General features: G+C 36.7%; 4 protein-coding genes across 4 annotated transcripts in view; all 4 read left to right on the forward strand.

The window, feature by feature from the left end:
• Positions 1-7,733: 7,733 nt before the first annotated feature.
• Positions 7,734-8,987, forward strand: PGK2 (phosphoglycerate kinase 2). The gene has a single exon (XM_053602664.1). It carries the CDS (start codon positions 7,734-7,736, stop codon positions 8,985-8,987), a length of 1,254 nt encoding a protein of 417 aa, XP_053458639.1.
• Positions 8,988-47,089: 38,102 nt separating this feature from the next.
• Positions 47,090-69,008, forward strand: LOC128594034 (cysteine-rich secretory protein 3-like). The gene is made up of 8 exons (XM_053602541.1): positions 47,090-47,148; positions 55,120-55,193; positions 58,450-58,566; positions 59,383-59,476; positions 61,389-61,534; positions 62,483-62,577; positions 64,815-64,903; positions 68,302-69,008. Exons 2-8 carry the CDS (start codon positions 55,122-55,124, stop codon positions 68,427-68,429), a joined length of 741 nt encoding a protein of 246 aa, XP_053458516.1. The 5' UTR covers positions 47,090-47,148; positions 55,120-55,121; the 3' UTR covers positions 68,430-69,008.
• A 13,626-nt stretch (positions 69,009-82,634) lies between these two features.
• Positions 82,635-111,307, forward strand: LOC128594153 (cysteine-rich secretory protein 2-like). The gene is made up of 7 exons (XM_053602698.1): positions 82,635-82,706; positions 88,285-88,401; positions 89,359-89,446; positions 92,293-92,438; positions 92,834-92,931; positions 94,926-95,014; positions 111,180-111,307. The coding sequence occupies exons 1-7, from the start codon at positions 82,638-82,640 to the stop codon at positions 111,305-111,307; spliced, it is 735 nt and encodes a 244-aa protein (XP_053458673.1). The 5' UTR covers positions 82,635-82,637.
• A 17,738-nt stretch (positions 111,308-129,045) lies between these two features.
• LOC128594650 (cysteine-rich venom protein Cau1-like) overlaps positions 129,046-144,179 on the forward strand; it is an 18,529-nt gene continuing 3,395 nt past the window's right edge. The window contains exons 1-3 of the mRNA XM_053603585.1: positions 129,046-129,125; positions 133,388-133,473; positions 143,880-144,025. Coding sequence (XP_053459560.1) covers positions 129,046-129,125; positions 133,388-133,473; positions 143,880-144,025 — 312 coding nt within the window. The remainder of the gene's footprint in view (positions 129,126-133,387; positions 133,474-143,879; positions 144,026-144,179) is intronic.

The following is a 144,179-nucleotide window of genomic DNA, read 5'->3' on the forward strand; positions in this document are numbered from 1 at the left end:
TTTGTGACTTTGAATATTAAAGAAACATGGCGATTAGTGTAGTGGGGCTAGTCAAGACTTCACAAGTGAATTCCCTTGAGATAAAAACCAATGTCCCAAAGACTTTCTAACATGAACAGACAAAATGTGGTTGTTATTTCATACTATTCCTTTTATACTCCTCCCCACTTTTCCAATACTCTTCTGGAATCTGAAGAGCGCTCATTTGAATAAATACAATGGGGACATGTGGGGGGTGGGCAGGGGAAATTCCTCACAGACCTTCCAACTCAGTTAAGGTTCCCAGCCAGGGGAATGTCCATGTGACTCTCCCTGCCTGGGGAAATCAGCAGTGCAGGTGAGCTGAGACCATCAACTAGTAGCTTATGCTAGAAAAGTTCAGATGTCTGTCTGAGGAGATAAGACTTGTCCTCCCTCCTCTCTCTCACACTTGCACCATTATCTGGCCACTCCAGATGTTCCATTACCCTATGTCCTTGCTTACCCTTTACTCAAGTTTCATGGGGCTATTCTCTCCTCTTCTCATTCTTAACCTTGAGTGCTGACCACTGACTGCTCTGCATCCTTGCACGTATACAATAAAATGATTCCGGGAAACAGGACAGGTGCTGCATTGTTCTCTTGCTGCCCCCAGACACATGGAACACTATCTGCTCTTACGGGCTTCCGGTTTTATGCACTAAGTTTGGTTTAAGTTTGCTAAGTTTCCTCAGCACCATCTCCCTTGCTGGCCACTGTCTCAGGTTGTGGTCAAAGACGCCCAACAGTATAGCGACAAACAAATCTTAGTTCCTGCCATTCGTTTTTCGTTTCAGTGGGTGTTTTTCATAAATCCACTTTTTCCTTCTGAAAGTTCATATTTAAAAAGCTCTACCACTTAAAAAAAATAACTCAAGATGGATAAAAGATTTAAATCTAAGCCATGGAATGATAGAAATCCTAGAAGAAAGTTTGGGAAAAACTCTTGATGATGTTGGCCTGAGGAAAGATTTTATGAAGAAGACTTCAGTGGCAACCACAACAACAAAAATAAACAGGAAGCAGACCACCTGAAAACCCAATGACTTCAAACCAAATACAACCAAACCTGCATTTCATGACCCACTATAAAAACCCTTGTCCTTAGTTACCAGGCGAAACAGATTTGAGACTATTTCTATTTACAGATTTCTTTTGCATTAAAATTCCTTTGTTCCTTGGAAATCCTCAGAGTTTCAATAATTGCAGCAGGCGACCAATAGGCTGGACCCATTTTTGCTTTGGTAACATTGTTTTGAGTTGGAAAAAGACATCATTCCTAAGATGCTTTATGTCCTGGTCAGTGGCCTCTGCTTTTTTATCATCTGTCCCCACAAGTGGACACTTCCTTTTCACAATGTAACCACTCTGCTCCTCTACTAATAACTTTTCTTCCTTGTTAGCTATGTCACTTTTGATCACTAAGGGGTAGAGGCTGCCAGACTTACGTGTGTTTGTTGTTCTAGGTTCTTGGCTCCCTCCTCCAGCCTGCCGACAGCATTGTACTCCAGTCACTCTAAAATTGCCAAAGAAAGAACAACAAATACATGAACTCTAACTCTAGGCTACACCTGTCATGATCATGCGAGTTTCTTTTCCTTCCTTTATTTCTTGATGTTTCCTTTTGTTTGACATTTTGTTTTTCTGTTTTGAGACTAAATCCCAGACTTGGCTAGCATTTATTTCATCAAAGTTCACCCTCTTCTAACTCCTGCCCCAGTTGAGCCCATGCCGGCCTTACTGAGTGACTCAATCTCAGCAGGGCATGACGGAGAGAGAAACAGTGCAATAAAAATCCTGTGTGGTAACCTGTCTGCTTTCCTCGTACATTAGACATTTTGTATGTCAATGTTTGTGCCCCCCCACCAAGAAAAGAAAAGGAGCTAACCATCTTAGGGCACATCAAAATATCCCTCGGTTTTATAGATTTAATAAGAGGCACTGTTAAAATTTCAATTCAAATTTCTGCCATTGTAGGGCTGCATAAAATTCAGAAAACTATTACGTGTTTCTTAGATCTCCAGCTTGAAAGGAAATTAGTGTTTTCTGGCCTTTTTTCAGAATGTATATATACTTAAGGACTATTTTTCATTATGATATATTTACAACATTTATTTTTTTATTTATTTTTTTTTTTGTAGAGACAGAGTCTCACATACCACCCTCAGGTAGAGTGCCGTGGCATCACACGGCTCACAGCAACCTCTAACTCTTGGGCTTACGCGATTCTCTTGCCGCAGCCTCCCGAGCAGCTGGGACTACAGGCGCCCGCCACAACGCCCAGCTATTTTTTTGTTGCAATTTGGCCGGGGCTGGGTTTGAACCCGCCACCCTCGGCATATGGGGCCGGCACCCTACTCACTGAGCCACAGGCGCCGCCCAACATTTGTTTACTTTTTAATGTCTTTTTTGTTTGTTTCAGGTTCGTTGAGGGTACAAAGAATTAGGTTACACTAATTGCATTTGTTAGGTAAAGTCCCTCTTATAATTGTATCCCACCCCCAAGAGGTGTGACACACACCATAACCCCCCCAGTCTCCCCTCTTCCTGCTCCCTCATTCCCCTGACCCCCCACTTTGAATTGATTTGAGGTTTTCTCTTATGAGGGCATGTATTAGATCATCTACTGGCTTCATATTAGATGGAGCACATTGGATTCTTGCTTCTCCAAATCATTAAGATTATCAGGATCAATTATCTGTGTCTCCTTACGAGATTCTATCCAATAGCTTCTCTCAGTTCCCCCACCGAATGCTGGAATGAGAGGCACATGTTCTCTTTCTTTTCCTTTCCTTCAGCTAGACACTACACAGACGATAATTCTCTCTCCTCCCCCACCTGCATCCTTTCTCTATGGCAGTGTTATCTCCACCATGTTATAATGGATGGTATTCCATGACATGATACCAGCCAAAAATGTGGAAGACATTGAGAATTAGTCAATTCTGTGTAGTTATTTAAGGAAGAAACGTGTTTTACATTATGCTGGCCTCTAACGAACGTAGTGAAACTACGGTGAACAGTGAAATGTTTGTGTTATGAGAACTCGGAATTGGTTGTCCTAGTCACATTCTTTTATTTCTTATTAGAAGTTGTAAACTGTGCAGAAATAAAAATTCATAAAAGAAAATGAGACTCCTGGGTTAGCAGATAAGAGGGCAATTATGTAAGCATGTGGAAGTTGTTTACTAGTTTTGATTAACTGACATATTACTTTATAATGAAACCATCTTTTTAAAGCTAAAAAACCTTTTTAAAGCTTTAAAAATCTCATGAAGTATCATTAGAAAAATAACTTTGTTACTGTTGAGTTGAAATCTTATGTTCTAATTGCTATTTGAAAATTTTAATTGAAAAGGTTTTTTTTTCCACCTTTGACCTTCATTTTATTTATTTTGTTGTTATTAAGTCAAATACTCATAGATCATGAATACACCTTTATGCATATGTGGGGTACAACGTGTTGATTTTTTTAATACAATCTGATTTTCGAAACACTTTATTAAAAGCAAAAGAAGTTAGAATTTTTTTTTTTTTTTTATTCAGAGCATTTGGAAGGGGTAGAAATGTTTTGGTTACATGGATTGCTTTGGTACTGATTGGGTCAAGGTTATAAAAGTGTGCCCATCGCCCAGATAGTGTACCTTGTACCTGTAAAATATTATTTCATCCACCCTCCCACCTGCTTGATTGCCTTTGAGTTTCATTTCCATCTGTGCACATACATGAGTGCTGATGAGTTAGTTCCAACTTAATATGAGTATATGCAATGTGTGATTCTCCATTACTTTACTTTGGAGAATGGTCTTCACTTCCATCCAGATTATTAAAAAAGGCATTAATTCTTTTTTTTTTTTTTTTTTTTGAGACCGAGTCTCACTATGGCACCCTTGGTAGAGTGCTGTGGCATCACGGCTCACAGCAACCTCCAGCTCTTGGGCTTAAGCAACTCTCTTGCCTCAGCCTCTCAAGTAGCTGGGACTACAGGTGCCTTCCACAATGCCCAGCTATTGTTTTTGTTGTGGTGGTGGTGGTTGTCATTGTTGTTTAGCTGGCCCGGTCTGGGTTAGAACCTGTCAGCCTCGGTGTATGTGGCTGGCACCATAATCACTGTGCTACAGGAGCCGAGCCATTAATTCATTTTTATGCCCGCACAGTACTCTTATGTTATACATATACCACTTTTAATAATCTACTTATGAATCGATGAGTACTTGGGTTAATTTCACATTTTGCTATTGTGAATTGCACAACTAAGAAAGAAAAATACAGACCAATCTCCCTGATAAATATTGATGCAAAAAGATTTCAATAAAATCTTAGCAAACTGAATTTAGCTACATATTCCCCCCCCCCCAAAAAAAAAACCATTATGACCAAGTGGGCTTCATCCCAGAGATATAAAGACAGTTTAACATACACAAATCTGTAAATATAATCTACCTCATAAATAGATGCAAAAACAAATACCATATGACCCTTGAATAGACACAGAAAACCATTTGACAAAATTCAGCACCCTTTTATGATAAGAACTCTTCACAAAATAGGCATAGATGGGAGATACTTCTAAATTACAAAGGCCATATATGACAACCCCACAGCAACACTAAAAGCGTTCCCCCTTAGACAAACTTTCCTGCTACCTCCACTTCTGCTCAACATAGTTCTGGAAGTCCTCGCCAGAGCAATCAGGCAAGAGAAGGCGATCAAGGGTATCCAAATGGGGAAAGAAGAGGTCAAACTATCTGTCTTTCTGGAGGATATGATCTTATATCTACAAATTCAACTAAGAGGCTCCTGGAATTGATAAATAAATAAGGCAAAGTCTCAGGTCAATATACACAAATAAGTAGCTTTCATATATACTAACAACAGTCAAGCTGAGAATCAAATCAAAGATAAAACACCGTTCTCAGTAACAACAAAGAAAATAAAACACCTAGAAATATATTTATCTAAGGAGGTGAAAGATCTTTGTAGGGAAAACCATGAGACACTGAGGAAAGAAGTGCTGGGGGTGTTAACAGATGGAAAAACATCGCCCTCTCAGATCAGCAGACTCAACATTGTTAAAATGGGCATACTACCCGAAGTGATTTATAGACTCAATATAACACCTATTAAAATACCAACACCATTTTTCATAGAGCTATCAAAAATAGTACTGGAAATTACTTCTTTGTGTAGAACCAGGAAAGACCCTGAATAGACAATGCAACCTTACACAGTAAGAACAAAGTAAGAGGTGTCACCTTACCAGACTTCAAAACTATACTACTGTTTTTTTAATTTTCCCTGTCATTATATAAGCTGGAAACCTCAGATTGGCTCCACTCTTGTTATTGACTTTTGTAACCAAGAATAATAAGTTCAAAACAATAATGTAATCCTCCTTACTTTTTCCTTTAAAAACTTTTGTCTTCCTTTACCTCCTTGAATACGCACATAGGAAGCATATTCCCATTGCAATGCTTTATTCCCAAATAAATATCTTTTCTTTTAGAAAGCCTCTCACTGTTATTTAGGTTGACATTTGAAAAGGGGATTTTTTTAAAATTTTTCCTTTAGTTACCACATATCAGGAAGAGATTGCATTATATTATTTCCTAATTAAACATTAAATTGAATGTTAGAAATTACTAGTAATGTCATGTGGCTAGACTTTTTCTTTGTGGAGTACTAGAATGCAAATAAAATGTTTATTTATACACATGTGTGTCTATGAATGCTATTATTTCTTCTTAAGTGAACTTTAGTAGCTTAGATCTTTCCATGACTTTGGTGGTTTCTTCTAATAATCAGATTTATTGTAAAAAATTGTTTATGTTATTCTATTGTTTTACTCCCTGAATCCTGATATTAAAATATGTGGGTTTTTCCCCTAATGAATTTGATATATTATCCCTGGAGTCTAGCTTTTGGTTATTGATTCTCTCAACCGTTTCCTATTTTTGTCTTTCATTTGTTCTGCTCTTGTTTATGTTATTTCCTTCCATTTTCATGCTCAAATTAAATTTGAGCTTTTGTTTGTTTGATTGGTTATTTTATTAAAGTAGACAGGAAGGTCATTGATTTGATCATCTTTTCTAATAAATGTAACATTGCAGGTGCCAGAAATATCTCTGGCACTTATTTTGTGGCATACCACAAATTTTGATTTGTCATCTCTTTTTCCTTTTTGATCAGCTCACAATATGTTTAATTTCCCCTTTATAGTTTTCATAGAATGAGAAACAAACCAGTTTACTTTTCTGCTCACCACTAAACATTATTGATTGAAGAATAAGCAACTTGATATAGCAGGGATATGCTGGCCAATTTTCATGACATTTTCTCATTAATATTCTAGTAATTCTGACTTTACTACATAAACATAGGGATAGAACTGCCCTGGTTTATCTTTGCTTATCAGAAAATGGGGAATTCCTCTATTTCAAAAAGATAAATTAGTAGGAACTACAAGACATGTTTCAATTTTCTGTACTTGGGATTTGCTACTGTTAACTTAGGTAATCACAATTATATTAGATGCTTCATTTGAGATGTAGGTGAGAAATTCTATAATCCTGGACATTAAGAAAGATGACTTAAAGAGTGATCTTATGAAAACATATTGTGAAACAGGTTGCAAGAACTTAAATCTTTCTGCTATTCATACGGTAGGATATTTAAACTACAGGCAAATAAATTTAAATGAACTTAGGAAGCAATGACAATCTCCATCCTATTTTCCACATTACGTTTGTTTAAATAGAGTAAAAGGAAAAAGAATGAAACCAGTAAACTTGATTAGGTAATTAGAGAGTAAAGTAAAACATTATGCAATTTCTTGGGTAGTAAATACATTTAAAAAGAATTCTCCAATAGCAGTAATATTTAAATAATGTCCTTGCATTGTTTTAAATTCAAACAAGATGTAAGGTATTTATAATAATTTAATAATTATTCACCAATTATATGTCAATACGTTCCTTATTTCTTATAGATATTTAATATGCATAGAAATGCAATAGACTTATAAATACAGAATTCATCTTGAAAATTCAAAGGTGATTTTATCACTGGCAGATGAGCGGCTACATACGGTGATGAGAAATTTCAAAGTGTAAAGTTTTGCAAAAGATAATGAAAGGACACATCATAATTATTAAAATACTGGCATAATTAACATATGGTTCCCCTGGTATTAGTGTTACCCATGTAATTGGAAAAAACTGAATTTTACCACATTTTTAAATCATTGAAGAGGGAACAGGATGCTTCTCAAAAAGCATCTATACAAATATCGAATCAAAATTAGGCAACGGAATTTGCTGTCTGTGTTCTGCGTATCTCCCTCAGTTCCAATGACTATTCATTAAGCTTTGTTTGGGTGGGGGTGAGGTGGGGGTGGGAGAAGGCAGCAGGAGCCTCAGCACAGGTCTCATTCCAGAGTTTCTTCCGCTCCCCAGCCGGTTCCCAAGCCCAGCCCAGCCCAGCGGCCGTTTGAATATGCACCTAGCAACGTACTTCAGATCCAGATTGACAGGACCATGGACCAATCACGGAGCAAGGTTTCCTTTCCCAGTCTAATAATGACCTACGTCGTGTGGGACCCAAGTTGCGAGATTGGAAGAGGCGGGGCAAGAGGGGAACGTCGTTAGAAATCACCGCCCACTCAGCCCCCAGCCGCAGAGGGGTTCTTCACTGGGGTCTGTCTTTATATCATCAAGATGTCTTTATCTAAAAAGCTGACTTTGGACAAAGTGGATGTTAAAGGGAAGCGAGTCGTCATGAGAGTAGATTTTAATGTCCCCATGAAGAACAACCAGATTAGGAACAACCACAGAATCAAAGCTTCCCTCCCAAGTATCAAGTACTGCCTGGAAAACGGGGCCAAGTCAGTGGTTCTTATGAGTCATCTGGGCCGGCCTGATGGCGTCCCCATGCCGGAAAAATACTCCTTAGAGCCTGTTGCCGCCGAGCTCAAATCCTTGTTGGGCCAGGATGTGACATTCCTGAGAGGTTGTGTAGGCCCAGACGTGGAGAAAGCCTGCGCGAACCCAGATACCGGCTCAGTCATCCTACTGGAGAATCTGCGCTTCCATGTGGAGGAAGAAGGGAAGGGCCAAGATCCTTCTGGAAAGAAGATTAAGGCTGAGCCAGATCAAATAGAAGCCTTCCGAGCATCACTCTCCAAACTTGGAGATATTTATGTCAACGATGCCTTTGGAACCGCACACAGGGCTCACAGTTCCGTGGTGGGAGTCAATCTGCCCCAGAAGGCATCCGGGTTCCTCATGAAGAAGGAGCTGGAATACTTTGGCAAAGCCTTAGAACACCCTGAGAAACCTTTTCTGGCTATACTGGGTGGAGCCAAAGTGGCAGACAAGATCCAGCTCATCAAAAATATGCTGGATAATGTCAATGAAATGATTGTTGGTGGTGGAATGGCTTTTACCTTCCTTAAGGTCCTCAACAACATGGAGATTGGTGCTTCTCTCTTTGATGAAGAGGGGGCTGCAATTGTTAAAGATATCATGGCCAAAGCAAGTAGCAAGGATGTAAACATCACTTTTCCTGTTGACTTTGTAACTGCTGACAAGTTTGAAGAGAATGCTCAAGTTGGACAGGCCTCTGTAGCATCTGGCATACCTTCTGGCTGGATGGGTTTAGACTGTGGACCTGAGAGCAACAAGAAATTTGCTGAAATTGTGGCCCGAGCAAAGCTGATTGTTTGGAACGGACCTTTAGGAGTATTTGAATGGGATGCCTTTGCTAAAGGAACGAAAGCCCTAATGGATGATATTGTGAAAGCCACTTCCAAGGGCTGTGTCACTATTATAGGGGGTGGAGATACTGCTACTTGCTGTGCCAAATGGAATACTGAAGATAAAGTCAGCCACGTGAGTACTGGAGGTGGTGCCAGTCTAGAGCTTCTGGAAGGTAAAGTCCTTCCTGGAGTAGATGCCCTCAGCAACTTGTAACTGAGGAAATGTTACATCCTTCTGTTTCCTACCCAAGAGCCTGTAAGTCATCTTAATACTTATGCACCTCAATTTAAATATTTTACTCCACTCCTAGATCAAGACCCACATGATGGACAAGGAGTGGGCCATCAGGAACTCTTAACATCAATACAGCAATTCAGTTCATTTTAGCTTGGTCATACATTGCTGATTCTTTTCAAGAGCTCATTTGAACATCACCATTGTGCTTTGTAGGAATGATGTACTCTTAAGTTGCCTATTAAAGAAAGTGAGTGAAATAAGCTGAATCTCTCTTTTTATTTTAATGTAGCTTTTGTTATTATTTCACAATTTGAAACATAGGAACAAAACAAAATCCAAGTTTTGGAGACAGGGTAGGGTATAAATTGACAAACTGTTTAACAACAAAAATGCCCAAATAAACTGAGAAAAATAATTACATATGAGAACTCATGGAAATCATTAATTAAGAGGGTACTTCTTTGAACTCCACAATAATCACCACAGAAAATGACTTACGTGACCAAATAGAGGTTTTCTCCCACACACACCCAGCTGGGTGTCCTCTAATTCAAATCTAACGCTACCAATAGAGGGCTCACTCTCTTGACTACTCACTCCCACTGCAGTCCTAAATCCAGGCATCCAGAGCTTCTAATTGGGCTTGCAAAGAATGACACCCTCCATCTCTGGGTTCTACTAATCTGCTCACAGAACTTGGGGAAACACATTTACCAATTTGTTATAAAGGATATTACAACATAACATACACAGATGAAGAGAGGCATAGGCGAGGTCCGGGAGGGAGTGTGGCACTTCCAATTCTCTCACGGGACTCCAGGAAGCTTCTTGTGTTCAGCTGTCTGGAAGATCTCAGAACCTGGTCCTCTTGGATTTTTATGGAGGCTTCGTTACAAAGGCACGAGGGACAACCATGTAGAAATGTGATTAGACAAAAAAAGATCTGATCTAAGCCTGGTAAGGCCTGTGTATTCAGATTCTTCCTGGTTGCCCTTTGTAGCATTCCTCCCTTCAGAGTATAGGACAGGACCCTCTCTGGAATGAGGATCTTTCGACCCACAACCAGGTTAGAGCAGGTGAAAATAAAATAGGAGAGGGTCAGAGAGAAAGAGTCTATCTCCTGGGGCTTACTCCTAAGGTCTAAAAGTGACCCAACATTATACAAGCTCTATGGGACTCAGGAACCAGGAACTGTGGACTAAATCAATATACAGGCACCACGCTACCCATGAAATTTTTTACTAAACAAAAAATAAAAATGAAAGATACTTACAAGCTAACAAGCCCAAGAAGCTAAAAATAAAAGGACATTTGAACTCAAGGAATGAATTATATCTGGGCATATATAGATGTGCAAGAGGACACACATCTGTCTGTTAGAAAGGAGCTATGGGGCGGCACCTGTGGCTCAGTGAGTAGGGCACCGGCCCCGTACACCAAGGGTGGTGGGTTCAGACCCGGCCAAACTGCAACAAAAAATAGTCGGGCGTTGTGGTGGGTGCCTGTGGTCTTAGCTACTGGGGAGGCTGAGGCAAGAGAATCGCCTAAGCCCAGGAGCTGGAGGTTGTTGTGAGCTGTGATGGCACAGCTCTCTACCAAGGGCAATAAAGTGAGACTCTGTCTCTACAAAAAGAAAAAAAGAAAGGAGCTATGAATTAAAGCCAGGTTGTAAATAAAGAAGGAATTATTTTATTTTTAAAGCATATATTATTTAACAAATGGATAACATTGCTCTAACTAATGAATTTTAAAACTTGGTTTTTGAGATAAATAATGTACATAACTAGTTTAGTAACGGGAAAAAATCGAGATGTAATGATTCTTCTATATTAGAAACTATTTAATAGAAGAATAAAATATTAAGAAGTGTAGAAAAAATGAAAATACTAAAAAATAGGTTGTCTGTTTTGTAGAAAAAGAGCTAGGACAGTGCAATTCCATGAACAAATTAAGAGTGAAAATTCAGAGTTACTTTTTCCAGCTGTAATACTCTGACATAACCCCAGACCAATTTTATGTATTTGGTCTTCTGAACAATTGAGCTTCAAATATAAATCTTAGTACCTTGAAGTGGTGATATATCTTTAAGGATAATAATATTAATAATACTATGGTAATCCCAGGGAAGATATAGATGTTAAGGTATAGGATTAAAAATAAACAGCCAATATTTCACTAGTTGAAACAAGATTCTAGGATATTTCTCGCTGGCATGAAAGGTCAGGACAGATAGGTGGACTTTCTTACCAGCTCCTCTGGGGAGCCAAACTACTGGGATAAATCTGCTGCTCTCAATAAGTGGGTTCAATCTGTATATGAGGCATCTGCCCAAACTTTTACTGTTGATTGCCAGCCTGAACAGATAAATTATTGAAAGGCAATCAGTTTTCTTTTAAATACATGATCCAAAAAATTTGGAAATTTATTTTACTTTTCTATTGGCTATTAGTTGGCTATTAGATAAGATCTGCTTTATAAGGACATCCTGGAAATGTGTTCTCTCTACCTAGACACCTTGTATTCAAGCCAAAATCAATCAATTATATTGCTAAAAGAAAGGTGGGGGGAATAAATACTGGGAAAATGAATGGTTTCTGACAGACTGGCACTCTGGCCATCCAAGTATCTATGTACAAGTATCTGTATTTTTTGGCATATAAAAAATACCTTCTCCAAGAGATACTATACAATCAAATGTCTTGCCCAATTAGTGTATCCTATTCAAGATAGGGTATCTCTGGATAATATACAATTCTTTCTATGTGACCCAATCCCCTAACCTCAAAAGCACAGTTATTTCTCTCCTACCTCCTATTCAATATGTAACCAATACATAATGGTAGAAGTCAAATAGGATAACTACAATAAAAATACTCACCTAAAAAAGTTATTAATTCATTACAACTGTGAAATAAATCATGCTGCATCGGAAATGCAGTAACTCTCTGCCCTGGGTGTGGGAGAATTTCCTTGGTAAGACTGGTTCTGTTTTCTGGGAGGAACTTTCTTATTCCTTGACCTTTTCTGGCCCCTCCTTGAACCAACTGGGAAATTTGCCTGGTTTCCTTCTTTTTTTATCACACAATTAAAAGCCTTTGAAGCCCATATAGCAGCGTCTCACCTGCCAATTTATTTCTGTGAAAAAGAATGCATTTAATTTATTTATACTTCTTAACGACTCTTGTCTTTAATTATTGTCTTCTCTGCTGGGTCAATTAACGATATTTTAAGGATGACTAACAAATGGCCATCTGAAAAAGCAGAAAGTGGAAGGAAAGTGACATCTATAACCTGATCTTTCCCCGAGGCTTCAGCATATATATTTTTGGCTAAACAGTTCATATAGGAGATCTTTTTAAAAAGCCATGAGTGACAATATTTCTCCTGTTGTTTTAGTATGAGGCAGTTATCTGTTTTCAACTCTAAGGTAGATCACTTTCCTAGTTTATTAGCCGAGTTTAGTTTCCCTCACCTAAAAAGTTCTGTCACCTATATTTCTAGCAGCAACTGTTCAGTTTTTCCTGCCTGTGGTCAATTTTTGGTTATACTATATGCTAAAAAGAAAAAAAAAAACATGTAACAAACCAACAAACAAACATTTTAGTAACAAACAAACATTTTAGTTCGTCACAGCCAGGGGAATGTTCTAGGCATCTAATGGTAGTGCTAAGTGTGCTGACTCTGCCCCTTATACACGGGGCAGAGTTCTACAACAAAGTGTCTTTAGGCTCCAGATGTCGGAAGTGCTCAGGTTGATAAATCTTAATCTAGATTGAACAACTATAATAAAAAGACTTAAAAATATAGCATCTCAAACAATGTAGAAATGTATTTCTTTCTCATGTAACATTCAAGGCCGCAGTGGGTAAGTAGCTATCTCTTGCGCTCATCTGAGGGCCTAGGATAGCAAAAATAGCTCTATCATTATCTGAACATTATTTCCATCACTAAGAACAAGACGCCCAATGTAACTGTTGACATATTCCAATCTAGTGGGTAGAGAAACAGGAATACAAAACAAGGCATTCTATCTTAAGGAAGAGCACCAGAAGTCATACACACTGACACCAATTTATTTACATCCTGTGGCCTGAACTTTGTGATATGATCACATTTAGGTGATAGGGAACCTGGGGAATGGCTTCTCTGACTGGGTCATCATAAGCCCAGTTAAAGCTGTTATTAAAAAGAATAACAAAAGGTGAATTTAAGAAAATAACAAAAAGACAAACCTATGAAAATGTCACAATATGCTAGAAGATCCATTGAAAAAACTTGTTTTGTAAATGATTTACCTTAAGATAAAAACATTTAGAAAACAGGTTACTTTTCATTAAAAAAATATAAAAGAAGAGATTGAATATAAAGGACAATAATATGAAATGAAAAATAAACTGACAAAAATATGAAATGAAATGACAAATTCAAGTACTACTATATAGAATATTAAGTGGTATTAAAAGAAAATAAAAGAATTTAAAGTACAGAGAGAGGAATCAATGATTAGGATTAGAATATTAAAAACAACAAAATGCAATGAAGACTTAGAAAGGAAATGATATTTGCTTAAATATATACACACACATATATAGCCATTTGGCCAATAATAACAATTTAGTCAACTATGAACCACATTTCCCAACTATGTTCCCAACTGTAGACCACATGTGGGTCTTTGTGGACCACAGTGGGCCTATAAGATAATAATGGAGTCGAAAAATTCTTACATCACGATGTCTTGATGGTCATGACCCTGTCTGGGCCTAGGCTAGTAGGTGTATTAGGTGGGTATATGTCTTAATCCTCAACAAAAAAACGTTTACAAAGTAAAATAATAAGAATAATAAAAAATTTTAAAAACAGCAAAAACTTTTAGAATAAGGATATAAAAAATATTTCTGTACAGGTGTATAATGTGCTTATGTGTTAAGCTAAGAGTTACTATGAAAGAGTTAAAGGACTAATAAAATTTAAAATTTTAATGAGTAAAAAAGTGGCATCAAGGTGGGGTTAATTTATTACTGAAGAAAAATATTTTTTGTAAATTCTTTTTTTTTTTTTTTTTGTAGTTTTTGGCTGGGGCTGGATTTGAACCCGCCACCTCTGGTATATGGGGCCAGTGCCCTACTCCTTTGAGCCACAGGTGCCACCCTATTATTTGTAAATTTAAAGAACCCTAAGTGTACAGTGTTTATTATAAAGTCTGAAATAAGAGTACAGTAATGCTCCAGACCTTCACATTCACTCACTGGCTCACTCAGAGCAGCTGGGTCTGAAGGCTCCTTCCATGGTAAGTGCCCTATACAGGGGCACCATTTTTTGTCTTTTATGCTGTAGTTTTAAATGTATAGTTTTTTTCTATATATACATATGTTTATATACATTTTCTATATAGAGATATGTTTAGATAGATATGTTTAAATATATAATACTGACCGTTGAGTTACATTTGCCTGCAGTATTTATTACAGTAACATGCTGCACAGATTTGCAGGAGTCTAGGTGTGGTGTGTACCCTCTGGGTTTATGTAACCACACTCTATGTTGTTGACAGGTCACCTAGCAATGCGTTTCTCAGAACCTGTCCCAGTTTGAGTGGCACCCGACTGTATCTGCATATATACACACGCCTATCAAATACATGCATGTGTAACAGACACGAATATATTGATATATAATATTTTGCACTATAGTTAGAATTTTGTAGTTACTTATTATTTTGTATACGTTACAATTACTTTCATAATAATTAAAACCAAATTTTAAAAAAACTTAAAATGTTACCACAAGATGGCAGCATTATGTTGGGTTTTTCGTTCAAACCTTCGGTGTGGGGTTTGCTTTGCCCTGGGTTGCAATTTAAGTAATATAACTCACGGCTTCGACATTGCTATACATTTATTTTCTGTGCATTTTTAATTTAAAAAATCTGTATTGAAATTCCTTATTTAAAAAACATTACTTAATAACGCTGTGATAAACTAAATTTAAAAAAAAGTAGGTGCTATTTTTTACAGTCTCATGCTTTCATTAACTTTGTTGTTAAGTAATTTCAAATATTAATTAGTCTAGTTTCCTAGGTATTATGACAAGGTTAGTCTTTCCTAAATAATACGTGTTAATGATAAACCTAGAAAGGTGGGGCTATCCGATAAAAAGTAAGAGTGAAATATCTGAAAAATGGCAAATTGGGAAGACATATGGACATATAAAATGCAAATGTTTTTAGTAGGCATCTTCTCGCCTGCGAGCTGTACAGACTCCACCTAAGCTTCCCCTCACTTTTCTGTGGCCTGGAAATTTCTCCCCCAATGTACTTCTCACTCATATGGGGAGGTGGGGGAAACAGATTTCCTGCTGGGGAAAGCTAACACCTAAGGGTTAATAAAAATTCAATGGCTTAATATAAACACAAAAAAAACCCACGAAAAATCACAAGACCCCAAGGGCATCCATAAGCATGTCCCTGTAAATCAGTTAAGACTGTAAGTGCTTTTGCTGTTCTATAATATCCTTTAGCTCATTTTACTACAAGAAGCTCACCAAAGAAAAATTAGAATATCTTTAACATGGGTCATATAAAGACATATGGTGTATATATTACACATGCTTAAGATGTTTAGCCTGCACCTATGGCTGATGTTGGGGAAACGTCACATCATTCACTCAAAAAGGGATTTAAGGGGTCACGGGGGCAGAGAAGTCCTGTGCCACCCAGAAGTGGACGCCCTGTGTCAGTCATCCCTAATTTAACTCACCACACCGGACTTGTCCCAGTCATTGTTTGGTCTCTTGGCTCATCTCACTTGAGGGGGTAGTTTTCCTATATCGTCCCGGAATTTTCCAAAAACATTATATCAGACATATCACTTAACGACGTTTGATTTACTGAAGGGTACAAATACAAAGGGTGCCCAAAAAATGCAAACACGTTTTAAGAAAGAAAAAAAAATCTGTATTCAAATTTTAATACTCAAGTCACATTTGACTTCTGCAACTATAAGAGATGCAAGATACGATATACATGATAACCAACATTATCAGTATACATTATTAACAATTTTATACAGTTTTTTCCTTTTCTTTAAAATGGTTATACTTTTGATGGCACCCTCTGTACATGTTCCAAATACATGCAAACTCTTTACTCTTGCATGCTTTCTGCTCTGAATCCCCAGACTCTTTTTCTATGTAGATGAACTGAGTTTTACAGTCTGGAAGGAAACTTGAGGGTCAGGTCAGCTTCATGGTCAGGGCCTCACTCCCAAGAAGATCCCTGCGTTTGCCGTTATGAGCTCCTGTAGCCCTCTTGAGACTGCCGACAGTTTTGAACATGAGTTCTAGCATTTTAATTTTGCTCTGCACACCCCCCACCCACCCCCCACAGCACTATGTTGGCTAGTCCTCCTGAAGGCTTCTTACTAAGCCCAGAGTTAAGGAAACTAAGCCAAGTCTTCCATTTTTCTCTTTGATGGCCCCAGGTTTCTTTAACTCTTTAGAATCATACAAAGGCACTACAGACTCTGAAGAATTAAGGCTCATAACATGCTTCAAAAGGTGCAGTTTCCCGTTCTCCCATCAAAGAACCTCATATGGAAATAATTCTCTACCGTGATGTGTTTAAATGCTCAGGAACAAAAAAAATCAGTTTAGCTTTTATAATGGCTCCATTCTTTACCTCAAAAGTGTTTACATGCCTTTTTGGCTAGCTTTACCAAAAAATAAAGGAAAGATTAAAGAGAACATAATGTCCTTCAATGTCCTTAAGGGGGAATAGGATAGGGGCTCATCATAAACCTTCATTTTCTACAAGAGCCTTCCTATCCATTCAATGGTGAGAATAGGTAGTTGGTTCAGAATCTCTATCAAAAGTCCTAAATTCTGTTTTAAAATATTAGGCTTTTTCCTTTGTCAACATACATAATTCCTTTAATAGAAAGCAATGGTCATTGCGCTTTTAGAAAAGCAAAAAAATCTAGTGATACTAAAAAAGACTTTCTAAAAATAAGGCAGTATAGTCACTCAAAACACTTGTTTCCTTAATGCATTCATAAAACCTTGGAATTACTTAGACACTGACTTCTTTAAAAGAAGGATGTCTTTTTGTGGATCTTGTCTGTGAAACAAGAGGAAAGGGAAAGTATAACTGTTGCAGGTTAATGGTGTTCCTCTGGCATGACCCTTTGAACTCAGGTGGTGAATATGAGAGGGAAAGGAAGGCAGACGCCTAGGTAAAGAGTTAGCAGGCGATTGAAAGTTGTGGCAGAACAATTTGCAGGCCATGTTGACTAATTCAGCAGGATGGGCCTATCCAATATTGATAAATCAGCAATCATGAATGGTGATGAAAAACACGCAGGGAACATAATTTAAAATATTTTAATATTTGGCATTTTAAGAAATATGTGTGCATCGTAAGTGGTTTTAAATAAAACAGTAATTGTCCAGAGAAAATCTGCAGTTCCTAGACCTGGTCATTAGCATATAAACCCTTTAAGTGCATTCCAGAGAGATGACATGTCTTACAGAATCAGAAATCCTTTGTGTTATCAGAAGCTTGGGTGAAATCTTCCCAGGACAACAATAGCAGCCACCAGAAACTTGTTAGAAATGCAAATAACTGAGCTACCCAGGAGACCTGTTGAATTACACACTTGGAGTTAAGATCCAGCAAAATTCAATTTAACTTCAATTTAAGGTAAAACTTCAACTTAAGTTCTCAAGTTTTTCTATTTCAGCTAAAGTTAGAGAACCAACAACAACATATAAAGACCTCTTCATGGGAAACAGGGTGTTGGATCCAGGCGCCCAGGGCCAGTGGAGTTTTCTCCATGGCCCCATGTCCTGCTGAAGCAGCTGCCTAAATCTTGCCAGGTAGAACCTGTAGCTCCTGTGGGCAACTCCTCTACTCAGATCCCGGTACAGACCTTGACCATGTACCTGAGAGCCCAGGATTTCTTCAGCTGCAAAAACCTGGATCGATAGCCACCACACCCTTACCGAACCTGTAAACCTACCTGACAGGTACAATGAAAAATGTTCAGGGGATGGACACATGTATAGCCCTAACCAAAACATTATATTAATAAAACCTATCCATGTAACAAAATATTTATACCCACTTATTATTTTGAAATACAAAAATTTAAATAGTAGAATTAGATACAAACCCAAGTGTTTCTCTCATTCTACGATGACGCCTTCTACACAACTATACTTCTCTGATTTTTGATAATATGGAGAGATAATATGAAAATCTGATATGGCAAATTCTTACAAACATCATTACATTTTTTTCCTCAAAATAGAATTTGTCAGTTAAATTAAATGCTTGCTAAATAGTATCAAAGTGGGTTTATGGAATAGAGAAAGCATAAAAAGAACTATCAATAGTGATACCGGATTTTCCACTCATGAAAAATGGCATTGCTGTTTTTTCTATATTGTATACGTCGTAGGGAGACCTATGTATTGAGAGATGGAGGAGTATTTAGCGATCCATAAAGAGTGATGTCCCATAAAGGAATTCACAGGGACAGAATGTGTTTCAGTTAAGAGTACACCGTCTTTACTTCCTACAGGTTTTCTTGTGTACTTTCTTTTTCTAGGAAAGTTTTGCTTTTAATCATTATCTTAACAGAGATGATGTTCACCTACATAAATATAATTTCCTAACAAAATCATAGGAGAAAAATCAATGGTTCTAGAATATAGTTTGAAAGTGAATGCAAAAAGCCTACAGTGGAAATTGAATCAAAATCTTCCAGTTAGAACAATAAATTAAAATTTTATACAAATTAAAAAAAAAGAGAGAGAGAGAAGAGGATAGCAATTAGTTCTAGTGACAATCATACCACTATTGTGTTGTTCTAACTGAGGGAAATCATTTCATTTCTCTGGCCTTCTATATCCAAAATGGTATATTTATCTCTGTTACCTAAAGTTCCTTCTAGTTCTTAAATCATGTGGCTCTGAAACCCTGTGTACTGGAGAATATTGGCTGCAATTTTTGTCTACTAGGACCCCACACAGAAAAGAATGGCCTAGCAGCTAAGGGGCACTTGACAAACAGGTCTACAGGGTAGAAGAAGCAAGCGGGGGAGGGGCAATCATCACCTTGGGTCTCCAACTACAAATTCCTTTTGCAACTTGACTTTTACTCCAATATATAAATACAAACAACCACCCCCCCCAAACTATAATGTCTGCAAACTTAAAATATTGAAATAGATTAAACTATTCTTTGCACTGCTAAAGCTATTTAGAGTAAAAAGGAGGTGAATAACTTCTCAGGAGGGAAAAGGAGGAATTCACAGGGTCGGGAGTGTCTTTGGGAGAAAATGATAGTTAATAAAATACCTACACATTTAAACGTTTTGGTTTTTTGTTTGCTTGTTTTAGTTGTTCATTGCAATAATTTGTTTGCTTATGCAAATAGCAAAAAACAGAGAGTGAGAAAAAGGGTTAGTTTTTAATATATTCTCTTACATAGTGTAGATTGGTGCATTAATCGCATTTTCAATTAGGACAAATCATTTACAATTTAGAAGAAAATTTAATTAACTGGATACGCTAAGTTATTATCTTTGCAAGGAGTTTTACCTCAACATCTCCCTGTCTAATCCATACATCCAGATGAAGGAATCACACTTTTCTCGAATTTTGATCTTTATGCAAACCTCTTGTTTCACTCTTTAACATTATTGGGATTTTTTTTTTTTTTTTGGTTGACATATCCCTCTCTCACAATTCATAAAGGTCATTCAACTCTATTCCAGGGCCTACCACACAATATTTGACACATGATAGGTTTGCAGCTACTGATTTACAGTTAGCGATGATACTGTTGTTATATAACACATGATATTGGGAGCTATGTAGAAAAATACAAACTGTATAATAAGCAAAAATGTAATAATGTTCATGTTGCTACATAATAGCAACCTAATTTTCACAATCAGGAAATTATTTTTTTCCCTGTCAAAAAGCACTGAATGTTTCTTCAACATGGCATGCCACGGAAAAACAAGTGAGCTACCCAGGATAAAGGATAATCAATTATTAGAGAAGAAAAGAAAGTTGAGGTCCTATATGACCTGTGAGAAGTCATTACTGAAAGTCACAAAAATAAATTGCTAATAAATACTTGGAATACTGTGCCTGAAAGAGGACTTATTAAGGGAAGGGAATTGGTGGCTATGATGAGATATTGAAAGTGAAATGCTGAATTATCTAATCAGAAAACAGGATTTTTTATGAATATTAACAAAACTTATCACACACAGAAAGCTCAAAAATAGAACACTGGAAAAATCAGTTATAGAAGATAAACTGGATCACATCACAACAGAGACTATTCTTTCAGTCCCACATAAAGGGGAATTATTCTTTTAGTGAAAAACAAACTAAAATTTATATTACAACCCCACTCACTTGCATTATTTTTAACTTATTTATATTGTTCTGACTAAGTGAACTGTGTAATGGTAATTGAGACTTATTTCCAGTCATTGTTGCTAATTTTAAAATTTTCAACTAATTTTGAGGATATATTTTTTAGATTGTGACACAAATAGATATTCTATGGTATAAATATTTATTTATTTTTAGATTGATTGGGCCCTATTTAATAACTATAGTGAATTGTTTTGCCTCCTGAGCTGGTAAATGGTACCATTTGCAAAATATTATCTTACTCAAACACAGTTATGACATGGTGAGGTATATCTTACAAAATCACTTGCCACAAGATACTCCAACCTTACACCTTTGCTTCTGCCTCTTATGACCCTTCTCCAAACTTTCTACATTTCTTGTTATAAAATAAGCCAACTATCTTGCAGCAAAAACTTAATTATCTTTCTAGACCTCTTTCAACCATACAAAATATATTTGTACCAGACCCTTCACTGTCTTAGTTATCTTTATCTGACAAGTTTCCATCAGAAAGCCAACAGTAACCAACTGTGCTAGGGCTGTGAACATAAGATATTTAATGCCAAAATAAAATTGCCTTGCATGTTAGGATAGTTGGTCACCCTGAGAGACACTCAAAGACTGGATTCAAGGAAGTTTCCTAAGGAACTATTTAAGTGAGGGTATTTAAAGATTAAGGTGAAGCATCTGAAGACCAGCAGCTGCAGAAGCATTGGACCTGAAGTTGTAAGGAGTGCAACTCAGGAAAGCAATGGTGAACAGACAGAGGCTGCTGAATAGCAGGTGTAAAGCCACCGCCAAATTTTAGCGTGGGGCAGGGTGTGGAGAGGAGGATCAGATTAAATGCATATTCTCTTTTCTCCACATTAAGATCTCCTGATGATTTCTATCACTGGTAAAAACCAAACAGGAGCCAAAAAACAAAAGAGAGAGAGAGAGAGAACTTGAGGATCAGGCTCCAGGGACAGGAAACTGGATAAAGAGTGGCTGAGACAACATCTAGTCTCTCAGACTTCCATAACCAAGTGACAACAAAGTGAGTTACTTTTAAAACACTGTTATCTAGCAAGATGTAATCTAGCAAGTTCCCAAATACAGAGACATCTGTAATTAGGTCATACAGCAAGTAAATTATCGAAATATTTTTAAGCATTGTATATTGTTCCATTGTATCATGATATAAAGGTGAGAATACATATCCATTACCCTTCCATGACTATTATATGTGTTAGTTTAACCACCCTACCAGTAAAGTCAATATGAAATTTAACAATATTCAGGTAATCAATCTTATTTAATTCTCCCAGACTATCAAATCACTAGAATTTAAGATTAGTAGATATATTACTTAATGGTGAAATTGATGATTCAGTTAATTAATGCTTAAAATAGAAGGATTCTAAACTAAAAATGGAAAGGGTGAGCATATTATTTTGTATTTTAGTAGCCAAAAGGAAAAGCAATTCAACTAAGGTCTAAATTTTAGAGATATAATATCCTTATTTTCCAAACATACTGTTAAACAAACATACTTGCAGGACATTTCCATTCTTAGTTTCTTGCCTATAAAATGGAAATGATACTAAGATATCTGGAGTGGGTATATATGTGCACATTTTTTTGGTGATTACTCAAACTAAATAATCAAGAGGTCATTAGTCTAATGTTGGCTGCCTCCACTTCATGAGTTCCTACATAGCAAACTGCAACCTAACTTAGTACGTAACACAACTCAAAGCTACCTTAGGACTGACACAAAGTTTGAGTTCTAGGCAATCTCAGCAGCTAGGTTTTAGCCAATGACAGGCAGCTATGTCATCACACTGTGCCCAAATAAGACAGATGCTTAGTTATAGACAATCCAATGATTTTCCTACTTTGCTTCTGCTTCTGGCCTATAAAATCTTGCTGATCACAATGCTGGGTAGAGTTCTCTGAATCTCTTGTGGTTTTGAGTGATGCCCAGTTCATGAATTGGTTTTTCTGCAGAGAAACTCTTCTAAGTTTAATTTGTCTAAAGTTTTTCTTTCAATAAGACTAATAGACGCAATATTTCTAAAGTGCTTACCATAGTCTTTGGCAGAAAGTTCAATATATATAAGCACTTATATATTAATAATAGGAAAATAGTTTACCTGTGCCACCACTGTTAGGGTTAAGAATATTTTTGCAAGGTTAGAGTTCCCTTAGAAAGAAGTATTTATAGGAAACCATTTATATAAACTGTTGAATCAAATTCCAAATATGCCTATTAAGACCTTTGTTCACCTTCAGTCTTTCAATGTCCTTGGGGGAGTTTGGGTTGGATATATTCTGAAGTCCATTGAAGCACATTGCCTTTGGGCTCTAGCCATTTTCTCAGTGTTTAATGCCTGCTTTGACTATTGAAGTTTTAATTCATTGTTTCTCAGAGATGATACAAGCCAACATATCACTTCTGAAATTTTGAAATACACATTCTTTCTCATCTCTTTTGCATGTAACTTGAAGACGAGTACAACTTCCCTTATTCTGTAGTCATGGGAAGAGCAAGGCCTGGTCTTATTCACTGGATAGCTGCTTAAGTGATATATAGCAGTGTACTTACCCCATTTTTATCTATTTATGCATATATTCCACTCTACACTTTTTTTTTTTAATTAGGGATTCACTGCCACTCTACACTTTTTTTTTTAATCATTTTTGTTGTTGCTGTTGCTGATACAGAGTGTCACTTTGTCATCCTCGGTAGAGTACTGTGGCATCACAGCTCACAGCAACATCAAACTCTTAGGCTCAAGCAATTCTCTTGCCTCAGCCTCCCAAGTAGCTGGGACTACAGGCACCCATCACAATGCTCGGCTATTTTTATTGTTGTTATTGCAGTTGTCACTGTTGTTTTAGCTGGCCCAGGCCGGGTTCAAACCTGCCAGCCTCGGTGTATGTGGCTAGCACCTTACCCACTGAGCTATGGGCACCACCCATCTACACTTTTTAAAAAGGAGAAGTTTATCTTATTCATTTTGGCATCCAAAACAAACAAAAAATGATTGCTACATTATAGGAGCTCAACAAGTTTTTATTAATGAATCAATTAATTAGATGATAAATTATATCTACTCTTCCTTCCTTTTCATGTGAGATAATAATAATAGATTCCATTTATTTATAATGTACTTTAACTCTTGGACTAAGTACTTTACCATTGGTATGTCATCTAATTCTTAGAACTATACTGCAAGGTAGAGTTATCCCATTTTACAAATGAAAGGTAGAGGAGGAAAAGCAAGATGGCCAAATGCTATATAGAACTCTCCAGCAATGATGTCCCTGTAGGAACACAAGATTTAACTATCCACACAAGAAAGCAGCTTCAAGAGAAGCAAAAATCAGGTGAGAAGTCACAGTACCTGGTTTTAACATTGTTATCAATGAAAGAGGCACTGAAGGAAGTAGGAAGGACAGTTTTGCGTCCCCTGCCTTGCCTCCTCTGTGCTAGGGGAAGGGAGAATCTGTGTTCTGGTAATGCCTCCTCTTCTGGTAATGCCTCCTCTGTGCTAGGGGAAGGGAGAATCTGTGTTCTTGGGAGAGGGAAAGCAAAGTGCGTGTGGGACTTTGCAGTGGAGCTATCTAGTCACAAGAGATCACAACACAGGGCAGAATGCTGTTGGTATCCACAGAGGGAGCATTCAGACCAGCACTGGCATGGAAGAAAGCTCTTCCCCAGCAGTAGGAATTTGAGTTCAGCCAGCCCTGCTACCAGCTGACTAAAGCAGCCTGGCACCTGGAATCAATTTTGAAAGGCAGTCAGACCACAAACTCCGCAGTCCATGGGCAAATCCTGCTGCTGCCCTGGGTTTGGAGCCAGTGGACATGGGTGCACATGACCCAGTGAGACACTAGCTATGGCAGCCAATGAAGAGCCTACATCACCCTTTCCCAAATTCTAGGAAGTACAGATCAGGGAGAGACTCACCTGGGGAAGATGAGGGAAGAAGAGAACAAAGGGCTTTGCCTTGCAACTAGGGTACCAGCTCACTCACAGGAAAATAAAATGCCAAGTAGAATTCCTGAAGCCTCTCATTTCAGGTCTTAGTTCCTAGAGGGAGTTTGTAGAATCACCCTGGACCATAAGAGAAGGACCCAGTCCTGAAAGATTCATTACCTGCTGATTAAAGAGCCCTTGGCCCTTGAATAAATGTCAGCAATAGCCAGGCAGTAGTCATCATAGTTCTTGGATGAGCCTAGACTGGCTTCAGGTATGCCCTGGCACAGTCCTAACTGTTGTGGCTATGGGGAAGGGTTCACATCAGCCCTTGTCCGACTCCAGGAAGCCCAGAGCAGAGAATAAGCCTCTTCTGTTTGGGGCAAAGTGAGGGAAAAGAATGAAGGACTTTGTCTGCTAATCCAGGGAAGTCTCCCTTATCTTATCCAAGCCCACCAATGTAGTACAGCCAGTGTTTCAACATTATTGGGTTTAGAGTGCCCCCAGTGCTGATGGCTACAGTAACCAAACAGACCATAGCACTCGAATAACCTTTGAATGCTTGTAAGCCTTCTCAAGAAGGATAGGTAAAAACAAGCACAGATGGTGAAGATTAGAATAAATACCTAACTCTTCAATGCCTAAACTTTGAAAGACAACCACACGCATCAAGAGCATCTAGAGAAACATGGCTTTACCAAATTAACTGGTAAAGCCGAATCAACTGGCTTTACCAATTAATTGAATACAACACCAGTAACCAAGTTCTCCAAGTTATGGAGATAGGTGACCTTTCACAGAGAGAATTTAAAATATCTGTTCAGAAGGAGTTAATGAAATTAAGACAATATATAAAAGAAATTCAGAGTCCCAGGAGAGTAATTTAACAAAGATATTGAAGTAATTAAAAAATAAAATTATGGAGCTAAAATATTCAACTGACAAGCTGAAAAATCCATCAGACTCTCCTCCAAGAACAAAGCATTCTTTGGCAATAGCTGGAAAGAAACTGCAATATTATTTAAAAATTGTCATCATTCCCACTAGTTCCACCCCCACACTATATTAAAATTCAGAACACTGCAACCAAGTCTAAATATTTGTTTAGAATTCCATGACTCCCCATTAACAGAATCTGCATATAGCAAGGACAGACAATAATACCTACCATAGGGTTTTAGAGTTTTAATTAAAGGATGCTTCCTTTTGTACCAATAATCCAGATTGTACCTTTATTGGGAACTTTACACCTTGGGTCAACTTGTGATTCAAAATGCACGTGAGATGTTTTTATTTTGTAAAAGGAAAAGATACGATCATAAATGGAATGATAAGAAAAGAAAACTAGCACAAATTTATAGTTAACATAAAATCTCCAAGAAAAAAAAAAACACTACGGGTATATATTACAGGTGAACAATTTTAGAAAAGCGTATATACAAGAAATTGAAGGATTCCCATAAAACTATCTAGGCCCAAATTTCCCCCCAAATTGCAAAACCTATACCCTGGGGTGAGACTTCCTGCAGTTTGAAAAACCATGATAAGACATGAACTAATCTATTTATATTTCACACCTGTGACTATCCTCACACACATATGAGTGAAAATTAACCTACTACTCTCTTTAAGAATTTAGACTTGGAAAGGACTTTAAGAATTTGAAGATAGAAGTGAGTGTGGAATTTAGAAGTCATTTATGTAAAAAGAACTATTTAGCAGAAAATAACTATTAATATTTAGCAGACTAGTCTAAGTCGTAACCCAAGGACTCTGAAATATTTGTAGGGAACTAGTGAAAAACAGAGTATTCCTCCCTCAAATTATGTTTATAACATAGCAAATGATTAGAGGAAGTGCTGGTAGTAGAACTGGCACAAAACGGTAAGTGTGAGGCTTCTTAAGGGAAGAGGCAAAGGTCTCCTGAGATATTAGATTTATTTCCTAAAAATTTACATAAATTTTTACTACTTAAATTTTTTGGAGAGTTCGAAAATGCCCAATGTAAATAACTGGCTGTCTCCTAAGAGTACTTCCCTGTGCTCCTGGAAGCTTGTGATTTTAGGTTTCCTGAGTAGGAAAGAATGCTAGTGCTATTGCAAGCTTGAGTGGGGGGTTGGGAGGACTGCAGATGTCAAATCTGAAGGTGCGTATTCAGCAGGAATTTTTACCAATAAAACCAAAAATAGCTTCAAGGAATGTGACCTAGAATTTTTTGTTTTTGCATGAATATTTCTAAACAAATTCATACTTTATCCTACTCAAGGAGGACTGTAGAGTTGAGTGGACTGTCAAACTTCAGTGGATATACTGGGATACTGCAGGTGAAGCAGAGGTGTCCATGGAAACAACATACAAAATATACAGGAAACTTAAATGATATGACTAAAAATGAAAGCAGAGCATTTATTTCTAATTTTCCAATATTTGAGTTGTAAATGTCTAAAAGGCACCAGTGATGTTTTGGAGCCTATTCATACAGTAGCTTGTAATATATAATATTAGCAATTGCTTCTTGATTTGTAAGCCAAGTTCCTGAAGACATGCATGTTCATTATACTGTCATGATAGTACTGCATACGTATAAAGTCATTATTGTGAATGTCACTTCATTATATATCTTACATTACATCTGTGATAAGAGATGAGGAAATGGCATATTTTAGCAGTAGAATCCAAATGGAACTCAATATTGAAAGCATTGTGTTCCTTCCTGAATCAACCACATTGTTTAAGAACTTGCACAATGATTTTGCAGGACCACACTATTACTCAAATCTGAAAACATGATTGCACTAACCAAGGAAATGCCATTTACTCCCTTTATCCCTGCTTTCTGTATAATTTGTGTTGGATACTTAAGGCTAGAAGGAAGTATATGGCATAATATCAATTCCATAGTTTGGACCAATACTTCTGTCTTCAGAAATGCAGCTTACTTGCGATTATAGGTATTTGTAACTTGTAGTTACAGTCACAGCTTATAGTTATTTAGAGTGGACATATCAAATTGATTAGTCCAAAATATCTGTAAACTCCTCCAGATTTGCTAATAAATGGAAAAAGCATTTATAAAATTGAATTTTGTGCAATAATGTGATAAACTCTTCTGTGTCATTAATAACTCATGGTTGTGGTCCAAAGAAACATGAAATACTCAGATTGAAGGACATTCCCAGCAAGTAGGACAAGAATGAGACTAGAACCATGTTCATCCTAAATCATAAAACAAATTAGTAGAGCCTCTGTAAGTTGACCACCCAAAGGACTATAACAAACTAGGCCTACTGTACTGATATGTTCATGTACTTTACTTTCTTGGATAGCGTTTATTAGAGAATATCACACAAATCATACATACAGTGTCATACAAAAATCAACACATCTATTGTTTTCTCATGGTTTAATCATTCTTTCCAAAAAAAAAAAAAAGTCAGTCACAGTCTGTTTCTTATTCTTATCACAAACATAAGCGGAGCAAACAGTCTCCATACTGGCTTTATCACTCAGCACACCTGGGAGCCTTTCCACTCAAGTAAGTTCAACTGCATTATCAGATACCTGACATCCTCTTCTTTTGGAGTCTCCACAATTTCTGTGAAATCCTCATTTGCTTCTCCCACTTCATCAGCTGCTTCATATACTTTTGTGCTGGTCTGTACTTTAGTCAATATTAGCTGAGAAAATCGCTTCTTGGCAATTGTCTAGGTTACCACTTCATCATCCACTGCAGCAAAAACCTTAAAATCTTCTCCGTTGAATTCTGCCATGGAAGATAGATGGCCTGATGGGTCCAAAACGTCATGTTCTTGGATTGTGACAAATCCAACTTTCTTGAAACACTTCTGTATCATTTCTGGTTGAACTTTATTCCAAGAAGAACAGATCCAGAGAACAGCATCCAGAGCGTTAACTGATGCAGCAGATACAATTGCTTCCACAGGTAGGCCACAGGTTTGCATTTTAGTAATAAGCCACTATAGGAGCTGGGATTGGTAGTGCATTTTAAATTTTTTTGATGATGACTTGGTCAAGAATTGGATTTTTGAGGTCATGATTGGAGGTAGAAATTCAATGTCACATTTGTGAGATGATTCACTTGTGGGTGGCCAAGCCAGATGTCTACTGCCAGCAGAACAGACTGTTTCTTCTTAATTTTTCAGCTAATATCCCTTATCAATTCCTTAAATAGGGCACCAGTCAGCCATGTGCATTTGTTTGACGATCAAGTGATAGGGAGGTTGCTGGGCTTCCAATTCTTGAATGCATATGGCTTTGCCGATTTACCAATCATCAGGCACTTTAGTTTCTCCCCAGCTGAGCTAGTGCAAAGCAGAACTGTGAGATGTTCTTTGGAACTTTCTCCCCTCTTACATTTGTCCCTCTTCATGACAGAGGTTTCTATCAAGCATCACCTTGAAAAAAGAGTTTGCATTCATCAGTGTTAAAGATGCTGTCTTCTTTGAAGTCTCTGGCAAAGTCCAGGAACTTTTTGATGAAGTCTTCCACAACTTCTACTGGAACTTTTTTGGATTCACCACAAGACTTTTTGGTAAATCTCAGGTTGCAGTTTAAATTTCTCGAGTCAACCACTTGATGCTGAGAAATCATCCATGCCGAATTCTTGTGTGAGTTTTTCAGCAACTTCTAAGATCATTGGCCCAAAGATTCGGGTGTTAACTGCAGTAATTTCTTGAATCAGCTTAATGCGGCTTCATTGACTTCATTGAGGGAAGTTTTCCTCCTTTTTATGGTCTCCAAGTACTCATGCTTACATTTTTGGATGTTGCTAACTGCTGTCTTGCTAACAGCAAAATGTTCTGTCATCTTTCATTGGCTGCTGATTTCCAGAGACTACAGATCAACCCTTTCTTTCACTGTTAGCTCTTTGGATTCTTCCTATGGACCCCATGTCTGGAGCTACAGTAAAATTTTTCAGTAACTGTAGGATGTACCTACAATTCAGACCAGTCATTCACATTGAAAAAATGTTCCACAACATGGGCGGTGCCTGTGGCTCAAAGGAGTGGGGCGCTGGCCCCATATGCCGGAGGTGGTGGGTTCAAACACATCCCTGGCCAAAAACTGCAAAAAAAAAATGTCGCACAACACATAATATAACCCAACACTTGGTAATGATAAAATATAAAAAAATAACTTATGCAAAAGAAAATGCAACTAAAGGGCAAAACCCATACCTTCTACCTCTTGGTACAGAATGGACTTAACCAGTGAAGTTATAGAGGGCAAATTAATATTACATGTCACAATCCAAATTGTCAAGACACAACTTAACATAGGTGGTCAGTATATAGAGTTCAGTCATGTGGTGCATGTCCGGTCTATGAAAATTAGGTCAGGTCAAGTTAGGGGGGTGGTCAACTATAGAGGTTCTACTGTATGTCTGGAGCTTTAGGCTGGCACACACAAACTAATCATTTTTTACATTTCTTTATCTATAGAATTTTCTATAACTAGAAGTTAACTAGAGATTATAGTTATTCCATAAGTAAAGTAATTAATGTCATGAAATCCTAAAGTTAATAAAGCAACTTTCTTTCTCCTTTGTGCTCTTCTATTCATTCTCAGGAAATTTCCATTTGGATCAAAACAAATTATGAAAACAAAAAGGCTTTTTTTCTGATTATAAATATAATTCACACTCTTTTCAAATGTGCACTGAGCACTATACACTAATTATGTGCTACTAATTGAGCAGTTCCAACTCTTGGGAAAGTTCAAGAGTTTTAAAGAAATATGTGAAAATACTAGTCAGATGCTCCTCTACTGAATTTCTAATTCTATTATCCCCAGAAGGATAGAAACAAGAAACCAAGAAACTTGGAAGATCTTTGAAAGTTTGCATCATGCTATCTCCTCTTTGCAATAATCAGCCCCTTTCAATGTCCTTAACATACAACATAGGCAGTCTTTCTGCAGTCAAAGACCATTTTCAATCTTATTTAAATACTATCCTCAATAGTACATTACACAATATCTCTACAACCTCTCAAATTACATTTTATTTTTCTAGCTTTTCCTAAAGTCCCCATCAACTCTTGAAGAGTATGGTCTCCAGGGTTATTTTAAATACTAGGGAATAAAACTGTGTCTGGACATGTTCTGGAATTTCAAGGGAGTAGATAAAATTATTGTGATCCTTCACTTATTTTGCCCCTTATGTACAGGGTGGTAGAATAACCTAAAGAAGAGAAATGGATACTTGTGCAGGCACAGAAAATCTTCTCTAGATGGTACTACAAACGCTTTTGGTCCCAGTCATGGGAAGGAAGGGACTTAGACATTGTGAAGGAAATCATTTCAAAGCACAGTGGCATCCTGAGAGACCCCTATACAACATGAGTTATTTTAACAATGCGCGCATGGATAACACTGAACTCATTTACAAGAAATTCTTACTTCCTTATTTCTTCTATTGTCAGCCTCTACTTTGCCTTGCCATGTAATCCCAAATTCACCTAAGGTTATTTCCCTCTTTCTCATATCATATACAAATATGTCTGGTCTCTAACTAATCATCCTAATCCTATTTTTCTGGTTTCCATCTATACTTCTGTTATTTCCTTTCTTATGTTTCTTATACACAATGGCTTATGATACTCTTATTTTCTTAAATATGAATCTATTCATTTCAAAAGACTTTAAGAATCCAATATTTTTATTAAAATTAAGTTTTCTGGTGTAGTTGTGCACCAGAAGTCTTGAATTGAAATAAATGTAATTTATTGTGAATTACTGTCATTTTATTTCTGTTATATTTGAGTATTATTAATGTCAACCTTGCTTAAAAAATTATGTTTAGTACTATTCTTAGATATGACCAACAAGTCCCCTGATCCAGTACCTGTATCTCAGGGAGCTCCTATTCTTTGGAGTAGCTTCCCTGAAAATATCTCAGCCTCCATTCTGTGGCTGAAATAGGCTGGAGCCAGTGGTGCTATCTCAGAAGCATGTGCCAAGCCAAGATCTGGACTTGTATGGGTCCCAGTCTCCTTTTGTCCCCTTTGGGCTGCTCTTCATATGGTGTCTAGATGCCCCCCAAAAGCATTATGATTGGATCTAGGTGATGTCTTAGGCCCTCAGTTCCAAGTGGCCTGCTTGTGATGGGTTCTCTCCTACTAGTTAGTGGGCTATTTTTTTTTTTTTTTACAGAATTACATAAAATCAGGACACTACAGTAGTACTTAACTAATGATTTTAGATGAGTTAAATGCTCTAAACAGAGTGGAGCCCAACAAAAATGTTTTGTCAGGGCTTTGCATACTCTAGGGGAAGCCAATGATACATCATCCCTGGATTTATTTCCAGAATAGTAACGGGGGAGGGGGTAAGAAATGCAAGAGGATAATAGGAAGGAAACATGGGGTCTGATAGGGTTGAGAACCATTATATTAGTCTAAGCATAGGGAGACATTACTTCTTACGCCTACAGTCTTTTTGCAGGATAGTTAACAGAGAGGGAAGGAGGATTGTGAATGTAAAGTCTCTAAAAAGAACACAATCACTGCTTTTCTCTGTATAACAGGAATCCTAGCAATTCTCTTGCAAATGCAGCTGAGTCTTTAAAATTGACCATTTGTTTTCTACCAAGTACAGCTTTGGCATTTTCAGGTGGACTCAAATCTCCTGGCAGGGCATCCCTATATCTAAAACATAATTTGAATGTAAGTAAAATCCATGAGTGAGATCTACTTTAGAATAACATGTAGAGAGAAAAGCAAAAGACCCCACTAAGACAAACCATGAGAATTTCTAAAGTCTCTACAATTACTATAAAGGGGCATGAAGGACTATCTATGTATTTATCCATGTTAAAGGATGGGTTGGAAATCAGGTGATACAAATTAACGACCTAAATTATTTAAATAGTGTGATTCTACTTAAGCTCTGATGTATTTCACAGGGAGACATTCCTCTTTTGTAACTTATAATCTCAGATCAAACCCAGGATCCCTCAGATACATCCATTCTGCGAATTTTCATTTAAGGGTAACTGGAAATCAGAAGAAAAGTGTCAAGGATCAAGCCACATTCAATCAGTAATAAACATTAAAAAAGAAGAAACTTCCTTCCATGCAATTAACTAGGGAAGCTCTGAAAACAATTACAGAGGAAACAGTCCCATAATAGCAATGACAATAATCATAATAGCAGTTTTCATGTATTAAACAATACTTTATTATGGGCCATATTCTACCACTTTATATATATATATATACACACACACATACACACACATATATATAAACTAATTATATATAAATTATTTTAATTTAATTCTTTTTTATTTTTTTTTTGGTTTTTTTTTTTGGCCGGGGCTGGGTTTGAACCCACCACCTCTGGCATATGGGACCGGCGCCCTACTCCTTGAGCCACAGGCACTGCCCTAATTTAATTCTTAACAACTCCTACGTGAAATATATACTATAATTATTCTCATTTATAGGAGTATAAACTAAGGCAGAGAGGTAACAATTCATGATGCAACTCAGAAGAGGCCTGACTAGAGACAGCACATAGAGCTGAGCATAAAGTGTTTTAATTTTCCTACAACAGAAACGGTATTTTAATACTCATAAAAGTGTTCAACTTGTAACAATTATCATTCACCTAATGTTGCTGACATTTCATCTGGAACATCCATTCTCATAAATCTCAAATTTAAGTTGGGAACTCCAATATGTCATAGAAGACAAGCCGTAAATTTGGAGATAAGAATGAGTTTTAAATTCTCCTATTTATTAGGTATGTGACCTTGAGGTCTTATAACAACTTTTCTTACCCTGTAGAATAGAGACAGTAAGAGTTTTTCTCTAGAGGCATAAACATGTCAAATGATATGATGTATATAAAGTTGCCTTGTTAACTGTAAAGTGCCAGAAAATGTTACTAGTTACCTATTTCTGGCCTTCTCATTTCACCCATATATTCCCAGTACTTTCATTGTATTTTCATTTCCTCATATACAATGTGAATAATATCAAATACTTCCAGTTACTTATTTAACAAATTTGTTATTAAGAGTCTATAGATGCCACACAAATCCAGGGACGTCAGAAAAGACCTTTCTATGCAAGTAAAATTCAAGCTAAAACCCAGAGAAATGTAGAAGAAACCAAAATAGATATGAAGAAGCTAGCTATGAAGCTATAAGGCTGAAAGGTGAGGGACAGAACAATCTAAGCAGAAAATCCCCAAAGTGCAACATCTCTAGAACAGGAATAATTTATCACTGAGAAAGGGCAGGCAGGAAGTCTGTGGTGGGTGGGGCACCATCAGGGAGGGGGAATGTGATTTGCCTGAGAAACACAACGTCCAATCAGTGTGAAAGAACCCTTCTGAAGAGTGGAGTTTTTAGCTGGAGAGTCTAAAAAGCAGATTAGGCGATAAGCAAAAAAGAACAATGGTTGAGTTGAAAGATAGCTCAGAATTAATCTTGAGAACCATGCATATAAAAGTAGTATCTTCTTTTTAAGAGCTTTCCTGAACTAAGAGGTAATCTTCAAGCAGTAGAACTATCTAGAGATCCAAACTAAGACACAGGAAAGTTTTAAATTCTGAAGGAGAGCACATGACACTATCTACAAATTTCTCCAACATGGACAAATGCTCATCATCTCTAATTGTCAGAGAAATGCACATCAAAACCACCCTGAGACAACACCTAGCCCCAGTAAGAATGGCCCACATCGCAATGTCCCAAAGCTGCAGATGCTGATGTGGATGTTGAGAAAAGTGAACACTTTTACACTGCTGGTAGAATTGCAAACTAACACAGCCTCTATGGCAAGAAGTATGGAGAATCTTCAAAGAGCTGAATATACCTTCCATTTGATCCCACATTTCCTTTACTAGGTGTCGACCCAGAAGAAAAAAAAATCATTTTACCATAAGAACACATGCTCTAGAATGTTTGTCGCAGCTCAATTCACAATCACCAAGATGTGAAATCAACCTCCAAGTGACCATCAACTCATGAATAGGTTAATAAGCTGTGGTATATGGATACCATGGAATACTATTCAGCCATAAAAAAATGGGGACTTTATATCTTTTGTATTTACCTAGATGGAGTTGAAGAGTATTACTCTTAGTAAAGTATAGCAAGAATGGAAAAGCAAGTATCCAATGTCTGCAATACTAATATGAAACCAATAGATTGACAGCTACATGCCATCACGAAAAAAAAATAAACTAAATTCAAGTTGGGGGAGGGGAAGGAGAGAGATGGGAGAGAGCAGAGAGGGAGATTGGTAAATTCTCACACACCCCCCGGTGAAAGGCTTAACTACAACTTGAGCTTTACCTAACAAATGCAAACAATGTAACTTAATCATTTGTACCCTGTTATTAATCTGAAGTAAAAAATAAATTTTAAAAAATCTCCAGCAGGCAAAAGAGAAGCTTCCCTTATCCCACATAAGAAATAAATTTCCTAAGGCCAATATCTTTCTAGTAAATAACATAATCCAACATTACACAAAGGGATCAGAACTAATTATTCACATGAGCAAATCTATAATTATAATTTATTTTATAAACCCAGGCAAGTCATAAAAAACTTTTGCTTCTGCTTAAGATTACAAAAAAATGCTCATGGGTCACCTTCATTTTTGTGTAACTTGGAAGAAATAACAAAATCCCAGGCTAGCAGTTAATTAACCTGAGGAAGGCTAGATTATTCTCACGCTTGGATATTTTAGAGGTAATATTAGCCTTTAAAAGATAAAAAATGAACAACTTCTGTTAATCCACCAGCTTCCTATTAAAGGCAGAGGAGATATTTTCTTGAAGGAGGGGGAAGAAATAGTTTCAAAACCACAAGGATTGGCTTCTATTGAATCACAGATAAAATTTGGACACCAGCAAAGTATGAAAGCAAACATAAAAAAGGTCACACTTTAAAGAGCAAGGACCCAGAGCCAGCTGTAGCGACATCCAAATGAACCACTAAATAGATTTCTTTATTCTCTAGACCTCAATTTAAAAGGAATTAACATTTGGCGAAGAACTACGTGTTTAAAGGACAATGAAACAGAAGGCCAAAGCATCTATCAGTTGACCTTTGAGAAAAAAACAAGCTGAGCTGAAAGAATGTACAAGCACGGCAGGATTAGGGAGTGCTCTCTGTGGATTTGCATGGTGCTGGGACACAGATGGCGATATTGTATAGGGTTGGAACAAAGCCAGGGAGGAACAAACTTTCGATTGTTATGACCCCGATTTTATATGAGGAAATAAAGCTTTGTATTTACTGAATCTACTAGTGTACCTGGAACTCCTTACACTGGCATAAAAGAAAAAAAGGTGCAGGAACAACCCTCTTTCTCCTATTTCTTTTTTTTTAATTGATTTTAAAGCATAGCTGTGTACATTAATGCGATCATTCGCTTACTAACCCAATATTGACATTCTCCAACCTCCAATCATTTCCCTTTCTCTGTTTTGCATCTTGATATTGCCCTCATTGGTGTTAGTTCTTCCTTATCTCCATGAGATGGAAAACACTCATCTAGCCTATACCTGGGGGTGGGGGTGTTAAACATTCTCTTAGTCAAGAATTTACTAGTCTTCCTCTTCCTCCAAAGGGCCTAATCATTGTTAAGCAAATAGGACTTGTTAGGACTTCTCTACCTCCAATGGATCTGAACTTTTGACTGGCTGTGGTTCTGTTAAACCTCCTTCTAGGGCGTAAAGGATTCACAGCAGATAACCCTCCAACCTTCTGCAAGGTCTCCAGCCTTTGATCTTGCAGCAAACCCACCACCTCCTGAGCAACAGGTGCACCACTCCCTGATTCGCTTTAAAATTAAGTGCCCCTTCCCTTGACTCGATGCTGTCACCATATTCAGTGACAGCCCATTGGCTTGTAGATGCTTTTAATAAATCTCTGCTATTAACTCCAGGAGGCCTGGTTCTTTGTGGAAACTTTCCCTTCAACCTCATTTCCATTCCTATGTCCATTATTTCCTTCAAAGTTCAGATCAAAATATATCAAATATTATCACATATATAAAGATCCCTGTCTAATTTTAACGACTTTTTGAAAAATTTGTGTACTCTTTCAAATAAGCGTCCTTCATTCATCCCATCAATATATACACAGAAAAAGTACTAAGGACGAGGGATAAATGCACATGAAAACAAACAGGCCCAGAGTTCAAGAATATCACTTTTTAGAAAGGAGATGAACATATAAATAAAAAGCCACATTTTAAAAATTACTGTGCTTTTTTAGCGTAGTACAAAATAAAATGTGATTATAAGAAAAGCATTCAAACCTGCTAAAAGGGGTTAGGAAGACTATCCCAGAAAAACTATTACTTAAGGAGTTATAAGCAATAAGTTAGAGTTTGGGGAGGAAGAAAAGTAGGGAAATAGAGTAGTCTGGGAAGCAGGTTCAAAAGTATGGAGGCTTAGGAGATTTTTTGCATTTTTTGCAGAATGGAAGCCTCAAATGGATGAGAGAGGTTAGACCATAAAATGGATAAGATATGAAAAATCAAAACCATGAAAAGGAGATTATTTATTCTCAAGAACAAAAATATTTTAACCAGTACAACATAGGCACTCATCTAGTAGAACATTTTCAAGTCTTAGCACTGGAGCTGGGCCCATCAGAGCACTGCTGTGCCAAACTTAAGACTTAATTGTTGCAAGATTGTGTAAAATTCCCTGGGGCTTTGAAGGCAGGGACCAGCACGGTTCTTGTGTAGGACACAGAGAACTTAAATGGGTCCAAGCAGCAGAATTTGCCAACTGGCTTCGGTATACTCTGGCTCAATAAGAACTCTTCTGTTCTTTTTGTCACTCTATACTTTATTACTCACATGAATATTATTTTGTATGCATTTTATATTTTTATGCCCTTACTGGAGTTTAAATCATGTAGAAACCTTAATCAATTTCAGGCATGTTAATAAAATGATCATTTCTATATATCAGTGAAGAAGAAAGGGAAACGGGGAAAGAGCAAAGTGCAGTTTGAAGGCCAGCCCTAAAATGCAGAGGATAGATATTGAGGGCCTGGCCCAAGCTGGGGCAGTGGTATTTCAAATGTAAAAGATGAAAGGATTTCTTAGTTGGGGAAATCCCTGCTACCCAGTAGGTTGTCCTGCAATAATATATGACATCTTTCACTTCTAAAGTATCACAAATTAGATGCACATTCAAACTAGCTTTAAAAAAGCTGTCAAGTGACTCTGCATGTATGGCTTTCAAAAGAGTTCCCAAATGTAAGAATCTTTTGGGAAGCTTATTGTAAAAGCCAAACTCTGAGCTTTAGTTCCAAAGGTTCTGATTCAGTGGGTTTAGGATGAAACAAAGTAACATAAAACAAGGTAAAAATTCACATGCTTCATTAAAAAAAGCGAGCACCCAGATGTTTTATATCATTAGAAGCACTACATTACTATAGCCAAAGGAATATGTACCATCTCTCCTCTCCCAGAAGACAGGATAAATTTTACATAGAGGAAGGAGGTGTTTAGGAAATGCTAGCTGATAGATGCAGATAATCCTCACCTTACCACAATTTGACTTGTGATTTTTCAACTTTAGGGTGGTATGGAAATGATACACGGTCAGTAAAAACCACACTCCCGATTTTGAATTTTGATATTTTTTCAGACTAACAGCATGTGGTAGGATACGTTCTCGCAATACTGAGCACAGGTAGTGAGTCAAAGCTCCCAGCCAGCCACAGAATCACAAGGGTAAGCAACGGTTCTGGTTTTCACTCTTAGTACAATATTCAGTAAACTACATGAGCCATTCAACATTCTATTATGAAATATGCTTTATGTTGGAATATGCTTTTGCCCAACTGTCAGCTAACGTAAGTGCTCTGAGCACTTTTAAGGTAGACTAGGCTAAGCTATCATGTTCAATTTGAGCTAGGTTTATGCTATGGTTTAGATGTTTGTTCATTCCAAATTTCATGTTGTAAATTGATTTCCAATGTACGATGTAGAGGGTATAATGGGATGAAGGTGTGTTATGGGGTAGAACCCCTATGAATAAATTAATTCATTCCCTCGGAGATTAAATGAGTTCTCCCTCTATTACTTCCCACAAAAGCTGGTTGTTTAAAAAACAGCCTGGCATTTATTCATTCTTTCTCTCTTTCTCTCTCTCCCTCCTCCAACACACACTTCCTCTCTTACCCTGTGATCCTTGCACACGCCAGCTCCCTTCACTTTCACTGTGAGTGGACATAGCCTGATGCCCTCACTAGGTGCAAACGTCCAATCTTGAATTTTCTAACCATCAGAATTACGAGCCAAAGACATTTTTTGTTTGCAAATTTTCCTGCCTCAGTTATTTTTTTATAGCAGCACAATACAAACTAGGACAGAAAATTGGTATTAAGGTTTGGGCTATTGCTATGAAGATACCTAAAAGTATGGAAGCAGTTTTTGAAATGGGTTATGGGCAGAGACTGGAAAAGTTTGGAGGGATTAGAAGAACTTAAAAAGGAGAGGAAAAGTTTGGAACTTCTAAGAGATTGGTTAAGTCGTTGTGATCAAAATGCTAATAGAAATATAGATAAACAGGCCCTCCTGAAGAGGCCTCAGTTGGAAATGAGGAACTTATTGGGAACTGGAGCAAAGGTTACCCTGGTTACATCATAGCATAGAACTTAATTCCATTGTGTTCATGCCTTAGGGCTTTGTGGCAGCCTGAGCTTAAGAGGAGTGACCTAGGGTATCTGGCAGAAAAAAATTCTAAGCATCAAAGGTTTCAGAGGATATAAAAAATCCTGGATGCCCAAGCATAAAACTTGCCAGAGGAGCAAAGCCACCACTGAGAGTCCCCATCTGGCCAATGCCTAGAGGAGCTTCTGGGGTGGGGATACTACCTTGATCCCCAAATGATACAGCCACTGGTAGTATGCCACCTCCACCTGGAGAAACCACTGCGTTAAACTCCAACTCATAAAAATAATCATGTGGGCTGCACCCAGCAAAGTCATGGGGGCAGGGCTGCCTCAGGCTTTGGAAGCCCACCCCTTGCAGTAGTGTGCCCAGGAGACAGGTCATGGAGTCAAAAGACAGTATTTTTGAGCTTTAAATTTTTACATCTGTCCTGCCAAGTTTCGAACCAGCTTAGGAGCTGTTATTTCTTTCTTTTGGTTAATTTCTCGCTTTGGGAATGGAAATGTTTACATAATTCCTATGCAGTTATTGTATCTTAGAATTAAATAACTTAATTTTTTGATTTTACAGGCTCTTTGCTGAAAGGAACTTACCTTGAATCCTAGACGAGACTTTGGACTTTGAACTTTGGAGTTGAGGCTAAAATGAGTTAAGACTTTTGAGACTATTGGGATTGTACTTCATGTGTGAGAAGGACATGAGGTTTGGGGGGCCAGGAGCAGAATTCTGTTGTTTGGACGTTTGTCTCCTCCAAATTTCATAACTCCATATTAGGAGGTGGGGCTCGATGAGAGATATTCAGGTCATGGGGATCCCTCAGGAATAGATTAATTCCCTCCATTGGAGGTAAATGGATTCTTACTCTATTAGTTCCTGTGAGAGCTGATTGTTAAAAAGAACCTGGCCCCTCCCCTACTTGCTTCCTCTCCTTCCACGTGATGTCTGCACACACTGGCTCCCCTTCGTCTTCTACCACAGCTGGGTAGGAGCAGCCTGAGGCTCTTACCAGAGGCATATGCCTAATCTTGAACTTTCCAGTCAATAGAATCATGCACCTAATAAACCATTCTTTCTTTATAAATTATCCAGCCTCAAGGGCACCCTTATAGCAACACAAAATGGGGTAAGATAATGTATTAAGTACATTTTTTATTTATAATATCTTCAACTTACAATAGGTCTATTGGAGTATAATCTTATCATAAGACAAGGAGCATCTATGATGTGTGTGTGTGTGTGTATTGAGCAAAATAACCCAGAGTCAAACAATATGTGCCTGTGGAATCTATGGTGATCTCATGGCCGGAGAAAATATATAATTTCGCACAGAAAATCTCAACAATTTCTCTTTTATAGTCTTGAAAGATAAATCTGCACAATAGAACCAGTGATGAGATGGGATGGAGGGAAGAAAATGAAGAGACATAATATGCAATGTTTGAATAATGGCAATTCCATGTGCCTGTCCTTTCTAGCTGACTTGGGCAACTTGGATGGCAAAAATAGTTCCCTTTGGGAAATTCCTGAAAGAATTTTTTTTTTTAGAGACAGAGTTTCATTTTATCACCCATGATAAAGTGCCGTGGCGTCACACAGCTCACAGCAACATCCAACTCCTGAGCTTAGGCAATTCCCCACCCGCCACAATTCCCAACTATTATTTTTTTTGTTGTTGCTGTTGCAGTTTGGCCAGGGCTGGGTTTGAACCTGTCACCCTCAGTATTTGGGGCCGGTGCCCTGCCCACTGAGCCACAAGTGCAGCCCCTGAAAATTTTATCTATGTAATTATTGTTCTAGAAATTTCTATAGCACATTTTTCTGCATGAATATGTGTTAGGTGCAATGGTTGAATAGACTGGAACCACTGAAAATAATACATAAATTACAGATTGCCTAAGAAACATTTTTAACATGGCCACTTTTTCTCAAGAAATATAAGTAACAGAAATTTGAAACAAAGGGCCCAAACAGCGGAAAAGAGGACCACAGAAGGTCCCTGATTATAATCATGGAAAAGACTTTAATGATCCTAAGGAAGTCTGGGACTTCCAAATAACATCAGGAAGTCCTCTGGGAGCTCTGACTTAATCCAACCTAAACCTCTCTATCTTAGCCTAAGAGTCAAATCACAATGATTAGAAGTTAATTTGATATAAGAAAGATAAGGTGGAGTTAACAACTGTAACTTTTCAGGCATGAATATCAGAAGGAGCAAAGGCTCTCATGTTAAAATTCTACATCGTTTTAATACAAATGAAGAGAACCATCCCTTAACAAAATACTACTCTCTGGGAGGTTTGCCTTTGGTGCCTCACTGTTCCTTTTTCACTGTGGATGAAATTGCTTCTTGTTGTGAAACATTTTCCAGAGGTGCGTACATTATCTGGTTTGAAATTATATTTTTATAAAATGCTTTCAAACATTGTTTCAATCTGACAAAAACCCGTGCAATTCATAATATTATTTATAAGAAAGTGATTTAACTAGTCTAAAATCAAAGGAAACTCATGGGCTTCCCCATTCACCACTAGATGCATGTTTGTAATTCATGCTACCCTAGTCTACTGCCAATGGGAGGATGAACAGTCTTGCTTTTGCCTAGGGGAATTTCCAGGTTAAAAAAATTTCAGCATGAATGAGTTAATATATGAGATACTAGAGGCCCACTTAGCTGTTCTGAGTTCTCCTGAAATCTCTTTAGAAAAGAATTTTTGTGCTATGTTAGGAATATATAACCATAAAAGTCCTATAAAGTGGTTATTGTGACCTATGAGTCTTAAGCAAAGTCTGAGCTCAGCAAGTAAATCCATATATGCTAATAAAGTGGACAGAGGATGGGCAAACTATTTTCTTTACCCACCCACTCCTATTTTCTATAAACAAATTAAACCTCCCTTGATGTTAATATTCAACTTGAAGATCTTTCTCAACATCTTCCAGGATAAAGGGAAAAGTCAAGATATAGTGATTGAAACACACATTGTGGGTAGAGTGTAAATTAGCACCCTTACTTTGGAAAACTGACAATGTTTTCTAAAGCTACCCTATGACTCAACAGTGAGCATTTCTAGGTCTACACCAAGAGAGATTAAGCAAAACCAATAATAGAAATCTTAGGGTTCAAATGGTCACAGGTAGGTAACATTTGCAAGTTAATAAGTCAGGGTTGCTCTCACCAGCAGCAATCACTTGCCACTTTTCACCTGATTTCTTATAGCTCATATTTTTCTACTTTACAACATAAAGTTTGTTTTCCCACCTAGTTTAAAGAAGTTTGGGGAGCTGGACATGGTGGCTCATGCCTGTAATTCTAGCACTCTGGGAGGCTGAAGTGGGAGGATTACTTGAGTTGAGGAGTTTGGAACCAGCTTGAGCAAGAGCAAGACTTTTTTTTTTTTTTTTTTTTTTTTACCAAAAATAGGAAAAAAATTAGGCAGGCATGGTGGTGCACACATGTTGCCCAGGCTGAGACAAGAGGATTGCTTGAGCCCAGGAGTTTGAGGTTGCGGTGTGTTATGATGATGCCACTGCACTCCTACCCAGGGCAACAGAACAAGACTGGTGGAGAAAAAAAAGAAAAGAAACAGAACAAAATTTCAGAATAACGTTGGTTGTACGTAAATAAGCAAAACAAAAAAGTACATTTAAAAAGTTGATAAAGGAAAGGAAATAAAGACTATTGCTCTGTTTGCTTGCTGCCTGCACCTGCTGACTTCTCCTTCCTGCTACTGTCTGGCTCCACATGCTGGCAGATAATGACATCATATGTAGAGCACCTATGCTCTTCTGGGAGGAAGCACAAGAGCTCCCAAGACTCCACATAGGGGAAAAAGAGGTCTGGAGCACTGCCACTAGACTTTGCTGGAGACCACATTCTTCCTTCACTCTTTGTCCTTCCTTGTCCTGGTTCACTCCCCTCCTTCCAGCTTTTTGTTGCAGTGCACTTCCTCAATAAGACATGGACAATCTAATCTGTGTCTGAATCTCTGCTTTTTATTTATTTATTTATTTTTTGAGACCGAGTCTCACTTTGTTGCCCTTGGTAGAGTGCTGTGGTATCAGAGCTCACAGTCAACCTCAAACTCTTGGGCTCAAGCAATTCTCTTCTTCAGCCTCCCGAGTAGCTGGGACTATAGGCGACCACCACGACACGCAGCTATTTTGAGAGATGGGGTCTCGCTCTTGCTCAGGCTGGTCTTGAACCCGTGACCTCAGGCAATCCAAATGCTCTGCTACCCAGAGTGCTATGATTACAAGTGTGAGTCACCACTCCAAGCCCTCAATCTCTGCCTTTAGAGAACTTGACCTAAACACGTGTGTGTGTGTGTGTGTGTGTGTGTGTGTTTAAATGTATCATAAGCTGAAGACAGAGCACCTAAATATTTTGCAATTCAGATACATTAGAACCTCCATGGTTGACCAACTCTCTACATTGACCACCTCCTGAAGTTAACCTAATTTTCATAGACAGGACGTGCATCACATGTGTGTATCAGGATAGCAGGCCTAGTTCCTTAAGTTGACCACCTCCATATGTTAACCAGTTTGTTACAGTGCCTTGGGGGTGGTCAACTTACTCAGGGTTCTACTGTATTTTGTTCACATAATTAGGTATGTGAGTCACAAGAAGGAATTAGGGAATTAACTACAGAGACTGAGGAAATAAAAACAATGAAAATAAATTGACACACAAAATGTATCTTACCTGGAAATTAATGTCACTAAATCAAACTATTATATCAAGGGATAGTTCAACAAAACAACAAACTTTTTCATAAACTTACTGTTAATTAATGATAACATAAATGTTATGTTAATTCTAAAATACACCAGGGCCTATGCTCTTTAATTTCTTGGCAAGGTTACAAAGAAAAAACAATGATCTATCATTTTACTTAAGTCACCCCAATGGTCTCCGATAGAATTTGTGATTAAAATATATTGATTCTTTCCTATGACACCTAAAAGAAGAAAAAAGCTCTTGTGGAGACTTCTAAATAAGCAGTTCAATCAAGAAAATGCATTTATGGGAATATTTTAAATTCTCAGAAAATACCAGGCTAACAATAAAAATGTTAGTAGTTCTATTGATTGTCATATTCCAAACATTATATTAAGAGTTTAATTCTACTACATATATTCAGTACATATTCAATACATATGTTATGCCTTTTGGTCATCAAAGCTAACCTATTATATGAAAATACATATTTTAGAGAAGAGAAAATTGACTCTCAGAGAGGATTTCTAAGACCTTGCAGTTTGCAAAGACTGTGCTTTTAATCAGTAGGTTAGTGGTTTGAATAAAAGTCATAGAAACTTGGTTTATGAGAGGTCAGTGTAAACCTAGGCTCCTACTTGCCTTTACAATAACCGATTTTGAATGATTAGGATAGAAATGCCAGAAAGGCAGCAGCCAGAGGCTACTGTATCTAAGAAGAAAGAAGAGATGGGAGGGATGGGAGCCATACTTATCAATTCATGTTATAGCTAGTTAGAGTGTACTGGTCAAACCATAGGAATAAAAGAATAATTTTAAGGAGTAAGAAAAGGTGCATTCCTCAAGCAGGTTGTAATAAGATAGCAATGGTCACTAAGAAACTCAATTTTAAGTTTCATTCCTTAGAAGAACAATTGCAATTTATTCAAATGCATATACACAACAATCTATTTGCCCTTTTCACATAGATTTTAGATACCCAAATAGCATTGATAAGGAAGATACTTAATGCTAAAACTGGGAGAAATGGACCATGAAGGACCAACAATGACTGTGGTGCACCTTTTCACATAGATTTTAGATACCCAAATAACGTTAATAAGGAAGATACAGCTAAAACTAGGAGAAATGGACCATGAAGGACCAACAATGACCATGGTGCATGTAAATGCAGAAAAGACAACCTAATCATGGGAGATGAGAGAACAAAGGTGACTGACTATAAGCAGCTGTCTTGGAAGCGTGAGATCATGTGAAGGTCAATCTGGCAGTGCAATAAATATATGATATTTTGTGTTTCAAAGGGACCACATATATTTATTTAGCTTTATAATAAATGTGCCAACATTTGGCAAGCAAAATACCATATACATCATGGTGTACCTAATGATCATTTAGTTATAACCAAGAGGATAAGGTTAGAGAAAAACTATCAAGGGTGAATAATGCATCAAAAAATATCCCCCATTTTTATACCATTTTCTATTCACTTTTTATAGTCATTTCTCACATAATTGCCTATAGCTTAGTAAATCAACCCATGTCTTGCAAAATTCAAGTGCAATCTTGTAAGTGTTCCGGGAAGATTTATCTAGATACAGAAGAAAAGAAGCATACCAAGTAGGAAGGATGTAACGCTGCAGATCTGACTGCATGGCAGGCAGCTTACATATTATATCACAATTCAGTACAAATGAGATCATTCTCATTCACAGATATGAAAATTTAGCCAAAAAATAATTTCTCAATACACACCAGTACAGAAATTTAGCATCAAATCATAAACCTCAAGCTCTTAACAGTATTCTACACCATTAAGTACAGAGAAAGATGGGCTCTGAGTGCTTCTGGTCGTGCCTATGAAACACATTCTCCCACATGCGTAGAAGGTAGCTCCAAGACGTTTTTACCCAGGTGGCTGATCCGGCTTATTGAGAGCTTTCACTTCACAGGTACTTGAAATAAACACATTTGAGAGTTTACTAAAGATGTGGAAACAAAACAGCTATTTTTTAATGGTGAAATCAGGTCTGAGTTCTAAACTCACTTCTAAAGAACATTTAGAGTAGTATCTGATTCTTGAACTTCTGATTATTATAATTAAACAATATGTCTGTAGAGTAGGCACTGATCTGGTGTACATTTTTGCCACATAAAACAATAAAACGAAATATAAACATGAAAATGAATAGAAATTATTGAATTTTGAACCACAGGGTGCAATCTACATGCTAACCTGAGCACCCAGCTATGTCACCAGTGCTAGGTGTGTGTTACTTGTGAACTTAATTATACTCCTTCATTTGTAAGGATCATTATTTCAGATGATTGGATTTTGTAAGTAAAGGAAATTTGAAATAATTATTCCACCCACTTCACTTTGTGTGATATGGAAATAAGCCCGGAATGACTGAAGGCTTCCACAGATGAACAAAATCAAATGATAATAATTTAGTATGTTATGATGAATTTCATGTAACCAGAAGATAGAAGTCTACATAGGAGATCTTAGAAATATTAACAAGTTATGATGTCTTTTGCTGTTGTGTTCTGAAAGGCACTCTGGCCTTGAATTTAAAAGATAAAAGATCAAATTATTCTCCAGAACAATAATGACTAGTAGATTACTAACAAGTTTAGGTCTCTGTAAAAAAAAACATTGTGTTCTCTGTAGTTTATGGAATTATGAACTTAGCCTTACCCCCTCAAAAGTAATTTTAAAAACTCTAAAAGTTCTCAGGAGTTCAGATGAGAATAATTCTGCATCTTACAAGGGTATATGTGAATCCTAGTAAATGTGGAATGTAAAGGTCTTAGCAAAATAACTAAGAAAATGCTACATAAGCCATGTTAACTAATGTGATGAAAATGTGTCAAACGATCTATGAACCAAGTGTATGGTGCCCCACGATCATACTAATGTACACAGCTATGGTTTAATAAAAAATAAATAAATAAAAGAAAAAAAAGCATGAAGAGAAAAAAAGAAGTTTCAAAGGATTGATTGTCAAAAATATGGGTAAATTATAATAATATATGAGCCTCAAAGAACAAATATAAAATAACAAAATTTTATATAGCAATTTATTTTTAAAATCCATGTGAGGAATAGCTAAATAATGTCAAAATAGTGGTTAGACAACTAGCAATGAAATTTGAAACTATTGGCATGATGACGACTCTTGTTTCAGACCTTGTTGACTTAGATTTACTTGCACAACCAGAGTTTGCCGAAACAGGAAATAAATACCTCATATATAGGGCTCTAACCTTCTGACTCTCCACTTTCCTTCTTGCAACAGATAAGACACTTACTTCATCCTGCTCCGAGAACTACAGGTAAGTAATAGGTCTTTTATTTCAAGGTGAACATTTTACTATGTCAATGCGTTTATACCTGGTCAGTAGTAAAATGATAAATTTAACAAATTTATCTATGATTTGCAAAACTCTATTGATAACTTCTATTGAGTGATTGTATTGATATACTCTTTTTAAGTGAAAAAGCTAACATATAGATAGCTTTATTATTTCTAAAGCATTTTTATCCTGTTTGATATTTAAATGAATTTATTACCTTTGATTATGAAGTAATTAATATCATTACCTCGCATGTCATTGGCCTATGTAAATAATTATACTACAACTACCTTTAATAGACAAATTAAAAAACTATGGCAATATGTGTGTGGCATACTATGGCATACTTCCATATCAGTAACTTGCACTAATAATAACACAAATAACTATGTGTTGATACAGACAGTATTAAAATAAAGATGGAAAGCCATTGTTAATAGATTTAAATTGGTCAAAATAAAATTATAGCACTGACTTTGAGATAAAAAAATATTTAATTAAGGTCGTTGACACAGAATACAGTTTACCTCATGAAATGCACTCAAATAAAAAAGAAAAGACTTGTATATGTTTTGTAATTAAATCTACTCAGGCAGTCATATTTATGTAGGTAATTTAAATGTAAAATCTATTTTGTGTATTTGTCTTATCTTAAGACTTTGATTAAGATCTGTCCAATACTTTAATGTATCAAACAATAATAGCATTCACTCTTTTCTTGTCCCCAGTATTAAGTGGAATGTACCTGGAGTATCTCTAGTAACCATTGTATTTGCTACAGATACATAGCATGTGATTGCTACCAAATTAAGGATCACTATTTTTCTCTGTTCTTTTTTGAAAGCTATATTTAGGGATTGAACTTAGCAACATTTTTTGACATGTGATATTTCTTTAGTCTATTAATGTGGTAAATTTCACCAATGTTTTTGGATGTCAAATCCTTCTTGCCGTCCAGATACACCTTTACTTGATTGTAATACTTTTACGCTGTGTTTGGAAGCGATCAGTTAATGTTTTGTTAGGATTTTGGCATTTCACCTATGAATCAGGCCTGTCTGTTATTAACTATTATTCTTATCTCTTATAAGAATCAACCTTGGGATCATTTCCATTCACTGCCATTCCTCAGGTTACGCCTCAGGAAGAACCAGCATTGGTAAGAAGTAGTCAAGCAGATTTATAATTGTACACCTTAGGGGTGCAAAGGAACATAGGGATGATGTAGCCTTGCAGAATGCTGGTCTGCACATTGGTTAGTTTTTAACGTTTGCCTGATGCTGTCCTGGTGACATACAGCACCAGAACAAGTCTGTCTGTTGCTGCGGAATTTTGCAATAAAGAGGAATCAATGATTGTCTTTAGTCAAGAGGCGGAACTAAAAGGCAATACCCTTGTACTACACCCTAGGCCAGCCACTGTCCCTGGACACAACATTTCTATTTCATGTTTGGTCATACATACACACATACACTCACATACACGCATATGCATGCGTGCAAACAAGCGCACACACATCCATGCACATGGTCTGGATGTCATGAGAGACTTTATTCTCCTCATATTTTCTCTTCTTTATTTTTGGTGCTCTCTTGGAATCCCTGTTTCCCTCTAGCTTCTATAATTCTTTCAGAGTTTTTGGGCAACAGCAAGAAGCCTGCCTATTTTGACACCCTGATTGGAATAAAAGCCAAAAACCTGCTTTTTAAATGAAACATTTTATGAATTTTCCTATTAGCAGCTAAGCAAATTTTTTTTTTTTTCAGTTTTTGGCTGGGGCCAGGTTTAAACCTGCCACCTCTGGTATATGGGTCTGGTGCCCTACTCCTTTGAGCCCCAGCCCCAGCTAAGCAAATTTTTATAATTTGCAAATCTTTATTTCCACAAAGTAGACTATTAAGGTAAATTCTGTCTGTATAATTTTCATAAGTATATGTTTTCATCAGTTAATTTGCAGGGATATGTCATTTGAGAAGATATTTTATTTCTTTTTCAAGTGAGTGCTTTTAACGTAGTGGTCATCCTAACTAACGTCTGTGTGAAGAGGGAGCAAGTTTGTGCTTCAGGAAGACCACCTGTTGGTAGTAAACCACCAACACTTGAAATTATAAATCTTTGAAATCTACGGATTTGGCTTTCCTCTAATCACATCTATGAGAATTACTAATCTCTTTGTAAAAGGGAAAACTCAGAAGGTAAAACAGAAAACCACATTAAACGGGGAGCTCAGTGATCTGCACAGATAGCACAGTAACGCAAGGGAAATGAATTAAAAGAAACCTAAAGGTTTGTTCTTAAGAAATGGCAGAGGTAGATGGAGGTTGGGGCCTTGGTATGTGTCACGCTTTATGGGGGCAAGACATAATTGCAAGAGGGACTTTACCTAACAATTGCTGTCAGTGTAACCTGGCTTATTGTACCCTCAATGAATCCCCAACAATAAAAAAAAAGAAATGGCAGAGGAAATGTATAACTGCACACATTTAGAAATTGTCTACATGCAGGCGATCACAGGAAGAGGAAGTTATTTTTCTTAATTCTTTCTGTGTGACTTTACCAAATGGGACTTCAAACAAATCGTATTCCACTTGCACTTGCTATTTAAAGCAGCGCCTGCTATTTAAAGCTGCCCCTGTGAAAGAGGGGCATGGCGGGGATAAATGCTTTGGTCTTTAGCTGATGATGTCTCTTTTTCACATTTACCTCATTTGAAGTTTTTATTTCAGCAATTTATTTATTTTTTAATTTCAGGTTAATATGAGGGTACAAACAACTAGGTTACAATGTTTGCATGTGTTAAGTAGAGTCCCTTTGGTCGTTGTGCCCCCAACCCAAGCGTGTGCCCTACACCCTTACATTGCACCCATTAAGAGCAGCACACCAATCTCCCTCCCTCCTCCCTGCTCTCTCCTCCCTCCTGCCCCCTCCTCCCAACTTGAACTGAATTGAGTTTTTCTCTTATGTGGGCATGTATTAGATGAACTACTGGCTTCATATTAGTATTGGGTACATCAGATGCTTGCTTTTCTGTTTTCATGATACTTACTAAGAAGAATGCATTTCAACTCCACCTAGGTTAGTACAAACATGTAGTTTCCAACTTTTTTATGGCTGAATATATACCATTCTATGGTATACGTACACCACAGTATGTTAGTCCATGCCTGAGTTCATGGGTATTTAGGTTCACAATTAGCAATTGTGAATCATGCTGTGATAAAAAATCTAGTGCAAATGTCCTTATGACAGAATGATATTTTTTCTTTTTTAAATTTTAGATGCTTTTATTATATTTGAGAGGATGAATTGAGCTTTTTCTTTTCTTTCCTTTTTTTTATTGTTTCAGGTTAATTGAGGTTACAAAAAATTAGGTTATAATGTTTGCATTTGTTAGATAAAGTCCCTCTTATAATTGTGCTGTAAATCCTAACATTAAGAGGGAGAACCCCCATCTCCCTCTCTCTTCTCCTCTCCCTAGTCTCTCATTCCCTCTCCCGCACCTTGAATTGATTTGAGTTTTTCTCTTATATGGATGTGCATTAGATTGTCTACTGGCTTTGTATTAGAATTGAGCACATTGGATTCTTGCTTCTCCATTCTTATGATGCTTTACTAAGAAGAATGTGTTCCAACTCCATCCAGGTTAATACAAAAGATGTAAAGTCTCCATCTTTTTAATGGCTGAATAGTATTCCATGGTATGCATATGCCACAGCTTGTTAATCCATTCCTGGGTTGGTGGACATTTTGGTTGTTCCCACATTTTGGCGATTGTAAATGACCCACGATAAAGTCTAGTGCAAATGTCCATATGATAGAATGATATTTTAATTCTGGGTAGATACCTAGTAATGGGATTGGAGGATCAAATGGGAGGTCTAATTTGAGTTCTTTGAGGATTCTCCAGACTTCTTTCCAAAGAGGCTGTGTTAGTTTGTAGTCCTATCACCACTGTAAAAGTGTTCCCTTCTCTCCACCTCCTCCCCCAGAATCTGCAGCTTTGGCACTTTGTGATGTGGGTTATGTGAAGTTTTGACTTCATGAGCCCTGAGGTGTGCTAGATTCTTCTTCATCTCTCCAGAAAGCATTGGAAAGGGTCAGTGTAAAAGAAAATAAATCTTCACCCTCCACATTTGCATACATGAGAAAATTCAACCAGGTCAGACTTTTATTGGAATGATGGGCTCCTCTACAGATGCACTGCGACTCTGACAGCAAGAATCATGCCTGGTTCAGTTCATCACATTCAGCAATGTCTAACACACAATACTGGAGAGCACGTGCATGAGGAAGAAATCTTCTTCAATGTCTGTTAAAGGAGTGAACACTACCTAATTGATTTGCAAAGAAATAAGAATCTGTTTTTGTATTTTGCTTTCAAATTCCCCATGAGGATGACTTGAGGCCATTGCCACAGTATGTACATGTGCAAGGGAGGAGGCTACATGTGGGCCGTCTAGAGATTCAGAAAGTCTCTGCAGTTCAACCACTGAGCAAGCACAGAATGAACAATCCTTTGCCATAAGGCTTTTAAAGGATTGTGAAGACAGTAGTCTAACTCAAAATGTAGTTATGCAAAAAGGCCAAATGCACATAAACAATAAAAGAATAAGATACCTCACATTAATCTGAAAATTGAATACCGTGTGATCAAAAATTTGTTGTGTGAATGTTAAATGCTCCTACCCAGGAACAAAGTCAGTGTTGAGTTATCTTGCGAGTTTTGTGGGGAGGGTGACTTGGAATTGCTCTTAAAGGATGTTTCTATAATCCAGATTTGAGGATTAACATGATCAGAGGGCATAATAGAATACACCTTCAAGGATATGAAGGTGTAAATAAGACTGTCCTGAATAGATTTAGGACATCTTAACACTTGGAGTGTGTTTTCTTGATGATCCTGCCATAGGAAAAAGCTCTCTATGGGGCCAGGTAACTCTAAAACACACAAAAAATGGCCTCCTTATCACATTAAATTTGTGCATCTGCTTTATCCATAATATGTTCATTTTTTTCTCCATATTTTTCCATTTTTCATCTTCAAAATTTTCATCCTGATGTCCTGCCTCTTCCTCTGTTCCCCTCTAAAACTACAGTATAAACAAAGTCAGAATGTTCATATTGCTGAGTGAAATCTTAATGTGTAGAAAACCTTACATTTCTAACACATCATAGAAACATCTGTATAATTTTTATTTGTTACAGGAATATTCCATAAATAATCATTCTAATTTCTCCTCTTCTTATTCTAGTTACTAAATAGACAAGAGTACTTCATTAAAACACCCTCCAGCCACAAAGTTTCCCATTATTTCAAAATTGTTGCATAATCAGTAAAGGTCATCATAATAGAATATGTTTTTAACTTAAACTGGATAGCCTAAGAAAATATTATCTGAGCTCTCCATGTCTTGACATATTTTATATTTGAAGGACAACAGGAAAGAATGGACATAATTGTTAATATTCTACCTATTTTTCCTAATTTTCCAAAATATGTGTTCAGTAATCTAACAGATACTTGCCATCCAGTATCAGGAGGTCTTTATATAGCTTTGTGCTTCCATTCCTTCTCTGACCTTGAAAAAACATAAGGCCTAAGCTACGAGATTCGCTGAGTTGCCAAAAAGTAACTGAAGTAATAAGTATAGCGAAGTCTGAAGAATTTTACCAAGAGTTATTAATCTCTTTTTAATAAAGGTCCTTCCCTTTGTGAATTATTATGATTGCAATAATGTAGAATCATTATAGAAATTGCAGAAAAGGAAATATCTTACCATATGAAGAGAAGCTTTCTTTTGTATTTCTATTTAGTTTCATTTGTTCCTTGCTCTCTGTGTGTCTGGTCATGTTTTGTAGGAGGAGAAAATAAGGTTCAGTTTCTGTGTCTATCCTTTAGGAGATTTACAATATCAGAATTCCCAGATTTCCCTACATCCCAAGGTCATCAATACCACCATGTAACATAATGTCCTGCTAGCACTTAACTTAAAACTAGCCCCAAATACCTATTTCATAGAGTTGGTCATACATCAGTGAGAAAAGACATGGCAACATAGAGATATGGATGCTGGGTAATAGTCAGAAGTCACTCACTCCTTCTGCACCTTGCCTGAACATATTACCAGAATGCAATCTGCAGTTCCAGAGGATTTTACATTACTATGTGTTTTAGACCTTTGAACTTACTCAAAAATAATCTGACCCTAAGCTATGAGAATGTGCATTTGTTTATTTGAGCTATATAACAAAATATTACAGATTGGGTGGCTTAAACAACAAAAATTTATTTACTCACAATTCTGGAAGCTAGAATTCTGAGATTAAGGACCAGCAGGGGTGGTTTGCAGAGGCCCTCTTTATGTCCTCACATGGCCTCTTTGTGTCAGGGCAGGGTGGACAGAAACAGAAAGAATGTACTGTGATATTTCTTCTTATAATGTTACAAGGACACTAATCTTATTGGGTGAGGGTCCCACCCTTATAAGCTCACTGACCCTTAATTACCTCTTTAGAGGCCCCAACTCCAAATATATGCACACTAGGAGTTAGGACATCAGTATAAGAATTTGATCTCAAGGGTGGGGGGGGAGTACAAACATTCAGTTGATAACAGAAGGCTTAGAATCTACCATATACTATTTGTCATTTTTTTTTAATAACTTAATTTTGAAGCATAAGCATTTTCCTTAGGTTACAAAACCACCATAAGCGTATAGTGGCTTGTATATCTAAAATACTACAATAAGAGCATACATGCTGGGCGGCGCCTGTGGCTCAGTCAGTGAGGCGCCGGCCCCATATACCGAGGGTGGCAGGTTCAAACCCAGCCCCGGCTGAACTGCAACCAAAAAAAAAAAAAAAAAAATAGCTGGGCGTTGCGGCGGGCGCCTGTAGTCCCAGCTGCTCGGGAGGCTGAGGCAAGAGAATCGCTTGAGCCCAGGAGTTGGAGGTTGCTGTGAGCTGTGTGATGCCACGGCACTCTACCGAGGGCCATAAAGTAAGACTCTGTCTCTACAAAAAAAAAAAAAAAAAAAAAAAGCATACATGCTAATTTATTTAGATATTTTATCTCTCCATTGTTGGATATGCAATTAATTTATGCTTTTACCCTTATAAGTAATAATTATTGGGAAAAAAGACTATGTCTAAAGCTTTTCCAGTATAGTTTACTATTAGGATTACAACAAGTTGAATTAGTGAGGCAAAGCATGTGAACATATTAAGGATATTAATACAACTAGGGATAATAGTCCCTTAAAAGTGAGAAATCAAATTATTATTTATTACTTTAATATCCAGAACAATAATTCTCCTTTTCATAATTTGAGGCATAGTGTTTAATATAAGGTTTGAGGGGGAATTAGTTAAAACAATGGCTGCGTGAGGCAAGTTGAAGAAAGTGGTTTAAATGTGTGAAAGTGTATCCTTCTTAGAGGATGTACCCAGGGGAATGACAAGTACAGAAGGCATAGACTTGACAGAAAAGAAATACTAAGTTGTGATTTCAAGAAATGTTAATAAGGTGTGGGTAGGATTTAAGGAAACCAGTAAGAGTTAATACAATTGCACCATAGTAATTGCAGTAGTTGGAAGCTATTACTCTTCCCGCATGGGTGATGTGAAAGAAGTTATCCTAGATCCTGAAGAGAGGAGCTACACAGGTAAGACTGTGGAACTGGGGAGAACAGGGTTAGTAAGCCCTTTCACTCACAGCTGAGCATCACAGCTTTAGTCAAGTACTTCAGCTTGTTCTTTATTTTCTTCATCACAGGCACACTTCTGGAGCTGGGTCCACTGTCATTCTTCAGGCACTACGTGACAAGTCTTGTCTTGTGTAGCTTATGAATTTGGGACAACAGAGATCATTACTCTCCCTACCCCCCACCTCTTCCCCATGTCACTCAGAAGTTAATTCAGGTCTTTGTTCCATTTGTTCTGTTTTTCCAGCAATGACGTTATTTCCAGCATTGCTTTTCCTAGCTGTGGGGCTGCTTCCCTCCTCTCCTACAAATGGATATGAGGTATGGTTAAGATTGAGAATTTTTTCAGAAAAACTCAGGCAACCATGAGAGATTGCAAGCTACTAGACCACTCTCCAAAAGTGAGAGGGCTAGAATGGTCTAGCACATCACAGAATACTCACTGGTAACACAGCATAGTTAATATAATTATCTTTAAAGCTGTAATTAACAATTCAGGAGCTCCTAGCCACATGAGAATATTGAACACTAGAAATATGGCCTATCTTAATCAAGTTGGACTTAAATTTAAAATATAAGGCATACATTAAAGACTTAGTGCAAAGAAGAAGGTGCAATATCCCATAATGTGCTTAATATTGATAACATTAAGTAAATTGAACACAGGGAACTGTAATAAACTGACCAACATACAGAGGTAGTCAACATAAGGAACTAGGCCTACTGGACCAATTCATACATGTGGTGCATGTCCGGTTTATGAAGATTAGGTCAATTTAAGGAGGTGGTCAATGTAGGGAGGTGGTCAACTATAGAGGTTCTACTGTGTTGTGTATATATTAGTTGAATAAAAAAATTATTAATCATAATTTTGTCTATTATTTTTTCTTTTTTAAGGTGGCCACCAAAATCATTAAATTATATATGACGTTTGTATTGTATTTCTATTAGACAACACAGGTCTATGCATTTAAAAGCTAATGAAACTACTCCTTTCCCTAAACCTTTTCTGATTTTATTTTCTTTAACTTATTTCAGTGTTCCCTCACAGAAAACTAATTTTATTTTTATATAATCTTAAGTGGCACAACTTCTTTACATAAATCACCACATTTAATTTTTATAGTTGCTGTGTATATACTAGGCTTGTTTTTTATAATAAGTATATGAAGGAGACAAATGCTCTAATTATTTCTAATATGCTACTTTGCTCTGATAATCTCAGCAACATGGTCAATCATTCTATTCAAAGGACGGTGTGTAGTGATCATATAAGGTGTTGTCTCCTGGTCTTGGCTGTTTGTTCGCATGCCTTCCTATAACTCCTGGAACATTAGACTAGCAAGAACTTCTTAGACTGAAGAACTCTGATGCTTGGTTCAGGTCTCATTCGGCATTTAGAAATACAATAATTGTGTTACCATAATCAAATTATCTGTGTGGACACAATTTATTCATCACCTAGGGCTTCATTCAAGTAGTCTTTCTATTTCTTTCCCAGAAAAAATTGCATTTTAAAACACTTTCAATCCCCTATTACCTCTCTGGCTTGTTTCTTTATCTTCGTTTATAAAATTATTAAAAAATGAGATGTCTGAGAGATCCGGAATTATCTTTTGTGAAGCCTTCCCTGACCTCAAAAAAGAATAATTGATCCCTCCTACCTCTGAATCTTATAGATCCTATCAGTTTTGTTATCATGTGATAAAGTAATGTGACTACTTATTTATGTCACATCGCCTGTCCAGTATAAACTCTTCAAGGCAGCGGTTCTCAACCTGTGGGTCACGACCCACAGGAACTATATTAAAAGGCTGCAGCATGAGGAAGGTTGAGAACCGCTGCTTCAAGGCCAGATAGATATCATATTTCATCCATTTTGATTGCAATACTTTTTATATTTCCTGTTATCTAATAAAAGCTCCACTAATACTCATTAATGAAAACAATGCATTATTTCAGCAAGATGAACTACAAAGAAGGAAATAATTTCTTTTTCTTTTCTTGAATCAGTTTTCATGACTTTCAAAATAAAACTAAGCAGATTTTGGAAGTTAATAGCCTGTTTCCCCCAAAATAAGACAGTGTCTTATATTAAGATTTGCTCCCAGGGCAGCGTCTGTGGCTCAGTGAGTAAGGCGCCGACCCCATATGCCGAGGGTGGTGGGTTCAAACCCAGCCCTGGCCAAACTGCAACAAAAAAAAATAGCCGGGCGTTGTGGCGGGCGCCTGTAGTCCCAGCTGCTCGGGAGGCTGAGGCAGGAGAATCGCGTAAGCCCAAGAGTTAGAGGTTGCTTTGAGCCGTGTGACGCAAAAAAAGATTTGCTCCCAAAGATGCGCTAGGTCTTATTTTCAGGGGACCTCTTATCTTTCCTGTAAGTAGGTCTTATTTTTGGAGGATGTCTTATTTTCGGGGAAACGGGGTAAGAAGTTATACTTCCATATAATGCAAAATGGGGCTCTACTGATAATTAGCATGTGCATTCTGTCTAATTCAGGACTCCTTCACTGAGCCAGATCTATTTGTACGATTGCATTCACTAATGGTTTTTGTCCTTAGGAACAGATGTAAAAGCAGAAGGAGGAAATAGATGGAAGTAGATAATGACAATAAAACGTAGTGTGACTGATCTATGTTGGCAGGACTTTGAGAGCCTTGAGGGATCTTAGCCTGAGAGGAGGAAAGATAACTTACCCCCAGGTGTCAGATAACAATCTAAAAGGGGCCCTGTCCTTTTAGACTTCAAAATCTTGCTCATTTGTATTATAAATCATATTCTTATATAAATTTAAATAAGCAAACTGCTCTTATCTCTTGTGCCAATAATTCACACAGCCCACTCCACTCTCCAGGATCCTGACACACACAAGAATACAAGCTGAAAATATGACCACATGATTTAGTACTATTATAAGTTGCCTTTCTGTTAATAAAAAATACAGTTAGCAGTAGTTCATTAACTGAATGATTTCACTTCCCTAAATTACCTAGGAGTTGGTTTTTTTTTTTTTTTTAATGTGGTAAAAACTATCTTTTGAGTGACTATGTAAAATTTGCTACATAATACATAAAATTGTTTTACTAGATAGATTATTTACTGAATGCTATATATGTACTTGGACTCGGCCTAAGCATTCTTCCTATGAATACTAGACAACATGTCAGGGGAAGTTCTCTCTCAAGCTTTGGGTGTATCCCAGGCCCAACCATCACCACTCCCCTGTTGCCAACCAAGTGCACGTGACTTAATGGTTTCTCTGATCTACCTTTATCATTATGTTACCGCTCATGTTTTTAGAAAAATCACATTAAGACCTCTCTTGACATTTGTGGCCTCAGATACGTTTTCAGTTTGTCAAGCTATGAATGACATAGCCATTCAAAAACCTCAGCCTACTATTTTTATATTAAAAAGTCATAGCATCAGCTCAGATTCTTTGGCAATACTTAACAACTAATATTGGCTTGAACTGAATACTTTTTAAATGATCATCATTCCCTCCAACTATCTTATTTGCTGTTATTTGCAATTTTAAAAATGTTAAAATATAAATTATAATTTTTATTTTGCTTTAGGATTCAAAGTTTGCTACTTTGTTAACCAACCATACCCAAGTGCAAAGAGAGATTGTAAATACACACAATAAACTCAGGAAATCAGTCTCTCCACCTGCCAGCAACATGCTAAAGATGGTAAGTGGCAGCCACGTAAAGAAAGGGGTATGAACCAGCTGTGAAAAAGGCGGGCAGCTGGCTGCTGGTATCTCTTAAGAACATTGTGTTTCACAAAACTCTGCCTCTATTATGTTTTTTCATTGGAGCTGTGTTATGAGCAAACAGGTCACAATTTCTTAATTTCTCTTTGTAATGGTTAAATAAGTTGTCAAGTTTATAAGGCTATGTAAGTCATGTAGGCAGAATTAAAATCAAGTCTTTGTACGTGTAGTGAAAAGCCATTATGTTTTCCACTCACTAACTTCTCTCTCCTAATCTAGGATCAGCAGTAACTTTTCCCTTTATAATCAATGCCATTTAGGGTAAATAACAGTCCACTTTTCTGTGTATAGTACCGAAGGCCACATGTGTCCCAAATGTATTCAGTGAGGGGAAATAAAGGAACCAGATATGAAGTAGGCCAGCTAGTTACTGTTGGAAAAAATAGTTATGATATCCCCACGTTTATCAGTATTTAGAGTAGGCCTATTATTAAAAATCTCTTAGTTTGCTACTGTACTATCATAAATAATCTGACCATAAGCTAAGATTTTTCAATTACTTAGAGTAGGCATACTATCTAGATTTCCTTGTGGCAGAAAAGGGCACACCAAATATATATATATGTACATATATTTTATATATTTATATATACATATATATATTTGAAAATCAGAAGGTGCCTCTACAGAAATTTCATGATGATTAAATCAACCCACTGTTGTGATTATAAAGGTAATGCTCCTTTGAGGTCTGAGTCGTTCAGTGGCTATATTTTCTCTCTCTTTGTTTTAGGAATGGAGTAATGAGGCCGCAGCAAATGCCCAAAAGTGGGCAAACCAGTGCAGTCAAAAACACAGCAGCCGAGAATTTCGAAGAACCAGCAAGGGTATGTAAATTAGAAAATATTTGTTCACTAAAGGAATAGAAAAACTAATAAGGGACAATTTTACGATGTTGCATTAAGAAAACTTGGTAAACTAATGCTGCTTCTAATGCTACTTTTTTAAAGTTGAAATATCTCCGTAAGAAGGGGTAATTCTGAAATACCACCTCGCACTGACTGTTTCATATTTTACAAAAATTGTCTCACCTCATGTCACGTGTTTATCTTATCGCCAGCTCGTGGATAAAGCAGGTTTTGAATTAATTATTTCCCTGTTCTAAAGATTAGAAAACCTTCCAGTGGCGCAATTGGTTAGTGCATGGTAACCAGTTAGCGCATGATAAAGATTAGAAAACCAACTGTCGGGTGGCGCCTGTGGCTCAGTGAGCAGGGCGCCGGCCCCATATACCGAGGGTGGCGGGTTCAAACCCAGCCCCCGCCAAACTGCAACAAAAAAAAATAGCTGGGCGATGTGGCGGGCGCCTGTAGTCCCAGCTACTCGGGAGGCTGAGGTGGGAGAATCGCCTAAGCCCAGGTGTTGGAGGTTGCTGTGAGCTGTGTGACGCCACGGCACTCTACCGAGGGCCATAAAGTGAAACTCTGTCTCTACAAAAAAAAAAAAAAAAAAACAACTGTCTAGAGAAAAAATAATTGTCAATTAAGGACATGTATAGGAAATTTGAAATTAGGATTTCTGACTTCCAAACCAGTATTCTTTGTGATATCATGCACCATTCATATTTTGAAAACAATCATTATTGTTGTTATAAATTATGTTAAATGTTCTAAAACTGTTTCTGAATTTTACTTAAAAATCTTAACATTAGCGCTTGCTTTCACTATTTTCTTTTTAATTTTTCCTGACGGTAAGATAAGACTTTTAGATGATCTTTTAGATGGTCTCGGTATCTACAATGCATAGACTATTACACTCCAAAACATTATCTCTAACGTTAAGAATCACCAGCATGAAATATTTTATCAAGATAAAATATCAAATAGATTAGCTAGTAGATGAAATATTCATTAAATTATAAAAAATAACATCGGTAAAGATAAACCCAATTTGAAAGTAGTAACTAACTGGCCTGTTTGGAAGATATGAACACCATTGTTTTATATTTTTGACATGGTATTTATACTAAAATTATGAAAGGAAGTTACTATATTTAGCTAAAAGATTGAAATCAGTAATCTTAAAGATAATCTAATATTATAATTTTCGCTTCTTTCTTTTCCCTCTAGAGGAACTGAGAGTAGTTTATGTTCTCTGGAAGGAGCTCATGGTCAGTGCATTTGTAGGCATCTAAATGTAAATTTTAATTTCAGGGCCTGAAAAAATTTTCTGAAACGTTTCTGGACCACAACTCATTTTTTCCCCAATTCTTTGAGGAGTGTTTGGCCTAGGATATTATGATTTGCTGATTTAGGGGAGACCCATAAATTGGGAAAACATTGTTCTTTATGATAATCATTTGCTTTGTGTTCAGGGCTCTTACAGATCAAAGCATGAGAATTTTTTGCAAGATCACACAAAATAATAATCTTAAACATATATTCAGATTCCTAAATGTGAAAATCTCTAGTGAATACGGTCTAGACCAAGAGAGAACTTACAGTGTTGACGTCTGCCTTCAGCCAGCTTACCACACAAAGCTTGGAGTACGTGAGGCGTACACATGTGATGAGCTAAAGAGAGAAGACTTCTCTGTCCACTCAGTTTTGTTTGCTGAGGCCAGCCCCATGGTGCTGGATACATCTTGCCTCCATTCATCTTATCCCTGTAAGGATCTGAGATGCCATCCTTATAGATAAATGAATACTTAGCAACTATGAGCATAGTCTGCACGTGTGTGATCGCTTTTGCCATTGCATGCTTAATTGCTTTCTTCATGAGTGATCTGTTTCTTCTTAGATCTAAAGTGTGGTGAGAATCTCTTTATGGCAACCACTGCAACTCCATGGTCACAAGCAATCCAAAGATGGTATGATGAGGAACGTGACTTTATCTTTGAAGTAGGGCCGAAGACTCCCCATGCAGTGGTTGGACATTATACTCAGGTAAAGGGAGGGAATGAAAAGCCTTCTTCCATAAGTGCCCTTTAAAATAAAAAAAAAATTCTAAGTCATGGAAAAAACCCAAGTACCCATCGACTCATGAATGGATTAATAAATTGTGGTATTTGTACCACATGGAATATTATGCAGCCATAAAGAAAGATGGAGACTATACCTCTTTCATGTTTACGTGGATGGAGCTGGAAAATATTCTTCTTAGCAAGGTATCCCAAGAATGGAAGAAAAAGTACCCAATGTACTCAGTCCTAATATGAAACTAATTTATAGCTTTCATACGAAGTCTATAACCCAATCTCAGTACAAGACTATGGGGAAGGGGTCAAGGGAGGGCAAGGGAGGGGCGGAAGGGTGGGTCCACACCTAGGGTGCATCTTGGAAGGGTGCAGGTGAAGTTTACTAAGTGTAGAGTATAAGGGTTTGAACGCAATAATTAAGAAAACGCCATGAAGGCTATGTTAACCAGTTCGGTGAAAATACTTCAGACTGTATATGGAACCAGCACATTGTACCTCATGATTGCATTATCGTACACAGCTATGATTTAATTTTAAAAAATTCTCCAAATTTTGACTGATATCAATGATGAATCTGGGGAAAGAGTTCAAGTGCATATAGAATAACCTAGTATTTAGTGAGTATTTCATCCATATGCTGTCATTTTCCAGTACCCTAAAGGAACTTGGTAGGAAAATATATTCTATTTCTTTAACAGGCTAAATATTAATAGATAACATAGTGAATGAATGTGGAAATATAATACTTTACAGTTTTAGTTAGATTCAATAATTTAACTTAATCTATGGATAAGGCAGATGAAAAAAAAAGTGTATCATTCACATTCTTTTCATTTTTTATGTCCTGCTATCTGTTTTTTGATATTTCCTTGTTCTCTACTGTTGTGCTCTGACACTCACATTTATTGGTTTGCAGGTTGTCTGGTACTCTTCTTACCTCGTTGGATGTGGCTATGCCTACTGTCCCAGACAAGCCCTAAAGCACTATTTTGTTTGCCAATATTGTCCTGCGTAAGTATACACTTCATTTTATTAGCCATTATGCCAACCTAGTATTTTTAAATTATCATACAACAACAGGCTAAAAAGCATATTACAATAAAGCAGACACAGATAATCTTTAGAAAGGTTTCTGAAGTTCAGACACCTTCTGCCAGCTTCTAAGAAAGATCAACTGTTCAGATTCAGTTCCAAGTACTATTGGGTAGGAAGCTCTCCTTCCTCGTGCCTAATGTGATTTGTGTCTTTCTCACTTGCCTTTCCCGAAGTTCATGGAAAGGTTCAGGCTACTTCAAGAGTATGTGGGGTCTGTAATTCTCTAGATTTGCTTGGATCCCATACTGGAAAGTGAAAGCTTCACCGTTAGGCCAGAGGAGAAAGTTGGATAACCAATGGGAAATGACAGATATTTGTGATCCCTGATGTTTCTGCTCAAATGTTCTTACTCCTGCTCATCAAAAAAAATGCTGCATTACAGCTGGATGTGGTGGTTCCCAACTGTAATCCTAGCACTCTGGAAGGCGGAGGCAGATGGATTGATTGAGCTCAGGAGTTCATGACCAGCCTGAGCAAGAGTGAGACTCCATCTCTACTAAAAATAGAAAAACTAGCCAGGGGGTGTGCTGAGCACTGTCCCAGCTACTAGGGAGGCTGAAGCCAAAGGATCATTTGAGCCCAAGAGTTTGAAGTTGCTGTGAGCTGTGATGGCACAGTACTCTACCCAGGGCACAGAGTGGAGATCTTGTCTCAAAGGAAAAAAAAAGTCTTATTATACCTTTAAGAAATTATTAAATCTTGGACCTCAAAGGCTTTTAAAGAGATCCTTACTATATTTCAAATAGTCAGGAAAACATAGTATGTTCAGTCTTTCCTTCTCAGAATTTACTATAGAAAATACTGTGAAGGAACCATTGTTAAGATCTTTATTTCTCAGTGATCTTGGTTTTCCTGCAGGAAATACACCTTTTCCTCTGGCAATAAGTTTGAGCTTTTCACATACACAGATGACACACAGCCTGCAGGTATACTGAAGATATTTCTAGAATATATGGTAGCTTTAATTTATTTTTATTTTTAATATTTGAAATTATCTACCCCTAGAGGCAGAAGGGTTCCTTCCAAACTAAGCCTCCTACATGATTTATTTTGAGGCTGTAGTTAACCCAGGAGAGATAGCATTCCTGTGTGTGAAGTCTGACCTTTAAAGTCATTTTTCAGCAAAGACCTATTGGTGTTGAGTAGAGAGAAATAAAAGGCCCTGGGGACGGCATCCAAGCCCCCGGCCATGAGAGAAGGGTATCTGGAGCCGACAGTGGCAATGAAGAATGATAGAAAGCGGGGCAGAGAGCACTTCCGGAACACTTTTGTGTCTATGTCACGATCTCTCCAAGTGCCCACACACATAGAGTCTGTGTGGGGCGACAGATATTCATCTGCATTGCCTTGGACCCTTGACCAACTTGGGGAAATCAAGACTCAGACTCCTGTGTATTTTCGGATGATAATGACCAACAGGATAGTGATCCTCAGTGAGGTACAGCTAGTCATTGTAAGACCAGTGCACCCTGGAGATTGGCGTTCATGAAACTTTTTTCTTTTTTTTAACATTCTCACTTTTGGGGAAACAAAAACATCACACCCACCACCTCCAGACACTCCCCAACTTTCCAAAGTACAACCTCCTTTCACAAACACACACCAAAAACTGCATGAAAATCACTACCCCATCTAAAAAGCAAAATTTATGCTGAAGCTTTACTTAGCCATGTTATAGATAGTATAGTTCATATTATAGAAATGATGGTATTTTTTCTCATTTCAATTATAAAATTACATTTAACATTAAGTACTATTTTTCATATTACAACCTTCTGTGCCCCAGAAACTTTTGCTATCTGTCTAAGAGATATATTTTATCCCTAGTCAGCACCTCGTAGTGCTTTGTCTTAGGAATTTGACCAAGTCTATTGAGAGAAGAAGAGTGTTGCCACATTGAAAAAGACTCTAAAACTTTAGACTTTAGTTATCCTGTTACAGTTGCTCCAATTCTGAGATTATGGTCAAAAAGCGAGTAAATGTGTGACTTATTCTGTTTTCATTGTTATCTGAATACTTAGATTTTTACTTATTTGTCATAGTTCAAAAGATTTAATAAATACCCATGTATATTTGGAGACTCATACTAACCCCAAAGCATAAGTTAAACAGAAAAATGAAAAGTTTCTGACATTTTGTATTTCAAATTTCAGTGGAAATTTTCTTAGCAGAATATATATCCCTTACGATAAAGGACAACCTTGTGCCAGTTGCCCAGGACACTGTGACGATGGCCTATGCAGTAAGTTTGGAGTGATTAACTTGCTAGTAAAATAAAATGACCTGATGTTTCTTTTTAATAATTAGAAAATCTTCTGACTGTAACCAACTTAAGCAATGTCTTCATGTAAAACACAAACCAAAAAATTACTTAATAGGGTGTTTTTAAGTAAAAATTTTACACAGTTCAGTATCTGTGTATTATTTTACCCGTTATTATATGTAACCTAAAGAAATATCTACCATCAGTATTACATATTGGTATATATAAAAACATCTCTGTGGCAATAGCTCATTGTAATTAAACATAAAGTTTCTTTTCACCAAAGTTAGTGCCATTGTACTAAACAGGGCGGTGCCTGTGGCTCAGGGAGTAGGGTGCCAGCCCCATAAACCGAGGGTGGCGAGTTCGAACCTGGCCCCGGCCAAACCCCAACAACAACAAAAAAATAGCTAGGCTTTGTGGCAGGTACCTGCAGTCCCAGCTACTTGGGAGGCTGAGACAAGAGAATTGCCTAAGCCCCAGAGCTGGAGGTGGCTGTGAGCTGTGATGCTACAGCACTCTACTGAGGGCGGCAAAGTGAGACTTTGTCTCAAAAGAAAAAAAAGAAAGAAAGAAAAAGAAAAAGAAATACACATCAAAGGGTGAGTGATCATAAAAGTCTCAGTCCAGATAGACACATGACATAGTACAGTTTCTTTCTTTTTTTTTTTTTTTGTAGAGACAGAGTCTCACTTTATGGCCCTCGGTAGAGTGCCGTGGCCTCACACAGCTCACAGCAACCTCCAACTCCTGGGCTTAAGTGATTCTCCTGCCTCAGCCTCCCGAGTACCTGGGACTACAGGCGCCCGCCACAACGCCCGGCTATTTTTTGGTTGCAGTTTGGCCGGGGCCGGGTTTGAACCCGCCACCCTCAGTATATGGGGCCAGAACCCTACCGACTGAGCCACAGGCGCCGCCCAGTACAGTTTCTTATATGCTAATGAGTTTACTAGACTAAATTCCTCATTTTTGCCATAGGATAGTTAGGATCATCAGTTTAATAATCGCTTACACTTCTATTTGCTAGGAAATTGATGTACATTTTTAAGAGTCAAAATTAAATCTGTCTAGAGTACTAGCTCACAGGAGCCTCAAAAACATTTTACCAAAGAGAGTGAATAAATATCATATGAGGTCTGACAATTGCATTTATGAACTCATCCTAGAAAAGGTGCCACCCACCTCGTTGCCGACTATCACTATGGTCCCCTTTGAAGGGCTCCATTTGGGAAGCTGTACACGGATGCCAGCACCTAGTCCGTCCTGCAAAGCAATTTTGGGGTTCTTTTTCTGGAATAGTCGTCAAAGTTGCTGTTATATTTTCCTTGCTGTCCTGTCATCGAAATATCTTCCATCCAATATTTCCTTTATCCTCCGATAAAGAAAAAAGTCATAGGGTGGGGGTAGTGGGAATCAGGTGAGTAGAGAGGGTGTTCTAATACAGTTATTTGCTTACTGGCTAAAAACTCCCTCACAGACAGTGCTATGTGACCTGGTGATATTGTCCTCATGCAAGACCCATGAGTCGCTGGCCTAGATTTTTAGTTAAAATTTTCCTAACTGCTTCTATATGGATGCTTACTTGGCCTGCTACACTTCTCACAGTCAGCTGGCGATATTGATACACAATTCAATCAATTTTTGAAAAGTTTTCATCAGTTCTACTGGTACTGGCTGCCCGGACCTCTCTCTCCTCATAAAATGCTTAATCTATTTGTACACTGCAGTTTTTTTCCTGGCATTATCCACATGGACCCATAAACTAGAACTAACGTGCCCCTAATTTTGCTTTCACTCTTGCTAAGTTTGACAAGAGTTTTACAGATGTTTGTTCATTGCTCTAATTCAAACCCCCTCATTCTCAGAAAGGCACACGAAGACATGCAACAACAATGATAAATGCTACTCAGCAAGACCCCACCACACAGCAATACAAACACATCTGTGAGACACTGGTATACCAAGATTATAAAACCTTACTGAACTGTTTGTACAGTGCTGCCATTGTAAGCGCATGGTGCCAAGTTCACGAACTTGTCAGACCTCATAGACTATCTCATTTCCAATGTTGTTGTGACTAGAAGTACAAAGAGTTGATATTTCATTGAGATATGTTATTAAAATTATCACAAACAATACAATTGACCCATTCACTGAGATTTTTGCCTTTCAAATGCATTCACATAACTAAATTGTAGTGTTTTTTTTTGCTGACTGAATTATATAGTTATAATTCAGAATATTGATAATAGCAGAGCTACGAACCAACTAATGAACAAAAAACCAAATGTTCACAACTCTGCTGAATGCTATTTGCTAAAAAGCTTGGGATTTATCGTACTAGTAATGAGCAGCCAATTGAAATATTTTAAGCAGAAGGGTAACAGGATCTATACTGTGTTTCATAAATCAAGCCTGATAGTAGTGTGAAGAAACAGCTAGATGAAAGCCAGCCAGAAAACTTGAAAAATAAACAAATGAGAATCATACATTAGAACAACCTGAATGAAAAGAAGTAGACAGGTTTAAGAGATAAGAAGAAAGTAGAATAGGCAAGTTTTTCTAACCTATCCTTGTTGGATGCTGATAAAAAATAAAGAAAAACAAGTTCTGGTCGATTCCTACGTGCCAGCTGGAATGATGTAGTTGTTGGGAGTGTCATTTTTCTGAGACTGGGGGAAATGAATGAACGGTTGTGGAGAGATATCAAAGAAATGTCAAGGTTGTGGATAGAATGACGAATTTAGTTTGAGATTACTTGAGTTTTGGGCCACTGAGGATATCCAAGTAGAAATGTCCAATAATCATGGTGATAGTTCCTCCACTTTTTACATTTTCTATCACATCTTCCTGTAATTATTACTCCTGAGAGAAAGATGGGGGGCATTAGAGTTGGATCAACTGTGCCCACTATAACTTTCCATTCGAAAATGTTCAATATTTTTACTGCCCTATAAAGTAACCCTTAGACACATTGGCTATTGAGCAATTAGAATATGAAGGATGCTACTGAAGAAGGAACTGAAATTTTAATTTTATTTAATTTTGGTTAATTTAAGTTTAAACAACCACATGACTGGTGGCTACCATATTACACAGTGCAATCCTAGAGAAATTCATTTAAATTAATTTTACTCTGGTCAGTATTTGAAGGGATAATGTCAATTCATCTTAGAAACATTAAAAAAAAGCACAAATTTAGAAATAATCAATGAATTAATTGATGGGTTTAAGTGTCCTCAAGATGTGAAATGGTCATCATAGTGTAAAGATCCAACTCAATTCTCTATTCCCTGTTCATACTGCTTGTATTTTGTGTGCTGCCATTATGGAAGAAAGTGATAATGAAGTGACTAATTGCTGTGTTTTCATTCCAGCCAATCGTTGTGGACATGAAGATAACTATAGTAACTGCAAACAGCTGAAGAGCTCGTTTGGCTGTAGCCAGGAATTTATCAAGAAAGGTTGCAAGGCCACCTGCAACTGTGAAGGCAAAATTTATTAAATGCTCAATACACAGCGAACAGGGCTATTTGGAGAAAAGCTACATCATCTACTTAGAGTTGACATCTACTTATTTTTAACATACACTGGGAGGGAAATTGTAGGTATGTGAGCTACAGATTTGATTCCAAGCAGTCATGAATCTTTTTCTTTGGGATCTGCCTTTTATTTTACAAAATCTCTTTTACACAAAGAGTTAAAAGTAATAAAAGTTATGGAAATAACTTTGATTTTTTTATGTAAATTTTACAATTTAACTTCAATGATTTAATTAAGTTGAAGATTCTGAAAGTTGTATTCTCATTTACCTAGCCCCCTAAAGCCCTAGATTGAAAGTGATAATCATGTTCCTAGGATGAGATGTATAAAAAGAACAGAATGTAATATTATTTTCACATAAATTCTGGGTTATAGTCATTTTTTTGAGCTTCACTGTCCATCTAAACATTTTCAAAGTGTTTGCATATGCCAGCATTGTTTCTCTTTGCCCACTCACCCTTCGTCCACTCATCCAATTTCCATCCTCACAATTAAATTAAAACTCTTCTTCCTAAGAAAATTCTCACTTTTATTTTGTCAAAATCAATAAAAACTTTTGATTCATTATCTGCATAAGTTTTGTGTAGAATATGATCATGCCTTCATTTTTAAAACCTCTCTTCTCTTGCACAAATCTGCCTTTAAAAATATATCAAAATAATATGTGTAATTGTTCTCCACTTGAGGAGATAGAACTCAGTCTTTTTCCCTGTAAGTCTGCATTGAATTTAAGAAAAGGTAAAACTAGTAACTTTAAAGCAGAGAAATATGGCAAATGCCATCTTAACCGACTGACAAAATTTATATCATCGGTGATAAGTCACAATGGATTGACGTACTTCAGCCTCTATTTTTTCCAAAATTTCAGACTAATGATGAACATAGAACTTCAACAAACACAAACAGATGGATTTCTATAAAATATCCCTGAGGTAACTGAAAGTATTACTCAAAACTGTAAAAATCATGAAAAATAAAAAAAAAAAAATACTGAGAAATAGTCATAGACCACGTAGGATTAAGGAAACGTGAGAACTGTAATGTGGTATCTTAGATCAGATACTGAATCAGAGAAGAAAATCATTAATGAGAAAACTGGTGAAATTTTAATAGAATCTGGAGTATTTTTCATAGCTGAATTAAATTTTAATCTTGACAAATGTACGAGGCTATGTAAAATGAAAAATTAGGGAACTGAAAGTGGGTGAGGAATATATGGGAACTCTCGGTACTACCTTGGAAAATTTTCTCTAAATCTAGAAATAAAACTCCAAAACAAAAAGTGTATTAAAAAAAAAAAAAGAAGAAAGAAAAATAAGAACTTTGTTACTTTGTTTTCTTTCCTCCATGATAGTTCATACTTTTTCTACACATGATCGGGTTATCATTTTCTGAATTTTTCTCCTAACCTTCAACTTCTCTATTTCATTGCTAAATGTTTGATTTTGTGTTCTTTTAATGGGCCTTTCACATCATACCAGTAATTGGATTCATATGTTCATACAATATAAAACTTCACTGATAATTTTAAGGTTATAAGTACTCAGGAGGCAAAGGAAAACAGGGAGGTTCAAGACCACCAGTGCAGCTCCAGATGCTGTTTCTGCGGCCTCTCAAATCTCTAAAGCAATAAACTTCCTCATTAGTTTCCATTCAAAACCTTTCAATAGGCTTCTCTAGAAATTAGGATAATATTTGTAATCTTAAACTGATCTGGAAGAAGTTAAATGATCTTTTTTATACTTTCCTCTGCAATCACACTCCATTTCACTCCCCCTCGTGTCCTATGCTCCAATATGACAAATCCATTAAATTCTCTCAAGCTCCTCAAGAACATGCTCACCTTAGGACAGCTGTGTTTGCTATCGTCTCTGTTTGGAGGAGCCTTTATTACTTGCTGGAATCACTACTTCACATTAAACATCATTTCATCCAAGAAATTCCTTTCAGTAAATAAAGAAACCCCTCTTCTGACTCTCTCTGTTTTGTCTTGTAGTAATCTTTACAACGTGTAATGATTCATTCCTGCATTTGACAAATATTTATTGAAGACAATTATGCCTCAAGTATTCCATTAGGCACTTTTCAAGAAAGCAGTTAATAAGACTCCAAACCTCATGAAGTGCACATTCAAGTACGAGAAAGAGAAAAGAAAAGTCTCAGGAGATGATAAATACTATGAACTAAAATGGGCGAGAGCACAGAGAATAATGGGGGTAGGTTTGGAGGGGGAAAGGCCAACTTAGTATTATCAGGTAAATCATCTCAAAGGTGGTCGCTGCTATTCACAAAGGAGCTTGCAATTCGTCCTATTAGTAATGAGTATCCTATTGAAAAATTTTAAACAGAAGAACAACAAAATCTGAATTGTGTTTTATGGAACAGGAACACACAAAAATGAGAAAAGGACAGATCGGGTGTTCTGATGAAGACTTACAGGCAGGGCGAATAGGGAGTAAAAAGTTATTGAGGTAGAAATAAACTTGGCATATTTGAGGAAAGGCAAGAAATCCAGAATACCTAGAGCAGAGGGAGAACAGTAAAGAAAATTTTAAAAAGAGGTAGAAGAGTTAGGCAGAAACCTGGTTACTTGTGGCCGTGTAGGTCAAGTAAAGATTTAAGATAATATTATAAGTAAGGTGGCAAATAAGAGTATATTGAGGGCGGCGCCTGTGGCTCAGTCGGTAAGGCGCCGGCCCCGTATACCGAGGGTAGCAGGTTCAAACCCGGCCCCGGCTGAACTGCAACCAAAAACTAGCCGGGCGTTGTGGCGGGCGCCTGTAGTCCCAAGCTGCTCGGGAGGCTGAGGCAAGAGAATCGCTTAAGCCCAGGAGTTGGAGGTTGCTGTGAGCTGTGTAAGGCCACAGCACTCTACCGAGGGCCATAAAGTGAGACTCTGTCTCTACAAAAAAAAAAAGAGTATATTGAAGAGGAAAACAGTATGTTGAGTCTTATATGGTAAGAGGACCCAAGTGAAAGTAAGAGGCTATTGACTAGAAGTAATAGATGAAAAAAAAAAAAAAAAAAACGAGGACAATTAATGACAATTAAGGACACAGTGGGGTGGGGGATGTGGAGAGCAGAGGGAGAAAGAAGGAGGGAAGGGTGGGGGAAAGGAAGAGCAGAGAGAGGGAAGGAGGGAGGAGGGTGGGGCCTTGGTGTGTTCCACACCTTTTGGGGGCAAGACAAGATTGCAAGAGGGACTTTGCCTAACAAATGCAATCAGTGTAACCTGGTTTCTTGTACCCTCAATGAATCCCCAATGATTAAAAAAAAAAAAAAAAGTACCTAGGAACAAATTTTAACCAAGAAAGTGAAAAACCTCTACAAAGAAAATCACAAAAAAATACCGAAGAAAGAAATTAAAGAGGATATAAATAAATAAAAAGTATCCTGTGCTCACGGATTGAAAGAATGAATATTGTTAAAATGACCAAAGCAATCTACAGTTTCAATGCAATCCCTTTCAAAATACTAATGACATTTTTCACAGAAATTGAAAAAATCCTAAAATTTGTATGGAACCCCCCCAAACACCCCAAATCGTCAAAGCAATCCTGAGCAAAAAGAACAAAGGCAAATGCATCATACTACCTTACTTCAAAATACACCACAAAGAAATAGTAAACAAAACAATTTTTTGTTAAAAAAAATTGTTAGAGAAATAACAGTTTCTTCCATAAATGGTGCTGAGAAAAACGGATATCTGTGTACAGAATAAATCTAGGCCCCCACATCTCACCCTATACAAAAGTCAACTCAAAATCAATTGAAGACCTGACTGTAAGACCTGAAACTCTAAAACTACTAGAAGAAAAAATAGAGGAAATGCTTCAGGTCATTGGTCTGGCAAAAGATACTAGGAATCAAACCTCAAAAGCAAAAGTAAACAAATGAGATTACTAAACTAAAAACATCTGTACAATAAAGGAAACAATCAACAGAGTGCAAAGACAATGTGCAGAACGAGAAAAAAATATTTGCAAACTATTTCACAGGGGATTAATACTCAGAATATACAAGAAACTTAAACACCTCAAAACACAACCTGATTTAAAAAATGGGGAAATGAGCTGAACAGACATTTCTCAAAAGAAGACAATCAAATAGCAAACAAATATGTGAAAGGGTGCTCACTAATCATCACAAAAACAAATCCAAAAGCCACAGTAAGTATCCTCTCACCCCAGTTAGGATGACTATTATCAAAAACATTAAAAAAAAAAAATAACAAATGCTGGCCAGGATGCAGAGAAAAGGTTACTCTTAAACACTGTTAGTAGGAATCTAAACCGGTATAGCCATTGTAAAGAACAGTATAAAAGTTATTCAAAAACTACAAAAAAATAAAAACTCCATACAATCCAGCTATCCCACTATTGCTTATGTATGCAATAAAACAAAATCAGTGTATTGAAGAGACATCTGTATTTCCATGTCTATTTTCACACTATTAACAATAGCCAAGATACGGAACCAACCCAGGTGTCCAACAAAAGAAAATACTATTTAGCCATCAAAAAGAATGAAATCTTATCAATCACAGCAACATGGATAGAACTGGAGGACGTTCCAGGAAAGGAAAGTTAAATACCACATGTTCTCACTCATATATGAAAGCTTAAAAAAAAAAACCCGCAGAAGTAAAACTAGAACAAAAGATACTAGAGGATATGAAGTGTAGGTGGAAGGGAGGGGCACAGAGATTTCTTAAAATACACAAAATTACAGCTAGATAGGAGGAATAAATACCAGTGCTCTGTAGCACTGTAGAGTGACTGTAGTTAATAATATAATATGTAGTTTTGAATAACTAGAGTAAGGATAGTGGATGTTGCCAACCCTAAGAAATCATAAAAGTTTGAGATGAATGAGGTGGCTACCCTGATCTGATCACTATACATTATATGTACAGAAACATCACTATCGACCACATAAACATGTACAATTATTGTATATCAACTTAAAAATTTTTAAAAGGCTGTTGACTAGAAGAGAGACTAAGCTAAATTGTACCAGATTACATGTCACATATATTATATCAACATATATAATGTCCATTACATGTTTTTATATAACATAATGGAGGTACTGAGGTTTTTATAACTTCAGTGTCATTATATTTCTGTTTATATCATAGCAGAAAACAAGAAAACAATCGCTCAATTCAGGCTAGTATTACCCTACACCAAACCCAGACAAAAATATCACAAGAAAAAAATCTACATACCTAATATTCATCATAAACGTAGACGAAACATATAAAAAGAATTATACACCATGGTAAAGTCAGATTATGCTGAGAAGGAAGGGTTATTTTATCATTCAAAAATCAGTTACTGTGATATACCATATTAATGAAATAAAGATATTATATGATTATCCCAAAAGATATAAAAAAATGCACTTGAAAAATTTCAACACTGTGTAATGAAAACCAGTTTCAGAAAACTAGGGATCAGATAAGCTCCTCATTCTAATACAGAGCAGCTACAAAACCAATCCCCAGGTTAACCTTACACTTAGTGCTTTCTCTTACTTTAAAATTTTTTTTTATTAAATCATAACTATATACATGAATGCATTTATATAGTATAATGTGCTGATTTTATATACAATTTAGAAAGCTTACATAAAACTGGTTAACATAGCCTATGAGTAAAGTATAAATGTCTTAACACAATAATTAAGTGATGTGAAGGCTATGCTTTCTCTTACTTTATAGGTGAAAGCACCATTGCAGCAATTTTCAGTCTGGAATCCACAATCAGGAACAAGGCAAGCAGGTCAGTTTGCACCACTTCTATTCACATCTGATGTTACATCCAATGCAATAAAGAAATAAGTTAAAGGCACAGTTTTCACAAAATCAGGAACTGTCTTCATTCGCAAATTAAAATGATTTTGTAAAACATCCAGAGAAATATATGAAAAAGCCGCTAGAACTCATAAGCAAGTTTAGCAATGTCACATTATTACAAGGGGTAGGGTATCTTGCCTACACAGGAACAGGATAAGCATTGCAGTGAACTTCTCTTTAGAAACCATGTAAGGCATGCAATCAAAAAGAATGGAGTGAAATACTGGAAATGTTGAAAGAAGAAAGGCTCATCAAGAAAATGATGAAGGGGATCATAATTTTGCTGCTATCTACCAGGACAGGGAACAGCAAATATATGTTGAAACTAATTTAAAAATTTGTGACCCAGAACACAGTAGGGCTTTCTGTCTTGTTCCGTATCAAGAGCCAAACTTGCTTTATCAAGAGGGTTCTGTACCTCTTGTTCTGTATCAAGAGCCAAACTTGCTGCCTCGTTTTCATTGATAAGATCTACAGTAATGATGATGTACAGCTAAGACTGAACATGTGCAAATAATCATTTCACTGAAGCCTTGGGCTACATTTGTGGGCAATGTCTTGTCAAGAGTCTTCTGATCCTAACAGCTTTGGTGCACAGGGGAAAACATCTATCCAAATAAGAATATATGATCTTTGCATATGCATACAATATATCTGGAATGATTCATCAAAAGCTGGTATCGATAATTACTTTTGGAGACTGGAACTAAGAGGCAGGGTGAAAGTGTATAATGAAGACCTTTGTTTGTTTGTTTGTTTTTTTCTATTTATCCTTCATTACTTCAAATTTGATACCCTATGAACGCTAAAGTGAAGACAATGAAATTAAACCTCTGAAAATAAATATCCTTTTCTATAATTGAAGCTAGTGTTTGTTTTACTGAGCTTTTTAGTGAAAAATACTTATCACCAACATGTGGTCTTAGTCCTAAGATTTTGCTTTGTTCCTTGGTGGCTAAGAACTCAAAGCTAGCCTCTCTTTGAAACCAGTGAACTTATTATACTTAATGATAATATTGGAATCATCAGAGACTTCTGCCCTCTTTCTAAGAAGGCCATCATCAACATCAACCCAATTTCCTGTATAATCTAAGTATTTAAGTTCAATGTTTCTGCCTCTTTTGAAGAAAATATGTTGAAAGAAAATTGTAAGTATGGAAAGCGTATGAAAGAATTCTATTTTGGTTTCAATTCAAAGTTTTCAAAGCACCACTTGTTATCTTAACTGGTTAACTGACATTTGCTTTTTATTCTGCTTTGATCTCTAGTTTCTTACACATATTCCCTTGCACCTTGATGCTACTTTTTGATTTTTAGCCAGTATGTATTCCCCGGATCTAAACTTCCTCTAAATTTTCTGTCCTTACTATACTCTAGATTGACGACATCAACTAGTTTTTGTGTTCCACCTCTATCTTTATTAAAATTGAATCATATAGATTATCTAATTTATCCTTTATATTATTTTAGAGGTGCAAACACAATCACAGTACTTTTTTTTTTTTGTAGAGACAGAGTCTCACTGTACCGCCCTCGGTAGAGTGCCGTGACATCACACGGCTCACAGCAACCTCAACTCTTGGGCTTAGGCGATTCTCCTGCCTCAGCCTCCTGAGCAGCTGGGACTACAGGCGCCCGCCACAACGCCCGGCTATTTTTTGGTTGCAGTTTGGCCGGGGCTGGGTCTGAACCCGCCATCCTCGGCATATGGGGCTGGTGCCCTACTCACTGAGCCACAGGCGCCGCCCAATCACAGTACTTTTAAGTCTGCGATTTCTTTTCATTCTTTTGCTCTTCCTTCCTCGGTGAAAATGTTATATGTCTTACAACAATTAAAAATAGATTATTTTGACTTTTCATATTATATTAACCATGGAAATGTATGAGACTGATTGTTATCTGGGTCACTGTAACCTAGTACTGGTTGAGTATCCCTAATCCAAAAATCCAAAATCCAAATTCCCTAAAACTCCAAACTTTATGAGGACCCACATTAACCTCGAGGGAAAGCTCAGTGGAGAGTGCTGGATTTTGGATTTTTGGAATGAGATGCTTAACCAGTAAGTGTAATGCAAATAATTGAAAATCTTAAAAAATCCAAAATCTCAAACACTCTGGTCCCAAGCATTTTGGAAAAGGCTATTCAGCATGTATAGTAATATAATATAATATGACAATCAGCAATGAAGCAAAACATGCACATAATTTTGAGAGACTGAACATCTAGTTAGAATAGGATATGATTGCATAAAATTTTGCACTCCACTCCACATGCGCAAAATTTATATTTTTGAAGTTGGAGAGGCATTGTTTATCATCTAGCATAAATCTTTCATTTTAAATTTCAAGATACTAAGCTCTATGAGACTTAGAAGTTTACTTCTTCTGAGTTACACAGATCATTAGTGAAAGTAGAGATTTGAACCAAGTCCTTCCAATCCCTAACCCTAACCCCACAAAACACACTGGCTTTTGATTTTACCTGAGTATTTGGTAGTACCCGCACTCTTCCTGTCAATGATGGAAATATTCTTTCCATGAGTCTTTCAGCATATGTAGGCTCAAAACTCACAAGCCTATTCTGGATTTGCTCTTCATATGAAATTTGTAATTTTTTAAATCTCTTCACATCCCATCTTTTTGTTCTATTTCTACTTCTGCAAAATTAATCTGAGGAATTGCCACCACTCAGTTATTGTTCTTGCCATAAATTTCTCAGCTCTGCAAGTCACCCTACATAGTGCCATCATAGCTTTCATGAAATAATATATTGATTATATAATCTCCCAATCTTCCAAAATGTCAGTGAAATTCCTTTCCCATGTTATACAGAGAAGCTAATCTCCTTAGATTTCTATACAAAGTTTCCCCAACATTTTCAACTGTCATTTTAACTTAAATATGCCTTGTGAAATATTGATTTGTTTGCTTTTACTCTTTCAACCAAGTATACCAAACCTTTTTTCTTCCAATGAAGCCACACACCTTATTTAAAGACAATTCAAATGTTAACTTACCATTTGGTTTTTACCCAGATCATATCAACTCACAAAACTACCAATTTCTGCACACATTTTCTTCTTCTTCTTTTTTTTCTTTTATTTTTATTTTTATTTTAGAGACAGAGTCTCATTTTGTTACCCTCGGTAGAGTGCCATGGCACCACAGGTCACAGTAACCTCCCGCTCTTGGGTTTAGGCAATTCTCTTGCCTCAGCCTCCTTAGTAGCTGGGACTACAGGTGCCCGCCACAACGCCTGGCTATTTTTTTGTTGTTGCAGTTGGCCGGGGGCAGGTTTGAACCTGTCACCCTTGGTATACGGGGCCGGCGCCCTACTCACTGAGCCACAGGTGCCACCCTGTACACATTTTCTGTTCTACCTACTTAGCACTCAAATACACTACCAAGTAGTGATATTTACTCATTTGTGTATATAAATCTCTTATAGTACTATGAGTCTTTGAGGAAAGAATCGTAGTCAGGTCAATATTTATTAACTCAACAAACATATTTACAAACTGCTACCTGTATAATTAGCATTGTGTTAGACTTTTGAGATCTAGCAATAATCAAAATAGGCACATCCAGGTTCAGTGCCTATAGCTCAGCAGCTAGGGCATCAGCCACAAGCACTGGAGCTGGCAGGTTCAAATCCAGCTCAGGTCTGCCAAACAACAATGACAACTGCAACCAATAAATAGTCGGGTGTTGTGTCAAGAGCCTGTAGTCCCAGCTACTTGGGAGGCTAAGGCAAGAGAATTACTTAAGCCCAAGAGTTAGAGGTTGCTGTGAGCTATGACACCTCACAATACTCTACCCAGGGTTACAGCTTGAGACTCTGTCTCAAAAAAAAAAAGAGGGAGAGAGAGGCACATCCAAGAGGAACATCCCCAAATACATGTTCATTAAAAATATCTGACACTATAACATTGAAATTACTCTCATTTGGGGCAATAGTTGATAATTACAGGTATGGTATCTCCAAAAATGAAAAATGAGTATTCACAGTAAATGGTAGACTATCAAAGGATTAAGAAAGAATTGCTTTTCTTCCAGACCTTGAACCCCAGAGATTCAGAGTCACTCTTTCTGGGAGAGAGCCCAGGTATCAGTGCCTTGATCATTGGAATGACCAGGGGAGCTTTTACAAAATGCTGATGCCTGGGCTCCATCCCAGAACATCCTCAGTGCCAGGCCTGGGCAATCTGTGTTGATGTTCAAGAAAGAACAAAAATACCAAAATTACCTAGCAGAGATGGTCCTTGACAAGCATCCTTTACTATCCCAGGATGTGCAGAGATAGGGTTAGGCTAAACTTCTTAGGGACCATGAAAGAATTTAAGAATTCTGTGTCTAGTGGGAATGCCTTGACTTAGATGATGATGATGACACTGACAGCAACAAGGTGGCAGTAAACTATCAGTTGTGCTTTTATTAGGTCTAAGAAAAGGATTTTTGTGCTTGTTCTTCTTTGTGCATGTGTGATTTTTATCTGCTTAATGAATGTTTAATGGAAAAAAGCAAACACCAGAACACAGTAAGCCATCTTGTTTCTACAAAGGTGAACAGAGATTTTGTGAATACAGGTTCTTGAAATGTTAAATTAATAATGTAGGCAAGATATGGTAAAACATTATTATGGAAGTGACAGAAGCTTGGGGGATAGATTTATAAATATCTAGAAAAGCAAATTGTCAAGAATGAACTGCGATTGGATGTAGCTGTAACAGGCAATCTCGAATTACTTTTAAATTCCAATTTTTTTTTTTTTTTTAGTTAGAGACACATGAACTGAAATAAGTAATAAAAGGGAATTCATACAATGTTTGGGTGTTAGTCACTTGAAATTTATAATATTGATAAAGTAAGATGACACTTAGCATCAAGAAACACCACAAATCCTTAGGGTTACAGTTGCACCTCGCTAAATCTTGCGGGTTGGAGAAATTTTGAGCCTCCAACCCGCAAGAGAACAGAGAGCCTGGGGAACAGAAAGCCTGAATGCGGTGGATGTTAATCCTTGATTTAACATCTTTTCGAAGCAACCCTCTTTCTCTAGGTAATGTGGTAATTCACTTTTTTAAATTTTAAAACCAATTTAGCATAGAGGACAATACGTTATTCATCTCAGGCCTGTGTGCAGAGGCAACGCGTGTTCAACCAATGCCTAGATTTCCGTCAGACTTTAAGCAGAATGCCCGAGCATTCTGGGCCTTTTCCTAAAAGAGTTGCTCTTGTTACTCTTTTTGACTTTTCTAACCACAAAACTGTTGCCAAGGGAAGAAGGGGACAGGAAGGCGACGTGTTTGTGAAAGGCCCTGCCAACGGCCCACCTGACTGTGAGTCCCTGAGCGCACCGCCCCTCGTACCAAGGCTGCGCTGCACACGGACGTGTCTCTGGACTTCTCCGATTTGGTCTTTCAATTCTGATCGGCATTAATTCAGGCACTCTTGTTAGAAGGAAAACATCTTTTTCAGCCACCCCCTGGACAACCCAAAGCCAGTTATTACCTCTCTCCTCCCCCTGGTACTACCCAGACGTGCAAACAGACCTCTTTCCTCATCAACTGGTAGTAATGAGAGAAAAGAGAACACTATTTTGCACAAAAGGTGTAGCACTTTCTCAGCGCAGTCCTGACACGGTTAGCAAAGTGGGGGGAGGAATCCGCAGACCAGGAAAATGGCGCTGACGTCACAAAGCCCATGACCTCCCTCGCTTCCGGTGGCCTGGAGAATTGACCATGGCCATTTGAGCGGCGAGCAGCAGCCAGCTCTGGCTCGGACCCAGCAGCACGAAGATCTGTGCTCTGGAGCCAGGGTAAATATTAGAGCAAACTGGGAGATTGGAAATGAGCAGGGTTGGGCATATGGGGTGCAGACGAGAGGAGAAAGCTCTGGGAGATGATGAGGGCGTTTCAGGTGCTCCTTAGCCCCTCTTCAGGCAGGCACTCTCCTGGGTGCCTCCCTTGATCAACCGCAGACTGATAGCCCAGTTTGATTGCTTAGCCCCATGAGCCAAAGACTATCAACATGCTTTTTTATGTTTAGCCTATTGAAACTCTTAAAAGGCAAATTATTCTACTAAATATTAACGTGAAACCCACTGAATTATTAGAAAATTGAAGTCATTTCGAAACTTCGCCTTTCACTAGGTCAAATTAAGAACTTTAGTTTCTTAATAATATTTAGAATTAATAGTTATTAGAAACAACTAATTATAACAATTAGAACTGAAGTATTTGACTCTTCTGGATTTTATGTTATCTATTTTTAATCCGGGATTAAAAATTTAAAGAGAAAAATGTGACACCCCCTCACCAAATCCCTTTAGTTAATGCTCACAGCGTGGAACGGTGCTTGTAGAAACGATCTTGTAAAGAGTATGTAGGTTAGGCTGGGCAGCGTTGCACACACGTCTAATCCCAGCACTCTGAGAGGATGAGGAAGGAGAATGGCTTGATATCAGGAGGTGGAGATCAGCTTGAACAAGAGCAGCTCTACTAAAAATAGAAAAATTAATAGGACTTTGGGGTGGGTGTCTATAGTCCCAGTTACTTGGGAGGCTGAGGTAGGAGGATTGCTTGAACCCAGGTTGCTGTGAGCTATACTTACAGCATGGTACTCTTGCTTGGGGAACAGAGGGAGAGTGTATCAAAAACAAACGAAAAGTGGATAGGTTGAACCCCTAGATAAAAGATTGGGAGTCTGTAAAATATGTTGTGATTTTCCAGGTAAATACTTCTTCAAAAAGTTTAAGAACTCCACTTTTTGTTAGTGTTCAAAGAAATATCAACACCTTGAAAGACAATCTAATCTCAAAAGGAGATTATGGTCTTAATGATAGAATCAAATTAATACAGTGAAGTATAAAGTGCTAAACAGTTTAGTAAAATTTTAAGTCTCTAACATGAAATTAAGGATTCTATGATGTTATTCTTTTTATCTTCATTTTGAATAGTCACTGTTCTCTGATTTTAGGTTTATGAACCTATACACCACGATCCTCCTCTAGGCACGTTAGGAGAACCAAGATGACATGGTTTTGTTCTAAACATAAATAGTATTATATAAATAATTTGCATTTTTGAGACCTTGAAACAATTATGCTAAAACTACATGTAATGGAAAAATGAAAAATGGATGGCTATTTGAAGTATGCTGCATATATGTCCCTATTAATGATGTGTACTACTTTTAATGGATAGTTAAATATTATAACTATAATATTTCTATATAACTATAATATTTACAGAGGAATTATTGAAATAAAAATATAGGGTCTCCAGTGGGCTGCAACAGTGATTTATCCCACTTGAAACTATGTTCTTTTCCATAAGTATTGACTTTGAAGTCATAATTGGAGGAAGACTAGTTTCTGACCTTATCTAACAACTTGACCATTGGCGTAGGTTAATTGTTCTAAGCCTTAATTTTTCCATCTGTGAAATACATAATATAGTCATACTCAATGTTTATACATCATATTTTACCATGAACCACCAATAAATGTTCGCTTCTCTCCCTTTTATTGGCACAGCATTAGAGGGATACAGGGAAACACATAAGCTTTACTGGGGTTAACCAGTAAAATACTGAGGAAATACTGTTTTTTTTTTTTTTTTTTGGCATATTGAGAAAGAACAACATAGGCAATCAAATGCTGAGTGTCTTTTTATTTTTTTCAAAGATAATGACAATATTAAACAACCTTTGTACTAAATGATGGATTGAGAAAACTTGAATGGGCTGTATTTTCAACACCTTAATGGCATTTTTATTTTTCTATCCAGGGAAATTTGAAAACATACACAAATATTATGTCTATGCAGGCACAACCTTGAAATCTTGATTATAGTCTGGCATAAATAAAAGTAAAGATAGTTCTATATTTCATAGAGAATAGCAAATCAAGACATAGTACATATTGAAAATAAACTTTACCAAAAAATTGAAATGAATAATGGAAGCCAGTGAAGGAGTCTGCTTCCTCCACATTATTTTTTGATAGGGTAAAGGCAAAAAACGAGGCAAAAAGAAGGGGGAGTAGGTCCCTAACCTTCCTAGATATATCTCAGGGGCATTAATCAAATTCTTAAGGTTTTTTTTTTTTTTTCTATCAGAGGCAAGATTGGTTCTACTATGATCCTACTGGCACTATATGGCAATTCTCCTTTTGCCACGTTATTAATGAGTTTGGGAATCACAGTTCCTTTGGGATAACCAAAACCATTGTAATGGTCAGAAATCCTTGTATTAAATGCTTCTCGTTTCAATGCAGATCGTTTTTTGTTTTTGACTTAGTTTCCATCAATGGCTCTACTACCAGTGCTGCTGTTTCTGGTTACCACACTGCTTCTATCTTTACCCACTGAAGGAAAGGTAAGGTTAAAATGGAAAATCTCTCAGAGCTAGTTAGAAACTTTTGGGGATGGCAAGCTGTTTCAAGAGTGTGGTACGTCACAGACCTCTCATTGTCACTTGAAACTTAACACCGTTCTTGTGGTCAAAGGCTAAGGTTGTGCTGTTTCTATTTACATGTAGAGTAGCCACCAGCCACATGTGGCTATTGAACATCTGAAATGAGGCTTGAGCAAACCAGATGTACTGCAAGATACTCACCAGATTTTAAAGATTTAGAACAAAAACAAGAAAATATCTCATAAATAACTTTTATATTGAATACATGATGAAATGATAATATTTTTGATACTTAGTTAAATAATATATTAGGTTCTTAGGGCTCTTGTAACAAATTACTGCAAGCTTTGAGGTTTAAAACAACAGAAATGTATTCTTCCTGGAATACAGGAGACCAGGAAGTCTGAAATCAAGGCACCTGCAGAGCTGCCCTCCTTCTGGAGGATTTCAGAGGAATCCATCCTAGGCCTTTCTTCTAGGATCTGATGGCTGCTGCCAAAGCTTAGGGTTCCCTGGCTTGTGGCTGCGTCACTACTACATCTGTGCTTCAATCCTTATGTTACCTTCTCCTGTCTGTGTGTCTCTTTTTTTTTTTTTTGGTTTTTGGCCAGGGCTAGGTTTGAACCCGCCACCTCCGGCATATGGGACCGGCGCCCTACTCCTTGAGCCACAGGCACCACCCTCTGTGTGTCTCTTTTAACTATGCTTGTCATTAGATTCAGGGCCCACTTGGATAATGTAGAATAATCTCATCTTGAGATAATCCTTAGTTACATCTACGAAAAAAAAAATGTTTTTTCCAAACAAGATCAGGTTCTGAGATTAGGATGTATCTTTTTAGGGACAACCACTTAACTCATTACAAATAAAATATATTATTTAAATAAATATCAAATTTTTTTCCCCATCTATTTACTTTTACTACCTTTGGAGTCTTAGCCATACTTTTTTGCCTAGGCCAGTGTCTAAATGAGTTTTTCCTATGTTTTCTTCTAGCGTTTTTAAGGTTTCATAACTTACATTAAAGTCTTTTATTCACCTTGAATTCATATTTGTATATGGCAAGAGATAGGAGTCCTGTTTCCTTGTGTATATGTTTTTTTCACTTTCCCCAGCACCACTTATGGAATAGGGATTCATGTTCCAGATGTATGCTATTGTCTGCTTTTTCAAAGATCAATTGTGGCAGGCACAGTGGCTCACTAGCCCTCTGGGAGGCCAAGGCAGGTGGATCACTTGAGCTCAGGAGTTGGAGACCAGCCTGAGCAAGAGTGAGACCCCATGAAAATAGAAAGAACTAGCCAGGTGTCATGGCAGGCACCTGTATTCCTACCTATTTAGGAGGCTGAGGCCAGAGGATTACTTGAACCCAAGCATTTCAGGTTGCTGTGAGCTATGATGATGTCATTGCATTCTACCCAGGACAACAGAGTGAGACAAACAACAGCAACAACAAAACTCCAAAGATCAGTTGACTATAGGTTTTATTTCTGGGTTCTCTGTTCTGTTTCACTCACCTATATCTCTACTTCTATACCACTATCACATTATTTTGGTTATGGATGAGTTTTCCCTTATAGGTTAGTTATTCCCTTATAGGTTAGTTATTGCTTTCATCTTGTAGATTCTAGAATTTTCTCCTTCATTTTACTTAAGATTGCTGTGGCCAGATTACTGATTATGTGTAATTTTTTTAAAACATTGAAAACTTCTGTATTTTTAAAGCCATAATTCATTTAAGGGCAAAGAACAAAGTGCAGGATTACTTATGTTATATATGACAGATAATTTGATATATAAAGAGTACTTGTTAATCAATAAAAGACAAGCACCAGGAAAGAAATAGGCAAAGACAATAGTCAAATCACATGTGATATACACAAATGACCAGTAAACACATGGAAACTTTCAGCTTTGTTGATAATTAAATATGGGTTCTTTGCCTTTGAAATTAGCTAAAAATGTTTACAATTAGAATAGCAGTATTTTCAAAGGAAGAGGAAAAGGAACACTTGATAAGGCTTGTGTGAGTATAAGTTAGCATTAATATACTGGAGGTAACTTAGGAATATATATTTTATGGTTCGATAAATGAAGATATACTTCGACTTAGTAATTCTCTCATGTCTTAGACATGTCCTGTGTGCTATGAACCTTCCTGGTGTTAGAGAACCATTTCGTATCTGGATATCTGAACCTCTCAATATCAGGAAAGTTCTCCTCAGTAATTCACTCAAATAGGTCTTCCCATGTTTTTTTTTCTCCCTCTAGGATAGTCCCATATTTCACATAGCCCCATATTTCTCTTTGTGATTTTTATTTTTTATTTTTTTTCCTACATCATTGACTGAGTTAGTACAAAAGACTTCTATTGAAGCTCTGAGATTCTTTTTTCTGTTTGATCTAGTCTGTTGTCTAAGCTTTCTGCTATATTTTTTAATTCCCTAAATGATTCATTTCATTAAGTTCTGTTATACCCTTTATTATATCCTCTGTCTCTTTAGTGAGTTTTTCATATTTTTCATTCAGGTCCTAAATATTTTTCTTTTTTTTTACTTTTTGTTAGTTTTCATCTTTCTCTTCACATATATTCACCTTGCTTGCCATTCATATTCTATTTCTGAGATTTCAGCAATTTTCTTGTGGTTGGGTCCATTGCTATGGAACTGCATGACTGTGAACCTTTGCAGGTTTAAACTAGCTTGTTCTTTCAGGTTTCCTGAGTACTTTTTGCTGGTTTCTTCTTATCTGAAACCTCTTCTCTCAGTTTAGGGGTGATAGGTTGGTGGCGCACCTGTTCTCCATTGCTAGGCACTCTACTACTTAATGATGAGGAGAAATCCCTGGGTAAAACTTTTGTGTCCTACTTCAGAGGATTGACCTGGCAGGAGATGGGTGGATGTACAGCCAGCCTGTAATACAGCTGTTCTTCTATATCTCATCCCATTTCCCCGTTGTTGTCACAGCCCAAGTGGCACTGAGAGATAGTTGCTCAAATTGGTGGATTAGTCCCTAGGCCACTGTTGAAATCTGAGGCAGGGGATGAGACAAGTCCCTCTTCATGAAGGTAGGTTATGGGACATTGGTGGGCTCCTGAGCGTATCATGGGACTTCAGCTAGAAGTGGGGCGGATTGCAGGACAATAATAGATACCGGTGCATGTCATGGGATCTCGTCCAATGCCTGACTGGGATACAGGACCTTTGTGGGTGCTGTGTGGATTCAGGACATTGACAGGTATCTGGACAGGTCATGGGACCTTAATCTGCTCCTGGGAAGTTTGTGGTTCTTGGCAGATGCCTGGGCATACTGCAGGATCACAGTCAGTGGTGGAGCAAGTCACTTGGTTCAGACCCGTCAGGTGCCTGAATGAGTCATGGGACTTCAGGGAGTCCCAAACAGTGCCCGCCTCCTGGCCAGGTAGCTTCTGGATGTGGGGAGCTTCAGGCTTTGCTGTTTATTCTCACACTTTCCTTTACCTCTGGGCACACTGGACTAGCTAGGACTCTTCAGCTGGAGAATTCTGACACTTGGTTCAAACCTTTCTTGTCATTAAGAAATACAAGCAATTGTGTTATCATAATCATTAGCAATGTAGAGATCATTTTAGGAAATCATTCAAATAATTAGCCATTTTTTCTATTTCTTTCCCCAAAACACTTTTTTCATGGCCTTTTCTAATCCACTTTAACCTCTCTGGATTATCTCCTGGTCTTCATTTAAAAAATTATAAAAAGTGAAATTTCATGGGCGGTGCCTGTGGCTCAACAGAGTAGGGTGCCAAGCCCATATGCCAGAGGTGGCGGGTTCAAACCCAGCCCCAGCTGAAAACTGCAAAAAAAAAAAAAAAAAGGTGAAATTTCATTCAATCTTTCATACCACAAATGCTTACTGATTGGATGCTTTACCTATGCTCTGCCTAATGTAATTTTCTGAGTTAGAAAATGCTATTGATCTTTCAAAATCCTAGTCCAGAATCATCTTTTGTGAATCCTTGCACGACTGCAAACAAGAAGAATTGATCCTTTCATCCTCTGTCTTTTGTGGATCCTATCGGTTTATTATCATATGGTATTGTAATTATTTCTGTACACCCTAACACCCCTCTACTATAAATTTTTAAAGAAAGACACGTATGTTTTATTCATTTTAAAACCCTTTTAAGACTTGTAATCATACCATGAAAGCTTCATTAGTCCTCATAAAAAATACAGCTCTTTGTCTGTAGAATTTTAATCTATAAAGCAAGATGAGGTGAGAATCAGGAAACAACTGTCTTTTTTGCTCAGAAACCTAACTTTATGTGTTTTGAAATACTTTAAGCAGATTTTTATTTGAATAGAAAATAACTAGGGACACTATAATATTTGTACACTTTGATGTAATGCAGAGATTGGCGGTAATTAGAATGCAAGGGCGTTGTTTCCAACTGAGGACTCAGTTGTGCCAGACCCAGTGGTACAATGGCATTTACTAATGGTCCTTACCGTTAAGAAGTAAAAGCAGGAGGGGGAAAGGGAAGATGGTAGATAATGACAATCAAATGTGGTCAGACCTATGTTGGCAGTACTTTGAGAGCATTAAGGGAACTCAGTGTGGGAGACGGGAAGGATAACTTACCCCCAGGTATCAGAGGAAATCTGTAAGAGGCCTGTTCTTTCAGACTTATAGGCAAAATCTTATTCATTAATACCACACTCTTGTGTGAGTTTAAACTTTAAATTTTAAAGCATCAAAATGATTAGACCTTGAACCAAAAATTTACATACCTCTTCTTCCCCAGGGTGACCCCCATCCCACAGACACACACACAATCAAAGCCACAAAAATAAACCAAAAATATCAGCACTTGATAAACTTATCAGTTACATTGCTGTTACTAAAAGGAATAAATTCAATAATAGTTCATTCCCTAGATGCATTTGCTCCCTCAAACTTGCCTTAAAGATTTTCTTAGTATTACAAATCTGTTTTTTGAGCCACATGGTACAATCTGTTACATAATAAGTACAGTGGTTTTCCGACAATACTGAATGCGAGGCACACACTTAGACTGGACCTGAACATTCTTTCCTTAAAACACTTTTAGGGAAACTTGCTTTTAATGTCTAGGATTAATTAAGCGTCTTCACTCATACCTCACCTGGTTACAGCCTGATCAAATGTGAATAAATACGTGTTAAGGTTCTACTTATGTATCTTTGTGGTTATAAAATATTATTTATCATATATCTAAAAAATTATTGAAAGTTGCCTTGAAATCAAAAACTGGCATTAGGGTCCTCAGGACAATTTTCAATTTGTCATGAATTACTCCCAATTCTGAAAGCATCAATCTACCACTTTCTTGTTTAAAAGTCATAGCTTTGGCTCACATTCATTGTCAATGATTAACAGCTAATATTTGCCTTTAACATTTACGCAACAACTAAATATTAAGTATTGTTTAAAGAGTTCTTTGTTCTCTTGAATTAAATTTTCACTACGATGTGTAATTTTCACATGTGTTAAAAATAATTCTAATTTTATTTTCTTTTAGGATCCAGCTTTTACTGCTTTATTAACCACCCAATCACAAGTGCAAAGAGATATCGTAGCTAAACACAATGAACTCAGGAGAGCAGTGTCTCCACCTGCCAGCAACATGCTAAAGATGGTAAGAGGCAGCCATGTAAGCAAAGAGGCCTGAACCAGCTGTGGAAGGAGCAGGCAGTCTGTGGTTTATAAAGTCCTGCCTCTATTTTCCTATTTTTTTTAAACTATTACATAAAGAGTACCATACATGTTATTTTTGGACCCTTTTCTTTTTTATTAATATAGGTACTAATAATAATATATCTTTATAGGATACATCTGATATTTTGATGTAGGCATAAAATGTGAGTAATCAAATTAGGATAATTAGGGTATCCATCACCTCAAGATATTTATCCTTTTTCTTCTGTGTTGGGAAAATTCCAGTTCTACTCTTTTAAAGTATACACTAACTTATTGCTCATTATGGTCACTGTATGATTACAGGGTTATTAAGTTGGGAAGGCAGATTTAGAAGCCAAATCTTCAGGCAACCAGCGTGAAGCCATTACATTTTTTTTGTTCTGTATCTTTCCTAGTAGAAAATCAAGAAATCTCCATTACTTCAGGATCAATATCAGTTAATGTAAATAAAAGCCCACTTCCCAGGGCACAGTCCCTATAAGCCAGGAATTTCCGATATGAAAACTGCAGATTATGAAATTGGGAATAACCAAGGCCAGCGTATTGCTATTAAAATATAAATAGAATACTTTACATGCTTATCAATACTTAGAGTAGCACCGTTACTAAAAATCCTAGGTGTGGCTGCTGAGCCATTACGAATAGCCACATATTATTATTGTCAGAGATATTTTGCTCTTTAAGGATACCTATGAACTTTTCATCATGTGGAAACTGGCTCTGGGAGAGATGAAAACACATCAAAAACAAACAAAAAGACTTTTGTAACAGTAATAATTAGATAATATATCCGCAGAAGTTTTAAGTAGTGCAAATCAACCTACCAAGCAGAATGTAAAATACATGCTTCATTCGTTGACTCATTCAGTGTATTTTGTTTTCTTGTGACATTTAGGAATGGAACGCAGAAGCAGCAACAAATGCTCAAAAGTGGGCAAATAAGTGCACTTTAGAACACAGCAATCCGGAGGAACGAAAAACCAGTATGTAAATTAGTAAATAAAAAAAAAGTGATAATGGCCAATTGCAGGACATTGCAATGAGAAGACTGAGAAAAAATATTACTTGCACTGCTATCTTTTTAAACAGAGGGATAATTACAGTAAGAATAATTATGTGCTTGTTAATTGCTTATCTTATGAAAATTATTTCTCAATATCATTTTCTTCTCTCAACCAGCTCACCAGTGTAAAGAGCAAGTCACATAGCATCCTTTTTCTTTCTTTTTTTTTTTGGCAGTTTTAAAGATTAGAAAGCTAGGATTTGAAAGAAAAGTGACTTATCTAAGAACACAACTCGGAATAATGGCATACTAGAAATTTTTAACCAGGCTTTCTGATTTCTAATTCACTGCCCTTTTTGTAATTTTACGTAGCTGTCTGATGTTTTAAAATCTATATTTTGTATGCATAAAATATATCAAATTTTATCTTGAGTTATTTCTGAGTTGTGCTCTAGAAATATTTAACTTTTTAAATCATCATAAAAATTATATTCAGAATTCACATAAAAATAATATTTTGAGTCTGTTGATTGATTTTAAAATGTTTTATATGACATAGTCAAGGATTTTGGTTTAAACTAGGTGCCACAAGGTATGGAATACTATAGCAGATTCAAAAAAAGTTATAAAAAATTATAAAAATGGGCAGCGCCTATGGCTCAATGGAGTAGGGTGCTGGCCCCCTGTGCCAGAGGTGGCAGGTTCAAACCCAGCCTGGCCAAAAACTGCAAAAAAAAATTATAAAACCTTTGAGGAAATAAAATTTATATGCATGAACTTTATAAAAAATACTATGTATTGACTTACATTATCAAGAATGACATACATATAGGCGAGCCCAACTTGAAAGTAGTAAATAATATACATATTATTTCCGTCAAACTATTTTTATATATTGTTGATGCTGTAATAATAATGAAATTATAAATAGAGATGACTACATTCCTTTGAATATTGAAACAAATAGTCTTGAAGGTTCAAGACCATTTCTGTCTTCTCTATGAAAGTAGATATGCAAGAATGTCTTAACACTATCTTTAAGCAGCACTTCAAACCACTAAAATGTAAATATTAAGTGAAAGCTTACAAAAAATAGGGAAATGTTACTAGACCATCAGATACTTCCTGCCTGACTCTCTGAGAAGAATTTGGGTTTTGATATTCTGATTTCCTGGTTAAGGAAAGAATCACAAAATTTTTATTTTATTTTTTTACTGGGTTATTACATTCTTTAAATTTTTTTATTTTTAATTTTTTTTTTATTAAATCATAGCTGTGTACATTAATGCGATCATGGGGCACCATACACTGTTTTATACCGTTTGACACATTTTCATCACACTGGTTAACATAGCCTTCCTGGCATTTTCTTAGTTATTGTGTTAAGACATTTACATTCTATATTTACTAAGTTTCACATGTACCCTTGTAAGATGCACCGCAGGTGTAATCCCACCAATCACCCTTCCTCGGGCTCACCTCCCCACTTCCTCCCCTCCCTTTCCCCCTTCCCCCTATTCTTTTTTTTTTTTAATTAATATTAAATCATAGCTGTGTACATTAATGTGATCATGGGGCACCATACATTGGTTTTATAAACAATTTGACATCCACGAATGGATTCATAAATTGTGGTATATGTATACCATGGAATATTATGCAGCCTTAAAGAAAGATGGAGACTTTACCTCTTTCATGTTTACATGGATGGAGCTGGAACATATTCTTCTTAGCAAAGTATCACAAAATTTTTAAACTGTCATCCATGCTTGTGTTGCTTGTCTCTGGCTTGGTACTCTTAAAAACTGCCTAAAGAGCTGGTTTTTTTGGAACTTCACATAAAATCATAAACATTTATTCAGGGTCCTACACCTACAAAGTCTCCAGTGAGGGTTATAAGAGCAAGAGAGAAAGTCTGAGAGTTGACCACTGCCATTTGCAATTTCATAACATAAGTCTGAGCACACATGAGGCATACGCATGTAAAGAATTTAGCAAATGGGGCAGCACCTGTGTCTCAGTGAGTAGGGTGCTGGCCCTTGTACTGAGGGTGTCAGGTTCAAACCCGTCCCTGGCCAAACTGCAGCAAAAAATAGCCAGGCATTGTGGCGGGCACCTGTGGTCCCAGCTACTCGGGAGGCTGAAGCAAGAGAATCGCCTAAGCCCAAGAGCTGGAGGTTGCTGTGAGCTGTGACGCTATGACATTCTACCGAGGGTGACAAAGTAAGACTGTGTCTCTAAAAAAAAATAATTTAGCAAATGAATGCATTTCATTTTTGACAATCCAGAGAAAGAAAAACTTTTAAATCTCTTCTGGCCACACTGTGTCATGCCTGTAATCCCATCACTTTGGGATGCCAAGGCAAGAGGATCACTTTACACCAGGTGTTTGAGACCAGCCTGAGCAACATAACAAGACCCCATCTCTACAAAAATTTTTAAAGTTACCTGAGTGTTGTGTCATGCACTCGTAGTCCTAGCTACCTAGGAGGCTAATGCAGGGTTACTAGAACTCAGGCATCTGAAGTGTAGTGAACTGTGATTGAGCCACTGCACTCCAGCCTGGGTGAGAAAGCAAGACTCGGTATCAAAAAAAAAAAAAAGAAGAGTGGAGTCTTAAGCTTCTCCAATTCCTGCATGTTTAGGCAGTCACAGGGTGGGAAGCCACTCTGTGTTCTAATCAGCATTAAAGCTTATTAGGAACTGAGGTAGCCTCCTTATGTTTTCAGCAACACTTAGCAACTTTGTGCCCATTCTTTGAAAGTCAATTTATTTTGCCATTTTATGTTTTAATGTTTTCCTTATGAATGATCTGTTTCTTTTTAGCTACAAAATGTGGTGAGAATCTCTATATGTCCAGTGACCCTACTACTTGGTCAAGTGCAATCCAAAATTGGTATGATGAAAGCCAAGATTTTGAGTATGGTGTAGGACAAAAATATCCCAATAGAGCTGTTGGACATTATACCCAGGTAAGAGGAGGGAACTCTACTATAGAAAGCTGCTCCAAATTAGAACCAACTCCCACTTGTCAATTTGAGGGAACAACCTGAATTGGTATAATATCATCTTGATGTTTGGCTGGTAGGCAATTTGGTAGGCTGTCATTTTAGTCCAGGGTCTACAAAACTCTTGGGAGGGAAGCATAATCTATATTGTTCCTCCAATATAAATGGATCAAGTAGTGAATACAGATAAAAATGTAATATTTTCAAAGCTTATGCTTTCATTCAGTAAGTATTTTATAAGGTATATGGCTATAAACTACAACAGCAACATTTTCACTTTTATATTTGCAACTTTTTAAGAAGAATTTTTCCTCTTTTCTAATGTCCTTTCCTGTGTTTGTTCCCTTATAAATTTATAGCTTGTGTGGTACTCGTCTTTCCGCGTTGGATGTGGAATTGCCTACTGCCCCAATCAGGAGTCCCTAAAATACTACTATGTTTGTCATTATTGTCCTGCGTAAGTATTACCTTTAGAGTTTAAGGCTAGTGATTCCACGTGCAATTTATTGTTTAAAAATTCTCATGTATTAAATAAGCCAGAAGAAAAAGCACACATCAGTAAACGGGCGAAATAAATATTTGGAAATATGTTCAACTTCTCAGAAAAAGAAGCCAGCTTCTTCAATTCACATATAAAATCTGTTATCTTTTTTCTAATTTATAAACCAGCACCTTTTCTCTCACTTGGCCTTCCCTCAACTCAAGTTAACCCAGGAGCAGGTGGAGCATGGAGTGTGCATTTCTCTAGATTTGGTATCATCAGTTCATGCTATTTTCACACTCTAGGAGTGTAGTAGCTTTTTGGTTAAGCAAAGAAGTGCTGCTGAAATTGCAAACAGAGCAAGACATACTGTGATTTTAGCCTTCTGCTCAAATGTTTCTACTCTTGATTATCTTTGTAAAAAAGCATATAGTATTACCATTGCAAATGATTCCTATTCATTCGAGTCTCAGAAGCTTATAAGGAGATCTTCAGTTTATTTCAGAATATAGAGAAAGGTAATATCCTCAGTCTTGCTTCTCAGAATTTTTCATGTAAAACTCCACAACTATCATTTAAATTCTTTAAATGTAGCAGAAAACATGCCCCTTGATTAAATAATATGTTTAAAGTTATCCATAAAAAGTCTTACAGATATATTAAAGACATTTATAACATATCTTGTTAGTTTTTAAATTTTTTAATGTTTGAAATTCTTTACCATAAGAGGGTGGGGAGTGTGCAAAACAAAACATATTACAGAATGTATTTTGAAATGGTAGACGGCCTAAGCAATGTAGCATTCCAGTTTGATAAGTCTTACTTCCAAAGCTATTTTACTGCAAGTATATTATGGTTTAAGTAGAGAACACTGAAAGGCCCTGAATGAAGGCACCCAAACACACTCTCTGGCCCTCAGAGAAGGGTAACTGAAGCTAGTTATTAAAATAGCAGTTGGAATGAATAATGAGGAAAAGAGAGAACTTCCAGGACATTTTTTTTTTTTTTTTGCAGATTTTGGCTGGGGCCGGGTTCGAACCCACCACTCCCAGTATATGAGGCTGGCGCCCTACTCCTTGAGCCACAGGCACCACCCAGGACAATTTTCTGTTTCACAAATTTGCCAGTCCTCACACACATACAGTATAGCTGTATTCTGTACAAGAAGACTGATATTCAGCCACATTGCCATAGATCCTTGTCCATTTAGTACTATTGAGATTTGGACTCCCTTGTATTTTTAAATGAATTAAACAACCAGTACATTAATGATTATTACTGAATAATAGGTTAGTCCCTATAAAAAGATCCCTATATCCTGGATATTGGCATATATCATTTTTTTAAAATAGCATTCCTTTTCATTCATACCATGCCTAGAAACTCACAAACCTTCCTCAGCCCATCCCACACAAATACCCACATGACATTAACTACTTAAAAGTTACAGCTTCCATCTAGACGTAAATGAAAATATACGGTGGAGCAGTATTTTCTATAATTCACATTGGAGAAATTATGGTGTTTCTTCATCTTTCAAACATAAAATGAGATTGTAACAATGAATATTCATTTTTCTACTGCAACCCACTGCTTCTACGGTCTTCTCCTTCATCTGCGGAGGTTATAATTTATCCTTAGTTAACCAGCATCTTGGGATGCACTGCCTTAGCAGTTTGATAGGGTCTGCTAAAAGATGAAGAGAGTGTTGTCTCGTTGAAATACACCTTTGAAAACTTTGGATTTTAATTATTTCAATTTAGTTGCTCAGCCTATGGAATTATGGTCATGGAGATAGGTCAATATGTGAAACATTTTCTCTGAATTAGGTATTGGGAACTGTAATTTTTTCAGTTTTGTTGATATACTAAAAACATTGAATAACCATTTATGTATATTTGGTGACTGATGCTGCCCTTAGAGTACAAATAAGTGAAAAATATTTTGACATTGTGTATTTCAAATTTCAGGGGTAATAATTTGTCTAAAAAGAATACCCCTTACCAGCAAGGAACACCTTGTGCCAGTTGTCCTGATAACTGTGACAAAGGACTATGCAGTAAGTTTGGAATAATTGTAATAAGGAGTTGATATTTTCTTTGCATTTTTAAAGAAATCTCTTAAAGTAAAGCAGTTTAAGTAATGTACTTACCCAAAAGCAAAAAAAGAAAAATACTCCAACCATGTGTTAAAATAAACATTTTACATACTTTAGTAACCTACATATCATTTGTAATGAATGAAAAGAGTATTACTACCCTGTTTCCCCAAAAATAAGACAGTGTCTTATTTTAAGGTATGCTCCCAAAGATGCGCTACATCTTACTTTCCTGTAAGTAGGTCTTATTTTCAGAGGATGTCTTATTTTCGGGGAAACAGGGTAGGTAACATAATGGAGCAGGCACCATAATGGCCTTTTTGTGTTTATGTAGAGCCATTGATATTGATCATATACCTCTCTGATAAATAGTTCATTTCATTCAACTTGTTATCATTATACCAAAAGTGGTATTTTAGCTATGTTAACCAGTGTGATGAAAATGTGTCAAACGGTCTATGAAACCAGTGTATGGTGCCCCATGATCACATTAATGTACACAGATATGATTTAATAAAAAAAAAAAAGATTCAAGATGTATAAATAAATCTAAGGGTGTGTGACCACATTATGGCTCAGCCTAGAAAGGCACACCAGCTATTACTGTTTGTGCTGAGTTCACCAGGCTGATTTTTTCATTTCTCTGCTATAATATAATAAGACTGACTTGCCCCATAATTTGATAGTAGCTTTGGGCACATTTTACCACCAAAACTTAATCTAAGAGGGTTATTTGGAAACTATCAACCCATGTAATATGAAAAGAAGAGATAGGTATGGCTGGATACTTTGCAGACAGCCCTCATACATACACTATTGGCTCACAGAACGCACAAACATAATGTTGCAAAGAGGAGAGAATGAAGTAAAAGTCATACAGCATATTCTTTTTAATTTTCATGATTAAAAGCAAATATAGCTCTTAGTTTTATGTAGGTGGAATGGTTTTGTTAAATTATGATGAATGATAGAGTTAACTCATTCACTGTAATTTTTATCTTTGAAATATGTTCAAATTTACTTAGAAATTCTTCTCACTCAATTGTGTAGTTTTAATTCAGAATATTGATGATGTCAAAGCTATAAATCAACTAATAAAAAATTTGAATGTTTATAAATATGCTGAACACCATTTGCTAAGAGGTTTGATATTTATCCTGTTAGCAATGAACACTGATTGGAAGATTTTAAACAAAAGAGAGAAAAGATCCCTCATGTTGTATAAATAACTTTTTGGCAATAGTATGTAGAAACAGTCAAATGGAAACCAGCTATAAAATTGTTAAAAACAAAACAAAACATTGATTTAAAAGAAAAACAGGGGTGAGATGGAGCAACATGATAGAATAGGACCCTTTAATGTTCATCTTTACAGGGAAGCATCAATTTGAACAACTATATGTGAAAGAATATAAAACTTCCCAAGTCCTATGGATACCACATAATAAATAATAGTACCTGGTTTCAGCATACTAATAAGAAGAGATAGGAACCTCAGGCAGCATGGGGAGAGACAATGTCTACCTGGGACTTTGCTTGGAACCCAATCCCAGGACCTCCATAGTAAAGCACAGCATTAGGTGAACCCTGAAGACTCTGACTCCAGGCATTGGCCTTATATGGAGTTTCTGAATTCACTCCAGCATATGAAAGGGAAATCCACCATTCTAATGGGATGGATTTGTGTCCTGACCCATATCACCATCTGACTATGGCTACTTTGAACTCAGAGTGAATTTTGGCAGTAGGTAGGTGATAAATACCACAGACCTTGGACAAGCTCTGTTACTGCCAGTGGTCTAGCAGGCCCAGGGTTCCTGTATCAGTTGATACCCATGCTGTATCACAAAATTGCTTACATCATCTCATCCCTCAGCCCAAGCAACACAATTGAGTGAGTCACCATCCTCTTAAGGGAAGGAGAAAAAATGTAAGGAGGACATTCCTTTAGAATATAGTACCCAGCCTGCCAAAAAAAAAAAAAATAATAATAATAATAATAAACCAGCAGCAGGAAGAAGCTTGTGGCACCAGAATTCACAATGGCATAGAGGTATAGACAAAGCCTCTAGACCTGCCCTAGCATCAGATGGGACATCTGCCATCCAAGTAAGACAGAGTAAGTCCCAACCCATATTACCACTGGCCCACTAAAGTGGCCTGAGACCCTAAATAAATTTTAGAAGCATCAGTCCATAACAGTTTGGGGCCTTGTGCAAGCCCAGGTGCTATACTAATCTGGGAGGTCCTGGGCTTCAGATGCAACAAAGCATAGCATCACCTGCAGTGACCACAGAATTGCTCCTGTAACCACATCCTAAACCAGGTTTGTGGAAAACCAGGCATAAGGATACTGTCTAGTATCCTAGGGGACACAACTCCAGGCTTAGAGAATTCAACAGTCAGCCTCCTTTGAATTCCTTGTATGCTGTCTTAAGAAAGATAAGTAAAACTATCCAAGAAGGTGAAGACTAGAATAACTTTCTATTTGTTCAATGCCTACATATCGAGATACATCCACAAGCTTGAAGATAATTGAGGGAAATAAATTAAATTAACAAATTAAATAAAGAGCAGTGACCAACCCTGGAAAGATGTAGACGTGTGATTTCTAAGAGAGGGAATTCAAAATAGCTGTTTAGGGGATATTATAAAGCATTAAAAACATTCAGAAATATATCAGATAAATGTTAAAAGGATTTTGAAATAATAAAAATAATTGAATTTTGGAAGTGAAAAATATATTGAGCTAATTAAAAAATGCATTAGAAGTTTCAACAGGGAGGGGAGACAAGATGGCGGACTGAAGCCAGCTTTCAACAAAGGCTCCCGTCCAGAAGGAGAGTTAAGGGACAGGAATTTAGTAAGTATCCTGGTGGACTTGAGCCTCACCAAGAGAGAAGGCTGAAGAACGCACATCAACACCGCTGAGGCAAGTTGTGATCACAAGGACGCAAACAAAAGGTACAAAATCCACCACCAAGCGGACGGGAGTCCCCCTCCCCCATGAGACCGGCTCTAGAGCCCCACAATTGAACAAGCGGGCAGAAATTAAAGGCCCTTCCACTACACTCCACGGGAGAGACCTTCTAAAAACTGGACCTACCTCCCCTACTGGGGTGCCGTGGCGTTCTACTGCCAGACATAGGGCTGAATAAAACTTTGGGAATCCTTTGCCGGCAACCCTGAATCCCCGGCGCTCCCCTCCCGCCCACTGAGGTCTGGAGGCCTGTCCCCCAGGACTTCGGATCCTTGGGTGATTTCTCAAGAGGAGTGGACAGTCCCCGAGTTGCGACTGGTCAGCATTGACTCCGAGGCGCGCCGAGTGAGGAGAGGGCACCGGGCTGAGGGGGAGTCACGCCTCGCGGCACTTCCCTGCGGTGCAGTGCAGCAACCCTCCCCGGGCATACGGGGCCCAAGACTGAATCAGACTCTGGCCTCCCCGCTGAGAGCTGAGAACCCCTACTCTCACTCAGGGTCTGAGGGCCTATCCCCCAGGAGTTCGGATCCTTGGGTGATTTCTCGAGGGGAGTGCACAGTGCCTGAGCTGCGTCAGGTCAGCGCTGACTCTGGGACACGTGAGCGAGGAGAGGGCACTCTGCTGAGGGGAAATCAAGCCTTGGCGGCATTTCCCTGCGGTGCAGTGCAGGAGCCCTCCCTGGACCGTAGTATTGCGTGAAACTGAATGAAACTCTAGCTTCCCCCCGCCCCACTCCCAATCGGGGTCTGGGGGCTCATCCCCCAAGAGTTCTGATTCTTGGGGGATCTCTTAAGGGGTGTGGACCCAGCACAAACTGCGGCCGCTCAGTGCTGACTCTGGGGCGCGGGACAGAGGAGAAAAGGGTCGCCTGAGTGCCCACACCAGAGCAGCAGTTCCCTGGAGGTAGATCAACAGCCGTTTTTTCTTTAACGGCAGAACGCTCACTTCTGGATATTCTGAGGCCACACCCCCTGTCTCCCTGGGCAACCAGAGGAGGCCACCGGTGACACGGCTCACAAACCCGGAAGCCTCCAGGGCGGGGCCGACCTAGAGAGGTGTTCAGACGCAATTCTCCAGCAGCAAAGACGTTTGAACTCAAAACAGCCCGTCTCCTGTAGGCGACGACAGGAACAGAGACAGAACCTCACAAAGTTGTCTGTTCTGTTCTGTTCTGTTAGCAGCAAGCATCAGGGACAGGGCTAAACCTGAGTGAACACCTCCTTCCCATCACCTGCATCAAACACTCAAAGATGTCAGGCCCCATCTCCTCCTGCTAGATAGCGGCAGTCTGCGGGGGCCTGGCAGACTTCCTTGCGATTCAGGCAGGTACAAACCCCTGGAGTGTCTGTTCACTGCAGGCAACTGGGTTAGCCATCTGCAGAGATACCAGTGACTGGGTCCCACGGAGAGGCAAAGTGGGGAAGGAGACGTCAACCTTCCCAGACTGCTCTGTTTGCTGGGTGGCTCCTCCTGACTCCACGCTGCACTGGGGTGAGCTGTGTCAGAGGAGTCACCAGGCCCCTGTGATCCAGTTCCCAGAGACCTCTTGAACCCTTCCACCCGAGACAAGTGCCGATTGAGACAGTTGATTCGGACCTTTTGAACTGGGCTAATAGACTGAGGACTCTTCAGGCGGTGCCCTGGGTGTGCGATTGTAGGAAGGTTTGATTCTCCTTTTCCAACTGGGGCCAGAGGTGGGCAGGCGGGGTGACTTAATTGCTGATTTTTCCACACAGCTGAGACTTCAAGCCAGAGTAGAAGTTGCAATAGGATCGAACAGAAACCAGCTGAAAACAAGACAGAACCACTTTGCTCCACCACACCAGACAGGGCCCCAGTTTCTCAGGCCACAACACTGTACAGGCCCTCGATAAAACCCAAGGGGAAAAACCAAAGGGAGTAAACCATGGGGCGGAATCAGCAGAAAAACTCTGGTAACATGAATAACCAGAATAGATCAACCCCCCCAAGAAAAGATACGGCAGATGTGATTGAAGATCCCATTCATAAACAACTGGCTGAGATGTCAGAAGTCGAATTCAGAATTTGGTTTGCAGACAAGATTAATAAAATGGAATTAGGAATTCGAGGAGAAATTCAAAAATTGTCTCAAGAATTTAACGAATTTAAAGACAAAACCACCAAAGACTTAGACACACTGAAACAAGAACTTACAGCACTCAAAGATATGAAAAATACAGTAGAATCCCTCAGTAACAGAATGGAGCAAGCAGAAGAAAGGATTTCTGACATTGAAGATAAAGTCTTCGAACGCTCCCAATCTCTCAAAGAGGAAGAGAAATGGAGAGCAAAAACGGATCACTCACTCAGAGAGCTCTCATATAATTCGAAAAAAAACAACATAAGGGTTATAGGAATTTCGGAGAATGATGAAGTGGCTGCCAAGGACACAGAGGCCCTTCTACATGAAATTATGAAAGAAAATTTTCCAGACATGCCTAGAGAATCTGAAATTCAGATAGCAGACAGCTTCAGAACCCCAGCACGATTCAACCCCAATAAGCCATCTCCCAGACATATCATAATTAGCTTCACTAAAGTTAACATGAAAGAGAAGATTCTCAAAGCAGCCCGGCGAAAGAAAACTATAACGTACAAAGGTAAGAATATTAGAATAACTGCAGATCTCTCTGCTGAAACTTTTCAAGCAAGAAGAGGCTGGTCATCAACTTTTAATCTCCTAAAGCAAAAAAACTTTCAACCCAGGATCTTGTATCCAGCTAAACTGAGTTTCATCTATGATGGAGAAATTAAATACTTCAATGACATTCATATGTTGAAAAAATTCGCCATAAGTAAACCAGCTCTTCAGGATGTTCTCAGACCTATCCTCCACAATGACCAACCCAATCCTATACCACAAAAGTAAACTCACTCAGAAACTTCGGATCAAACTCCAACTTCCACACTGGCGAAAGGATTAAAAATGTCCACTGGACCTTTGAAAAACTCGATACCCAAAATTCCACCAGACTTATCAATACTCTCCATCAATGTGAATGGCTTAAACTGTCCTCTAAAGAGGCATAGGTTAGCTGACTGGATACAAAAACTCAAGCCAGATATTTGTTGCATACAAGAGTCACATCTCAACTTAAAAGACAAATACAGACTCAGGGTGAAAGGATGGTCGTCCATATTTCAGGCAAATGGTAATCAGAAAAAAGCAGGTGTTGCAATTTTATTTGCAGATACAGTAGGCTTTAAACCATCAAAAGTAAGGAAGGACAAGAATGGTCACTTCATATTTGTTAAGGGTAATACTCAATATGACGAGATCTCAATTATTAATATCTATGCACCCAACCAGAATGCACCTCAATTTATAATAGAAACTCTAACAGACATGAGTAACTTGATTTCCTCCAACTCCATAATCGTTGGAGATTTCAACACTCCCTTGGCAGTGTTGGATCGATCCTCCAGAAAGAAGCTGAGCAAAGAAATCTTAGATTTAAACCTAACCATCCAATATTTAGATTTAGCAGACATCTACAGAACATTTCATCCCAACAAAACTGAATACACATACTTCTCATCAGCCCACGGAACTTACTCCAAAATTGATCACATTTTAGGTCACAAGTCTAACCTCAGTAAATTTAAAGGAATAGAAATTATTCCATGCATCTTCTCAGACCATCATGGAATAAAACTTGAATTGAGTAACAACAGGAATCTGCATACCCATACAAAAACATGGAAGTTAAATAACCTTATGCTGAATGACAGCTGGGTCAGAGATGAGATTAAGAAAGAAATCACCAATTTTTTGGAACAAAATGACAATGAAGACACAAGCTATCAGAACCTCTGGGACACTGCAAAGGCAGTTCTAAGAGGGAAATTTATAGCACTGCAAGCCTTCCTCAAGAGAACGGAAAGAGAGGAAGTTAAAAAAATCTGAAGGAAATAGACCGATACTTGGAAGCACGCCACCTTCCAAGACTTAACCAGAATCAAGTGGAAATGTTGAACAGACCCATATCAAGTTGAGAAATAGCATCAACTATACAAAACCTCCCTAAAAAGAAAAGCCCGGGACCAGATGGTTTCACGTCAGAATTCTACCAAACCTTTAAAGAGGAATTAGTACCTATATTACTCAACCTGTTCCAAAATGTAGAAAAAGAAGGAAGACTACCCAACACGTTCTATGAAGCAAATATCACCCTGATCCCCAAACCAGGAAAGGACCCAACAAGAAAAGAAAATTATAGACCAATATCACTAATGAATATAGATGCAAAAATATTCAACAAGATCCTAACAAACAGAATCCAACAACACATCAAACAAATTATACATCATGACCAAGTTGGTTTTATCCCAGGGTCTCAAGGCTGGTTCAATATACGTAAATCTATAAATGTAATTCAGCACATAAACAAATTAAAAAACAAAGACCATATGATTCTCTCAATTGATGCAGAAAAAGCTTTTGATAATATCCAGCATCCCTTCATGATCAGAACACTCAAGAAAATTGGTCTAGAAGGGACTTTTCTTAAACTGATAGAGGCTATCTACAGCAAACCCACAGCCAATATCATATTGAATGGAGTTAAATTGGAATCATTTCCACTCAGATCAGGAACCAGACAAGGCTGCCCGTTGTCTCCATTGCTTTTCAACATTGTAATGGAAGTTTTAGCCACCGCAATTAGGGAAGAAAAGGCGATCAAGGGTATCCATATAGGGTCAGAAGAGATCAAACTCTCGCTCTTCGCAGATGATATGATTGTGTATCTGGAAAACACTAGGGACTCTACTACAAAACTCCTAGAAGTGATCAAGGAATACAGCAGCGTCTCAGGTTACAAAATCAACATTCATAAATCGGTAGCCTTTATATACACCAACAACAGTCAAATTGAAAAAGCAGTTAAGGACTCTATCCCATTCACAGTAGTGCCAAAGAAGATGAAATATTTGGGAATTTACCTAACAAAAGACGTGAAAGATCTCTATAAAGAGAACTATGAAACTCTAAGAAAAGAAATAGCTGAAAATGTTAACAAATGGAAAAACATACCATGCTCATGGCTAGGAAGAATCAACATTATCAAAATGTCCATACTACCCAAAGCAATATATAATTTCAACGCACTCCCTATTAAAGCTCCACTGTCATATTTTAAAGATCTTGAAAAAACATTACTTCGTTTTATATGGAATCAGAAAAAACCTCGAATAGCCAAGACATTACTCAGAAATAAAAACAAAACAGGAGGAATCACACTACCAGACCTCAGACTTTACTACAAATCAATAGTGATCAAAACAGCATGGTATTGGCACAAAAACAGAGAAGTAGATATCTGGAATAGAATAGAGAACCAAGAGATGAATCCAGCTACTTACCGCTATTTGATTTTTGACAAGCCAATTAAAAACATTCAGTGGGGAAAAGATTCCCTATTTAACAAATGGTGCTGGGTGAACTGGCTGGCAACCTGCAGAAGACTGAAATTGGACCCACACCTTTCACCATTAACTAAGATAGACTCTCATTGGATTAAAGATTTAAACTTAAGACATGAAACTATAAAAATACTAGAGGAGAATGCAGGGAAAACCCTTGAAGAAATTGGTCTGGGTGAGTATTTCATGAGGAGAACCCCCCAGGCAATTGAAGCAGCTTCAAAAATACACTACTGGGACTTGATCAAACTAAAAAGCTTCTGCACAGCTAAGAACACAGTAAGCAGAGCAAGCAGACAGCCCTCAGAATGGGAGAAGATATTTGCAGGATATAACTCTGACAAAGGTTTAATAACCAGAATCCACAGAGAACTCAAACGCATCAGCAAGAAAAAAACAAGGGATCCCATCACAGGCTGGGCAAGGGATTTGAAGAGAAACTTCTCTGAAGAAGACAGGCGCACGGCCTTCAGACATATGAAAAAATGCTCATCATCTTTAATCATCAGAGAAATGCAAATCAAAACTACTTTGAGATATCATCTAACTCTAATGAGACTAGCCTATATCACAAAATCTCAAGACCAGAGATGTTGGCGTGGATGCGGAGAAAAGGGAACACTTCTGCACTGCTGGTGGGAATGCAAATTAATACATTCCTTTTGGAAAGATATATGGAGAACACTCAGAGATCTAAAAATAGATCTGCCATTCAATCCTGTAATTCCTCTGCTGGGCATATACCCAGAAGACCAAAAATCACAACATAACAAAGATATTTGTACCAGAATGTTTATTGCAGCCCAATTCATAATAGCTAAGTCATGGAAAAAGCCCAAGTGCCCATCGATCCACGAATGGATTAATAAATTGTGGTATATGTATACCATGGAATACTATGCAGCCTTAAAGAAAGATGGAGACTTTACCTCTTTCATGTTTACATGCATGGAGCTGGAACATATTCTTCTTCGTAAAGTATCCCAAGAATGGAAGAAAAAATACCCAATGTACACAGCCCTACTATGAAACTAATTTGGGACTCTCACATGAAAGCTATAACCCAGCTACAACTTAACAATAGGGGGAAGTGAGAAGGGGGGGTGGGTAGAGGGAGGGGAATCGGTGGGATCACACCTGTGGTGCATATTACAGGGGTATTTGCGAAACTTGGTAAATGTAGAATGTAAATGTTTTGGCACAGTAACTGAGATAACGCCGGAAAGGCTATGTTAACCACTGTGATAAAAATGTGTCAAATGGTTTATGAAGTGAGTGTATGATGCCCCATAATCATATCATTGTATACAGTTATGATTTAATAAAAAAATTAAAAAAAATAAAAAAATAAATAAAAAAAAAAGTTTCAACAGTAGTAATGATCAAGCAGAAGAAAGAATCAATGAGCTCAAAGACAGGCTATATGGAAATATAGAAAAAAGGAAAAGGAATGAAAAAGAATTAAAAAGATTATGAGATCTATGGAAATAGCATTAAAAAAATGTAAGAGTCATCGACATTCAAGAGGAAGTAGACATTGAGAAAGAGGTAAAAAGCTTATTCAAAGAAATAGTAACAGAAACCTTTCCAAATCTGGAGAAAGATATAAATACTCAGTTACAAGAAGGTCAAAAGTCACCACAACACTCAAATAAGACTACCTTAAGTATTATAATGCTCACACTCTCAAAGCTCTATGATAAAGAAAGGGCTCTAAAAGCAAGCAAAAAGAAGCAAATAACATAAGAGGGAGTTTCAATAGGCCTAATAGCAGATTTCTCAATAGAAACTGTGTAGGTCGGAAGAGAGTGGATTGACATCCTCAAGTGCTGAAAAAAAAGAAATGTCAACCAAGAATACTATACCCAGCAAAGCTATCCTTCAGAAAAAAAGGAGAGATACAGACTTTCACAAACAAAACCTGGAGGCATTTATCAGAAACCAGACTCTCTTACAAGAAATGCTAAAGGGAATTCTTTAGTCTGAAAGAAAAGATTGCTAAAGTGTAGTAAGAAAATACCTGGGGATATAAAATTCATTTGGTAAAAGTAACCATACAGACATGTGTAGAATAATACTATAATCATTGTGTTTACACTAATATCTTTACCATAAAACTAAAAGATGAAACTACTAAAAAGTAATAAAACCTGCAGAAATTTGTTAAGAGGCAATATAAAAAGACATATATATAGAAACACTCAAAAGTCAAATGTTGGAGGAGAGATGAAGTAAAAATGAAAGATTTTTGTTTTATTCTTCTCCTTGTAATCAATGTTAAATTGTCATCACTTTTTAAAAACACATTATAATCATAAGGCATTTTCTGGAAGTCTTGGAGTGAACCCAAAATAAAGACATATACTAGATGCACTAAAAATAAAATGCAGTGAATGAAAGCATACTACTGTAGAAAATCACTCAACCACAAAGAAAGACAGCAAGAGAGGAAGAAATGATTCATAAAACAACTAGAAAACAGGAATAAAACAGCAGCAATCTTTTCTCGTCAGTAATAACCTTGAATATAAATAGATCAAATTATCTAATTACCAAATATACAGCAGATGAATGTATGCAAAAAAAAAAAAGATGGAAAGTATATACTGCCTATAAGATGCTCACTTTACCAATAAAGACATGCATAGACTGAAAATGAAGGGATGGAAAAAGATCTTCCAGACAAATGGAAACCAAAAATTTAGAAAATTTTAAAATGGCAGGAATAGCTATCTTTATATCAGATAAAATAAACTTAACATCTATAGTGGTTAAAAAAAACAGAGCAGGTTATTACGTAATAATAAATTATTTATTATTACAGAAAGAGGGTATATCAATTATAAATATATATGCATAAAAGGTAGAGATTGACTACAATACAAAAATAGTAGGAGACTTTAACATTTGTCAGCAATAGACATCTCATTTAGAGATAAAATCAATAAGAAACATTGTAGTTAAACTGCTCTCTAGAGCAAATGGATCTAACAAACATTTACAGAACATTCAATCCAACAATTGCAGCATAGACATTTTTTTCATCAGCACATGGACTATTCTCCAAAAAGACCATGATAGGCCACAAAACAAATCTCAATAAAATTTTAAAAGTGTAACAGGTATCCTTTGTGATCACATTAAGGTAAAACTAGAAATCAATAACAAGAACATTGAAAACAGTGCAAATACATAAAAATTAAACAATAAAACTCCTGAACAACCAAGGAGTTACTGAAGAAATAGAGAAGGAAATTAAAAAAATGAAACAACTGAAAAGAGAAACCCGGCATACCAAAACATGCGTGACACAGTAAAAGCAGTACTAAGAGGGAAATTTATAATAATAAACCCCTGCATCAAAAAAGTAGAAAGGTTTCAGTAAGCAGCCTAACAATGCCCCTCAAGAAACTTGAATGCAAGAGCAAACTACATTTAGTAGAGGGAAAGAAATAACCAAGATATGAATAAAAATAAAATTGAGACTAAAATGATATAAAAGATCAAAGAGGAAGTTGGTCTTCTTGAAAAGATAAAATGACAAACCATTAGCTAGACTGAGGAAAAAAACAAAAAGACTCCCCCAAAATAAAATCAGTAGACAAAGAATAAAAACACAAAGAATAATTAGAGACTATGATGAACTACTGTGTGCCAGTAAATTAGACAACATAGAGAAAATGGATAAATTCCTAGACAAATGTCACCTACCAAGACTGAACCAAGAAGAAACAGGAAACTGGAATAGACCAGTAACAAGTAATGAGATTGATTCCATGTTAGAAAGGCTCCCAGAAAAGAATTCACTGCTGAATTCTACCAAACTTTTAAAGAAGAACTAATACCAATTCTTCTCAAACTATTTCAAAACAATTGAAGGGGAAGGTATTCTTCCAAACTCACTTACAAAGTCACGATTACCTTGATATTAAAACGAGGCAAGGACACCCACTAAAAAAAAGAATGAACATAGAAAATTTTCAACAAAATACTTAAAATCATCAAATAAATCCAACAGCACCTTTAAAAGATTATATACCCCATTATCAAGAGGGATTTATCCTAGTGATCCAAGGATGGTTCAACATAACACAAATCAATAAAAACAATACATCACATCAAAAAACTGAGGTAACAAAAACCATATTATCATCTCAATAGACTAGGAAAAGCATTTGATAAAATTCAACTTCTTTTCATGATTAAAAATTCTGAACAAATCAGGTATAGAAGGAACATATCTCAATAGGACAAACTGTCAGCTAACACCACACTTCCAGGAAACGCTTTCAGCTTTTCTTTCTTTAATTTCTGAGATCTGCAATAACATAAGGATACATTTTTTCACTACTCTCATTGAACACACTATTGAATTCCTGGTCAGAGCAATCAGCATCCAAGGGCATCAAAACTGTAAAGGAAAAACTCAAATTGCCCATGTACATATGACATGATCTTTATTTAGAAAAACCAAAAGACTCCACCAGTAAACTCTTAGAACTGATAAATTCAACAAAGTTGCAGGATACAAAATCAACATACAAAAATCAGTAGTATTTCTATACACCAACAACAAACTAGCTGAAACATAAAGCCAGAAATAAATTCCCTTGTAATAGCTACAAAAAAATACTTAGGGATAAAGTTTAGCAAAAGAGGTAAAAGATCTTAAAAAAAAAAACACACAAAAAAAACTATTGCGGCGGCGACTGTGGCTCAAAGGAGTAGGGCACCGGCCCCATATGCCAGAGGTGGCGGGTTCAAACCCAGCCCCGGCCAAAAACTGCAAAAAAGGAATAAATAAGAAAATTTTAAAAACTACAAAACACTAATAAAAGAAATTGAAGGGGGCACATAAACAGAAAGATATCCATGTTTATGGATTGGAAGAATTAATGTTCTTAAAATGGCTATACTTCCCAAAAATCATCTAGAGATTCAGTGCAATCAAAAATATCAATGACATTTTTTTCACAGAAACAGAGAAAGCAGTTCTAAAATTTGTATGAAACCTCAAAAAACTCTGGATAGTCAAAGCAATCCTGAGTAAAAAGAGCAAAGCTGGAGGTCTCACACTACCTCATTTCAAAATATAATATATAGGGCGGCGCCTGTGGCTTAAGGAGTGGGGCGCCGGTCCCATATGCCAGAGGTGGCGGGTTCAAACCTAGCCCCGGCCAAAAACCAAAAAAACAAAACAAACAAACAAAAAAATACAAAATATAATATATATATACACATATACACACATATACATAGAAAAGTATATGTATATACACATACCATAAATTTATTTGTATTTATATTTGCATATGTTTGTGTATATAATATACTGGGTATATACGTATATATATTCATATACATACACACACTATATACTGAATATATATAGTATATATACTGTATATGTATACATGTATACACACATACATACTACAAACCAACGGTAACCAAAACAGCATGGAACTGGCACAAAAAGAGACACGTGCACCAATGGCATGGAATAGAAAATCCATAAATTAATCCATGTATCTACAGCCAACTTATTTTTGACGTAGGCGCCATGAACACTCACTGAGGAAAGGATAGTCTCTTCGATAAATAGTGCTGTGAAAAGTGGCTATCCTGATACAGAAGAATGAATCCAGACCCTCACATCTCACCCTATTCAAACATCAACTTAACAAACTTACTATTACTTTGATATTAAAACCAGGCAAGGACACACACTCAAACAGGATTGAACCGGATGTGAAAATCCTCAACAAAATACTTAAAATCATCCAATAAATCCGAGTAGAAGAAAACATAGGGGAAATGCTGTAGGACACTGGTCTGGGAAGCTTTTATGACTAAGACCTCAAAAAGTAGGCAACAAAAATAAACAAATGGGATTGCATCGAACCAAAAACTTCTGCCCCCCCCAAAGAAAAGTATCAATAGAATGAAAAGATAACCTACAGCATGTGTGAGAAAATATTTGCAAACTATTTATCTGATAGAGCATCAATATCCAGAATACACAAGCAGCCAAAAACAATCTGATTGAAAAATGTTAGCAGTCAAAAACAATCTGATTGAAAAGCAAGCAAATGATCTGAGCAAACATTTCCAAAGAAGACATACAAATAATCAAAAAGTGTATGAAAATGTCTAATCATCGGGGAAATGCAAGCAACGACAATGAGATTTCATCTCACCCTCGTTAGAATGGTTATTATCAAAATGACAGAAAATAAAAATTGCTGGCAAGGATGCAAAGAAGGGGGGCTGCTTATAAACCATGGGAATGTAAACTAGTTTAGCCATTATGAAAAATACTGTGAAGATAATCGCAAGGGACTAAAATGGAACTAGGAGTCATATGAACCAGGAATCCTGCTACTGAGTGTACATATGTGCAAAGTAAAGGAAATGAGTCTGCTGAAGAAATACCTGCAGCAGCACAAATACCACATCATCTCTCTTACAGGTGGAATCCAAAAAAGTGGATCTAATACAAGTGTAGAGTAGAATACCTATTTCTAGTAGCTGAGAAGGGGCGATAGATGAGGGGAAATGGGGTAAATGTGATCCACAAGTAACTACAAAGTTATAGTTAGACAGGAAGAGTAAGTTCCGGTATTACACAATAGGATGACTGCAGCTAATAACGATGTATTGTGCATTTTAAGATAACTAGACAAGATTTTGAATGGCATCACCACAAAGAAATAATGTTTAAAGTGATGGAGGTGCTAATTATCCTGATTTGATCACAGTGTGTGCATGTATTGAAACATCACCTCGTACCCCATAAATACGTACAATTATTATGTGCTAATTAGAAATAATATAAAACTTTTTAAAAAGATGTGTGTTTACTACAATACTAAAAAAAATAGACAGGTTTGAGAGAGAAAAAGTGAAATGAGTAGTGAGTTTGTTGACTGCGCTGGTTGAGTGTTGCTCAAAAGAAGAGAGGAAACAGCAGTGGTTGATTCCTGTTCCTACTCTTAATCTCTGAGCAGCTGAAGTGCTGTTTCCCTGAGATTGTGGGAATAGTGCAGGGAGACCATACTCAATAAAATTCAGTCTTGTGGCTAAAAATATGATAAGTTTGGGGCCTTTCGGGAGCATCCAGGTAGAAACATCAGAAGGAAAAACAGCATATGATCCTGGTTTGACATCTCTACCCACCCATAAAGATCGTTTACTCCAGAAGGAAAACATTGGCTTGTAAAGCCATGCTGTCCAGTAGTATGAGATGATGGAGATGTTCTCTGTCAGCATGTACTTGGAAGTTTAGCTGCTGGTCATATGTACCCTCTGAACACTTGAAATGTGGCTAGTAAGATTAAGAAATGGAGTTATTTTTATTTAATTTAAATTTGAGTATCTACATCTGGCTAGTAGGTCCCATATTGGGCTCTGCAGGTGTAGAAAGATTTCGTTACATTCATTTTTACTTTGCTCGCTGAGGGAGCAAAGTGGGTCAGTTCATGTTAGAAACATATCAATACATTTAGAATTCAAAAGGTTATAGATTAATCAGTGAGTTCAAGTTAAGACACCTTGCGTGTCCCTGAAAAAGGGAAAAACGCATCATATTGTAAGGGATGCTAACTTGTTTGTTCACTCCTACCCCCCTCCCATGCACTTTGTATGTACGGATTTGCTGCTAGTGAGGAAAATGATACTGATACTCTATTTTTGTTACAGCCAATAGCTGCCAGTATGAAGATCTCCTTAGTAACTGTGCTTCTTTGAAGAGCTCAGCTGGCTGTGAACATGAATTGCTCAAGGAAAAGTGCAAAGCTTCCTGCCTATGTGAAAACAAAATTTACTAACATGCCTAGTGTGCATTGTGAGGGACTTCATAGCGAAGGGCTACATCATTTAATTGACAGATACAGGGGGAACTTGTAGGTATGTTAGTTACAAGTCTAATTCCAAACAGCAATGCATCTCTTTCTCGGGCATCTTTAGAGAGTTTCTCTCAGACACTGATTTACGGAAGTTGCATAGTCTAACATGACAACTTTGAACTTTGACACAAACATAGCACTTTAAATTCAATGAACTGAAACAAGTCAAGGATTTGGAAATTGTATAACCATAAATTTTAAGTCGTAAGAATTTGGGATCACAATGGCAAATTGTGTGATTCCTGGAACAACATGCTAGGAAAGAAAACTGTAACATCATTGCCATCCTGCTCCAGGACGTTTCACCTGTATGAAAAAGGAACTCAAAGCTTGACATCTACATGTGTCTTATGGCCTTTCATTCAAACGAAAGTAATCAGCTTTTAAAATAAACATATAAGTAACCACATAGATGGGATTCTGCGATATTTTTATAATATTCACAATTAACTCCAGCCAGACTCAGCCCAGATGAGTGATTACACAGAACAAAATTTCTAAAATAGTTGGCTATAGAATTAAATTTTAACTAAAGAAAAGTATCAATTCTATTCTTGCTTGCTTTTTCCTTTTTGAGATTTTGATCTTGTCTCTACTGGTTTTGTTGATTAGAAAACAAAGCAAAAGAAGAGGGCATAATAATAGAATATATAAATCTAGGTTTCCAAAGAAACAATAATATTTTTTAAAACTTAGTCATTTATAAATCTTTACATATGTTGTCAGTATTGATAACAACAGGTGAAGCAGTCTCCTTTTCTATATCAAAACATACACTAAAAATACCTTTTTTTTTTTGAGACTGAGTCGCACTATGTCACCCTCGGTAGAGTGCCATGGTGTCATGGCTCATAGCAACCTCTAACTCTTGGGCTTAAGTGATTCTCTTGCCTCAGTCTCCTAAGTAGCTGGGACTACAGGTGCCCACCACAACATCAGGGTATTTTTTTTGTTGCAGTTGTCATTGTTGTTTAGCTGGCCCCGGGCTGGGTTGGAACATGCCTCCTTGGTGTATGTGGCCGGTACCCTAACCACTGGGCTACAGGCACCAAGCCTAAAAATACATTTTTCAGGTGAATATTTATTAAAAGTCAGAAAGTACGTCTTGCCCGGCTAATGGTGAAACAGCATGAACTATTGATTCCTTTGAGATTAAAAAGACTGAATTATCGTATAACCACTAAAAACTTAAATTCATATTCTTAAAGCTTCCAAAAAGTAATTTCTAGGCCCGGATGGGCTCCCCTGCAAAATTCTAACAAATACTTAAAGAATAATTAATAATAATTTTACATAATGTCTTCATAAAATTGAATGGATATAAATACTACTTAATTCAGTCTTTGAGACTAGTGTGATACTAATACTAAAACTAAAGACATTGCAAGAAAAAAATAGAGATGTGTTACTGTCATGAACACAAAAAAATTATAAATAATTAATAAACTTACTAATATAGTAAAAGGAAAATACACCCTGTCTAAGACTTGGAATAAATTGCTAGAACAAAGCAAAAATTAAAACACATTGTTTAGAAGATAAATCACTCATTATGGAGTATACTCATTGTATACAGAGTTCCCCATGAATTTCTTTGGAAATTGATTCTTCCAAAAGATTAGCATTTCTTTATCCTAACCTTATTAACTTATTTACCTCATAACCTGTGTTGGAAATATTTAGTCCTACTTCAGGGAAGAAAGAGTAGTATTTATTTTTTTCTACTGCAGGAGTACACAGATGCAATGATAATGTGTGAGGGAAATACACAGTTTTTCACTTGAGTGGTTTTCACAAGAAGTGCATTCTGTTTTTGAGGTAGCATTTTTAAGGTTTTAAATACAGACTTTTCTTTAGGATTAATTTTAAAATTAGATTTACCATTGTGGGTGAGAGATCTGATTTGGTCCTTATCAGAAATGACCAGAAAATAACCTTCATAAATGCTTTTAGATAATAGGGAAAACTTTGCTATTCTCTCTGCCTTTTAAATTTGGGGGGATTGTTGTTCTTCCTTTTATCTAACCCTCTAAGAACAAAGCTTTCTGAATTTTATCTAACTCTAATGTCTGGAAAGGAGTCCAACATATACACAAAAAAATTCCATGTTAGAATATTTAAAATACAATTGCTAATTGAAAGTTAAAATACTCAAAATATTTTCTTCCATTAAACCAAACAGTTGTTTCAGTAAGTGTGTATTTTGTCTCATGTAGATTTTACATCACTCTACAATAATTACAATTCAGAGATGTTATTAATATGTAGTATATAACTATCCAATGTTTTTCAAAAATCTTAATGAAATTTTTTTCTATATAGTTTTTTTCAACCAACTAAAATGTCCAAATCTAACTTAGATTTCTTCAGAAAGAGCAGGCTGCCCAGCATCAGAATTGATAATTGCACACCACCCCCAAACCCCCAAACATTTGGCTGTATAGACTAAATCTTTTCCAGAATGAATATTGTTAGTGAACATTTTGATATCATTACTAACTCAGCACGGCCATCAAGTTCCCCCTTGATGTGGTCATCCATTAACTATTCAGTACTGTTCACTTCTAGAAAAACATTCATGCGCCCATCATTCATTTCTAACATTGGATTGTTGATTGTTCCTCAGTCAGACTCATTTTCATACTTCCTTGCTTTTGTTTATATTGGATTTTCTTACTCATTCTGATCAGAATCTTATTTTTTATTTCAACCCAATGTCTCATGTGACATTACTCCTTCCTCTTGGATCACACAGGCCTATTTCACTTTCCTTCATATGAAAATCTTGTTTCCTCCACTCAATATTAGTTCCCCCAGCCAAACTCCTGTGGCTTGCAGGGCTCACAGAGTATTTTGCACAGACAGCAGGCCACCATTCGATATTTACTGCAGGAACTGTCATTATTTTTAATAAGAAATTCATAATCCAGGGTATGCAGCTGGTGTCTACTCAGAGAAAACTACAGAGATAACTGCTACAAATATCTCAACTACCTTAATAAGTATGTGGTATATGAGACTTCGTTAATAAAAATAATGAAGTTTAAAAAAGGATTTTTTGTGAAATTAATGGCCAGTTAACTTGTCATTTTAGAATTGAGTTCTTCATGTTAGAATTTATGGTTTTCAAGATATTCTTAAAAATGTAGAGATATTGCGCACCCAAGAAGTAACATTTCCTCCTAATATTTTGAAATTAAAAATGAAGGAATTAACATTAACAAGGTAAGATCTTTTTTCATAATACTTTCTCATTAGAATATAACAGTTTTATTGCCTGTTCTTTCAAGATTCATCTAGTTAACCAGGTTGAGAATAAATTCTCAGTGACTCACTTACAGTAAATAATGGCTTAATACATTTTTGTAATAAAAAAAAATTGGCAGGTGCTTCCTGTGGATTTTATTTCTATTTTAACCATATTAATTTGTAATAGTTGAATTTCAAGCATAACACTCAGCTTGGAGTGGTGATAATTTGAGGCATAGTAAGCTTAAATTACGCTGTCTCACTAAACCTGTCCAAGCTATTAGCCATTATCTCTTCTCCGCATCCTTGGTCAGTCCAAGCACAATGGTGTTTACAACTAATTGATTACAATCAGTTACAATTATCTTTGTTCTTTCTTCACTTACACTGCTTCACTTTACCAGCCTTAAAAACATCCTTAAAACCTCCTAATATTAACAGAAAAAGCAACAAACATTTTTTTCTGAGTACAAGGACAACTGAATTCTATTTAAACTTTTTAAACTTCCAATTATTAATATGCAAGTCAGTTAATATTTCAGGACCATGGTTTTGTTAGTTTTTAAGGCTGACCAGTAAACTACTCATATACACTAAATCTAATGAAGTTAAAAAAGGAAAGAAAAAAAATAGAGTGAACCGTCTGTGTTGGCTTGTTTGAGTCTGATCCACTGCACACCTCCCAGGGCGAGACTGGCCCGCTGCAGAACACCACGGCTGAAAGCTCTGGTGATAAGATAATCAACTCCTTAAAACCTGGACGCCAGTCCCTCAGCTATTAGACAAAGAGCTGGTATTTTCCTCCCAGCCATGAACACAAGTGTACCTGATAACCATTCTTTGTTTGTCATATCATATGACTTTAACCACAGTCCTGGATCTCAGGCTTCTGCTCACATCAAGGGAGGGGCACAGTTCCCCAATTTTTCTCCAATAGAGAAGACAAAGATAGCATGATGGGACCAGAGCAAGATTCATTTCACTCCTGAATCCTAGTTCCTGAGTACCCAAGGGAAGAAACCAGTGTTTTGTATCCTGCACTAATAGGCTCCCAAGGATAGGAACCTCTAAGAATCTGTACCTGTTGGCACTGACCCAGTTGGTGATGGGCAATAGGGTGAACCTCATCTGCTGCTGACCCCACTTTATGAATTTCCCCCAGTAATCACTACTCAGGGAGTTTTGACACCCGTACTGTTTGGCCATTTGCCCTTGTTTAATGAGCATTTTGGACTAGAAGCCGCAGCATTTTAAGGTTCTAGGAATGAAAACTTGCTGCTTAAAAAATTTGGAAGCTCAATGTGTATTAAAAAAAAAAAAAAAGAGGAGCTTTCTTCAATTAATGTGTTAAGTAGCCTGGAGGTACTCATCATTTCCTCTGATCCCTCCTTTTTCTTATAGAGGTTAGAGCCATCTTTAGATGCAACTTAGGTCTCCTTAGAGCACCATTTAAGAACCACTAAATAATTTCCATGTATCTGTAAGAGATAGTAATTAAGGTTCTATTAGTGTAAGAAGGAGATATACATCTATCTTCTTTCAAAGATTGCTTTTTACTGCTACATCAGAAGCCCATTGGATTAATTACAGTGCACCAATTACAGTTATGCTCATGAATCAGCCCTTCATTGAAATAAAATCCTATGATTCATTTGTTATTTAAAAACTTAGGAAGGACAGTCCTTTATGCAGAGTCATAAAACATGTTTTAATAAAAGTATTTGAAAATCTACATATCTTTTAAAAAGTTTTAGAAGTACTAATAATATAAAGAAGAGAAAACTTTATTCCGTTAAATGTCATTTCACCATTAAATACTTCACTGTTAAATATTTCACTAAAAGTTACATGTAAATAGCATAAAGGAGCAAAAGTTCTAAAAGTGATTTTTCTCAAAAGGTAAGAAGTCATATGTAACTTCTTTATTTTACAAATCTTTATTCAGTCCCTCAAAGGGATGAAACAAACTCTCTGCCAGGCTCTGAATATATGACTATGAACAAAACAGACAAGATTCCACTAGAATGTGAACTCTGAAAACGAGGATCTCAACTGTTTTGCTCACAGCTTTATTCTCAGGGCCTGGCAAAGTGTTTTATACCTGTAACAGAAAAGGGAGGAGATAGGCTATTTAAATAACACTCCATCATTGGAAGTTTCAAAAGCAGTATTTGGCCAGAGGACTTTATAATGCAGGATACGTATTCTCCAGACAGATTCCTGCTACTTCAGATCACTGTGGTCACATTATGTACTAAGACTGGGGGAATCTAGATTGGGGGGAAAGATAAAGGTTGAATTTTAAATTATGCTCATGAATTTTTAGAGACTGATGAGCCATATCAGTATATAATGAGAAGATGGTACATACAAAATAGGATCAAAATTTTTTCTAGACTTAATAAAGCTATTTAAGTGAAAAATTGTCCAAAACCATGTAATTAAACCCACTGAGGTTTATTTTTGCAAAAAAAAAATCATTTATGAAATGGGATAAAACTATATAACTGTACAAAAACTAGACTGAAATTGTAAACCTAGAACTTAGAACAAATTGGAAACAATACAAGAAATATTTAGACCAACAAGATGTTTTGTCTGCAAAAGAAATACTATGTTGCTATTTTCAGCTAACCTAGATCTGGTTTCAAAGACAGTGGAAAAAAAAAAAAACAGTCTAATTGCTATATCTTTTACTGGAGATTTCTAAGTAAAAAATTAATGTTGTATGTATAGACGTTTACAAGTTTTATACAGATTATATAATAAATTTTATAATTTTAATTAAACTTATTATTTAGAGGAGAATAAGAGACATAGTGCTTGAAAAATGGAAAAGCGAATCTATACATACCCTTAAAGAAGCAACTCTGCACAAATAAGTTCACAAAATATTCAGCAGAAGCTGCTGAAACTACATCTTGTGATGCTCCTGTGATGTAAAGGGTCAGAATGAGTTGAATAACCTCTTGCAGAAAACAGCATTAAAAAATGAAAATAGCCTTAGAATGATTTATGCTTTTTCAATGTTTTATTGAACATGCTAATTGAATACATTCATTCAAAATATTTTATTTGATATTTTATGGATTATATTCTTTATTAAATATAAGTTTAAATTAAAGTCGTTAGGCTTATAGTCAGTGCTCATAATTATATTTGTAAATTGAATAAAGGCTTTTATCAATATTTTCATTTAAAAGCAGGGAGACCTGGTATAGTTTATTGGAGGGTAATTTGTCAATGTCTATCAAAATATAGGTGTGTCTATTCTTTAATCCATTAATCCTCTTAGAATTTATCTTTAATTAACCTCTAGGAATTTCACATCGTTTTTACAAAAATATTAAAATACATATATGCAAGATTATTCATTGAAACATTATTTGTAATTGTAAAATATTAGAAATAATATATTGTGTATACACAGTAGGGTTGGTTGAATAAACAATAGTGCACCCACCTAATTGATTAGTAGACAGCTTCTTAAAAGTAAGAAGGATCTTTATGAACTTATATAAACTAATTTTAAAATGAAACAGCAAAGTATGAAAGCATTTTTATAGTATTCTACTTTAGTAAAAAGAATGATAAATATTAAAATAGGCATGCAATTTCACATTTATTCATACTGTGTATGCAACATAAGGACAGTGTACTGGAAACTAGTAGGGCCAATTATATACAAAGTGGGTGGCTGAGAATGGGGTGAGCAGGATGGAGGGTGTCAAAGCGGTAGGGAAAAGCAGCTGGGAGTACTCCTTTTTTATAGTTTAGCTTGTGAAATTATGTTGTTATGTTTTCATATATTCATTGAAATAAAATACAATTAACTCAAAGTGGAAGGAAAGTCTAAAAATGGAATAGAAACAAAAAATTATTCCAAATAAATAACAATGAAGAATGGAGGGGGAGAGCCAATCTAATGAATATTTGAATGCCATATTTGGGCTTTGTTCAGGATAAAGAGAAAAAGAATTATAAACAAATACTCAACTCTAGTAAGGTTTCGTTTGCTTTTATCATAGACATCTGGGTAGGTAATTTAGAAACTACTAGCTGTGTATTCCATGAAGGAACAAATGAATAAATCTGTCATGAATAATGGGAGCCAGGATTCTCAGCATTGGACAAGGGATTTACCCATATGAAAAGGGGGAATGAAGGCACAGATCCTAAGATGCTACATTAAAACTGGAAGTATCAGTGTTCGTTTAGGGCTTTTAATGTATAGAGATAAATGGGAAACAGCAGTAAACAAAGAAGACGCAACCCCTCTCATCATTAGTGGATAATTTAGAAACTAGGAGATAGGAATATAGAGATTCCCAGTTACTAGGGATACAACCATAATTTAGATGGTAAAAATGATTCATCAATCGATAGAAAATGTAACACCAAAGGAGGAAATGCAGTCTTGCCACAATACAGTTTTAAATTAGAGAACATTCCAGGAAACAACATTTCCCTTTTTGTGTTGACTACATGAAGTATCCATCTTTATCACTGCAATTTGCCACCAAGCAAAGGCAGGAGAGAGTGATGAGGCTATAGCAGCCATTGAGAACTTAGTGGATCCAGAAGACAAAGTCAGTCTTTAAGACGTGAAACTACAGGCAATGTACTCAGTTCCCAGGCATCAGAGTCCTTAGTGTCTCAGATCTGGGGAAAAGGCTACAAAAAGTTACTTATTTTGGGCATGTTTTGGGACAGAACAAGTTGAATAGATATCATAAACAACATTCAAGATAAATGTCATGAAATCGTACTGAACTTGATAAATTTAGTTGAGTGTACAGGGTCTGACAATTAAGTTCGCTACCTCATCCTAGAAAACGTACTACATACCTCCAAATCCTTCCAGGTAAATACAAAAGATGAGAATTCTCAATCTTTCTTTAAGGTTGAATGGTATTCCATAGTATAAATATACCACAGTTTATCCATTCATTGGTAGATTGTAGGAGACCATGCACCAAGCTTGTGGAAGTGGTCACAGCTCTGGAGGAAGGTGCTGGGAGCCGGACAATCTCCTAGCCAGCATGGAGGTGTTTGGCTGTCCAGAGACAAGCCCTCAAGCAGCTGCGTGTGTTAATGAGTTGAGATCGGGGGCTTGTTAGCAAGCAGGTGTTATACATTGGACATTCGTGGTGCAGCAGGGTGGGAGTCAAGCCAAGGGAAAGAGCATGTAGTGATCTTTAAGCACGTAGCTCTTGTACGTGGGCCCCCACACCTGTTGTATAATGCTTCAATGAAAGGCCAGGGCAGAGGTTGCTTGGGCTCTCCCTGGAATATGGGAAGCCTCCCTCTTGCAGGCATTTGAACCTTCAATCCGTGGTCCTGGCTGCTTTTATTCACGAGGTGACAGTGTGCCACAGCAGGCACATACAGTTGATGGGCACTTGGGTTATTCATTGCAATTGTGAACTGAGCTGCTAGAAACCTTCAAATACCAAGGTCCTTATGGTAAAATGATTTTCTTTTCTTCTGGGTAGATACCTAGTAATGGTATTGCAAGATCAAATGGAAGGTCTATTTTTAGCTGTTTGAGGATTCTCCATACTACTTCCAAAAAAGGCTGTTTTAGTTTTACAATACTGACAACAATGTATAAATGTTTCCTTCTCTCTGCACCCACACCAGCATCTGCAGTTTGGGAGCTTTGTGATATGGGCTATTCTTGCTAGGGTTAGGTAATATTTCTATGTGATTTTGATGCGCATTTCTCTGATGATTAGGGACAATAAGCATTATTTCATGTGTGTGTTTGCCATTCATCTTAGCAGAAGGTTCTTTTCCTGTCTCTTGCCTAGTGATAAATGGTATTGTTTGCTCTTGTTGATTAGTTTGAGTTCTCTGTACATTCTGGTTATGAGGCCTTTGTCAGAATTACAAGATGTGAATATCTTTTCCCATTCTAAAGAGTGTCTGTGTTGCTTTAGTTGTTGTGCCCTCATCTAAGTCTATTTTTCTACCCATTAACCAACCTCCCTTTCTCCTCCCACACACAATCTTCTAAGCTCAGGTAACATTCTACTCTAATCTGCTTGAGATCAACATTTTTAGCTCCCACATATGACTAAGAACATGCTCCTAAGTATGTACAATTGTTAAATATGGTATTGTGCATCAATAAAAATTAAACCAATGTGCTTGCATACATAAAAATAGTTATGAGATTGGATATCATGAAAAAAATGTAAACAGAAAAAAGTTTTAACATAGCCATAAGTTCTAAGAGGATACCCAAAGAGTAGTCTATAAATTATGAGGAAGTCCAGGAAAATGTGGTTTTTTGGAAGTCAAGTAAAAAAAAAAATGTTTTGCATGCAAATAACTTCTCCCATTCTGTAGGTTGTCTCTTTGCTTCATTGAGTATGTCCTTGGCTGTGCAGAAACATTTTAACTTAATCCAGTACCATTTATTTATTTTTGATTTTTCTGCAATTGCTTCTGGGGTCTTCATAAATTCTTTCCTGAGGCTGATATCATCAAGAGTTTTTCCCACAATTTCTTTTAGAATTTTTATTGCTTTGTGTCTTCGATTTAAATCTCTTATCCATCGTAAGTTAATTTTTATGAGTAGTGTGCATCCTGTTTTACTCTTTTACATGTGACTAACCAGTTCTCCCAACACCATTTATTGAATAGAGACTGTTTTCCCAATTTTTGTTTGCTTTGTCAAAGAGCAGATGACTGTATGAGGCTGGTTTCATCTCTAGATTCTATGTGATATTCCATAGATCTATGTCTATTTTTATAACAATACTATGCTGTTTTAATCACTATAGACTTGTAGTATAACCTGAGGTCTCGTAAAGTGATGCCTCCAGATTCGGTCCTATTTCATAGAATTGCATTGGCTATTTGGGATTTTTCTCATTCTATATGAAGCATAGAACTATTTTTTTCAAGATCTGCTGGGGGGCGCCTGTGGCTCAAGGAATAGAGTGCTGGCCCCATATATGGGAGGTGGTGGGTTCAAACTCGGCCCTGGCCAAAAACTGCAATAAATAAATAAACGAATAAATAAATAAATCTGCAAAAATGATGTTGGTATTTTAATGGAGATTGCATTGAATCTGTATTTCACTTTGGGTAGTATTGCCATTTTAACAATGTTGATTCTTCTGAGCCATGAACATGATATATCCTTTCATCTGTTAATATCCTGTGCAATTTCCTGTCTCAGTGTTTTGTAATTTTCTTTATAGAGATCCTTTAAGTATGCTCTGAGGTATTTCATTTTCTTTAATGCTACTGTATGCTACATATCTGACAAAAGGCTAGTAACCAGAATCTACAAAGCACTCAAGCAAAACAATAAGAAAATATCAAACAACTCCAGTTAAAAACTGGACAAAACTTTACTGAATTTATGTATCAATTTCAGTTTTTTAAGCATTTGGCACATATCATTTTAAGGGAAAAATACATATTTGAAATCTTACCTTAAAAAGGGTGTTGTTCAAAAGACAAAGACTTAAAAACTATATACGAAAGAACAACACTCCCCAAACTGAAACTCTCCAATAGCGACACAACATATTTTCAGGGGTGACATTCTGAGATGACTCAGCAGGTTTTCAATGGGTTTATTCTATTATTTTTGAAATTACTTGTGTGAATATAAATTGGATCATTGTGGTGTCCCTATACGGTTGTTGGTTGACAATCTAATGCCACAGAAATTTCTTGGGCTTGGAAGAAGTTCTCACCAAAAGTGTCTGAAGTGTAATTAATGTATTTAATTTATGAAAATGAGTGTGGACATAGCCTCTCTGGTGGAAAGAGTCAAATTCAAAATCTACCTGGTTTCTGAAGCCCCCAGTATCAACAACCAGATGTAGTTATTTATGTCAGTTGCAGATTGTTCTCTTTGGAATTAACATTTAGTCCCTGTTAGTTTGTACAATCATTACCTAAGTATATGCCTTTCTCAAATTTTGCACTATACTTGTACCACAATTTGCAATGCTTCTCTCCTATTTTTACTGGATAAATCTGAGAAATACACATGCAGGCATTTACATGTTGTTTCACTTTTTACTTGAAGAAATGAGATAGCAGAAAAGTGACTAAAAGCTTGACCTGAGTCCTTAAAAGGGAAGTAAATCAGTTACAAAACTACTCTCAGGGACTTTCACAAACATTTCCTTACTTGATCCTCGCCATAAAATTGGGACATAGATAACTTTTTGGCATGTCAGAAAATTGGATTGTTTCATGTCCCTGGATTATTTCACTCTGCTACGCTGCTTCTCACATCAGAAAGAAACCATTAGTACTGGCAATTGTGAATTTTTTTCTCAACCCCATGTCTGATTACGAAAGTAAGTAGCTAGAATAAACTATCGAGTGGCTCATGTGTGTTTAATTCTGAAAGTACAAGTTCCCATTTTATCTATAGTTTTTATTTGCTGATGCAAAGAATCTGATATTGGATTTCTTAATTCCTACATTGTTTTGCCAAATGATGCAACAGAATATGTGACCTTTAAATCAGCTTATTTTAATTCTTTCTTAGCTGATAACTCATATGCATAATGATGTTACTAATAATTCAGACACTTGCCACATAAAATTGCTTAAATTTTACGTTCATGGCTTGGAGTAAATTTTTTTAAACTTGTCAAATTTTTATTTTTTGTAAATTTTAGAATGATTTCTACCACTAATTAAGACCATGACTTAGAAAAACCCCATCAAATATTGACCTAGAAGGGAGTAACAAGTGACTTGAGTCAGTTTTCTTAGAAAGGGAACATAAGAGGGTAATTCTGACTCAAGTGATTTATTGAGAGGTGCCCTCAGGAGAAGGCCAATGAGGAAAACTGGGTGGTGGATGGGATGAGCACGGACTTGGTTTCTACTGGAGACCAGTTTCATCTTACTGTAAGAGCACGCTAGAGCTCACATTGCATCACAAACTTAACTCCACCTTGAAAAGAGAACCAGCTTTTCTGTGGTAGTATTATTGGCCCCTGAGGGTCTCAATGTTGCATAGCACCGTGGAGCAAGGGCAAGGGTTATTATGTAGAGGACAGGGCACATGACCCATCACCCAGACAGACAAGCAACACTCCCAGCATCTGGCAGACGGGTGCAGCAGCTAGTGAGGAGGGTCTGGGCAGGTACCAACAACAACTACTCCTCAACCAACACGGCTCTTTTAAATCATCTCTCATACAATTGGAAATAAGGGACAATATCACCATTTCTGCACCATTTACTGATGGTGGTAACTGAGATTGTAGTAACAATGACAATTTTATTTTTTATTTATTTAACTTTTTATTGAGGTGAGAGGGAATTCATATTAGAAGGAATTATGCACTTAGATCATCTGAAGCTGGTGAAGAATGATTCTCTTCACCAGAAGGGAAAATCCCCCAACTATGTTTCCAATATAATGAATACTGACAATGATGAGAGTAAATCAAATTATTATTATATATATATATATATTTTTTTTTTTTTTGAGACAGAGCCTCAAGCTGTTGCCCTGGGTAGAGTGCTGTGGCATCACAGCTCACAGCAACCTCCAACTCCTGGGCTCAAGCTAGTTTCCTGCCTCTGCCTCCCAAGTAGCTGGGACTACAGGTGCCCACCACATTGCCCGGCTATTTTTTTTTTTTTTTTTGGTTGCAGCCATCATTGTTGTTTGGCAGGCCCAGGCTGGATTCGATCCTGCCAGCTCAGGTGTATGTGGCTGGCACCTTAGCCGCTTGAGCCACAGGCGCCAAGCCAATCAAATTATTTTTTAAGATGGGCTTGGGTAGTATCCATGAAAATCCTATGCATGGGCACTTTACATCTGTACGTTAAAGATACATTTCTGTTACTATGATAGAAACCTAGCAGCATAGGCTGTCAGGGCCTCTTTGTTATAAATCATCACAGTAATACGAGAAAGTTCTTCAGGACATCATATTTCTTTTCACACACAAGTGAAATATGAGAAGTAAAATAATCCTCAATTTTTTTTTTTTTTTGAAACAGGAGTCTCATTCTCTCTCCTGGGTCGAGTGTTGCAATGTCAGCCTAGCTCACTGCAACCTGAAACTCTTGAGCTCAAGCAATCCTCTTGCCTCAGCCTCCCAAGAAGCTGGGACTACAAGCACTCAGCACAATGCCCCACTAATTTTTCTATTTTTAGTACAGACAAGGTGTCACTCTTGTTCAGACTGGTCTCAGAACTCTTGAGCTCAGGGATCCGCCCACCTCAGCTTCCCAAAGTGCTAGGACTGCAGGTATGTGTCACCACACCCAGTCTTTCATCTTTTTTTCTATGATGATTATTTTCACTCTTCTTTGGACTTTGGACTTAATCAAACATGAAAAATATTTTTCCTATAATGGTATGTGCCAAAATTTTACTATTCCTTCCTTCGATAACACCCTCTAGCCTATCTTGCAAGTACAAATATTAGTTTATTTTTCCTTGTGACCATGTACATATTTACAAATTTGTTCAAAAGCTCTGATAAATGTGTAGTCTCCTTGAAACATGAGTGATGAAAATTCTTTAATACATATTGTAAAAACCCAAAGTTAAGGTTACATTTTCAAGCCATTAAATGAGAACCATACAAACATCTTAAAGGCTAGGTAAGGACGTCACCTTTTAAGGGAATTATTAAGCAATCTTGCCCTAATTGACTAATCTTAGGATCGTAACTCTCTTAACATGAAGCAGTTTGAATTGCATAGTTTGTGGGAGTCTCACTTCCAGAATTTGATGAAACTGCTTTTCTTATAATGACTCAGATTTTCCATCTCCACAGTCTAACATAGGGCTAGGCATGCCTATCTAATTGTTTCTTAATAATTTGCCTTTTTAAGTCATTAAATAAATGATGTTTCAGAGGCATTACAGAGCATCTAAATTTTCACATTCAATAACATGAACATTGTATTATGAAGTATTTGTCTTAAACTAGTCAAACTATTTTTAAAAATGGAGAAAGGAATCAAGAATATTGTATCTCCCTTATTCTTCTATCCCATCTCTAGATTTTCTTTTTTCAACATAAGCTTCCTCATTTTTTCTTCTCTTGCCTCTGTTAGTTATAATTTGTTCTTAGTTGTTACTATCTTTGAAATATTTCCTCTTCTGATTAACACCCCTTGCAACTTTTTTCCAATATTATGAGTCAACTGTCTTGGCGAAACACATGTTTTCCAGTTCACATATTCCTTAAGTTAAACTGTTTAAAGTAATCATAGATACAAGAATTTCTTAAGGAATATACAATATAAAAAAATGTAAATTGTGACAACAAAACATAAAATGTGTAACTTTTGTATGTGATCAAATTTCTTCCACATTCTACTAAAATAACAAATATAGTTCACTAGTAACCGTCTAGTCATGGTGTTAAACATTATAAATCAATTATTTCATTGTCTCTTCTGTAACTTGAGTATGATGTTATCCCCACGTACACACTTCATAGATGAGAAAACTGAGACTTGACATAGTCTTAGTTTTTTACCTTGATTACCTTGATCCTGGTCATGCTACTTACAAATAGAAAGCTGGAATTCAAACTTGGGCAGGTGATACTTGGTGGTCTGCTTTAAACACTATAGTATATTGTTTAATACTGAATAAGCAATGTACAAAATGACAAGTAAGGTCTTTCTGACTGCAAATAGATTAATGTTTTAAGTGTTGTAATAGAAGAATGTTCAGTCTGGAGAAGGATAATTCTGTTCAAGGAAGATGCCACCAACAATATTTGAGCTAGTATTTATAGGATGAGTAAGAATTAATATGCAGAAGAGCAGGAAAAGAAACATAATATATTCCAAAAAAAGAAAACTACCTGGAAAGGCAAATTATGAATAGCATAATACAATGAATTTCAAGCTATAATTATTTTAGATTTTTACTTTGGGAACTGTATTGCACAAGCAGATACTAGAAGATAACACTGAAAGGTAAATTGGAGCTAGATTAAAATAATAAGAGCAGCAGCAGCAGCTAACATTTATTAAGCATATGTTATATTTCAGGAACTCTTCTAAGTGTCTTCAAACATCACGTCCTTTAACTGTCATGGCAAACTTTTTAGGTAATTGCCACTCATAGCCCCTTGCTTCCAATGTGCCCTGGCCTAAGAAACAGACCTTTTCATTGGAGCTCACATAAGATACTTCAAGCCCTAATTACCTCTTCTTGGCTCGCTCGACACCAAGAGAAAACCATATACCATTGTGGTGCCAAATTGTTCCAGTACAGACTTTTGCACTATCAGCCCTTTTCTTCAATCATGTTTTCCTGATCAGATATGTTTAATCAGCAAATTGACTGGCTGGGCAATGTCTAAGCAGGAAATTTATAATGCCATTTTGTTCTGGGCCCAGGGCAAGCTAGGTCTCTGGCCCCGGGCTTATCTATCCTATGGACTTGGACCACTGCACCACCTTGGTTGGGAACAATTACCCTTAGGTGCCTGAGGTCTATTTGCTTTAGCAAGAGAGAGAGAAAGACAGTCTTCAAGGGAGAGAAACAGTCTTAATAAGAGAGTGAACCTTAGCAGGCTTCTTTGAAGAGCCTCAGGCAGAAGCCTAGAAAAGCAAGAGTCAGAGTGGGTGAGTCTGTGAAAGACTAGCATGCGTGCTCTCCGGCTGCCTTCTCCTTCAGCTACTTGTAGACGTGATCCCCTGGTTATTTGCAAGGTGTAGAGACTGCCAATCACTGATGTTCTCATCTCGTGAGCTCTTGTGTTAAGGAGAGCTGAAGCCCTTCCCCATGCCCTTAACACCAAGGTGTTATATTATCTAGATGTTATTGGTGTTTCTTATAATCACAGAGTGTTCCGAGCTTAACTCTCACTTCTCCTTTCCATGAGCTATATCAGTGGTTCTCAGCCTTCCTAATGCCGCAACCCTTTAATACAGTTCCTCATGTTGTGTTGACCCCAACCATAAAAAAATTGGGGGTCACCACAACATGAGGAACTGTATTAAAGGGTCCCGGAATTAGGACAGTTGAGAATCACTGAGCTATATGGTCAGCTACATATTCCCCCTTTTTGTGTACCTGAAGATAATTTCTAGTATGGCAATGGAAGTTGTTCTTGTTGTTCAGCCCTTTACTCTTGCTAGGTGAAAGAATAAAGAATATAAGGTGATTTTCAAAGTTCAGAATTTCAGGTAGGAGCTTCTTTAAGCGGAGGGGCCCAGTATATAAATGCAAGCTTAAGCTGCTGCTAGGGAAAAGATAGTGATTAAGGTGTTAATTTCTTTAAAGGTTTCTAATTTCTTTCTTTCAAACCGAGAAAATCTTTGTCTATGAGAATTTACAATACAAAGATCCTGCTTCACTCGAGAAGTTTTTCCTTTGCTGTATGAATTGTAGTTAACAGACAACAAAGGTCCCACTTTCCTTGCCCTCTTTGCAAGTGAGAATCTTCCCATTTTTCCGGAGGCCATGCTTCTCAAGGACCTTGGTAGCAAAGATTCTACTGCTTTAAACAAAGGTCTTGCTTTTCCAGAGGTCCCTTCGTAGCGAAGGTCCTTAGTAGCACAGATCCAATCACTTTCACTGCCCCTTGCTGCTTCTGCATCTAGTAGCTGGCGAGCAAGATACTGCCTTTGGCCACTTTCTGCCTTCAGTAGCGGGCAAACAAAGACACTGCTTTTCTTGTGGAGTTTTTCCCTTGCTAGTTGAATCAAGGCTATTTTCAAATGGAGTTTCCCTACATGGTTGAAAGGTACGCCTGTCCAATTTGGCTTTTTCTTTGTTACTCCTTCTTGCTATCTGACAAAGGGTTCACTAACTCCTGAGTGTCTTTTCCTCCTTCAAGGTTCAAGCCAGCAAGAGGTGGGCCCCCCATAGGTGCAAGAGAGCCGTATAAGTAAAGAAAAAATTTAGTTTATCTATTTGTTCCTCCATTGCCATTTATTGGTCTGGTTTCATTTCCCTATATTTGCATCGGGGATGCCAAAGTTCTGGCATACTGCAGGCACGATCCTCCCTTGGCACAGAATTGAATGAATTATCTTGTAGAGTTGAATACATTATATTATTTTACCAAAGAATAGTTTGGAATGAAGGTGTTATAGAAACTATGCTGCTTTAATTTCTTTATTTACCAGTGGGTCCTAACTTGGGCCGGACTGATAATTTCCCTACAATAAAGGTAGGTCCTTACTTATCAAATTGAAAGTGCCATTCTTTTGCCCAGTGAAACCCCTTTTTACACCTGGGGCATATATCTGGAGGTTTACATGCTCTTCGTTTCCCTTGATCACTAATAGAGAAATCATCCTTTTCATTATTCTGTATTCTTTTCTTTTTCCTACATTCTTCTCTCATATGGCCTAGCTTCCCACAATTATGGCATTCAACTCTGGGGGATTTCTCGACTGATCTTCTAATTTGCTCAATCTGAGTCACCATGACGATACAGCATTTAACTCTCGCTTCTCCTTTCCATAAGCTACATGGACTGCTACATAGCATTTACTTGCTTCAACTGTAAGATTATTCATCCGGTCTTCTAACTGTTTCATCTGATATTTTTTGCTGTTCAATCTGATCTTTTAACTGTTTTATCACATTTGCCATGATTCTTTCTTGCACTTTTTCCTATTGGCCTTTCCTTCACAGTTTACTAACCTTCCCTTCCAAAAAAGAACCCTTGACTGCCTTAAAGGGACAGGAGGCATCAATCGCTCCAAAGCCACTCCCCACTGAGAGTGGATGTTGATACAGAGGAAGACAGTTAGAGGTTCTTTTCCCTCTGGTAAGCTCTTACATCTCATTCACAAACTTCTTACTCATTATATATTTCTTCCTTATCTTGTTATTTTTATCTGCCGAAGGCTTCTCTCACCCCTGAGTCTAAAGGCTTTTGTTTGCTAAAGGTTCTTCCCATCCCCAAGATCTATCTTTTCTCTTTCCCTTTTGTTTCCAAAGGTGTTTGTCAGCTTTTTTCCCAAGCCACTTCACAGAAAAGTTGATTAGGATTCGGAAAGAGAAAGCACAGGAGAGAAGGGAAGAAACTAAATGAGGAAGGCCTATTGTTGACTGTCTTTTTCTTATATATTTCTTTCCCCTCTATATCTATACATTTCTTCTCTTTTTCTTTTGTTTGCTGAAAGCCTGTGTCCCCTTCAGTCCATGTCCACTATGCTGCCAACTACACCATTTGTCAGAGGCATGTCCACTATCCCATCCTCCTCGCCACTTGGTGTTTCTTATAGTTACAGAGTGTTCTGAGCTTAACTCTTGCTTTTCTTTTCCATGAGCTATATGGTCAGCTACATGTTCTTGTAGTTATTTCTAATCTCTAGAAATAATTCTTCTGAATTTTTTCCTTTTATCTTTGCTTATAGTGTGTGTCTAGTGTGGGGCATGGGGAAGAAAACAGAGTGGGTTGTTGGAAAAGCTTTTTACCACAAGCACTAAACACACACACAAGTTGGATATTTTCATGACTCTCATATCTCACTCCTTCCTATATTTCCTGTGAAGCAAGCAAAGATTTCCATGGGATGACTGGTGACACTAAGGCAAGTGTTTCTGTCTTCTGATGAGCTTTCTCCAGTCCGCTTTCGACAGTTGGTAAACCTCTCTCAGAAGAATACTAAACTCTACTTGTTTTTGGTGTGGACTTGGTCACCTATTCTGGAGTAATATGAAGTCTTATTCAAGTCTTTTTCCTCTTTGCCTACTTGCCCCAGCAATGGAGGCCCATTGGTGAATGTATCTTGCTTTGTAACCCCATATCTTGCTCTTTTTATGTAAAAGAGCTCTTAGTTCTTCTACTTAGCTCTTCTTCAATACTCAAAAGCATTGTGACAAGAGATTTAGTAATAATTTAGGCATAATTATTTAAAAATTGTAAGTGGAAGGAGAGACAATAATGGAGGGACTCTACGTGTATAACTAAAGCCATTATAATATAAATGTGTATAGAAAAATTATGAAATTATATAGACTAAGGTGATATTAGTGGTTAACTCTGAAAAGTGAGATTATAGATGCAAATCATTTTTTCTTTCGGAATTTTTTATACTCACTAAGATTTGATTAAGGTTTAAAATAAACTTTTACTGCTATAAAAGAAAAAAGTGCTAGGGAGATAGAACGTCACAAATTAATAATTTGATTATTTGAAAACAAGATTTACAGTATTATCAATGTATGAGTAGACTCTGTTTTGATATATGTGTATTGAAATGTTTGTTTGCTGAAAGCAAATTTCTTAGCTTGTATAAGACATTTTTATTTAAGGATCTTTAGCCTGGATAGTTTAACTGGGAAGAATTGAGTTGGTAATGGACACTCAAAGCAAAGGAATTGACTATAACTGCGAACTAGTCTTTCTGTAAATACCACCACAATAACTCTTGCATTAGTAGCTTATAAACTTGTTCTGTTTGTTTTGTAATTATTTACTTTAAATTATCATGCTTATTTAAGTCACATAGTACATAATTTGCTTAATAAACTATAATTTTATATGCATACCAACTCTCATTACTTATGTATACATTACTTGTATAAACTCTCATTATCTGCGTATATGCCATAGTGTCTTGCTTGGTCAAGTATGCATTACAAATAAGTCAATTAATTAATGATTAGTGAAACATAATAATAAAAATCACTAAGTACCTGCAATATTGCAGATTCTAGGTGTTTTAAATGGATTAACTTATTAACAGTTAGCCTAATGCACTATGGTTACTATTGATAATACCATCCCATTTTACAGATAAGAAAACTGAGGTGCAAGGAGACTAAACAACTTCCAGAAGTTTTCTCAGCTAGTGAGTATTGACCCTGAGAGATAAACAAACATGACTGGCTCCAGAGTCTACCCTCTAAAACCGTATGTGAGTGCCTTTCCCATCTAGATTAATGTAATTTTGGAGAATAATTATTTTTAATAAAAGCATAAAAAAGTAACAGCTTTAAGAACAAATGTATTGCATCTCTAAGGTTTATTTTCTCCCTTTTGATATATTTAGATAACCTTTTCTTTTAGTAAGTTATATTTCTGAAAAATCATTTGAACATGTTTCAATACAGTGGCATTTAATAATAAAATAAAGTAAAAATAAATTTCCTAAGTTCAATAAATTTCATATCAGATTGTAATATTAATTTTAATGGTGAAACATAATGTGAGATTTTGTAATATGTATTATATAATCCTTAGGTTACATACAGGCAATTTACTGAAAGCTAATTAGTGAATGATGCCATGAAATAGTATTGACGGAAAAAATACCTATCTCCACCTAGTGAAATAGTATTGTACTCTCTGCTACTGTGCTATAACTTATGCCTTTCCTAACTTATCATCCTACCCATATAATTGTTAAACGTAATTAGAAGAGACTTGCTATGATTAACTGAGTTCCTCCTTAGAATTAAATAATGCCCAATTTAGTAGTGAAACAACTGATGAGTTTTTAGGGGGTTTTCACCATAGCACATAACTACCACCTTGCACAATTCCAAGTGACCAAACAGGAAAGGGGAATGATTTGTGTGCCATTTATTTACTGCTGTGCTGAACATCAAAATGTATTCACCTTCCTTTGGACACAGAAACATCTTATCCTTCCCATCTGCCTTCTCAGGTAAAACACTTGCTTTATTATTTTCTGAACTATTCTTAGTGAGAAAGAAACTTTTATTTATTTTTGCAGTTTAAGGCCGGGGCTGGGTTTGAACCCTCCACCTCCGGTATATGGGGCCGGTGCCCTACTCCTTTGAGCCACAGATGCCATCCAGAAAGAAACTTTTATAGCCTTTAATTTTATCCCAAACTTTACTACTAGTAGATGAAAGCATACTTTGAATACTTGAAATAAATCCTAATAATATTTTATCAACATTGCCATGGTCTAATATACCAATAAACCAAAAGATGTATCATTTGTGGAGTATGGAGTATTATATTCATATTCAGCATATAACTTTTGATGGTGTTAGATAAACTTGAATACGTTCAAGATAAAACCACTAAGACACTGAGGATAGATACTCAAAACTATGCCACACTTGACTTGATTGCAGGAGACAGAATGTCCAACTTTTCAGACAATAGCCAAAATGAGACTGTCTTGGCCAGTTTCAATAGTTAGTGGTCAGAAAGAAGAATAATGAGAGTGAAATTTTAGAAATAGCTTTCAAAATAAAAGAGGGAATTATTATAAAATGAGCACTTTGCAATTATTCAATGATAACAGAGAATTATATGAACAAAAAAGTAGAAGTATTACTGAACTATAAATGCATCACTCTCTTCAGAGGCAGCCAATGTCACCAGTTCAGTGTACACCCTTGGAAATAGGCAACTTTTTCAGTGTTATATTAAGATTACTGGGACCAAGAGAAAAATGTTGAAAAACAGGTTTTACAATTACTTTCTTGCAATTGGAAATGCTCATCATTGATACTGATAATCACAGACCAAAGTTTTAATATTACCTATTGATCAGGGCTCAAATTTTGTCTTTCTTAAAAAATATTAAGAAAAGTTACTACTATATTTCTGGGTTCCAGCATAGAAATGAGTAGCAAAGGAATAAAACTTGCATTAGTAGACAAAGGATGAGCTGATATTTGTTAATAAAAACTGTTCATCTAACCAAGGAAGTCTATTCTTATAGAAATGTTTTCAACTCTACAAAAAGCCACTTCTTAAAAATATATTCTTTTCCTAAGGTCAGCTACTTTTATGTACTTGTCAATCTCATAATTGCTTCATTTCTTCTCAGAGACAATGATGTTGTCATTGATGTTGCCCACAGTGATGCTGGTGGACATGTGCTTCATGGTACTGCTGCAACATGCTGCAGGCATGGTAAGGATCTGAAGCTCAAGTTAGATTTTAAGTTCCACTAACAAGACTTCTTCAACCATATCTCATGGTGGATGTTAAGTAGACAGTGAATACGGTTGCAAATCTCCTGGGATGGAAAGTAGTAGAAAATATTTCCTGGTCACATAATGCATCTTTTATTTCACCTTATTCTCACTAATATGTGTCTTTAATGACAAGGTAATCAGGTGAAAAGAACAATGGTGTAAATTTATTAACACTACCGGGTAAGAAAACAAAGGATCAGCAATGTGAACACAAGATGTGAAGTAGAGCGTGAATCATAAGTATAAAATCAACTCTTCACTTGCCTTTTAGTGATGCATTTTGTCATGGGCAGGTGATTTAGTTAAAGGATATAACATGTGATTGAAGATTTAGTTTCTAGACCCTGCAGAAGAATGTATCTAATAATACAAAGTCTTAAAGAGCAACGGTTCAAAATGAAAGAATAATTTTGGCTTCCAAAGTTTAGCTCAAGACGTGTCAACTTAGTTCAATTTAATAATTGCTTATTTAGTGTCTACTATGTCATTGTGCTAAGTGCTAGGGACAGAACAATAAATAAGACCACACCAGTAACTGACCACTAGCATTTCAAATTAGTAGGGGATTTATGAGGCAATGGGCAATTTTAAAAGTATAAGTGTCATGTGGAAGCAAATATTGAACATTTGTTGTTCTTTGAAAAAGTTACACACATTTTATTCACCCTTTCATTTAGACTTTATGATAATCCAATCAGTAGTATTTATAGCATTAAAGAGAGAAAGTAAAGATAAGGAAAGGAAGGTATTTGAGGGAAATACTACATCAGGTTTGGAGTACACTGGGTAAGAGAGAGCAGGAGAGTATGAGCATAATCCTGCTTGGAGTATTAAGTGACTGACATTTATGTTTGGCAGAGTTAGAAGAGATGAGTTATGGGATGAGGCTGAAGTAGTAAGGAGAGGCCATAACTCACCAGATCTTACTAGCAACATTAAGTGCACTCAGGAATTAGAAACTGACACAGTCAGGTGGAGCCTGTGGCTCAAGGAGTAGGGCGCCAGCCCCATATGCCAGAGGTGGCGGGTTCAAACCCAGCCCTGGCCAGAACTGCTTAAAAAGAAAAAAAGGAATTTGTAGAAATTGACACAGTCATATTTGCATAGAGAAAGATCACTCTAAATACCCTATAGCAAGGGGAAAACGCAAAAGCAGGAAGATTAGTTGAGAATTTATTCATTAATGTAGGTGAAAGAATGTGATAGTAATTTGTACTCAATTATAGGAATGAGATTGGTTGTGTGTGAGTTGCAAGGAGAGACTGAAATATGGAGTTTGTATCATTGGGAGGTTAATAATGCCACTCCCTGGAACATGGAGCACCTGATGAGGACCAGGCACTAGGAAAGGCCAAGGATGAATTGAGCTGGGTCAGGAAGGTTACAGATGAGATGTGAATGAGATCTGAGCTGCCAATAGAGAGTTAGGGATCACCATCTTATAAATAGTATGAAACCACAAAAATTGAAAATATATAAAGTAAGAAGAAAAGGGGTCCTAGAAAAGATACTGAAGACCACCAAGATTTAAAAGTGAGGCAGAAATCGAGAAGCAGAGAAAGAAGGAGACTAAGGGAGGAAATTACGGGGGACATAACAAAAGCCAAGGGAAGAGAGTGATTCAGTAAGAATGTTGCAGACCCAATGCTGCTGACACCAGAGAAAGGAATGAAAAGTTCCATTGTATTTATCACTGATGAAGTTCTTAGTGTCTTAAAAAAATGTCAGTTCGATGGGGTGGTGGGGACAGAGGATAGAGTGCAGCAGGCTGTGAAGCAAGTGTGAAGTGTGCACTTAGAGAAAGATGTAGGTTTTAAGAAAAGTCAGATGTATCCCTCTCCTTGCTAAAAGAGAAAACTCAGTCAAGTAAAATAAACTACACCCTATAGATTCTACCTCCTCTTGCCCTCCTGTTATAGTTTGTATATTTGTCTCCCTAAAACTCACCAATATTTCAGGTGGGGCCTCATTAAATATCTGGATGATGGGGGCAGATTCCTCATGAAAGGATTAATGCCCTTCGTTGGAATTGGAGGACTGCATTCTCAACCTATTAGTTTCTGCAAGAGTTTCCCCAAAAGCTGGTTGAGCAAAAGGAACCTGACACACCCCTCACTATCTCTTGCTTCCTCTTTCGCCATGTAATCTCTGCACACACCAGCTCCCCTTGGCCACTACCTTGAGTGGAAGCAGCCCAAGGCTTTCACTAGATGCCCAATCTTCCAACCAGCATAATCATGAGAGAAATAAAAGATTTTTTCTTTATAAATTTCCCAGCCTTAGGTATTTCTTTACAAAAACACTAGACAGACTAAGACACCTCCTTAGTAGAGAAGCCTTGCCCTAGCAGCTTATCTATGAAAATAAGTAGAACATGGAAGTTAAACTGTATACCAGGAGAAAGAAATGTGATTTTATACTCCAAAGCAAAGTGATTATTATAATTTGGCTTCTGTGTGTATTTAAAGAAATAATATATTGAAATTCTAAAGCATTGAACTTTTTATAGGCCAGAAAGTTAAAGCATGAGGCAGCTTCCATATCTCCCAAAAGAAGATAAGAGCAAGTTATCCTATAGTTAGATATTTGTAGAAAAAAAAATGTTTTAGTATCTTTGCAACCCATGTAGTATCATGTTAGTGTTTCAACATTTGAGAGAAAGCATTTTAACTAAGTTTTAGAATTGTTATTTCCTATGCAGTAGTTGTATTTTAGGTGCCAAAGTGCTGACCTGGAAGGATTCAAGTATTTATTTAGTGTCAAAAAAAATTCATTTTAGTTTTTGGCTTTGCACTTGTAATTTTCCTAAGAGATTTTTCCCATATCTAATTTCCAAGGTCTTTGTCTATAAAATGAGGAAAAGGTATCAGTCAATGTTACCATTTGTTCTGGACATTGCCCAGTAAGGAATGGTTTATATGATCCGGAATATCTCTGAACCTCAATTTCTCCATTTTGCCAGTGGGAATAATAATTCCTACCACAACGAGTTGCTATGAGAATTACATATATGCTATTATATAGTATCAGTTCAAAATGGTAGATTTTTAAGATTACTTCACAGATTTTTTAATATGTAGATAAAGAAAATGTGATTATACCATGTATATTGATTATAAATATCACAAGGTGGATTATAAGAGATCCGCTACTCAATTGTTACAGAGCTGGCTCCCAGGAAACCCTCTGCGCACATCAAAGATCTCAGCTATTTGCTTCTGGCTTCTTTTATTGATGTCACGAACAATATCCTTAAAGGCATATTTGGCCCTCTGCCCTCTTGTTATCTACGTAATGCTTTAAAACATAAATGACTATTTTTGCTGCTTCATGCTTGGAAATGATGCAATTCAAAAGGCAGTTATTGGTACATATAAAAAGGTGAATGTCAAGTGATAGCTGAGTAAAATCTTGTAATAAGCAAATAAATTAGATATTAAGTTATTGAAACAACCTTGCCCAGCTTTGATTCACTTACATACTCTAATATTTAATGCATCCTCTGAAATTATATTTTCATAATGCTTTTAGTTTAGTTTAGGGGAGGTTTTTGCCAAAAACTTCATTTAATTTTGACCCAGTGAATCAAAAAATATTATTAAAAAAGAAAGAAATAAGGTGAATGCATTAATTGCAAATGCTTAATCTAGTAAATGATTTTCTAAAGGTATAATGGTACATTCCATGTGTCACCCTCATTGTTAAATAGAGCTCATGAGCACAAGAGATACGTTTTCTGTTTATTAACTTGCATTTCTAAATTTAAAGTATTTTGGTTTTTGTTATGGTAAAAATATAGATTGTCACCTCACCGTTAACTTTTCTGAATCTATTATTCCATGGGTAATATAAAAGGGATTTCCTCACTCAAAGGCCATTTCAGCAACAGAATTCAACACAGACATTGTGAAGGAAGGGGCTTTAATGAAAGAGTGTTTACGGAGGTGAGAGCAGGCTTACAGGAACCAATATAATGACTAGCAAAAGTGGGAAGTCTTTCCACTCCTGGGTCTGAGGAAGACATAATTACATGAAGTTTGCAGTTAAGAAAGCGCAATCAAGAAGGCAGCTATTCCCAGAGAGGAAAGAAAGAAGGCCAAAGTAGGAAGGGAACGAGAAGCAGTGCCCGACCTCTCCCACTCCTCACCCTCGCCCTTTGGCTCAGTTCATTCAGACAGCCAGAAAGGAAGCCCAGGTGGCACAGGCCAGAAGGATCACTTCAGGGCACAGCACAGAGCAGAAAAGAGTGGATAATGAACAGGCTGGGTGTGACTTCCCAAAGAGGGAAGCACCAGCACAGCATTATCTTACACTGTTTCTGAGAAGTCACTCTGCTTTAATAGTCCACAATTTTTACACAGGTAATTTTTCCATTTTAAAAAAATATATACTGCTTTCTCATTATGATCTTATTAAGACAGAAAAGGATAATTATTGAGGTTTGTTTAAACATACATATACACACAAGTCATAATCATTATAATGTACTGAATATAATTGGCAGATACATCCTAGAATGTCAATTATACTTTTTAATCCAAAGACTATCCAGATATAATAGAGCTTTCCTATGTTTTACTATATGAAAACAAAAGACTACAATTCTATGCATGGTAAGTATTTCTTGCTAGATATCATATAGGTCCCATTTTGCTTGTGCAATTTCAGGCACTATTTTCCTGTTCTATTGGAATTTTCTGATACTAATTAGCCATTGAGGAGGATGTGAAATTCTTGCATGTTATGAGATAGGATCATGTATATACAAGTCTTATGCATCGAATTAACCTGTTGCTAAGAGCAAAAACAGTGATATTCGAAAGAACCGACACAAGTTGCCCAAAATAATTCTATGAGTTACACTAAGAGTACTCAAAACATAGTCCCAGAGATGCTATGAGAGATGCAAATTCTCTGGCCACACTCGAGCTTCCTGAGCCAGGAATTCTGTAAGTGGAGCCACCAATCTCCATGTTAACAAGCCTTCCAGATGAGTCTGGTGCACATTAAAAGCTTAAGAACACAAAACTAACCATTTTTAATTAATATCTGTATTGAAATAAATCAGTTGTAATTCTGTGAGTTTATTTTCAATGTTATAACCTTGTCAATACTAACTTTAAAATTCCTTTTAAAGACAAAAAAACCACAGCTTTCTCTGTAATGACCCATCATCCATCAGTCCAAAAGGAGATTGTTAATAAGCACAATGACCTTAGGAGGTTGACAAACCCCAAAGCTCACAACATGCTTAAAATGGTAAGTCATGATTTGCCAATAGATCGTTATTAATTAACCATTTAGCAATGAACGTTAAACTGGGATCTATACAGGTAAAATAATATGTGTTTCACTAGAAAGTTAACAGATTAGTGTCTAGGCTAGTAACTAAATACAACATGCTATAATTTAACTGAAAAGAAAATTGACTTTATCAATATAGAGAGAAATATAATTAATAAATGAAGTGTGGGAAACTTTGTAGATTACATAAATTGTATAAATTAGATATCAAGCTGCAAACAAAATCTTAAACTCTATGACAAATATAGTGAATAGGTCTTTAAAGGTGTTTTTAAAATGAGAGTCTCAGTCTTTTTGCTGTGATCATATCAGATACAGTGTGTGTGCATTTGGGTAGCACATTAACTAGAGGAACATACACAGAAGTTGATTAGCATTGCAGGGTACCTGGAAACCAAAGCAGGAAGAAGTCGGAGATATATAAATGAAATAAAAAACCTGGGAGGATATGATGATTCACGCTAAACTAGTTACTTAATTTGGAATAACTTCAGTTTTCTTTCCCTTCATGGAAATAAGTCAAACTTTGCTACATTTTTGTGAGGAATAATAGAGATAATATTAAAGTAAATAAAATGGCAGGAAAATTTGTGTTGGTCAATACAAATTAGTTCTTTCTCTTCCCAATTAAAGTATTTAAACTATTATCATATGAAAAATGAATTTGATTTAAGGATTTTCTCAGATAATTAAGCTAGAGTCATAAATTTGAAGGTATTTGGAAGAATACTATAGCTCAATAAATTTAAAAAACTAGCAATGAGTGCTACAATGAGCTGTTTTAGGAGGTATTCAGTATACACTTAAATTGAAGGTAAATGTGTAGTCTTTAGAGGGGAGAAATGATAAATAAGATCTGTTATCTTCTTTCCCATTCATCACAACTCTCAAATTCCATGGAAGCTGGTGATTAGGCTATGAGAATCAGTTTTTCTACTGAGCCTTATGCTTAGCTTCATTTCTGAGGTAGTGTGCTTTGGGAGGTCTCCAGGATGAATTCTTCACAGCCATAAATAACTGACATTGCCTTGTCAATGACATAAGGTAAATCTGCTATGTTCTGAACACCTCTTCTCGACATAGATTGAAACTATTTTTTTTCTTTTCTGAAAGTAACTGCCAATAATCTTCACTTAACTTGTCTGAATTGTAATAACATTTGCATTGATTTTCCTAGGTTTTCTGTATTTCTGTATGTGGAACAGAATGGGCATTTGTTTCGTCCTTCCTGCTCTTTTATTTCATTTAGTATAACACAAACTTCCTAATGCTTAACATAGCATCTGGCAGTTTACCAACCTATGAAGGCTGCTACAAACAGGGTAACGAGAGGGAAAAGAGCATACACTTAGATCTTAGTTGTCACTAAATAACCATAGTCCAGGGCTAAAAGCAAGTTTTTGTCACCAATGGGTGTCCAACTAAAAGATAACATCTTGGTTTTGAAATGTTCATTTTGCTTCTGGGATGATGGAGGACTACTTTTTTCTAAAATACTTTATCCTGTGACTCCCATACAGAAAGATACTTCATGATACATGCAATTAAATCATTTAGGAAAGGAAGAAATATGTCTTTTGGTAGAATAATGGAAAAATGAAACATGTTAGAAATTGATTTGATCAAATAAGCATTTGTTTTCAATGTAATCATGCACTTCACCATTATCTTGTGAAAGCTTCATATTTTATAGGAAGCCAATGTCTTATCCATTAGGCAACTGGGACTTCTGAAAGCTTCATAGTTTAATTTCCAAATGTTTGTCATTTATACCAAGACATGGAATGCTGAAGCTGCAAAGAACGCTGAAAATTGGGCAAAGAAGTGCACTATGTCTAACGGTCCTCCTAATCAATGGCAAATCAATTGCAAGTAGAACTTCTCCAGTAAATAATGTGTCATTTTATAACAACCAAAAATTAACTAAAAATCATTGAAGTAGAGAGATATGGATGTTTATAAAGTTGATTTTTTTTATTTTAACTTTAATTCCTAGCTCTGCACATAAATACATTACTTCCTTTTCTGTTTTCTTCTCACAATTTCAAAATCTCTGTCCCACAATTTCATTAATTCTACTGCTCCAAGCCAGAACTATAGAATGAGTCTTGAGTTTTAGTTAGTGGTCAAAGGCAAAAGTTATAATGGAAGAAAAGTCATGTTATGCATTTTTTTTTCTGAACTTAAACCCATTTAGGTATTCATCTATTATTAATTACATACTAAATTTTATTCTCAAAAATGTAATTTTATTTTCAAAAATGTTGCTCCAAACTGGCAACTTATCAAAACTGAATTGGGCAAAAATGGAAAATTTGAACAGACCAATATTAAGTAATAATATTGAATCTGTAAAAGACAAGTCTTTCATCAAAGAAAAGCCTAGGACCTGATTATTGAAATCTACAAAACATATAAAGAACTACTACCAATCTTTTTCATATTCTTCAAAAATTTAAAGACAAAGGAATATTTCCAAACTCATTTTATGAGGTCAGCATAACCCTGATAACCAAATCTAGACAAGAACACTATAAAAAAAGAAAACTACAGGCCAATGTTTCTGAAGAACATAGATGCAAAAATCCTCAATGAAATACTTGGAAATCAAATTCATCACACATTAGATGATTCATCATGATCAAATTACATTTACCGCAGAAAGCAAGTATGGTTCAACATCCTTAATCAATAAATGTGATATACCATACTAACAAAATGAAAAACAAAAGCCATATATTCATCTCAATAAATGAAGAAAAAGCATTTGACAAAGTTTAATATCTCATGATTAACATCATACTAAATAAGGAAAGGGTGAAAGTTTTTCCTCTAAGATCTGGAACTAAATGAAAATGTTTGCTTTCACCACTTCTATTTAACATAGTACTGAAAGTCCTAGCCCAGGTAATTAGATAAGGGAAAGGAATAAAAGGCATCTGACTAGAAAGGACAAAGTTAAATTGCCCCTGTTTTCAAATGCATAATTTCATATTTAAAAAGCTCTGATGATGTCACCAAAACTATTAGAACTGATAAGCAAATTCAGTAAAGTTGCAGGATACAAAATCAACATTAAAAAATCTGTAGCATTTCTATGCTTCAATGGTAAAGTACCAAAAAAAGAAATTAAGAAATCAATTTTATTTATAATAGCTAAAGAAAAAACAGAATACTTAGAAATAAGTTTAACCAAGAAGGTGAAAGACCTCCCACACTGAAAAATATAAAACATGAATGAAATAAATTGAAAAGGACACAAATAAATAAAAACACATCCCATGTTTATAGATTAGAAGAATTGATGTTGCTAAAATATTCTAGCAATCTACAGATTAAATTCAATTCCTAAATATAATTTTAAATTCTTTATGAAAGCACAAGTGACTTCAATTAGCCAAAGCAATCTTGAGCAGAAAAACTGAAGTAAAGGAAAAAAAAAAGACAAAAAAGGAAAGCTGAAGACATCACACTACTTGTCTTCAAAATATACTTGACTTCAAAATATACTACAAAGGGCAGTGCCTGTGGCTCAAAGGAGTAGGGTGCTGGCCCCATATACTGGAGGTGGCAGGTTCAAACCCAGACCCAGGCAGGAAAAAAAATAAAAAATACAAAAAAATATATACTACAAAGCAATAGTGACCAAAACAGTATGGTATTAATATAAAAAGAGACACATAGATCAAGGCACCAAACAGAGATGCCAGAAATAAATTTATGCATCCACAGCTAACTGATTTTTGACAAAAGTACCATCAACACACATTGGAGAAAGAACAGTCTCCTCATCACTGAGTCAAATAATAGGTCTACTTCTAGTTTTTTGAGGAATCTTAAGTGGTGCTAGAAAAAAATTGGATATCAACATGCAGAAGAAAGAAACTGGCCTCATATCACTAGACTGCAGAAGGATTTTTTAGATGTGACTTCAAAACACAAGCAACATAAGCCAAAATAGAAAAACAGGATTACTATTTACTTATCAAACTAAAATGTTTCTGCACAAAAGAAGAAGCAATCAACAGAATGAGGAGGCAATATACAAAATATGAGAAAATACTTGTAAACTATATATCTGGAACAGGGTTAATATCCAGAATATATGAGGGATGCAAGCAACTCAATACCAAAAAGTAAATATACACAACTATTATTTGTCAATTAAAAATAAATTAATAAGAAACAGAAATTTTAAAAATTAAAAAGCTACTACTGAATATATTATGACAAATCTACCAGACTATGAGTTCCTGGTGAAAAATAATGATTGTGTGTTTGTTAAAATAATTTTCTAGAGTATAAATATAAATAGGTTAATGGTTAATTAAGTTTCTATCTTCCATGGTCCTCTATCTGCTCCATTCTATCTGTCCACTCTACTCCACCTGCCTTACATATTTTACTAAAATTAGGTCAGCCTGGTCATTACCACAAACACATTATTGATGCTCATGCACCCATCTTTCAGTTCATCATTTTCCCACTAGGCATCCCATCTGACATCCGATCTGTTTTCTATAGACTTCACAAGTGATCCTCTTATTTCTCCAATCTAAGTGCCAGCGTACAAAAATAATGTTGTAACATTTTAAATATCGCCTATATTCATACTATGAAAGTATAGCAAATAATAAATATCTGCTGATTAATTGAATGTCAATGAATTTATCAATATTATCAAAATGATGACCATAACTATGTTAAGCTATGTGATCAGTTTGAAAGTAAATCAGTATCTACAGTTTAAAAAGAGCTATTTATGGTGAATGGGGGTCAAGGACGGAGCTTCAGATTCTAAAAGAATTCCTTTAGAATTTGAACTAGATATATCCCCACAGATCAGTTAGTTTATCTTTTTTTTTTTTTATTGTTGGGGATTCATTGAGGGTACAGTAAGCCAGGTCAGTTAGTTTATCTTAAGGAGGTGATATTGATCACAGAAACAAAAATAGTATAGTATTTTAATAGTTTTTAATGAGAAATTTTTACAGGTATTGGTTTAACTACTGGTTTATTGTCTCTTCTAATTTTTAGTTGCTGGCTGTGGGGAGAATTTATTCATGTCCACTGCTCCCAAATCATGGTCAAATGTAATACAGTCTTTTTATGATGAAGGTGAAGGTTCTAAATATGGATTGGGAGGTATTCAACCAAATGTGAAGTTTGGCCAGTACACTCAGGTAAAAATAAAATAATGAAAGTTTAATATTTTTTTTTTGAGATAGAATATAATTCTATTGCCCTCAGTACAGTGCCATGGTGCCATAGCTCACAGAAACCTCAAACTCTTGGGTTCAAGCAATCCTCTTGCCTCGGTTCCCAAGTTGCTAGGAC

Source organism: Nycticebus coucang, chromosome 9 (genome assembly GCF_027406575.1).
Source record: "Nycticebus coucang isolate mNycCou1 chromosome 9, mNycCou1.pri, whole genome shotgun sequence".
Taxonomy (NCBI): domain Eukaryota; kingdom Metazoa; phylum Chordata; class Mammalia; order Primates; family Lorisidae; genus Nycticebus; species Nycticebus coucang.

Excerpts from the sequence above, each read along its gene's own strand:
- PGK2 (XM_053602664.1), top strand. The coding sequence starts at position 7,734 with ATGTCTTTATCTAAAAAGCTGACTTTGGACAAAGTGGATGTTAAAGGG.
- LOC128594034 (XM_053602541.1), top strand. The coding sequence starts at position 55,122 with ATGACGTTATTTCCAGCATTGCTTTTCCTAGCTGTGGGGCTGCTTCCC. Across the intron at positions 58,567-59,382 it reads CCAGCAACATGCTAAAGATG|GAATGGAGTAATGAGGCCGC; the intron begins GTAAGTGGCAGC and ends TCTTTGTTTTAG. Across the intron at positions 61,535-62,482 it reads TGGTTGGACATTATACTCAG|GTTGTCTGGTACTCTTCTTA; the intron begins GTAAAGGGAGGG and ends ATTGGTTTGCAG.
- LOC128594153 (XM_053602698.1), top strand. The coding sequence starts at position 82,638 with ATGGCTCTACTACCAGTGCTGCTGTTTCTGGTTACCACACTGCTTCTA. Across the intron at positions 82,707-88,284 it reads CTTTACCCACTGAAGGAAAG|GATCCAGCTTTTACTGCTTT; the intron begins GTAAGGTTAAAA and ends ATTTTCTTTTAG. Across the intron at positions 92,439-92,833 it reads CTGTTGGACATTATACCCAG|CTTGTGTGGTACTCGTCTTT; the intron begins GTAAGAGGAGGG and ends ATAAATTTATAG.